General features: G+C 43.0%; 10 protein-coding genes across 14 annotated transcripts in view; 6 read left to right on the top strand and 4 right to left on the bottom strand.

The window, feature by feature from the left end:
- Positions 1-9,285: 9,285 nt before the first annotated feature.
- LOC311030430 (trinucleotide repeat-containing gene 6A protein-like) lies at positions 9,286-36,308 on the top strand. The gene is made up of 26 exons (XM_084036173.1): positions 9,286-9,487; positions 11,104-11,155; positions 16,370-16,468; positions 21,414-21,710; positions 22,508-22,555; positions 23,612-25,660; positions 25,799-25,991; positions 26,115-26,587; positions 26,714-26,845; positions 26,936-27,097; positions 29,178-29,360; positions 29,542-29,708; positions 29,869-29,946; positions 30,064-30,231; positions 31,308-31,427; positions 31,630-31,767; positions 31,918-32,010; positions 32,139-32,313; positions 32,472-32,618; positions 33,058-33,228; positions 33,310-33,450; positions 33,654-33,761; positions 33,965-34,195; positions 34,297-34,370; positions 34,546-34,685; positions 34,879-36,308. The coding sequence occupies exons 5-26, from the start codon at positions 22,510-22,512 to the stop codon at positions 35,225-35,227; spliced, it is 5,538 nt and encodes a 1,845-aa protein (XP_083892299.1). The 5' UTR covers positions 9,286-9,487; positions 11,104-11,155; positions 16,370-16,468; positions 21,414-21,710; positions 22,508-22,509; the 3' UTR covers positions 35,228-36,308.
- Positions 36,309-42,849: 6,541 nt separating this feature from the next.
- Positions 42,850-46,478, bottom strand: ndufab1b (NADH:ubiquinone oxidoreductase subunit AB1b). Its single transcript, XM_084037002.1, has 5 exons — positions 46,272-46,478; positions 44,679-44,798; positions 44,140-44,227; positions 43,229-43,335; positions 42,850-43,108 (listed from the first exon to the last, which is right to left on the bottom strand). The coding sequence occupies exons 1-4, from the start codon at positions 46,443-46,445 to the stop codon at positions 43,244-43,246; spliced, it is 474 nt and encodes a 157-aa protein (XP_083893128.1). The 5' UTR covers positions 46,446-46,478; the 3' UTR covers positions 42,850-43,108; positions 43,229-43,243.
- Positions 46,479-46,911: 433 nt separating this feature from the next.
- Positions 46,912-49,421, top strand: dctn5 (dynactin 5). Its single transcript, XM_084036566.1, has 6 exons — positions 46,912-47,067; positions 47,253-47,321; positions 47,426-47,544; positions 47,661-47,772; positions 48,266-48,368; positions 48,459-49,421. Exons 1-6 carry the CDS (start codon positions 47,020-47,022, stop codon positions 48,554-48,556), a joined length of 549 nt encoding a protein of 182 aa, XP_083892692.1. The 5' UTR covers positions 46,912-47,019; the 3' UTR covers positions 48,557-49,421.
- A 1,249-nt stretch (positions 49,422-50,670) lies between these two features.
- Positions 50,671-58,895, bottom strand: hapstr1a (HUWE1 associated protein modifying stress responses a). The gene is made up of 5 exons (XM_084036494.1): positions 58,510-58,895; positions 57,261-57,341; positions 56,770-56,837; positions 56,379-56,589; positions 50,671-54,230 (listed from the first exon to the last, which is right to left on the bottom strand). Exons 1-5 carry the CDS (start codon positions 58,703-58,705, stop codon positions 53,914-53,916), a joined length of 873 nt encoding a protein of 290 aa, XP_083892620.1. The 5' UTR covers positions 58,706-58,895; the 3' UTR covers positions 50,671-53,913.
- A 2,475-nt stretch (positions 58,896-61,370) lies between these two features.
- On the top strand, positions 61,371-82,312 carry usp7 (ubiquitin specific peptidase 7 (herpes virus-associated)). 4 transcript variants are annotated; one of them, XM_084036329.1, is made up of 31 exons: positions 61,371-62,219; positions 65,972-66,076; positions 66,351-66,549; positions 67,736-67,874; positions 68,088-68,176; positions 68,281-68,389; positions 68,941-69,071; positions 69,285-69,339; positions 69,424-69,504; positions 69,617-69,707; positions 69,994-70,076; positions 70,284-70,393; positions 71,185-71,341; positions 71,891-72,035; positions 72,701-72,831; positions 73,609-73,743; positions 74,094-74,195; positions 74,314-74,419; positions 74,657-74,749; positions 74,868-74,935; positions 75,219-75,319; positions 75,783-75,936; positions 76,070-76,137; positions 76,967-77,075; positions 77,755-77,832; positions 77,923-78,023; positions 78,455-78,554; positions 79,292-79,411; positions 79,489-79,560; positions 79,727-79,817; positions 80,362-82,312. In XM_084036329.1, exons 1-31 carry the CDS (start codon positions 62,129-62,131, stop codon positions 80,466-80,468), a joined length of 3,321 nt encoding a protein of 1,106 aa, XP_083892455.1. In that variant the 5' UTR covers positions 61,371-62,128; the 3' UTR covers positions 80,469-82,312. The 4 variants fall into 4 exon arrangements, with proteins under 4 accessions (XP_083892455.1, XP_083892454.1, XP_083892453.1 ...); XM_084036328.1 differs by having other exon boundaries at positions 61,372-62,219; positions 71,185-71,362; XM_084036327.1 differs by lacking the exon at positions 61,371-62,219 and having other exon boundaries at positions 76,973-77,075.
- A 2,402-nt stretch (positions 82,313-84,714) lies between these two features.
- Positions 84,715-91,001, bottom strand: litafd (LITAF domain containing). The gene is made up of 5 exons (XM_084036525.1): positions 90,838-91,001; positions 87,035-87,084; positions 86,832-86,927; positions 86,559-86,751; positions 84,715-85,875 (listed from the first exon to the last, which is right to left on the bottom strand). The coding sequence occupies exons 2-5, from the start codon at positions 87,078-87,080 to the stop codon at positions 85,755-85,757; spliced, it is 456 nt and encodes a 151-aa protein (XP_083892651.1). The 5' UTR covers positions 87,081-87,084; positions 90,838-91,001; the 3' UTR covers positions 84,715-85,754.
- Positions 91,002-95,687: 4,686 nt separating this feature from the next.
- Positions 95,688-99,719, bottom strand: slc2a6 (solute carrier family 2 member 6). The gene is made up of 8 exons (XM_084036731.1): positions 99,438-99,719; positions 98,309-98,580; positions 98,078-98,174; positions 97,816-97,915; positions 97,523-97,716; positions 97,252-97,427; positions 96,792-97,093; positions 95,688-96,200 (listed from the first exon to the last, which is right to left on the bottom strand). The coding sequence occupies exons 1-8, from the start codon at positions 99,480-99,482 to the stop codon at positions 95,872-95,874; spliced, it is 1,515 nt and encodes a 504-aa protein (XP_083892857.1). The 5' UTR covers positions 99,483-99,719; the 3' UTR covers positions 95,688-95,871.
- A 733-nt stretch (positions 99,720-100,452) lies between these two features.
- Positions 100,453-103,976, top strand: ptx4 (pentraxin 4, long). Its single transcript, XM_084036884.1, has 4 exons — positions 100,453-100,982; positions 101,375-101,556; positions 101,932-102,929; positions 103,078-103,976. Exons 1-4 carry the CDS (start codon positions 100,659-100,661, stop codon positions 103,752-103,754), a joined length of 2,181 nt encoding a protein of 726 aa, XP_083893010.1. The 5' UTR covers positions 100,453-100,658; the 3' UTR covers positions 103,755-103,976.
- A 301-nt stretch (positions 103,977-104,277) lies between these two features.
- Positions 104,278-116,284, top strand: clcn7 (chloride channel 7). 2 transcript variants are annotated; one of them, XM_084036779.1, is made up of 25 exons: positions 104,278-104,507; positions 105,373-105,447; positions 106,518-106,583; positions 106,992-107,057; positions 107,175-107,307; positions 107,426-107,535; positions 108,162-108,242; positions 108,377-108,439; positions 108,709-108,792; positions 108,878-108,971; positions 109,894-109,958; positions 110,149-110,265; positions 110,355-110,409; positions 110,515-110,575; positions 111,619-111,760; positions 112,452-112,545; positions 112,689-112,861; positions 113,189-113,240; positions 113,318-113,445; positions 113,528-113,613; positions 113,738-113,870; positions 114,062-114,121; positions 114,220-114,396; positions 114,604-114,684; positions 114,826-116,284. In XM_084036779.1, the coding sequence occupies exons 1-25, from the start codon at positions 104,394-104,396 to the stop codon at positions 114,910-114,912; spliced, it is 2,397 nt and encodes a 798-aa protein (XP_083892905.1). In that variant the 5' UTR covers positions 104,278-104,393; the 3' UTR covers positions 114,913-116,284. The 2 variants fall into 2 exon arrangements, with proteins under 2 accessions (XP_083892905.1, XP_083892906.1); XM_084036780.1 differs by lacking the exon at positions 105,373-105,447 and having other exon boundaries at positions 104,279-104,507.
- A 5,786-nt stretch (positions 116,285-122,070) lies between these two features.
- arhgdig (Rho GDP dissociation inhibitor (GDI) gamma) overlaps positions 122,071-130,000 on the top strand; it is a 20,017-nt gene continuing 12,087 nt past the window's right edge. The window contains exon 1 of the mRNA XM_084037020.1: positions 122,071-122,214. Within this exon, the coding sequence (XP_083893146.1) occupies positions 122,142-122,214 (73 nt within the window). The 5' untranslated portion in view covers positions 122,071-122,141. The remainder of the gene's footprint in view (positions 122,215-130,000) is intronic.

Below are 130,000 nucleotides of genomic sequence, written 5' to 3'. Positions count from 1 at the left end.
AGTAAAAAAAAACATGTCATCTGAATCAAATTGTTATTAATTGTTTTACAATATTCAACATTTTGCTCCTTATTTGACCGGAATATTATAAAGGTGATCAAATATTCCCAGAATGTGACGTATGAGTTTACAATGAATCCCTCTCTAATTAATTCCTCCTCCTCATTGAGGAGTTTGTTTTATGGCGTTACGCCGGTTACACTCGTTGACTTCCTGCTTGCTGGGTTAAAATACTGCAGCGAACAGCCCGTCGAGTACGAACGCCTGTTGGAGTTCTCGCCGCTCACGCGCCATCTGTGGAGGCCGGCGCCACCGAGCCTCTCGTGAGCATAAACAGAGCTCCGGTGCAGCAGTGCGCTTCTAAGAGACGTACGCTCTCTCCTCGGGTAATGTCTGTGTGTAGTTTAGTGGATTCTTAGTGAGGCTGTTGTTTGTGTGTGGGCCGGCTGTAACTCTATAATGTTATGAATAAGTCATGCAGACAGAAACTCTACACACGCTTGTGTAAACACGGGAGAAGTGCATTCTTTTATCCTCCCGCTGTTTCATACACACCTTTCTTCTGTCACACACACTTGCAGGGTTCGTCTCCGCTGCCAGGCCTTAACAGTGCAAGTACCCAGATATTATTAGAGCGGCTGGGAGTCACTATTTTTAGAAAATAAGGCACTCATGTGTGTTAAAACGGAAAGAATAGGAATCAAAACACATTTTTATTGAGGTGGAAAAAGTGGAACAGGATATGTGGAATCACCCGGGAAGAGAACACACTGTTTGTAAACGCTGGATGTCCAAATAAAAAGCAACATCTCTACACTTGCACACCATTAGAGGTCAAATAGAGAGCTGAGTTATCTCCTTAAAGGAACAGTGTGTAGCATTTAGGGGCATCTATTGGCAGAAAGGGAATATAACTCAAACTTTATTTATAAAGCACATTTAAAAACAACCAAGGTTGACCAAAGTGCTGTACAGGTTAATACATATAATACATATAATGCCATAATTACAAAAAAATACGATAAATGCTAAGATACTTAGACTTGGTTAAAAGCCAGGGAGAAAAAGTGTGTTTTTAGGGAGGATTTAAAAACAAAAAAAGTTTTGTTTTAGGGGCGACCAGTAGCAGCTGATAATATAATATCAATAGGTATGTTTTCTTTCGTGTATAAACCTGATAATAAGAATGATTGTGTTTCGGTAGCTTAAATTGGGCCATTTATTTCTACATGTTTCTACAGTAGCCCAGAACGGACAAGTTTCACTGTGTTGCAATCTCCAACTCCACTGCTAAATGTACACACTGCACCTTTAAGGAGTTTTGTACACAGTGTTTAATCAGTAAATAAAACTATTATAGGACATGTTAGAAAAGCTCTATGAAGTGCAAAGTTATTATAAAAACAATGCCCAGTTCAACGTTTTTGGACATATATGCAGCTACAATCACCAGACAAATGTTAGTGTCTTCACATCTAACTCAAGAAAACCCGGTGCATCTCCCGACATAAAGGCAGAGAGGGGGAAAAGTACAGCGTTCTTCTGCAAGTTGGTGCTTAACTGTATGTGTGTGGCTGTGTGTGGCTGTGTGTGTGTGTGTGTGTGTGTGTGTGTGTGTGTGTGTGTGTGTGTGTGTGTGTGTGTGTGTGTGTGCCTGATTGTGTGTGAGTGAGTGTGTGTGTGTGTGTGTGTGTGTGTGTGTGTGTGTGTGTGTGTGTGTGTGTGTGTGTGTGTGTGTGTGTGTGTGTGTGTGCCTGATTGTGTGTGAGTGCTGGATCCAGGCAGACAATCGTCCATCTCCGAAACGGATTCGAGTAAAAGAAAGAATTAATATTTAAATGAGAGTTCGTCCATCACGATAAAACTAATCTGCTCGGCTAACCCTAGTGCCCTGTATAAGTTGTGTGTGTGTGTGTGTGTGTGCGTGTGTGTGTGTGTGTGTGCACCTTCCTGTAGAAATATGATTCATTGCATCTGGAACCTGCCCTGGCGTTGCCATGGTAACACCCGTCATGCTGCCAGGCTCCCGTTGCGGATGCAGACACACACATACACACACGCACGCACACAAACACACACACACAGTGGTAATGAGAGACGGGGAGACTGGCAGTATGCCAGGACAATCTACACACACACACACACACACACCCCTTCCCCCCATGCACTAGAACATTCTGAGCACACACACACACATTCACACTTGGTCTGGGGCTGCTCGGACTGGCATGGGGGGTTGGGGCAGAGTGTAAAGCGACGAGAGGAAATAAGTTAAATTCCCTCTGAATGGAAAAAAAGAGGACGGAGGAGAGAAAAAAAAGAGAAACTATAATTCCATCCTCTCTTCCTGAGCCTGTTAATGTCAAAGTCATTACACTTAATTGACCTCTTTGCAGCCGAAGTAGACAACAGGAGAGCGGAGGTAGAATAAAGGGCTGGCGAGAGGTTGATGAGCCTTCTGTAATGGCTACATGCCAGATATAAGTGAGTGTATGGAGAGTTTAATGTGATGAAATCCTTTACTGTCGAGTCGAGCCCTCAGTCATTCCTGTCAGCCTCCCCCCCCCCCCCCCCCCTCTCATCTCGTGTGTCTGTTTCCCCTCCCATCACATCACTCTCCTCTTTGTCATTCACACTTTGAACTGCAGTTACACACACGCTCTCTCTCCACAAGAGGTCCGCTCGCCCGTCCGGCGTTAACAAAAGGCCAGCAGTGGCTCGGTCCATGACAATGGCCTCTCAGGTCGGCCTGCATGCCACACATTGCATCATGGCCCAGCAGAGACCCCGAACACTGGTTCACATTCAAAAGTCTCACCAAAATAAAAGAGGATAAATCCTGGCTGGCGCGCTGCCTGTTCCTAACTTTTAGTAGATAAAACCCTCCATGAATTACGTACTTTTTATCTTCTTATCTGTACTAACTGAAATTTATCGTTTTGTTAAATTAATAAAAGCAATTTAAACTTGAAAGATCTTGATCTACGACAAAAAAGGACCTCAAACGGATGTATTTCCCCATCTTCCACTGGTTTGGGAACCACAGTTTTGTATCCTTGAGTTTTGCATTTTGGCCATAATTTACTGCTGCATTGAAGAAGACTTGAAACTAGTGATTGAGACCATAAATCCAGAGACAGACAGTCTCTGCCTGCAAATAATCAGATTTCCCAAAGTGTTGAACTATTCTCTTAACATTAAAGACAGATTGGCTAATAGGCTAATTAGCCTGCATGCACTCGACTCAGGCATCAGAATGTATAGAAGTCTGTGAGAATATGACCCTGTTTCTCACTTGATTAATATCACATCAGTAAACATGAGTTTCTGGTCTCAATCTGAAGTTTAAAGTCTTCTTCAATCCAGCATGATGTTCATTTATTAAATCATGGTCCCATTTAGAGTCAAATACTGAAAGTTGGGTGATTTAGGGCGTGGCTACCTGGATCCGACGCTTAACAACTTTAATTGTGAAAAAAAATGTTGTCAACTTAAAATGTCTTATTCAGCATGTGGTTGTACTTCAGCTCCAACCTCTCACGTCACTTCTGGTTGCAAAATACCAAGATGGCGACCGCCAAAAAACAAAATCACGACGGTCAAAATTCAGAACGCAAGGCTTCAAAACAGTAGTCCACTAACTCCTTCTATACAGACTATGGAAGGGGCGGGTTTTCGGAGTTCTAGAGGCTGAGCTTTTCAGATGGATCTTTTTTTTTTTTTTTTTTTAATCGAGATTGGTTTCTCCAATGTTTCCAGGTTTCTCCAATGTTTGCAAGTTTTAAGTGTTCTCCACGATAGCAGAAATCCCATCAGAGGTCAAAGTTGATCAAATCTAAACTCTTAACCAAAGAAGTAACACTGTAAGTAACTGTGAGTGAGCTGGAAGTCGTTCCACCGTTGGTGTGACTGGCCTTAACACGTAGGCAGCCGAGCCAAAAGGACATTCTTCTTTTATCTCCTCCTCCTCCTCCTCCTCCTCCTCCTCCTCCACCCCCCAGATACTCCAGATAAATGCACTCCACTGGATGAACAACACCAGGGTGCCAGGGCTGTCACCTCCATATACTGCTGTTCTCAGAGTTTCACCATGTGACGTGTGATTTAATGTGTAGCTGTGTGATTGGATGTGTAACTGTGTGTGTGTGTGTGTGTGTGTTTGTTTCCCGGTGTCACCTTTAGTAAAAATCCGTCCGCCCAGAGATGAATGAGAATAAGACCAGCCAATCACGGCGCCCGGTGACCACCGATCTGCACGAGTCCCTGTGGTAATAGAGGAGGCGAGGCCCGGCATTGCATCAGTGGTATGAATATAAATGAGAGTCGATTTAAACAAAGGGGGCTACATTTGAATATGTTATATGGCACGCTTATCAAAACTATCTGCATATTCAAGGCCTGGTGATGGATTACAGGGGCGGAAATGGGAACATCGCCAATCGTACCTGTTTATACTGCAGAATATCCTGCGTTATGCGCATAACAAAAGTCTGCAAGGATGAATGAAAGTCACCTGTGTAAAAAAAAAAGAAAAAAGAAATCAGAAACAGCTGATGGATTAGGTTGGCATTGGGCTTGTTGTGAGTGAATGCACTTAGAGGTGAAGAGAGGATGAATGTTCAGGTAATTGGTTGAGGAGCAGGTGTAATTTTAGCCACAACAAATCCACGTCAAAGCCGGTACCCTGAGGCAGACGGGCGGAGAAGGAGAAGGTGCAGGTAGAAGCCAGGCGGCTCCTTGCTGAAGAAGGAAAATGCCAAGTAGATAGAAGTAATACTATTAGGGGGAGGGGGGCATTTTTAATCTTTATTATAGAGAGTAGAGATGACAGGAAATCAAGGGCTTTAAAACGATGAGGAAACCCAGTCAACTAGCACTCACCATCCAAACTTGAGAATGTGGCCTCTGTTCTGGATTATCTTCTTTTTTTTTCATGACTTCAAATTAGCAAAGAGACGATGAAACCCTGAATGGAAACATGTTTGCTGAAAAAGAACACAGAGAGAAATAAATGAGAGACGAGGCCCGCTGGATGCTATTGTGTATCTGTGTGTTTGTGATGATGATAGAAAGTGTGTGAGGGGGGGCAGACAGACGGTAATGAGGTTGGAGAGGGAGAACGTGAGAGATGACAGGGCTGTGGTAATAAGTGTGGACTGTTGGACTCAATGGGACAATAAGGAAGGAGAAGAAGCGAAGAACACAACATTTGTATGTTTTTGCAAGCAGTCACACTGATGTACTGTCATTCTGACGGGTGCAGTGGCAGCTAGTCGAGGGTGGCTGGCGGCCCGCCGGAGAAATAATGCACTGCAGGCACGTGCACACACACACACACACACACACACACACACACACACACACATGCTGCAGCAGAACACTTCAGCTTAGTAGTGTGCGTGTCCGTACTCAGAACAAGCCTATTACTACTTGACATGCAAATCTCTTTTCTGACCTTCTCCTGTCCGTCAGTCTGTTTCTCTCTCTCTCTCTCTCTCTCTCTCTCCTCACTAAATGTCTCTCTCCCTTTCTCCTGCCTGCTCACTTTCCCACCAGTACGTTCACATCTATGTGTGATTTTCTTTTTACAGCGGTCTTCCCATTTCTACGCGCTTCCTGACTCCCCCTGGTCACCGTGACCTTTGTGGTTCAGTCCAACCCACAAAACAAGCAATACGAGGGACACCACCACCACCACCACCAAAAAAAAAAAAAAAAAAGAAAGTTGTGTGTTGTTAGCTTTTGAGGCGGTTGTGGAGACGTGTACACAATTGCATAACTTTATCGCAGCCAGTGCTGAGTCAGCGAATGTGGACACATGTGTACGCATTTGTTTGCCCAAGTAACCAGCGTCCAATTTCCTGTGTGTGTGTGTGTGTGTGTGTGTGTGTGTGTGTGTGTGTGTGTGTGTGTGTGTGTGTGTGTGTGTGTGTGTGTGTGTGTGTGTGTGTGTGTGTGTGTGTGTGTGTGTGTGTGTGTGTGTGAGTGATTTAACCTTGGCCTGTTCTGTATACGTTGCGCCGCCCGTCAAGGTGACTGCCTCGTCACAGGCTATTACCAAACTCCTTTGACTTCGCTGCTCTTCTCCCACTAAATGCAATCGAGCGTACGCTTTAAAACATTTTAGACTCATCGTTTCATCTGCATTTTTTTTAAAACACACGGGCCATTTTAAAATAAAAAGAAGAAGCTTAAAATATAGTTTTTGTACTCTTTGATGTAACAACAGATGTGTGTTTTTTATACTCCTGGTTTCGGTGACCTGACTCCACCGCCGAGCCGTTTTTTTGCTCCATTCTGTACTCTTCTATTCTTCTCTGTCTTGCTTTGTTCGGGTTTTGACGCTGGCTGTCTCTGGACTTTTCTGTTTTGTTACGGTCTACCAGCTTAATCTAATGCTAGTTTGCCTCGGTATATTGTGACGCATGAGCGGACGCTCTCTGAACAAAGCCGGACCGACACCCGGGTCTTTATGTGTACTGTAGTGGACCAAACTTTTTAACTTCACCAGAGTCCGGTGTGCATGAAGAAGAGGGACGATTCCTCAACCAATCCATTTGTTTTAAGATGTTGGAAGTTTTCTGACACGTTCTGTTTAAATGTCACGTTATTACTGAGTGACTGAATGTCAGCTGTTTGTTTGCATGTGTCAGAGTGTCCCAAACTCTCTGCTTTCATGTCAGTGCGTCCTGCGGCGTCCCACACCTTCCTTTAAACCTTTATTATAGTAACATTAATGGGATTTACACAGTGAGATAGTGTGTATTATTGATGTAGGTGAACATGGGAGACTCTACTTTACACTAAAACAATACCTGCTAATCATCAGCGTGTCATTGTGAGCGCGTTAGCGTTTAGCTCAAAGTGCCACTGTGCTGGAGACTCTACAGGTTTATTCACTAATCTAGCCGGCGTGTTTGTCTTGGCTTTTCTTCCTGTAGATCAGCAAACATCCGATATAATACAAGGGAACGTATGCAACGTTACCAGCCTTGCAATTCATCGTCAACGCTGCCTTAATGTAACTAAGGACTGAGGACACATTATGTTTCTTCTGTTCTACGCTGTATTTTTGATCCACTAGGGTTGATGTGCTATTGAAATAAAGTTTTATCAGATATAGGAGGAGTTTGGAATCAGTCCCCTGATACTCAGAGATATGCTGTAAAAAATCTAATCTCCCTTTACGTGATCAAATAACATCATTACTAGGTAGTAAATGAACTCTACCTCTGTCTCTCTCTTTCTCCCCCGCAGTCAAATACACACAGATAAGGGAGGTAATTTGTGCACAAGGATGGGGGTTGTTTTTGCCACTGGTGGGTCAATGGTCACGGCTTTGCACACACGTATCGCGGTTCTCTCCTGTAAGCAACAACAGCCTTTGTCTCGTTCGGTGAAACGTTGCAGTTGGCAGATTCCACGGCGTATTTTGTTACTGTGCCGTTTAGGCCTCCCGTCTCCTCTCCTCTCCTGTCTCTGTCGGTCTCTGTTTTTTAGGGTCATTGTCTTACATAACAGCCAACGCCACGCATGGATAGTTTCAAAGAAGCTTCGTCGTCTTGTGTGTGTAACTTCGTGTTCGGTCATACAAGGAATACCTGAAGCAGTTGGTTGTGGAAATGTATTTTTTAAGTCAAATTGCTGAGTCATAGCCCATCATTTCTCCTCAAAACAAACATTTTCCGGTATATTTTTTGCATATGTGCTATAGCAACGATTCTCCAAGAGGATGAAAAATAATATTGTGCTGTGCACAGCAGGAACGCCACTGAATGAGATGCATCATATAACTGGCAAGGGTGTTGTTATTTCATTTGACTTCTTCTCCACGGGGGAGCCCAGAGGTCAGAAACACTCACAGACAGACACTAGTGAGTCATTGTTGTGCTGGAGGACCCTTCGGCAGGGAGCACGTAGCGTATGTTGATGTGGGAGAGCCTCCGACACGCAGCCCGCTTGTCTCCCGGTGGATAAATCATTAATGCTATTGTCTGGGAGCAGTTTGAAAACCAATTTTTACGACTGTAGGTCTTTAGATTTATTGTATATCTTTTTTCACACTCCGAACTGTGCTCAAGAATCTTCTTATTCTGATATTTTTGGGATATTTAAAAGATGTCCTCATATACTTCATCACCGTACTTTACCACACATTTTAGGGTATTGGCTGCAGCATCAGCTAAATGTTTCTTTTTATTGTACAATTGAAGAGTTTGCTGCATGGGACAAATCACAGGGTTTAAATAAAAGTAAAAAATAGTCAACAACCCATTACACAACAGGACAGCACTGACAAAGAGCTGGTTATTAATACAAAGCATTCCTCAAACTGAAACGACACAATAAAGCCCAACGTAATGGTCAAGTGTTAGAAACAAGACTAATCGGTCTATTATTTTGTTTTACTTTTACTTTCTGTATGACCGAACGTATGTTTACTGATCATTAAACTGACGCTGAATATGTGCCAATGTGTTCTCTTTTTTATTGTTATATGTTATTGTGATGGTTATCGGTAAAACATGACACACATCTTGTTGTTTACATAACACTACAGTGAAATTCTTGATTTGGATTAATCGTGTCTGAAACAAAAGTGAAAATTGAAGTGAAAATTACATATAAATTTCACTTCCCAAGATTGTTCCGATTACATCCATAATACACTAAGGGCTGAAGTTTCACAATTAAACACATACCAGTATTTTGGGGGGCTCGATATGTTTTGATTTGACTACTTTTAGGCCACTTAAAAAATAAAACACCCCCCCACTTTATACTTGGCAGTGTGGAGAAGGCTTTTTAGACGTTAATGTTAAAGAATAAAATCAATGGAAAAGTCTAAATAATTAAAAAAAAAATTTTAGTTTCACGGGAAGTTGGGGGTAGCATATTTAGAACATTATGCGCTTATAAATCTGTACTTGTCCGATGAATATATTGAAAATAGTGGTTATCATGATATTATTATAATATATATACACACACACACACCGGTATATATGATTTATTTAATAATAGAGTAACATAAATAATGATGTAATAATTATACTGTAACAACGTTTGTGTTTTATTGTTATTATTATTGATTGAAGGGACTGAACTGCTTGCCTCGAACATACGTGGCTTTATTTTTTAGTCGATACCATGGAGCTACCTATGCCTGTGTTTCGTTTTCTCGGTCAGAGGAAGTGGTGGTGAGTGTGTTTCCTGCTCCCCTCTCCCTCCCCCTTCTCCCCCCCCCCCCCCCCCCCTCTCTCTCTCTCCCTCCCCCCTCCCTCCAGAGAGAGCGAGAGAGAGAGAGAGAGGAGGGGAAAGCAGAGCTCAAGCGAAAGAAGGTTAGCCAGCAGCAGCATCGAGTTAAGAAAATGGCGATCATGCAGGACGAATGCCTCCCCTCGTAGATGCTGCAAACGCGTTGAAATTCTTTTAGCCTTACAGCCGGCTTTCCTTTCCACTCGGTTGCACTTTATACTTCAATGAGGTGAGGTTGTGTTTACGACGTTTTTCTCGAGTGAAGGTTTTCTTTGTGGCGAGCTTTTTTTTTAATGTACGCAGAGAGAGAGAGAGAGAGAGAGAGAGAGCACCGGGGTTGAGCAGGGAGACCGGGGGGGAGCTGGTGTAGAGAAGTTGAGCCTGCCGCTGTTGTTTAGTTAGCCATGACCGAGCTAAGCTAGCTGGCTAGCACATTTGGCAAAGGCGGCTCGGCTGCGTTGCAGATTTTAGCAAACGTTAAGAAAATGGTAAATGCATCGACATCAACAAGGGGGGCGATGTTTGTGTGTAGATGTCTGGCTGTTTAAGTTAATGTGCGTTGGGGGAAACCGTTTGTTTGTTAGCGGGTTACCCGTATGCTAACTAGTACGAGCATCGGTTAACCTTAGCTCGCCGGTTGTGCGTAGATATCTGTCAAAAGAGAGAATTATGTCTTTCGTTCGATATTGTTGTTTCCACGGATTTGTGTGTCGGTAAACGAACATCGTGTATTGTTTCGTGCATGGCCGTTATCAAAATGGCACAATCGTAACATTTGATATTAAGACTTGGTAAGTTAACTAGCCGCTACAAAACGTTAGCTTTTTTTTTTTAGCTAGCATTAGCAGCGATGCTAATTTGACGACGCAGGTTGCCCGGCTTTGACACAGGCTCATCGCCCGGCTGTTATGCGACTTGCAGAGGGCACACACTTGTTTGAATAGCATTTAACATTAAATATTTGGTGGTTGAATGCAACATTAATGTTTATTTGATGGTGAAATTGCGAAGCTGCGGAGTTGTACTTTGGTCGGCGTGTTTTAGCGCCCTCTATCGGTAGAGATGCGGCGCTGGTTAGATCTCCGCTCTGCTGGTTTTACAGTCGCATTCAGCTAACTTTTTTTTTTATTACACCGGCCCGGCGACGCTGCAGACAGGGGAAAGCCACACAATAATTCAACTGCATCGAATGTTATTAGATGCCATGTTAAGGTCAGTTAGTTCTGGCTGCGCCGGGAGAAAGAGGGGAAAAAAAACTACCAGGCTCGAGAGAAGCCATGTTGGTTAAGCTTGTAAGTCAGGCAACAGCTGAGATAATGGCCGATCAGGACCCGAAGCTGTAACTCTGACCTACGCGTTCACTGTCACTCTCCTGTCTTTATCCGTCATTCTCTCGGCCACGCACGCGCAATATCCATTCACCTTGCGGAGCGTGAACTTTTTTAAGGGGACTCTGGTTGTGCTGTTATGCAGTTAAACCTGCAATTCCACATCGACTTGTTGAAATACTTTTCATTCAGCAATTACTGGCGAGTCTCGGTGTGTTTGTCACTGTAGGCTTGTCCTTTGCATAGATTTGTATGGGTGAGGCGCATGTCTTTTAACCTGTGCACCATCAATAATTAATTTGAGACATCATAATGGAGTCCAGTTAACCATTTCAAGTTGAGCCTCTGTTCTGTGTACACAGTTTTTACCCCCCCCCCCCCTTGTTTATTACAGCACGCCAATAAAACTAACACTCACGTACGCAGGGTATCTTTAATTTTTTCTTTATTGACGTTTGTTTATGTAAATCTGGTGTTTTATATCTGATAGATTTACCCTCTCATCTTTGTCTTTCAGAGATTTGGAATTGAAAGCTGTTGCCACCAAAGAAGCTGAAGCATCGTAACAGGTGAGTGTGCCACCGGGAAAATATTAATTTTAATAGCACGTATACCAATTTATACCACTTATCTGTAGATGATAGCATGGCCTGTGTGTGTGTGTGGTGGGCTATTAGAGGGTTTTGTGTGTGTGGGACGCGGACAGGGGATGGGCAGCTGCTGCTTATGCAAGCACATGCAGTTCCGTTTGAATTGAATTGGAGGGTCTGGGTTGGTCTAGGCCGCATTGTGCTGAGTAAGCTTTGCTGTTTTAAAATTGCTAAATGAGAAGCCAGAGTCCTGATGTTTTGTGTGTGGAGAGGTGTTTGTGCAGCTCATTGTGTCCATACAGTTGCAGGCAGCACAATAGAGCTGCGGGACCACAACCAGTCCCATCAACCGTCTCCCTGTGCTGCTGCGTTTAATCTGTCAGATCGTAAATCTGTTTATGAATGTTGTGGTCGTCCTCGTTTTCCTGATTTTTTTTTGTTTGTTGTTGTTTTGATTTGTTTGTACAAGAAAGTCATTACATCCCCACACCTTCACGTGTGTGTTGCTGTCAGTGTTTGAGGATCTTCAAACGTTAAATCGTTTTTAATGATTCACTCCAGCTCGTCTTATGTCTTCTTGTGAATTCTGTGGTTTGAAAAGGTTATTTGACGCATGGCTTTGTGGGGTATTTTATTACGCTGGTTTGTTTACAGTTGGTTGCTAAACCCTGTTGATGTTTCATATTTCCCCAGCACTGAGACATATTTTCCAGCTGTGTGTAGGTGTGACTCCTGAAGTAGTACAAGAGGAAGTTTAGATCGACACCCTCTTAGATGTACAACAACATTATTTTTAGTAGTTTGACTCATTGACTCGAATTAAAACAGGTTACCCATGCAACTTGAACCTACGCCTTTTTATAAGGAGCCTCAATTATGCTTCTGACAATTCAACTGTTTAATTCTGCAATGTGTTGGTTTTCAAATAGCAGCAGTGTTTATGAGAAACTCTTGGTTTTGTTCTATAAATAACACGCTGCCGACAGTACAGTGTTGTAACCTGATATCATAAAGCGGGTTAAATTTAAAGCATTTGTGGCACCATTGGGGATTACATCCTTCAGGGCAAAAACTGAACAAGTGCTCCACTGAAGTCTTTTACTCATGCAAAGCTCAACTGTTTCTAGGCACAGACGGGCCATCCAACATGCACACAGATCCAGTGTATTGCTCGTGGGCCTGTTGCACTCGTGTAATCACAACAGCATTAGTTGTGATATTTCCTTTTTTAATTTTGTCCAGCCGTGTGCCGTCTGCTGTGCTTCACTTTCACTTTTGGTTGTCTGGCTCCCCTCCCCTAGTTGCTGTTTGCTAAACATGTTTTCATTCTTGGCTAAAAATATCTGGAGTTTTCACAACTGGTTTGTGATCGAGTTGAAGCAGAAGCGATGTGTACTTTTATTCCTGCTGAATAAAAAGCCATCTTGAGATAAGTCATGTTTGGAATTTTATGCGGTAGTGCTATAAATTCCTAAGTTGTTGCGACATTGGTTTGGGATCAGGTAGTTGACCGTTGTCCCCCCCCCCCTCCCCAGCAGTAAAACCACACCTGCATATGATCATAAGACTGGAACAGGCAAGGAGCTGAAATGAAGTATTGGTGCTTTAAGACCCATGCAGGCTCAGACAGGATACAATCCACACAAAGGCAAGTTTAGTTGAGCAAGTTGTTCAGTTGCGTGACTTGGCATTGGTGTCTTTGGCATTGAGATTTTAATCAAATTAGTGTAGTTGACATTATAGCTGATTGAAACACAACTTTGACCGCTCTGATTTTTATAATGGTTTGTACAACAAAATATCTAAATTATCCACTTTAAAGTATAAACATATTTAATTCTGTTGTTTTTTATTATATTGACTGCAAAAAATGGCAAGAAAATCAATGAATTTTTGCACTGTCCATTTCTTATATCCCTCTTTTGTTATCTGCCCACTTGTTACTGGATGTCTTTTATTAATTGATACAATTCACAGCAAACTACACTTGTCAATTAAGTAATTCTTTTGTTCCCGACTTGGGGAAAACTTTTCAGAAACCTTGCTGTAGGAAATTCCTCCTCTGCTGGCAACAAAATTAAGTTGTTCTTTTTTTTTATCCAGAAATGTCATGTTGCCTTTTTTTTGAGCTACTGGGACTGGAAATTTACCGGCTGGATTTTGGCTGCACTGTTAAATCGAGGCTGGAAATGTCACATCTTAGGATGCCAGCTTCACAAAGCCTTTCCCTGTTGGGGTGTTTGAGATGAGGGGACACTCTTTGTCATTCGCTAATTGAGTGATGGCTTTCCTGAACCGAGCCTCCGTGAGAACATGCTAATGTAAATTGATGCAAATGATGCGGTGTTATACATGCAAATTAGCCACGCGACTACCCTCTGGCTTTTGTTCTCACAAGACCGGCTGACTCGTGAGTGTTTTTGTGGATGCTCGTGTCTATTAGTCTATGTTTGGGTGTGTGTCTGGGGTATGTGGGAACTGCTACTTCCACAAGGCTGCAAATGCAATCAATACTCCGTCTTCTATATATTTGAAAAAAGCCTTTGCTGGCTTCGTTTCATGACTCACTCCTGGGAGTGAAAAACACTCCCACAGAGTCTTGGGATGCAGTAGTCTAAAGCCTCAGATTTCTGATCTCTACCTCCTCAGAAACCCAAATATAGTTTTATTATTTTTAAAGTCTTTCAGCTTTATTTGACAGTCATCTGAAAAGGGTTCACAGAAAAGGCAAGTGGGTGCGGCGTAGCACAGACACCCGAAAGTTAGTAAAGACACTTGCTGGCGACCCAAAGGATGTGTCTGAAAACTATTATTTTACGCACCGTACAAATTAAATATGTATGCTGTGCTAATTTCACTCTAATATAATACTACAGAGTTGAGCGTTACATCACTGGTGACCTTTTACAACTATTCTCATCTTTCATCTGTCTGCGGCTCTTTATCCCTCCCAGTCCTCCCCCGTCTCAAGATGGGGGGAAAAAATAACAGTAATAGTGGAATCAGCTGTCCAGACTGTTATTTTATCCACTTTAAACCCAACGGACCATATTTCGAGATGATATATTTTTGGAAAGCGATTTCTTTTCCATCAGTGTTGGTGATTTGAAATGTAATGGCAAACATTGCTGCCTTTTTCCCCCCCATCTGGAGCATGTTGTACAATAAGACAACAATAAGTCGTTTTAAAGGGGGTTTTTGTGGATGGCATATTATATCTTGTCTGTGTCCAAAAGTATTCTGCAGTTCAGGGCAGCAGCAAAAAATTATATTCTTATTATCCATAAATTGCCGATGCATTTTCTCCATTGATGGTCTTTAACATTTTAAAATTTAAAATTTTGCAGAGCCCCAAATTCTCCCATCAATAGTTCAAATCTATTAGTACATTTTCTGATTTGCCTAGAGTTGTATAATTCCACGTTGACTTGATGGACTGACGTTTAGATGAATCCCTTCCATGCAAATTAATTCTCTGAATGGCAATTTACAAGTTCCAACACGAAAAACTTACTGGAAAAAATGTCTTTCATAAGTATCTGTAGCCATTCATGCAAACGGGGAAGGACACTTATATCACAGGCTGATACCCTGGTTGTTCATTAACAAACTCAATAAAGAACAATAACAGAAAGCATGTGGTGAGCACCTGTACTCCATGTGATCTAGATTACATGGGATCTACCAACTTTTGATTTATTCTGCTTCCTTTTTAAAAGGTTATGGAAAGTGCTTACAGGATAAAAAGTCTTATACTTTCAGCTATACGATTGTGCTTTTCATAACTGATAATTGTTAACGGTATAAATACAGGAAAGGTGGGGTCTTGCATTGAATTTGAGTTCCTGCTTCAGTACCACCAAAGACTAAAGAAGGAAAAAACAAACCATAAAACATGCAACTTTGTTGTCCTCTGCTCCGTCTCTTCCTCCCCCTGTCCTGACTGCCTTGTTCTTCTTCATCCCATCTTTTGCTTTTTAGCGACTTGTCTTGCCCCCCCCACCCCCCTCCCTCTGTCAGCTGTAGCTGTCGGGGGGATGGGCAATTGTCAGGCCATTCATAAACAGATGCTGTGTATGTGTGCACTCCAGGAGGGCCCCCACCATGCTCTGCTGTTGTTGAACCCAGAGCCATCTGCTGAAGCACTTGATGGTTGAGAACGGGGGAAGTGTGGGAACAGAGGGGGGAAGATAACTGAAGGTGGCAGCAAAAAAAAAGAAGAGGGCAACTGGTCTGCAGGTCAATTATAAGAGATTAGGCAAACCACTGTCATTTGACACGATGACCAGAATTGAGGGATATTTGGACCCCTGTGTAGTAACTGGGAATGTATGACTTTGGCAACTATTGATGACTCTGTCAATCAGCAATGAATGGCACTTACCTGCTTATGAGACTGTGGTCACAAGCCTGCAGTACCGCTGTAAAGACGATCCGCCGTCATTTCGGCTTTGCTGTTTCACGCCGGGGCAAACAACTGCAGGCGTAATGGCGGCTCAGTGTGTGATTTCAGATAGCACGGCGGCAACGGAGACGTGACGTTTCACACAACAGCGTCGGCGTCCTGCAGCATTGGCTGTCTGATTTCACACACTTCACCTCGGCTCTGCCACTCACTACTCTGCCCCCCCCCCCCCCCCCATGCTAACTCCTTTCATACAGAACAGTGAGGTGGAATAATATATTACACATTGCATTTTTAATGCAGCTTTGCACCTTTCACTATTTCTAAAAGCCACTGTGCAGTTTATCAAAATAAACATGCTGCAAATTATTACTCATTTGATGGTGCAGCCATGGTGTCTGTCTGAGTTGTTTCAGCATCTCCGTACGTCTGTCTGTTTATAGCTAAGGTAAGTGCTGTGCTGTAATCCCATTATCGGATTAGACTACAGCCTTCAGCTTTCTCCTGCAGGCTAAACGGCACACCCACCGTGACAAGTGTGGCTAAACTTGACTCTCACCAAGGGAGATGCCACAGTCCGATTACAAACTAATAGGAAGATCTTATTTCACTTTGGGTGCCAAAAAGAGTGATATACCAAACAGACAGAAGCAATACTTTTCAATACAATCAATTAATGGTTTTGATATGTAAAATGTCAGAAATGTATAATTCCCAGAGCCTAAGCTGACAAGTTATCGATGCACGTTAATGTGCCAATTCATTAATGGTATTTCCTCCTGTCGCAGGGAACATACCCATAGAGGGAAGAACAGTGGATGGAAGAGAGAGAGAGACGGAGATTGTGACGAGGACGGAGGATAAGAAGATACGGGACTGGTCAAAAGGTGAGAGGAGATGACGTATCTTCTGTCTTGTGAAAGTTGATGAAAGATAATGGCCTGACTGTATTGATTTACCATTGGAAATGTAGTAGTTCTGTGTGAGAATTCGGTGTCTTTTGTGATTTATCGACATCTGCTGCTACTGGGACACTAAACCTCTGTTCATCTTAGCACAGGGCCATTTATTTGTAATAAGCAATGATGCCGTTAGATCTGCAAAGTCCAGTTTTCATAGTATTGAATAGGCCCATTTTCCCCCCAAATGCAATTCTGCACACTGAGCTGGGATGTGATTAATATGGCATGGCTACAGAATTCTTCTCTAGTTGGTAAAAATTGTTTCACAACCATCAATGCTGCATTTTTGTGCAGAGACATGATTCTGGCAATGCATGATAGAAACTGGCGCAGTATAAAATGGCAATGCATGATTATCTCACTGAAGCAAATACACAAACTGCTTGGCTCAACTCCTATTTTTTTTTTCATATACTACTTGTGGATTTCAGCTAGTTTCAAAATATAAAAATAGTTATTTTTCCAACATGTGATGTAGTTTTGTTTTCCATCTGAATTTGCCGTTGCAGTTTCCATTGAGTTCCGGTTCTACTACTGTTACTGCTGTCGTTGCTAGCGTGGGCAGGAAGTCTGATTAGCATCTATGTCTGACCTTGAGCGCGTCTTTATGTTTCAGTTGCTTTTGTTACTCCTCTCCACCGTCGCCCTGCTGTGTCTATAGTCTCACCCTCCTACTGTATTGTGAAGACTTTTCAGTCCCAGTCTGAACAGAAGCAGTTCAGAGTAGTAGTCTCCGTAGTACCAAACTGTGAACTGGCACAGACGTATATCGTCATGGCAGCTCCTATCCCCAGATAATGGTTATACAATAAGGGTAATCATTGTGCCTCTGAAAGACTCGATTCTATACTCAACAGTGCCTCACTGTAGCTGGAGTCTATATGCAGATTTGACCCTAGTTGTCGGCAGCGCTGTAGCATGCACCGTTCTTGAATATGACCTGGTGGTGAAGTCAAATGGTTGGCTAATGAGTCATGCAAAACCCAAAGCTTCTGCTTTTTTTTTTGTTATTTTTTGCGACCCGTGGTTTGAGTTAAATGTTCGTGGGTGCCCCCCTCCAAACCCCTCCCAAAGTTGACGTGACGTCAGAGTTATGAGTTTCGCTTATCTGCTCCCGCACACCCTCGCCCCACACATGCAATCTCATGTACTGCACACTGTTTTTGAACGGGGCGCACCTGCACTCCCCGGTAAATTGCTCCCTTTTTTTTTCTTAACACTTCTTCGTGTTGATTGCAGTTGACGCGGGGAAGATGCAGCCTGCTTCCTTTCGCTCCCAACGTCAGCCATTGATTAATAAGGGGGTTCTTGCATATTTGAGAGGGAGAGATTCTTGCACTGATGTCATCTTGCTCAGACAAGCCCAGAGGAGTTGGAGTATTTAGGAATGTTGCCATAACAACAGGGTCTCTCCTAACATGAGCTGTTTGACTGCTTTAGTTCAGCCCAGAGAATACAGTTGGAGATGGGTTGCCCCAACTGAGTTTAAACATAATCTATAATAATACAGTGTATAGTGTATAAGCTATACGGCCCAGTGGCAGCAATGCAAGCCCTTTAAATGAGGAATGTTTGACAACATGCTTGTGTCGGAGCTGGAGCAGATTTTCAAACACAGTACTGCAGAGGTGGGATTGGAGGATGAGAAAACATGTCCATGTATGAGCCATCGGTGTGCATTTGTTTAACATAAAAGGGAAGTTCAGTGAGTGCATTAATGCTCGTTGCACTTGAAGTGATCTGATGGGGGGGGCTGGGGATTTTACACCAGTACAAACTGTATAGGCAATCCATATCATGACCTCTGTACCCGTGTGCTTTTTATACAATTTATATCACCAACTCTTAATGCAACCGGCCCTTTTTTTAAATTTAAAATGCGTTTTGTCGCTGAGGGCCTGATGTGTTTTACTGGCATGCAAGTGATGTTAAAGAACATGTCAACTTTTGGCAACAAAGCACCATGCCTCAAATAGATTTTGTGGTTGCATAGCAACAGCAGGACACATGAAAAGTGCCTTTAGCTAAAAACAATGTTCAGTTGACAGTCATTGCTTTTTTTTTTTTTTTTAAAGATGGTCAAAACAGCTCAGAGCCTGTAAAATGCATTTGCTAACCATTGTTGTGTTTTCTGTAATTATTTGGTGTCAACGAAACGAAAAGTAATATTCTAAAACAATACAGATGTTGTACGATTCAAACAACCTCTGAACCTAAGACACACAATGTCTCAGTTTAATTTTGTATATGCGACATAAAACAGTTTTGATGTGTAGTGTAACCTTTTTTTAATGGTATTTAACAATCCCCAGGACGCTCAAATAGCTTCAAATGTCCATACAAACATACCTGTGTTTATTACAGGCTCTGTGTTTTGTCATCAGCCTTTCATGTCTATTCAGATGTATCTTTTAGCTACAACTCTGTCCTACTCCTACTCTCCAGGTTAGTTTATGTAACAGGTGAGGTAGAAAAACAGGGCCAAAAACACATTATCGGTTAATTCTATTGATCGTTTTCCACAGTTTTAGGTTTCAGCATGTTGGCTGCGATGCCCCTTTTAGGTTCCTTCGCCTCTTGCTCCGTCTGTTACGCTGAGTACATATTGTACTGGGTTCATGTACCGCTGACTTCAGGAAGTTGACCTCTTTGCTTTTTATACATGTTAGAAGCTGCAGCTGCATTCCTCTCACATCAACCTCAGAGACTCCCAGTCAACCTCTTTGTCCCTCCTTTTTTTTTTCACATTCCACTTCTCTCCCCTCTGTCTTTTCTCTTCCCACCTCCCTACCTTGACATCTTGGTTTTTCCCTATTCTGTCGTTCACATTTCTCTTTGTGTCTCCCCCCCTCCTCAGCTGCAGTCTGTGTTAGTGTGCTGTCCTTATATTCCCTCACCCCTCCTCCCCTCACCCCCCTCTGCCTGTAAGATGATAGCGGCAGTCGAGCTGCTGCCAACTCCAGGGGCCCTCATGAAAGCTGTTCTCAGATGGAAGCACAGAGAAAGAGGAACAAACTGTACTCTGTACTGAGCACCGGCAAAGAACGTGCTTTCCCCCACTAGCGCCTTAACATGTCCACATTCATTTAAAATGGCATTGTGTGTCCTCAAAGTTCAAGGTTAATATAGTGCAGCACAACGAAATGCAAGTCGGTCACTTGCTAAACGAATAAATATACAATTGTATGTAGACAATTATTGATAATTTGGCTTTTTAAAATGTTAATTTTATTTTAGACCGACATAAAATTAATGAGGACTGCCTCAAGTGAAGCTTTAAACATCTTTCTACCTCATATTGATATGCAGTGCCTAATTAGGATAGGTGGTTTTCCCCTGGGTAGCCTCTTCGAATCGGATGCTTTGGGGTTGACGGAGGTCTTTCCATGTAGGAAGGTTGAGTCAAGATCCATGTAAGTAAACAACTCGGTTTGTTGGAAAGGACAACCCCCTTTTTAGTGCTGCGTATGCCAGAAGGAACAGGTCTTTTGCATAAAGCTTCCTCTTTGAAATATGTTTTTCTTTGGGGGATATTTTGTAATGATTATGATATCATTGTCCCATCTGTTTGTTGATTGGTTCCAGAAGCAGCTTCTGGCAGGTTTTATTTGTAGATGTTGGCGGTATGCCCAGGTTTAGCTAGTGAGCTGTGAGTTAATAAAGGTGGAGTTTGACCTCGGTTAAGTGCGTCTGGTCAGTATCTATGGTTTTATGGCATTGGTTGCTATATTGTGGTCTGAAAGAAACCTTCTCTTATATGAATTGCAGTAGTTGGATAGGTCTTGTTGCAGTAAGCTTATTGTTGCTACAATAAACCTGCCATGACACATGGAATATTAAAAGCAGTAACATCTGTAACACACGCTCCTAAACTTGGAACGCATTCATGCTTCACTGCAACTGCAAACTTGTTCATTGTCCACACATGGGTTTGTTTGTTCTCTTATCATATTGGCTAGCAAACAGAGTGGTTGCTATTTGAACTGAGGGTTTATAAATAGGCCTGTGTACTGCTGCAGCAGGCAGAGAGAGCTAACGCACTTGCCTAAAATGCACTAGGAAAAGGTCAGGAGACGCACACTTCTTGCTGTCAAATGCACTGGTCCACTTTCACTGAAGGATGTGTCTGTCTACTGTTAATTTGTGGTTCTGTTCTCCTCCTCGTTGTTTTTTTCCTCCCTTTTATTGTCTCTTGCTGTCTTTATAAAACCTGTAACTTGTACCTTTACTTTCTCTGCTCATGGATAAGAGGTTTCATTTCCATAGCATCCCAAGGCAGTGCTGCCAGCTTTAAGCTTGCTGTATGACCCTAATCTAGTCTAACCCATACTCCCTTCACGAAGAGAAGGTGTGCACAGCTGTCGTCCTGTTGAGTAAAATCAATACAGCCATTTCAGACAGTGTGCTCTGCAATGCAGAAGTGTCTATCCGTGCACAATAAAAGGAGAGGAGTTAAAAGGGCCTGAATTGGTTCAGCGTGTCGGGGCCCGTTATGGCCGACGGGCTTGCAGACCTTTTCGCCGCTGTAGCAGAGATGGGAATAATTAGTCTCCATCAACAGGAGAATGGAGAGAGAAAGGATAAAGCATGCATTCCCTAGGTCAAAAATGCCCCTCATATATTTCCATAACATTATTGTTTGCACAATGGAAGTGGCTGCCAATGGCAACTGTAAATGTTAAAGCAATTACGTTGGCTTCCGTAGCCACACAAGTCAAACCTTCCCATTGTTGCTGTTATAAATGACTGATTGTTTGATTGTGCACGACGCACATTTGCTACTGATTGATTAACAAATGTGTATGTACTGTATGTACAGTATGTTGACCTAACAATCTTTCTCTCCTCTTGTTCCCTTCTCTCTCTGCAGTGCCAGAGCATACCAAGTCAAGGCAGACTCCTAAATCCAAACCGCATCCCCCCTTCCCCCTCCCCACATATATACGTGCACACACATACAGTCCTCAGCGATGCCAAGGGGGCCTGATCAGCCTGCTGCCCGCTCTGACAAGCCCTGCCTCTTCACCTCAGACCCTTGAGGCTGTGCCCTCTGAGCTTTGACCGTTGACCTCCGTCGACCTGGGAACCAGAGGTCACTTTTTCGCCACTCAACCCGGGGACGCCCTCCTGCCCAGCCACGAGTCGCAGCCACAAGCTGCACTCACAGGTAAACTATGAGAAGGAAAGCAAGCAAACAGCAGTGAATTACACTCAAATGATCTGTATCCTCAAACACATACTGGCCTACGCAAGCTCTCTCTCTCTCTCTCTCTCTGCCAGTAATCACAATCATGGATACGCAAGAAAACAATTGCACAATTACATTAAAATGGCAATTAATCTGAGAATGTGGGTGTGTTCTTGCTCATAACTTCTGATGAGTTCCTACTTGTGTTTCTATCAGAATAGTTAGGATAGGATAACATCTTATCTAGTCAGGAATAGTAACAGATTTTCAATTTGCATCAGACTGCAATGAAATCAGTGTTGCCTGCACTAAATGGCATCATTTGTGCAAGATTGACTTTTAATTTAAAAAAAACAAACAAGTTTCCTTTTTAAAAACAAAATAAACATGCACAGATGAGTTGGTTTTCTCTGTATTTATATCACACCTGCAATATTCAGCGCTTAAAGGGGAGGAAACATCGAAATTGAGAATAAGCAATGATTGATTGAGACATACACATATGTAACCACTTCTTCCCTTTATAATATAGCTAAGCGAGTGTAACTACTAGCTCACCAACTAGCAGAGTCTAGCCACTAATGCTCTTCTATCTGCAAGCCCTTCTTACTTAGAACCCTTCTGACTTCAACACTTGTTTTCTTTCCTGTTTGCTTGATTTTCATTGAATGTCCCATCTGTCCTATTTCTAACATCTCCCCACCGTGTTTGTTTTCTGGCTCTATCTTTAACTCCCTCCGAGTCTGTTTGACAGTCTTTCCTCTCTCTGTTTCCAGGCATGGCTCCCATTCGGGATTCCGTCAGCCACTCCCCTAATCAAACAGGTGACTACACAGTGCCTTCTTCCTTCCCCGTTCTTCTTGCGTTTCGTTCCTCCTCTTGTGTCTTACTTTTGGCTCTACGCTTTGTGATCGACGGACAGGGTACACCCAGTCTGACCTGACGTTAACAGATGATGCATTTTGTCATAACAGAGAGGCGAAGAGAGATGAGGGAGTGGGTTTGGAAAGGGTGCAAGAGGAGACCTGGCAAGCAATACCAGAAAGAAAGGCTTTGCTTTCCTTACAATGTCTTGAATCACTGTCTATAAGGAGTTACTCAGCTGTTGGTAACATTAGCTGACCTAATACGACACATTTTCAGTTATTTTAATTAAGTTACTTCACTACTAAACTCTTTCATTGAGGGTTAGTATCAACGGTAACATAATGCATCACATTGCAAATGAATGGGGGCTCCCACTGCAGTACTGTTTGGGTGATGCACAAGGGGTTGCTGTAGCACTCACCATTACAACTGAATGAGTGTGTGCTTAATGGCCATGAAAGCGAGACAGTGGCCTCTGGAGTCTTAATTTTAGGGACATGTCAGGTGAATGCAGATGATCTGAGAGCATTGCAATGTATTCAGAAAAATATCGAGGGTTAAACCAAGTCTGAATCTCCCTCCTCCCTCTTTTCACACACAATTGCCACCCCCCCCCCCCCATGCCCTCCATCTCTCCTCATGCTGATGGTCGTCCTCTGAATCCTAGTTTGTAGCTTTGGCATGCTTTTTGGGTCCTGCTGTGGTGACAAAATGGTGGCAGCTGTGTCCGGGCTCATGTCTGGCGCTGATCAACAACAGTTGGGCAGCTGAAGGTCGGAGAGAATAGAAAAAACATCTCAAAGCGTCTGTGAATGAGGGGAATTTAAACCACATGTGTTGTTTTAATATACTATATTTTACTCTCATGCATTTCTTGAATGATGAAACGGCGCCTTTAGCAAATTATGCGGTTTCTCTCAAATTGTTGTTGATGTTTTTTTTTTGTGTTTGTTTGTTTTGTTCTTTAAATCTCCATTCCAACATTTTCTCTGTCATATCCAATCTTTCTCCAGGTCTGGAGCCTGGCTTGGACTCGCAGTATGAGCCTTCCCCCTGGTCCTCTGGCTCTCCCTGTGGCAGTGACGGCAACAGCAACTGGAGCAAAGTCCTAGTGGACGGAAGCACCGACAAACCCAACAACCCTTCTTCAACTATCTCTTCCGTCTGGCCTCCCTCCTCTTCTTCATTCTCTTGCTCCTCTTCTTCTTCCTCCTCTGGCTGCGGGTCAGGATCAGACCCTGAGTTGGCATCAGAATGCATGGACGCAGACTCTAGCTCCTCGATAGGCTCTGAGAAAAACCTTGCCGCTGTGACAACAGTGATGATGATGTCAGCAAATGCTTCCTCCTCTGTGTCTTCTACGGCTTCTTCTCCCTCCTCTTCGATGGTGACTTCTGCCATGATGGTCAGCGTGTCGGTGAACGGAGACAGCAACGGCAACAGTCGTCAGGTCATCGGTGGAGGGATTGGAACCATCGGTGGTGCAAATAATGGAAATAATAACATCACTGGGTCCTCCCACTACTCTGTGGCTGGGTCCAACAGTATTGGCAGCAATAACTTGGGTAACCACAACAACAAGCCCGTCAATAACGGTGGTGTATGGGGCACCAACATGATCAGCACTGGCGGAAGCACCCCCTGCATCAATGGAGGGTTGAATCCAAACACTTTAAACCCAAATGCCAACCATGGTGCCTGGCCGCAGAATCCAACCCCAAGCCCAGCGTCCCAGGGCCAACGGCCTCCACAGGCTCAGGGGATGAGTTCCAAACTGGGTGTAGCTCCCCAACAGGGCCACATGCAGGGCTGGGGTGGCATGGCAGCTCCAAACAGCAGTATGATGGAAGACACGGAGGTGAATAATGGTACAGCAAGCAGCATGGTATTAGGAAGCAGCAACAGTGGAAATGGTGGCCTACAGCCTACCAACCTTAACACTGAATCCAATGGACCAAATAACACTATTATGATGAATACTACTACTACTACTACTAACGCCACAATGACCTCTAGTCCACCAAACTCTACCGCCTCACCCCAACTCGGCGGGGATTGTTCCTGGGGCCCTGTTGGAGGAGGGAATGGGGGTCCAATGGCCAATGGAAACCCCTCATCAGCCCCACAGCACCCCCAAGGAGAGCTGGCGGGTCCTGGGGCCTTCGGTACGCCTTGGGGCGCAACTAACTACCCTGGAGACAAGGGCCCCCCAAATGCAGACACTGTGAACCCCCCCAACCCTGCCTTAATGCAGGCAGGGAACCCCCAAATCTCCTCCTCTGCTGCTTACAAGAGTAATAATAACCACAATAACACTGGGGCCCCACGCTGGGACCAGGGGCCAGCCAATAACCCAAACCAGCCTCAGAGCAACATGCCCTGGGGTAGCAGCTCAAATCAAACCCCAGGCTCTGCAGGCCAAACACCAGGAAATGGGAACCAAACTACAATGGGCCCTCCAGCAGGGATAGCTCGCCCCTGGGGGAGCAGCGCATCGTCTTCTTCCTCGTCATCGTCGTCCTCCACCACGTCCAACAACAAGATGTTAAATGGAGAGTGGGGATCGATAACGCCTGGTAACAACCATCCAGATTCCTCAAGTCATAAAGGAAGCTCTGGCAACAATGGCTGGAAGAGCTTGGAGGATGACGCCATGGGCATGGGAGGGGGAGGAGGAGGGGGAGGGGGAGGAGGTGGAAGCCATGGCTTGGCGAGTGTCACTGGAGGCTGGGGTCGCTCTGCAGGAAGTGAGGGAAGTGGAGAGAGCTCCGGAGGCCGATCCAGCTCAGACAGAGATGGCAGCCAGCCAAAAGGAGGGAATCGCAGAAAAGTTATCCATCCTGCACCAGTAGTTCCAAGTGTGCCCCAGGTCGACGTGGACCCGAGGGTCCTGTCCAACACTGGATGGGGACAGACGCCCGTACGACAGAACACCACATGGGATGTCAATTCTTCAGCTAACAATCGGCACCAAGTTGCCAGAGGAGACGAAAGAAAGCATGGCGGCGGAGGCCCCGGATGGGGCACAGCAACACCGGCAGCTCCCTCCCAGACCTCCGGAGGTAGGACTTTAATGTGTTTGAAACTTTTGTGTGAATGTATTTTAGTGATGTGATCAAAAATGAAAATTAAGAACGCAATGTTCTGTTGCAAAACACAAAAGTAGACAAAAGATTGATCGCCCTTTCATGTACTCACAGGTTGGGGGGGTGGGCCGAGCAGCTCAGGCCCAGGTACAGGAGGTTCTGGCTGGGGAGAGCGGCCGACCTCTGGGTGGGACAATAAAGGCCCAGCAAGTGGAGGAGGTGGGCAGAATAGCTGGAACGATGGATCCAGCTACAAGGGGAGCAACAACAGTAACACCTGGAGCAATAACCATAACAAAGATGACAGGTAATTGATGTTTCAGCAGAATAGAAACACTTATAATACCATCGCAGTAATATCATTTTCAGTTGGTGTAACAAAAAGACTGACAGTTATGCCTAACTGATCACCTTCATTGTGTTTGTTTAGGTCCAATACGTGGACTAATGCACCCAAACCACAGCAAGGCTGGGGTTCCAACAGTGGAAATGGAAGTGACGGCTGGGGTAAGGGTGGAGATGGCTCTAGGGCAGGGGGCAACAACCGCTGGGGAGAGCCCCAAAAACCTGCCGGCTCAGTGAGCTGGGACAGCGACAGTGACCGGTCAGGCTCTGGATGTTGGAGCGAGCCAAGCCGAACCAACACCAGCAGCAGCAACAACACTTGGGTAGGGAGCGGAGGATCAAATACTCCAGACCAGAGCACTCCGAACCCAGTCCACAAACCCAATCCCCAGAGTAACAGTCAGGGCTGGGGTGAGCCAATGAAGAACAACCACGGGGGCCAGAACAACCACGGAGGCCAGAACTGGGGTGATCCAAATCCCAAGCCCTCCAACGAGTGGGGAAAAGGTCCTGAATCCAACATGTCCAGAGGCAACCAAGCCCCTAGCAAGCCTACAGGTACTCTTCCAATCATATCTAGAAGTTCTGTATAGAAGAAGGTTGTTTGCATTTTCTGTATGAGTAAGAAATTGTAAGGACATGCAATTTATGCCTCACTTTGATTTTTATGTCTTCTTCCTTCAGGCTGGTTAGGAGGCCCCATTCCCACGGCAGGTACGAAGGAGGAAGTGTCAACTGGGTGGGAGGAGCCTTCTCCAGAGTCTGTTCGCCGACGGATGGAGATCGATGACGGCACAGCAGCTTGGGGAGAACCTGGTAAACACTCGGCCCACTATGAATTTGAGCTGTATGTCCAGGCTTTTCATCCAGCTGATGACTCAACGTGTGATTTAATGTCCTTCCTAGGTAAATCCAGTGGTGGAGCTGTCAACATGTGGAACAGGACTGGCCAACCAGAACAGGAGGCCGTGGGCCCATCCACTCAGCACCAGTCCCACTCAGCACGTAGCTCGATGCATCCCCCTCAACCCATGCAGCCTCTTGCTCAGGAAAAAAGCTGCAACCCTGGTATGTAATATATATTACATTATATATACATTATTTACATGTTGCAGTGGATTTTAGCGAGCAGAGATGCTTTGATTGTTACACAGTGGATCAAATTGTTATTTCTGCAGATTCTTAAATGCACTGTTCAGAAAACATGTACAGACTCTGGTTGGATTAGTATATGAATGTAACCTTTTTATGTCTGGTTTGATATTCATATAAAAATGCTTGGACATTAGCCAGGAAGTATGTAAGTGCAAACCTTCTGGTGTAGTCTGTAAGCCTTGAATGGATAAAAAGGCACAAGTCCCACCCACACTCTATTCGAGATGAGCTGAAATAAGATCTTAAAAGGATTTTGACAGTACAAACAAAGTAGGGATGGACGCATATTCACGTTCACGATTGTTTTCAAACGCATTCACAATTTGCACAGAAGCATGGCGAGAGCAAACACACCTACAGCCTCGCTCCTCAAATCTCCCTACAGTGTTGTCTATGTTGAGGGCTTTTTGTGAAGCCGGTTGAGTCATCCCTTTGGAATGCTAAGAGCATCAATTTTTCTCTTTTGCTTTTTTTCCTCCCCTCCTCCCTTTCTCTCTCACCCGCCAATTCTGCTTTCTGTAGAAACGCTGGCTTTTGTTGGGTTTGAGAGTGAGAGAGACCGTGAGTGTTAGAGGAGGAGGTCTGGTGATTTAGTACCAGGAATGGTTCCAATGCAAGATGGGGAAACTAAAACCAGGAAGGCATCTATTCTGTGGAAGTGGGCTCAGAAGGGAGGGGTTGTTGGTGTTATTCAGGGTTGCTGTCAAGCAAGCTAACTGGAGCAGCAAAGTGAATGGCTGGGAAGGGTGGAGCAGAATAGCGAGCCATTGTAATGAGAAAAATAATCAGGTTGTAGCTTTTGCTTAATTTTAAATGATTGTGGTTTTATTTAACACTGAATTGCAAAAATCAATGAAAACAAAACAATTTAAGAGAACATTTAAAGAAGTAGGTCAATGTGTTTATATATGTTTTAATAAATGCATATATTTAAAAAATGTCAAATATTGATGCTGTCTTAGAAATCGTAAAAAAAAATGTTCAGGCTTAAACTTTACTTGTAAAACATTCATAAAAGTGCATGCACATTGTTTCTCATCCCCACTTTGTTAGATCAACCACTACAAAAACATAAACATAATGCAGGCTAGGGTTACAGTTTTCAGGAGATGCATGTATATGTTGGCATCTATACCTGCCTTATAACATTTGTGCCCAGTTGTGTTTATGCATCTATCTCTGGCTGTATGAGCGCATGTTTCTGTGTGTCATGTGCAAGTACTTGGGTGCCCAGTCACATGAGGGACACCCAAGCCCGAGACCACTGGATGATCTGTCCTATTTTTATGGGGAGGTATCCCTGGCATCTCCCCAAGCGCATCTTGTGTAGGGAGAAAGTGGCAGGTTGAGGTAGTCCTCTGTAACCGGAGCTTTTTGACCTCATACTTGCACACACGCTTGAACACGCGTAGTCATATGCCTGCAAATCCCCGCACCCACAAGAGCTAAAGTAAACAACACTTGCATAAGCAAGTTGACGCGGGGTTCCCTCGAGACATGAGCAGGGCTCTGTTCTACGATTCCAGCTGAGAAAAACAATCTTAATTTGCAGCGCAATTATAAATATGAAATGTGGAAAGGGTCCCAAGAAAGAGTAGGGTATGAAGCTACATATTTAAATTAGGGGAAACAATGCCTCCAACAGTGAGTGTCCCAACAAGCCTGATAAGGCTGCTCTGGGCCTGTGAGACGAATACAATTCTATTTTTAACTGGATTAATATGTAGGTGGACATAGGGAATATAATGCGACACTGAAGTATAGACAGACACATTTAGAAGATTACATACAGTTGTACAGGTCAACAGGGGTCGTATTGTCATTTTCTGCAGGCTGAATTTTGACCATGGAGGCCTAAAATATCTCTGCGGTCAAAAATAAAGATTAAAATATTTGAAGAACATTTATTAAATGCATGCATAAAGCTATTGGTTCAAGACAACACATCTGAAAGTATTTCCTCATCCTAAAGAGTACCTCTCTTTGCCTCCAGGTTGGGGTGAGTCTTACCCCCAGAAGGAGTCCTCAACTTGGGAACCTGCCCCCCCTCCACCTGTGAAAGTGGACAATGGTACGTCTGCCTGGGGGAAGCCCATGGAAACCAACTCCACCTGGGAGGAACCCGGCAGAGATAACAGAGATTCTGGGCCTGGATGGGGCGGCCAGCACAAGCCTGGTAAGTGCACACATGAAGACGAATACTCAGCAAAATCCTGCATCTGAAAAGTATGATGATGTTATTAGTATAGGAAGTCCTCGCTGAACTTGAACGTTGACGTTTGTGCAAAGTGGCAGGAGAAAGACTTGTACAACTACTTGGTGTTCAGATTCTCCCTGTGTGCTTACCTTCTTTGTAGCTCCAGTTTCCAAGCCCATGGAGACATGGGGTGGTGAGGAGGCATCCATGGGCAATAGCTGGGACCAGGAAGAGGAGGTGGAGATTGGCATGTGGAGCAACAGCCAACAGGACAACCGGTCCCATGACCAAAACACCTGGAACTACAAGCATAAATGCTCCAACAAGGTTTGTTCACTGTGGCTTTACCAAAAACCTGACGTTAAACCAAAGCACACCTGTTTTTCTCAACTTAATGATTAATATTTCCCCCCTGCAGAAACACTTAAATGGGAAATGGTTGAAAACGCGACCATGCTAATGCTAATTTTTTGTTGTTACGTTTCAGATGAACAAACCAGTCAACAAACAGGATGAACCCTGGATGAAACCTTTCATGAACCAGTTCAACAGCATGAACTTCCCTGTAAGTGGTTTTTCTCATTGTTCTGCTGTTGCTCTCAATAAAGATACCACCAGGAAACACTATGAAATATGTATATTTATTGTCTATAATCCCATCTTCTTGTCTTTACCCATGCAGAGAGACTCTCCTGACGACTCCATGAAGACTGGACCAGGAATGGTGCAGGACAAGCGCATGGACATGGGCAGTATGGGAGACTTCAATGGAGTAATGGGGAAGAACCCTGGGTCTCGACACCAGCTCCACAAGGAGTCTGCCATGGATCGCAGCCCCTACTATGATAAGGTAAGCAGAAAACAGGAACACATGTGTTGCACCGGCACTTCATGATTTCTAGCCGTTGTGGTAATCATGAGTTAGGTTTTTCAGTGGAAGAGTCTCTCTGCCTTAAACGTCCGAGTCTGCTCTCTCTGCCCTGTAGCGCCCCACAGTGGTTGTTCTCACACATTGCATTTGATGTGGGGACTATTGAAAGGGATTCATGATACCTCACATCATGATTTATTAATTACGTTGTTTCATTTATGAACAACAGAAGCTAATCAAAGTGCCCACTTACATGCTTAATTGTAATAAAGATCAGTAGATTTGCAACTGATATGTAATTATGGATTAAGGATTCATACCCTTACGTAGTTCTGTACAAAGCTGCTGTAGGTTTGTTTGGCTTTGCTTCTTTCCCTCACTTAATGCTGCTTTTCTATTACTTTATGTTTCAATCTTCCTGACTGTCATCCTTTTGGTGCCACCTTCTCTTTCCAAACTCTTACTTCCTTTCTCCCCCATCGCTTACTTCTCTCCTACTCATCCCATTTTGCTATTTTCACTCTCTCCTCCTACCTCTCTTCTTCTGCAAAATTAACTCTTTTCTTTCTTTTCTCCTGCCGTCTCTGCACTTCTCTGGCTGCTGGTGTGCTTCCTGTCCTTCTGTGCTTGCCGTCCATCTCTTGTGCACCTGGCCTTGCTTCTGCAGCTCTCCTCTGCTTACAATAACCCAGCTTCTGATGAGCTCTCCCACAATCAAAGCATGAGCTTTTCCCCCTCCCATTCTGCTCAGCCTATCCCCTGTCTCGACTCTGGGCCGTTTCCTGCTCAATCTAGTCCTGGGGGTTCTCGGCAGGTGAGTGTGGACAGGCGAAGGGTGTTGTCTTTAGGTCTAAAGCCTCAGATCCTAAAAATGGGGATAAAAACACAATAAAAAAATTGATAAAAAGGTGTATAATTATCATTTAGACATCTTGGACACATACGGACCATTGTTGTGGCCGACCAATATTGAATATGAATCACAAAAACAAAGAGTTAAGTTTGTTGGAAGTCGTTTGAACATCTGTGTGTGTGTGTGTCTCTCCCTTGTTCAGAATGTAAACCCTATGATGAGTGGCAGCAGCGTAGCACAGGGCCGAGGTGGCCCCCAGTCCCAGATCCCCCCCCAACCCAACCTCCGTAACCAAGTGCCTCCACCCATCCTGCCCTCTCAGGTAGAACGTGCACATTGTTGTTGTTCTTAGTTGTTTATTTGCTATATTGCTTACTACATTGTAAATTAGTTACGGCTGTAAGAATTTACTTTTTTCCCCCTCCCATTCTCTCATTGATGGTTTGTTCTGTCATTAACTAATTAATGGGAAAATGTGAATGACATTATAAAAAAACAACTAAAACAATCTTGTTTGTGTTCAGGTGCCTCCTTCCCTGTTGAAGTACCCAGGAGGTAACGGAGGTCTGAACCCTCTGTTTGGCCCTCAGCAGGTGGCTGTGCTCAACCAACTGTCCCAGCTCAACCAGCTGTCACAGCTCAACCAGATCAACCAGTTACAGGTAGAGTGATGGAAAAACATGCAACATGCAACATGTTGTACCTGCACCCAAACAGATGTAGTAGCGAGCCTTGTGTTTAGTTCTCTGTCTGCTTGCATGTTGTAAAAAAACGTATCAGAGATACAAAACTTTTTTCTCGCCTGTCTGCAGCGTCTTCTCCTCCAGCAGCAGCAACAGCAGCAACAGCAGCAGCAGAAAGCTCAGAGCCAGAGAGCCATGCCTGTGGGACGACCAACTGAACAGGTGTGTGTCTAAAAATCCCTCCGAATCCCGCTTCATTGCATCCAAAATTAATGATGTAATGCATTAAAAGTCTCCATAGCGTTGCCTCGTTGATTTGATTTCTCTAACCTCCTATCCCTTGGCCTTAGACACGTCCTATTGGTTCGTCACCATCGATGATGCAGCCGCCACGGCACCTGGACCCCTCCCTGCTCAAACAGGCCCCGCCACACAAACCGTACCTGGATAACTACATGTCCCACAACGCCCCTGAGATGCAGAAGGAGGCTGCTGCTCTCGGATCCTTCAGCCACTTCCCTTTAAGTATGTTACTATCAGTGTCCTCTTTCAAATATTATGAGATATTTGCAGCTTAAATATGTAAATGACCTTAATTATTTCTGTTTAATTCCTTCATGTATTTAAATTCGGAGTGACTGACGGTTCTCCTGTCCCTGCTGTTGTCTCTCTTCCTCCATCAGGCTTGAACTCTAACCTGAATGTACCCCTGGACATGGGTGTTGGTGGTGGTAGTAGTGGTGGCGGAGCTGTGAGCTACAAAGAGCCGCCCCAGTCCAGAATGAAGAAACTTTGGGCTACTGACCCTCTGGAGCAGAACAGCAAAACTGGTACGGAAGAAGCTACGTTTGTGGCAATGCATGCTGTAGCGACAGACTGACATGTTATTAAGAGTTGTGTATGCAGGTATAGTCTATCTAGGATAGCTGATCACGTGCTTCTAGGGTACGGACAAACTACCACAAACAAATTTGTGTGTAATTGGGCAAAACAAGAAAGATTTATTTAAGAAAAAGTTTATTTCATGACTAGAAAGACATTTTTTTTGCAGGTTTCGCAGCATTGAACACTTTCAGTTAAACTTACATTTTATTCTGAAGAAACCTTTAAATATGTGCTTCCAAAAATACATGCTGATTAAACTTGTGACACTTAAAAAGTGATTTAAAACATTTAATTGCATCCCTCTGACGGCACTGTGTTTACAACCAAACCAATGAGTGTTGATCCGTGTGATTGCATCACTGTGTTTGTGTGCGTGTCCCACAGGTGCTATGTCGTCTGGGCTGCGTCTGGAGGACTCTCCCTTCTATGACTTCTTGTCTCCTGGCCCATCTCCCCTGAGTCCTCCCGGCCAATCAATGGGCTCGGTGGGCGATGGCTGGCCACCCCGTGCCAATTCCCCCCCGCCCCATGGAAACACTGTCACATGGCCCCCAGGTACGCAAGTTTCCAGAATGCAACAAAAACAAAGGAAAAGGTTTGCATTGAAAGCTGCTAACCGCTGGTTGTGTTCTGCAGAGTTCCGGCCCGGGGAGCCTTGGAAAGGTTACCCCAACATTGACCCTGAGACTGACCCTTATGTGACCCCCGGCAGTGTCATTAACAACCTCTCCATCAACACCGTCCGTGACACAGACCACCTCAGGGACAGGAACAACGGTATTAACCTGAGCAAACATTTGTTCTGATGTCATCGGGTTGTAGCTTCAGGTGGTTGGTCCATGATTTAAATTTAAGTCTTTCTGCCTTCTGAGCCACCTTAATAAATGAATAAATCTATTTTAGATGGTTCAGGTTTGACGAGCAGATAAGATGCTAGATTCAGATTTGATCAAACTAAGCCTTCTCTCGCTGTTTCCCAGGGCCATCCTCATCACTGAACACCACGATGCCTTCTAACAGTGCCTGGTCATCCATTCGTGCCTCCAGCCACAGCGGTTCCCTCACCAGTACAGCACAAAGCACTTCAGGTTTGCATTCCTGTTATGTAATTCATCCTAAGAACTTCAAATAGATGATGATTTAGTGGACATGGGCAGTATTTAGTTCTGCGTTCGCAGGTTTTAGGCTCTTTCTTCTGCTTTTGGTTCATGTGATGGATAATGATGACTGTGAAAATGGACAGTTGGGTGTCAAAAGTTTGACTTTGCTCTCCTCCCTCGCTCCTTTGCAGCCAGACCCAGTGAGTCAAAGTGGTCTCCCGGCGGCGGTTCTGTGTCCAACTCCTCCCTGGCCCACGAGCTGTGGAAGGTCCCCCTGCCTCCCAAGGCGCTGTCTGTGGCGGCCCCCTCCAGACCACCACCCGGCCTCCCCAGCCAGAAGCCCAGCTCTGCCTCCTCCGGCTGGGACGGCTCTGCCCTGAGGCTCGGGGGGTGGGGCGCCTCTGAGTCCAGATACACACCTGGTGAGAGCAGAGGGAGACACACACACACACATACTGTGTTGTATCCATGTTGTATGGCTAGTTGACGCCTCTAACCTGTTCCCCTCCACTTGCATTGGCAGGTTCCAGTTGGGGTGACAGCAGCAGCAGCTCAGGGAGATCGCAATGGCTTGTTCTAAAGAATCTCACACCTCAGGTACTGACGCGTGCAGAAATGTAACATTTAATCTGCATCACTGTCTTTATCGGATGTCAGTTCAATGACTCGTAGTGTAAACACAGCTTTAGGAAACGCGTTAACGTGTCAGTCAGTCAGTTAACAAGTTCCCCTGTTTGTCCCGTGTCTGTGTGTGTGTTTTGGTGTCTCACAGATTGACGGCTCTACTCTGAGGACCTTGTGCATGCAGCACGGCCCTCTGATCACATTCCACCTCAACCTGCCGCATGGTAACGCCGTGGTATGCTACAGCTCCAAGGACGAGGCCGCAAAGGCCCAAAAGAGCCTGCACATGTAAGGACGTCTGCCAGGCACACACTCGACTTTTCCATTTCTGTGTCAAAGCAGGCTCATGTCACGTTGACTGGCCCGTTCAATACTTTACTGGATGGACGGGGGTTCAGTTTTAACGCCAGGTTGCATGTCAACACGTTCTCTGATACCCTGTTGTGTCTCACGCTGCATCTCACCTGTCGTCTCTCTGCAGGTGTGTTTTGGGGAACACTACTATTCTGGCTGAGTTTGCCAGCGAGGAGGAAATCAACCGTTTCTTTGCACAAGGGCAGTCATTGGCCACTCCCTCCTCTGGCTGGCAGGCCATTGGCTCTTCTCAGACCAGAATGGATCAGTCTCACCCCTTTCCCAGCCGCGCTCCTGAACCGACCCAGTGGAACAGCAGCGATCTCCACAGCTCCTCCCTCTGGGGCGGGCCCAACTATTCCAATAGCCTGTGGGGGAACCCAAGTGGCACCGAGGCGGGGAGGATCAGCAGCCCTTCTCCAATCAGTTCCTTCCTCCCGGTGGATCACCTGACAGGGGGCGGGGACTCCATGTGAACTGCCTGCCAATCAAACAGGCTGGGAGAAGGGTCAGTAGAGAATTATCAATAATCAGCAGAAGAAAATGGAGAAAAAAAAAAGTAGTTATAAACGCAATGGCACTAGTCGGACTCTTTCTCACTTACAAGATAAACAAAAAAAAAAACGGGGTCTCCCCTGTGGAAAACAAGTTACGTTTCTCTCTCTGCACATATGTCCACTTTGTTTTAGCCCAAAAACATATCAGTCGGAATACTTGAATCATGCAGGCCAATTCTATAATGTGAACGGATGGATATTTGCTTCCAGGTAGTGCTCTTTCAGACCGAAAAAAGCTTCAATCGAGCTCATTATTATATATTTTTTTTGTTTCATTTCGTCATGTTTATTTGAATTCCAATTCTTTTCATTTTTAACGTTTTGTTTTTTTTTGTTTTTGTTTTCTTTCTTTTTTTTGCATTTGTTTGCTGACAATGTTGGAGTATGAGCTTTTTTAACTTTGCACTGAATGTGGTTTTTTCTCAGTATATATAATCTGCAATATAGAGGGAGCAGCCAGTTTTTCCAGTGTAGCTGTTTACTCATTGAGGTCCTTACCGTATGTGTGTATGCGCGTGCACGCGCACGTATGTGTGGAAGTACTTTGTGTGTGTGTGAGACCGCGTGTGTGAATGGAATATGTGTGCGCTCCTCTCTGCCTTGGCACGCCTACCTTACCGCGTTGTCGTGGAGTTCAAGATCAACAGATAGTTAAAGAAGAATAAAAGCTGACTTAGGAGGATTATCTGGTGATAGTTAAAGTGACATTAAAAAGTATTGCACCAATTTTGTTTTAAAACTAAAGAACGTTGAGCTCTGCAGTGCAAAGGACTGTAGCCGCAGCTGGGACTAGCAAGCCCCGCCCACCAAGCGTAGGGGGCGGGGCCTATCTAGCAAGCCCTCCCACTAGCCCCCTAGTGGGCAGGGGGGAAACAGCACTTTCAGAATAGGCTTTCAATGTTTTGGAGGTGCCACACTGCAACCTCTTGTTTACAAGACTTAGGAGGCGGAACGTGTGTTCATTCTTCATTTTAAAGAGAAGATAGAATAAAATAGAAAATACTCAAAAAAATATAAAAAAAATGATAAAAAAAAAAAAAACCTTTAAAAAAAAAATGTATAAAAGAACTAGAAAAACTACAAAAAAATAAAAAACTCTTATCGAGGATGAAGACGATGCTTTGTAACTCTGGGAATTCGGATCAGTGTTTTTGGCCATGGCGTTGGTTATTTGAACTATTCCTCTTTGTCTGCTAAATAACCAGCAATGGTTCTCAGGAAATCAAGCCAGTTTCCCCCCCTTGTAGGTGAATTAAAAAAAAAAAAACTACTACTCCTTGTAGGAAAGGAAAATCCAACTTCTAGCACTGAAAACTATGTATAGGTCTGTAAGTTTTATTTTCTCTGCCAAATAACTGCTTTAAGCTGGAGAAGCTCAACACACTGCTTTCAATATGCTGTCTTTGAGGGACGGGGGGGGTCCTAGTGTGGGGGAGGTGGAGGACGGGCCGTAGAAATCCCAACGCTCCCTCTCCTCCTCCTCCCCCACTCCACTGATGTAAAAATCAAAAGTGGGGAGTGTTTATTGTGTGAGTGTGTGACTGTCAGTGGAAAATGTTCTGTCTTGTCAGACTTATAAACCAAGAGAAAGGCGAATCTGTATCTATGCATACTGTAGCCTCTCACATGGCCTACTGAGAGGCATCTTTTCTTTTTTTTTCTTTTTTTCCCCGTGTCTCACAAAATGTTTTAAATGTCTCATTAAGTACAACAAAATGCGAAATATTTACTTACTTATTACCTTTTTTCTTTTTTCTTTAAATCGCTCTCATTGCCACAAATGGTGTTATGAAAAAAGGAAAGAAGAAAGACTTTAAAGATCTGTTTGTTTTTGGTTGAAGATAATATTTTTAACAGTGCAAAAGTCGTCCACATTTCATTGCCTTGATCCTAATTGTGTCCGAAGATGCAACAAGTCAAGTGGCTTCTACCTGTTTACAAATAGAATATGATTGTATTGTTGTACTGTTTTTTTTTTTTGAGTGGAGGGAGGGCGGGGGGTCGTACTCATCACGTGTGTGTGTGTTTGTGTTGTGGGAGGGGGGGGGGGTCTTGGTTGTGTGTGAGAAGAGCATGAATGTAAATCCATCAGTTGTGTTGAGAAATTCTGCGTGTGAATAATAGATGTACCTATCCACCAGTGATTGTTTAGTTACTACGATGCACAATTATCGGGGAAAAACAAAAAGCTTCAGAGTGCGCAAACAAGAAGTCAGCATTAGCGAAGCCATGGACCTTAATTTCTTTCTTCGTCGTGTAATTATTCTGGCGTAAGCCTGTTATGCGTGTGTGTGTGTGCGAGTGTGTTTTCCCCTTCCGATTATAGGTTTTTATTTCAGAAGTACTAGAAACGTTTGCTTAAGTTGTGTTTTTAAGTTTAGCCGTGAATATTTAACCAACTGCAAAGTATACTAGTGAGACAGAACCTTGAGTATTAGCCAGACTTGACAGTGGTGTGTGCCAGTATTGACCTGCTCTCTACCAAATAATTCAATCATACAAAAGATTAGTTTACCTAATTCCAGATCTCTTTGCTTAAGCTATATCTACATAGATATATAAATGTATATTTTTTTTTTGTTTAAGAATTATTATCAAGTGGAACATCTGAACCATATTTGTTTTTGAGTTAACTTCATTTGACAAATTGAACTGAGGAGCCTTGGATTTTTGCACTTGGGTGGATCAGAGGAAAGGCCGAGCGAACGGAGAGCGAAGCCGAGTTGGGTGGTCAGACAGACGGCTTTGGTGGTGTAGTTTTGATTTCAGGTCTGTCTGAGGGAGACGGTGTGTGTGTGTGTGTGTGAGAGTATTGTGACGGGGTAACGTGTGTATTTGTGTGTGTGTGTGTGTGTCTAGAGAAGATGGTGCTTTGTTGGCCCGAGTGAGAGAAGACGAGAGGGGTTGGTCGTCGTCCTCTCTTGGTTTTACCTCTCCCTTTTCACTGGGCCGGTCGGTCAGAGCGGCGACCTCGCCACGCCGCCTGCACTGAGCCAGAATGTAGCTGAAAAACGGTTTTTAAAGTATGAATGACGGCCGGAGCCTCGATCTGCCTTCTCGTGGCACCTGATCAGCCTCCTACACAGGGGGGAAAAAAAGTTAAGCATTCACTGCTCATTGTTAATGTATTTGATTCAGTATTCCACTACTGTTCTGACCACGCCTGGTTGTCATGGTGATCGTTGCCGATCTTGAGCTTGACTGAAACGGGAGGCTTCTTGTTTTGTCCGTAGTGACTCGGCACAGGGACGTGGCTTGTGATCGGTTGGTTCTTCCTGGACACAGGGTCACGCTCGCCTCTTTGCTTATCCAGGATCAGCTCTCACCTCTCCCAACTCCTAAGCTTAACTACAGGAGAGGAAACGCAAAACTGACAGGAGGCCTCGGGGCGGGCGGGCGGGGGGCAAGTGAACTCCAAATACTCCATATTCCCGTTCCACTCTTGATGTAATTATTTGTTTATTCTGATTTTTGGCAGTGCTTCTCTCCTCGTGCTGATCTGGGGGCAGTTTTGTCCCTCATCAGTATCCTTACCTTAACCAGTTAGTGGGACTAAAACTGAGCCCTGATGAGCAGCTCAGGAGGCAGCATTGTTCTGCTGTTAGAGAAGGGACAAGTAACGTCTGTAAAACGCCTCTCATTGATGTTGATATTATTGTTTTTGGTTCCCAGCTTAATCTCGCTCTGTTCTGTCTGGTCCAATCTAGTGTGTGTGTGTGCGTATGAAGATGCAAAAACCCAGTGTCGTACAGAAACTGTGTGTAAGTTTGAACACATTATCATGCCAAATCAAGGAGGGAGGGTGAGAGGGAAGGAAAGGGATGATCTTTTTTGTTTTTTTGGGTTGTTGTTGTTGGTTTGTGTGTGTGCGCGTATGTGTGTATTTAAAAAAAAAAAAAGCTGGACAATGTTAAAATGCTTGAAGAAAAAAAATGTCATTTGCAAAAGGATGACGTGAGGAAAACCTTTTTTCAGTAAGTGAAAACCACCATGAGCAATGTACAATCCCCCTGGCTGCCAAGCAGCCTCCCGACAGGGCCAGAAGAGGGGAGGAAAGAGGGGATGGTAGGAGAGGAGGGAAGCTGGCTGGTGATACTCTACTGCTTTTTAAAGTTTAAGAAAAATAATGTGACTCTGTTTTTCTCTTGACTTAACTATCCTGTGAGCAAATGCTATATTATATCATAACACACACCCAAACGGCTCCTACTGTCGATCAAAAGCGCTAAGGCTTATTTTTTCTGACACAAAAAAAAAATGAAAAAACAAGAAAAAAAAATACACAAACTGTGAGGATCTGCTGTCTTTTTTGTCATTTTACATTTTAAATGAATACACACAAACAAAACCCTGAAAAGCTTTAGTCAAACCAGCACAAAGATGTGGGTGGGGTGGGTGGGTTTGTCGGGGTGGGGGGTGGGTACCGTACAGAGGGGAGGGATGGGTGTCGCTCAGAGAGACTATGCAGTGGAGTGTTGAACCCAGGCTTCCATGTCCACCTTGGGTTTTTTGCTTTCTTCGACAAAAAAAAAAAAAAAAAATCCCAAAAATGTTTTAAAAACACAGTTCAGATGGGATTCCCAATACTATTCCTCAAACATGTTGTGCCATCGTTGAATCGTTCTACTACTACTAATAATAATAACTGAAAAAAACCTTTATTACCTAGCAACCGTCGGGCCAGTTGTAGCAGGAGAGGAGGACAGGTTAAGATTTGCAAAGTCCATTTCTTTATTTTCACAGCTTGTCTCCTCGATAAGTCAAGGGGAGTGAGGCCGGTGAAACTGCAAATTTTACACAACTACAATGTTTTTTATAGAGATTCTATCAATCCACAGTGTGTAGTTGGATCACCTGTAAACCTATTATGCACATTGCTTTGGGAGACTGTTGAAACTATATTATATATATATACATATATATATATGAGAATATAAACATACAGTGTCTATAATCAACAAGAGGAAGTCTTCCTCTCTTACAAACAACAGGAAGTACCTTTTTATTTTCAAATGTCTTCCTCGGGTCATCAAAGGATTTTATCTTAAACTTTGGGGGAAAACTGCACTTTTTGAAGGACAATCTTTATTTGTATGGGTATAAAAATTGACAAAAACGAAGTCGCCTGATATTACAAGGTATAGAAAACCAACTCCAGTGTGCTCTAATAATGAATGTCTCCTCTGATGCTGTCTATTTGTTTGGTTTCATTTAATCTTTTTATTCTCCTTCCTTTGTTGCTTGGTTTGTTCTGTATTATTTTTTTTCTCTCCTATTTTTCTGGATTTTAGTGCTCTTAAGAGAATCTGTACTAAGGTGTAGAGTAGTTAGTAGTAGGTCTTCTGTTGGCTGTACTCGTATACTGATTACTGTTTGTAACCCTCTGGCTCCTGCAGCCGTCATACAAAGCTGTAAAACTTGGGTACAACCCTCAATAAAAGACTAACAATGACTCAGCTGTTTCCTCCTGGACTCATTATTTCTCATTAACTTCTTGGTACCTGAAGCCATGTAAAATGTAACAGTTTAAATCCTTTAATCTTACATTTTAAAGTGTAATGCCTCTCTGCATATGGATTTTCTGCTAAGTGACCTTTCTATGTTTTCAGAATAAAAGTCATACTAAAGGATTTCCGAAAAGTCATAGTATAGTATGTCACAAAAAGGGCATAGTATTGCATGCTGCAAAAAAGGCAGTAAAGCATGTTGAAAATTCAGTTTAGTATGTCAGAAAATAATCGTATAGCATGAAAAAAAGTTGTTTAAACAAAAGTCCAAGTATAGTCTATAAAAAAAAAAAGTCCCAGTATAGTATGTTTAAAAAAAAAAAAAAAAAGTCCCAGTATAGTATGTTTAAAAAAAAAAAAAAAGTCCCAGTAAAGCATGTTGAAAAGTCAGTTTAGTATGTCGAAAAAAGTAATCGTATAGCATGAAAAAAGTCAGTTAAATGTAAATTCAGCATGCATTCATAGTACAGTATGTAAAAAAAAAAAAAAAAAAGTCCCAGTATAGTATGTTTAAAAAGAAAAGAAATTATGGTATAGTATGTCTAAAAAGAAAAAAGTCCCAGTATAGTATGTAAAACAAATAAATAAATAAATAAAAAAAAGTTATGGTATAGTATGTCTAAAAAGAAAAAATTCCCAGTATAGTATGTAAAAAAAAAAAAAAAGTTATGGTATAGTATGTCTAAAAAGAAAAAAGTCCCATTATAGTATGTAAAAAAAATAAATAAATAAAAATAAAATCATGGTGTAAAAAAAAAATTCATGGAGCACCTGTATTCAGGGTCTTGGGGCGGGGGGCTGGGTTCAGACAGGTCTACCCCAGCTGTCATTGGGCGAAGGCAGGGTTCAGACAGGTCTACAGTCTATTGCAGGGTCAACATGTTGAGAAAAACAACCATTCACACCTACTAGTCATCAACGAATCTATCCCCATCCTGCATGTCTTTGAGAGAACCCACGCTTACACGGGGAGAAACATGCAAACTCCACACAGAAGGAACCTGGGCCCGACCCGGGAATCAAACTCGGGACCCTCTCGCTGTGAGGCGACAGTGCTACCCACTACACCACCGTGTAGCACAAGAAGTCATAGTATAGTATGTAAAAAATGTCATGGTATAGTATGTCAAAAAAGTCCCAGTATAGTATGTATATAAAAAAAAGTCCTAGTATAGTGTGTAAAAATAAAAAAGTCTTGGTATAGTATGTATATAAAAAAAGTCCTAGTATAGTATGTATATAAAAAAAGTCCTAGTATAGTGTGTAAAAATAAAAAAGTCTTGGTATAGTATGTATATAAAAAAAGTCCTAGTATAGTGTGTAAAAATAAAAAAGTCTTGGTATAGTATGTATATAAAAAAAGTCCTAGTATAGTGTGTATATAAAAAAAGTCCTAGTATAGTGTGTATATAAAAAAAGTCCTAGTATATTATGTATATAAAAAAAGTCCTAGTATAGTGTGTAAAAATAAAGTCTTGGTATAGTATGTAAAAAAATAAATAAAATAAAATAAAAAAATCATAGTATAGTATGTACATTTTTTTTTTAAAAAGTCCAAGTACATAAAACAAAGTCAGTTAAGTATGTAAAAAAAAGTTTTAAAAAGTAATGAAAAAGTCACAGTATAGTATGTAAAAAAAAAACTAGTATAGGAAAAAAGTCAGTATAGTATGTCAAAAAAGTTAAGTCATGAAAAATTGTCAGTATAGTATGTAAAAAAAAAGTTACGAAAGCATGTTGAAAAAGTCTTAAATGTAAAAAAAAAAAAAAAAAAAAAAAAGGTTTTAGTAGTTTAGTTTGTCAAAAAAGTCAGCTTCCAGTTTTAGTTTCTAAACATGACAAATCTGGCAAGAAACTATGTGACCTTCAGACTGAGACAGTTATTTTTATTCAGACTGAGACGGCTGCCTTGTTTGAACTTTATTACACGTGTCTTATGTCAAAACCACATCTTTATTTCTTAAGTTGGCGTTTTCATATTGGTTTTAACTGAACCCAATGTTCATGCTCCGCCTGTCATAGCAGAGACATAAACACCTATACAGCATGTGTATTTATTCATCTATTCATGAGAAATTACATTACACGTGGAGCTGGAAGAAAAAAAAAATTCAAAACTGTGATATAACTTTTTTTTAATATTTAGTTTATCTTCAAACTTTGAAAGAACATGTTCATTTAAATACAGTCAAACACGGGAAACGGCAGCTTGACGCCAATGATGCCGTAATGGACAGAAGTGGAGGAAGTTGGAAATGTTCTTCCTGCTGGGGTCACGCTGGGGTCATTGTCTCTGGAAGAAATATACAACACTGATTAGAGACTACACGGGAGCAAATGGCCTGACGACCAACGCACATGTGTAATTTGAGATGATGAAGAGGCAGAAAACGGAGCCGGCGGAGAGACTTGCCTCTCAGCCAACAGATTATTCATAAACGTCCTTCTTGTCTGCGATGTACTGTACAATCTCCTCGGGACTCATCAACTTCTCTGCTTCTGCGTCGGGGATCTCGAAGCCTGCAGAAGGACACAAAAAAAACTTGAACACACCACTAGGAGCCGCTGACGTGCACATATGATCTGTGACAGCATGTCAAAAACTCACAATTACACACACAAACCGAGCATTTCATGCCACCGTTAATATGATTACATAGTCTACTCATATGCTTGTCGCTGTCAAATCAAAACCATACATCTCTAAATCTGGGGATTTTTTTTTCTTTTTCTGATAAACTTGACCATAACTGTTGCTTTATGGATTGAGAAAATTCTCACATAATGCTGCAACTAATTGATTTAACTCCATTAATCTGCAGAGCATTTTGTGAACGAACCTTTTAGTCTATCGGATGAAACGCATCGTCCAACCAACAGTCCCAAATCTAACAGATATTGCATTTAAAATGATATAAAAAATAACTACACTTGATCAATGCAGACTTTGCCTGATCATAATAAATCATAGCATTGTGGCGTTAAACGCGGGGATAACCAGGGAAGAAAAAAAATGGAAACAAAAGGACTGTATGTGTGGCATTAAGATGTACTATGGAACATAAAACACTGGAAATCATAGGAATGGGGGACATTGGGCCCATCTATCTGAAAAGTGCATCGTCACTAAGCTGTACACAGTGTGTATTTTTTTTTCTTCTTTTTTTTTTGGATAAAATTATGTGGTGTTTTGTTTGTGGATGAAGAAGAAAAAAAGGAAGAGACCAATAATTGTGTGAAATCAGTGATTCATCAGGGCGCACAGCCAGCGTCTCAGTCTGAAGTGTCATTAGAAAACCGCGGCGTAGACACATGCGGACTCACCAAACTCATCCTCCATGGCCATGATGATCTCCACCTGGTCCAAACTGTCCAGACCCAGGTCTTTCATGAAGTGGGAGGATGTCTGCAGCTGTGGAGCAGGAAGGAAGACAAACATCAGAAATGTAGGTTTTCACAATCAATGTTTGACTCTGAACAGGAGATGATGGCACTTTCAGCTCCTGGTCTGGATATGAAACATGGATATTATTATCTAATAATGCCGAGCATTTATGAACTCATTGTTTATCATTAGCTGGATAATCTTCTTACAGCACAAAGTAAAACTATTATTTACTTCATCAGCCTCTGACATAAACCAACAGAAGAGATAAATGTCTTGTTTACATGGAAATTAATAAATACATAAATTAATAATATAATTACTCATGTCTAGTCACTCATGTCAATATTCACGTTTATCCCAATAATGAAAATTCCCCCATTGTAAATTTATTGTGAGTGTTTTTATCTAATTGTCCCAGTACTTGTTGACAATGGCCTGATTGTTGTTGTAGCCCGTTCTCAGCGCTCTCTCTCACCTTCTCGGGGTTGATCTTGTCGTAGAGCTTGAGGACATACATGACGCGGCCTTTGATGGTTTCTAGGGTGAGGGGGGGCAGGTCCCCATACTGTCGGCACAACACGCCCACTGAGGAGATCTAAGGAGGAAGAGGCAGAGAGGTTGAGATCAGAGAATCTCCTCAAATCCTTCAGACCAACTTCTCCACTGGTGCATTGTTTTATACAGCATGGTATTAATCAATGACACTCAGTCTGTCATCTGAGTCAGTTTCTCAAAAATTAGGCAGAAAGACAGGAAATTTGTTTATTAGGGTACAAATTAAAAACTCTTTTAGGCATATTTCAAGCAACACTAAAAGCAACAAGGACAAATATGAATAAACCTATGGGTTTCCAAGCTGACAGCTTTAGTGTTTGGTGGTATCACTCATTATTAAAAGGCTCCATTATGAGCCGTTAACCACGGTGCCTGTGGATTTACCTGCTCTCTGCACACCTCTAATGCACAATAGTGACAAATAAATAGACTGATAACAGAACAAGACATTAATATCTCTTAAACTCTTGAGCTTACTAAAAAAACATTCAAACGGCTTTGAGACGAGGAAACCTGAAGTGCAAAGATGCTGACTCATTCCTGGGTTATAGGGCTCATTCCTGCAGCCCTCTATAATAAACACACTAAATAACTATTGTCATGTTCATGTCAAATCAACGGTACAATTCAACTCCCATTTTGTCAATCACTGCACCATTACCTAGTAATTAGACCAACTTGAACCTAATTTAACTAAGCCAGTTTAGCTTCTAGCAAGGAATTGATTCTGATGTAGTGGTAGAAGTACAAGCACCTCAAACTTATACTCAAGTACACTACTTATGTAGACTTAATGTACTCGTTACATTCTTCCAAGAGACACATTTGTTTACAAGAGCACATTGGTCTTCGTAGATGTAACCTCATCCACTTAATTTAACTTTAAAACGTACACAGATGTCATTCCAGGCTAGCATGCATTGGGATGAGGGAGGTGGAAGCTACACTTCCGCTATGATGCCCGTCGGTAAGGACCGTGTCATCAGCTGTAACCACCGTGTGAAGGAGCGCGAGCCTTACCGTTAACTTGACGTCACCCATTAAAAGCATAATTGGCATGCTTCAGTAATTAAACTGGCTAACAACATCATACCCAACGCAACAATACAATTCAAAGCACCATTTCCAATGTGACAAAGCGCCGTTCACTATGACTCTATGAAATTAGCTATATAGTGTAAGACAGCGATCAGGGTTAAGTTAAAGCATCCGTAACTTGAAGGTGAGGTAGGGACAACAACATCACAAACGTGTGTCCCTCTCAGCCTTTGCTAACTAGTTAGCTAGCTAGCTAACAAGCAAAACATGGCTGTTGTGTAATTTAAACATTTCCGTTTCAAGGTTTCTTTGACTTCAGGGTGGTGATATCACGCAGTCGGGTTTCCACTGGTTCATATAAACTGCTCGCATGCCAGCGTGAACTTTCAGGCGAGCTAGTTTGCCCTGACCGGTTTTGAAAGACGTCGGTAGGTCACGCTAGGCCCACGACTGTTCAATGTGAGCGGGGACTCACCCGGCTCTGCGCGAGCCACCGCGTCCTCCGGCTGTCTGCGGCGAACGAGAGGGGTCGGTGGATGGCCGCTGTTGCCGGGGCGACAGCGGCTCTGACTGCCAGGCTACCGGAGGGGAGCCTCAGCGAGGGCCGGGCGAGCGCGCGGACACACTGCTGCAAGACACGAGCCGCCATGACGGTGGAGAGAAGTGACTGGTTGCTCCCAGCGTGCAACGGGAAGACGAGACGGGATCAAGGGCTCTGTCGTACGCATGCGCGCAACTCAAGCCGTTGTCTTTATTTTGCTTTTTACAGTTTTATTTTGCTTTTTTAAATGTGTATTTCTCCTGTCTGCAATTTTACTAAACAGACTACTAAAAAAAAAGTTTAAAAAAAATTGCAGCGAAGATTCAAGTCAGAGAAGACCAATCAATAATAGAATCACAGATTGTTGAAATTAGGTGATTACCTTACCGGATGGGTTGAAGAAGCAGAATAATACATTTCATGTATTTATAACTGTTATGTCTAACTGTTGTATGATACAGCTCAAATGTAAGCGACACCAGTGGACTTTTATACTTGTTTTACTTAACGAAATACATCGATGATTCGGCACTTGACTCATATTGTCTGAAAATCCCCGGAGTGGACTGAGAAACGGAGAGCTGACAGCAGAGCAAGGAGCAGAACAGATAGAGGGCTATTATTACTGAATCACCCTCACTGTTTTTTAATATTTAATCGTACATTATATTTATTCCCCGCGATGGAGTTGTCTGAAATACTGTACAACAAAGCAGAGTACATTGAAACGGTAAGGTGTTTGATTTGAATCCGTTGTTAGCTAGCTAGTCGGCTTGCTATTTGGCTAACCCTTAGCTGAACGGGGCGTTGGGCGTCCAATAACTGGGATCATTGTTTGTTCTTAAGGGTTTTAATAGAGAGTAGAGACAGAAACACACGTTCATACTATTATTAATGACGTATGTCCTATTTTAGGCTTCTGGCAACAAAGTGAGCAGACAGTCGGTGCTGTGCGGGAGTCAAAACATCGTCCTCAATGGCAAAGTAAGGGAACAACAAATATCACGCCTGACAGGGAATAATCCAGGCAGCTCTGTTATCAATGTTAGATACAGCTTAACTTGTGTACGCGTGTTCCGTCCCTCCAGACTATTGTGATGAACGACTGTATCATCAGAGGAGACCTGGCTAACGTCCGGGTGGGCAGACACTGTGTGGTGAAGAGCCGGAGCGTCATTCGACCACCTTTCAAGAAGTTTAGCAAAGGGTAAAGCATCCTTCTCTAATGGGAAATTGCATTTTTTTTGTCCTTAATTTCTTGTTGCTTCATGCCCATTAACTAAGCACTCTTTCTCTTTCTTTCACCGTCCATCTCCGCTCCAGGGTGGCTTTCTTCCCGCTGCACATCGGAGACCACGTCTTCATCGAGGAGGACTGTGTGGTCAACGCAGCGCAGATTGGTTCCTACGTCCACATTGGCAAGAACTGTGTCATAGTGAGTGGAATGAGATCACACAGAACCGATCAGAACAAGGCAATGGCAGAGACGATGCTCTCTGCCCCCATTGAGGGAGGATATGAACAGAAGCAGTCTCTCTTCTTGCCTGTGGTGAAACAGTCACATGATAGTCATGTTCAGATGAACTGAGCCCAGCAGCAGCAGCAGACTGCAGGCCGGCTGCTTTGAGCAGACCACCACTGGAATATGAAACAAACACATTCATCCCTTTTTTTATGTTTTTATTGCAGTTGAGCAGTTCTGCCACATCAGTTGCAGATTCTAATCTAATTGCAGACGGGCTATAAATCAGATAAATCCTCTAATTATGTGCAATTAAGTCTTGATCCCGGTTTCTTAAATGGATAAATATTTTCAGTATAAAATAGTACATTATAATGGCATCAGATAATATGCTTTTTCTTTCTGACACACTGATGACAAAGTAAGCATAAGACTCCAACTAACTTGTATTGTGTATTGGGTTTAGGGTCGTCGCTGTGTACTGAAGGACTGCTGCAAGATTTTAGACAACACCGTGCTCCCTCCTGAGACTGTGGTGCCGCCATTTACAGTCTTCTCTGGATGCCCAGGTCAGCATCACCAAGCAAACACACACCTCACCCTCCACTTTCTGTTCTATCTGTCACGTCTTTACACATGTTCGTCTTTCTGTCTCTCAGGCCTATTTTCAGGAGAGCTCCCAGAGTGCACGCAGGACCTGATGATTGATGTAACCAAGAGTTACTACCAGAAGTTCCTGCCTCTCAGCCAAATCTGAGTCCTGCCCCAAAACCATCAGAAGGATCCACACTTTTTTGCAGCCAGTTCCAGGTCAGGGTCAGGGTCTCTCATCAGAAATGGACTCTGAGAGCTCACCTTCTTTCCATCGCCCCACAGAGGCCCTGGGTATCTCTGCCCAAGGATAAACATTTGGTCCTTTTAAGAACAGTTATATGATTTAACAGTAGTTTATAGCTGCAGAAGGCAATCGTGTATGTTTGCAGCTCCAAATTGCAGTCTTGAAAAGTCTTCACAAAACTGCACAAAAACTGCTAATATTTGTCATCCAGAAACTCAAAGACCTTGGTGCGGCTGCCGATAATCACAATCTTCACTACAGCGACTGTAGGTGAAGATGAGAAAGTGGAGGAGCTATGAGAGGAAGACGGTGAAGGGTAGAGGTGTAGGAAGACTGCTTGTAATATACTGTATGACACACATGGACCAAAACAACAGCAACAACAGAAGTTGGCTTGCATCATTCATGTACACATTTCGTTTGAGAAACAGCCGTACACTTAAATCAGCAATTTGTCAAATATATTTAGTGTCTGTCATTTAATTTCTATTGTTGAAGAACATGTTTGCTTTCTCCTTCACTGGCTTATTTAATTTTTCAAAAACTCATTAATACTGCGTGGATTTATTTTATTTCTATTATGTTTTGCAATGTTAATTTGAATATGCTGATGTGTGCAGGACTGTGCTGTGCTTTGCCTTGTCATTTTCTGAGAGCAACACTAGCCGTTATCTAAATAGTAAAAAAAACATTAAAATAAATATAAATGCTTGAAAATCTGCCTTACATGGACTCAGCTATGTCTTGTACTCAACAATAAAACGGTTAATCTTCAACTTTTTCTTCTATTAGCTGTGCTAGTTTTTTCTCAGTTGATATCCAGAGCATTTACTTTAGTTATACTATGTTATTGTATATGAAAACAGCGTTTCATTAGTCATGGAATACATGTTCGGTACCTTGAGAGGCAATGTGTGTTTGTAATGTGCACACAATGGAACAAAACCTAAACCTAACCATTTTTTTTGCCGGTTTTCCTGCTATTCCGCGGATCGCCACTTGGTGGTGGTAATGAGCAGACACGTAACAATATGCCACCAGAGAAGAAGACGGCGACCAACGTGATGCAATATTAAAATAATCAACTTTACACGTGGAAATAAATCAACACATACAGTGCGTTTTTATGGGGAATAAATGTAAATATGACTCGTTTAGAAGTTAACTTTTAGTATCTGGCACATTTAATATAAATGTATAAAGATGCCCTGTTGAATTCTATTGGAAACAAAAGTTAGCATAATATGAATCCTTAAGTTCTTACAAACGTGTTGAATGCATTTCCTTCCCTCCTTATGTTTGAATTATGCATCGTTAGCATCGCCAACTCTTCTTTTTGTTTGCTTGTGGCTGCTCTGCTGTGTATTTTGGCGCATTACTGCCACCTGTCGGTGACAGAGGAGTTAGGTATAGTGTGAAACCATTAGCTGAAGTGCTGCATGTGCTCACAGTGGAAAACAAACTTTGCAGGCCAACATGTCCTCTGGCACCAGAGAGCAGATTAACTTAATATCAGGCTTGAATTAGTCCCCACAAACTCACCACGCTGAGATGTCTTAAAAATGTCCACGACATTCCCACAATATTTCAAATGCATGACTCGGTTATTCTCTCATTTTAAACATTGGACGCTTCATTTGGTCATTGTATGTAAATCTTCAGCCTCGGGACCTCCTTCACCAAACCAATCAAATCAAATACACGACTGCTCGAGTTCACAAAATATCAGCACACCGGTGAATAAAAAGAAAACTAAGCTTCCTTACTTTGCCTGAAAATGTTTTTATTCTTCATTTACCTTCGACTGAAAACTTGAGGAAAAGTGACTTACCCTCGCTAAGTTCAAAGCTACAGGCTCACAGATAAAATGCCTGCATGACATGTTAGCAGATAACCTTTATTCATTAAATATTAAGCAAATACCCTTTAATGAAACAGTCCATCCAATTGCAACTCAATGGTTTTATTTCTTTTACAATGTGAACCACATATATCATACCAACAATTATATGTTAAGTATATAGATTAGCCATTTATTATTTTTTAAACAAATAAGTATCAAGAAACGGTTGATAATAGTGTTGGCTCCAGAGACACGTGGCATGAGTCAGCCTTTTTGAAACAATGTGGATGAAGGCCGGTGACTGGCTCGGGGAAAGAAAAGAAAAACACAAAGTGTCCCCTCCATTATAAGCAGGCTAATGAGTGGGGGGGGGGGGGTGGGGGGGGGGTCAACGCTGCAGCTTCAACAGTGGGATTAGAAAGACGGCACAATCCTGCTCGTCGCCAACTCCTTAGCAAAGCCTATGGGGGGGAAAAACAAAAACCCACTATCCTTTGATAGTGTGAATTTTAGTTTATTTTCCCTGTCAACAGACACTTCACACCCTCCCTTTAACCGACATGTTGTCATGTAACAAACAACGGGAGGTTAGAACTACTAATTTGGAACAACGCGCGCCATTTGGTTTCAGTCAAGAATGCTGCCAATGTGGAGTGTCACACGAAAACAGTGATTTTTAAGTGCCTGGAGAAAGAAAATAAACTAAAATATTTGAAATGCATTCCTCTGATTTAATGAAGAGCGTGTGGACAGGTGGTTATCATCATATTCTTCCATGAGCACTCTGCAGAGTCCTAGAGTGAGACTTTCAGGGGGTTCCTATTCAAGAATCCGGGATCCTTCCTGCGTTACATTATTCTATAGACCTGTGCCAGCTGAAACTACCCAGAACTTACAAGACATCGTTTGCTTTTTTTAGGTACAGTTTTAAACCAAGACCGACATTAATCCTTGCCAAGAATTGCTCGTTGAACCTCCTTCAAAGTAAGCGAAGCACTAAGCAAATCTGGTCTCACTTTTCCCCCAATATCAGGTTTAAATTTCAGTCTAATTCAGTGGTTTCACTCGTATGCAAGAACAACCTCCTAAAAACACAGAACTCATAATTCTGACGAAAGCGACAAAGCTCAGCCCTGGGTCTTTTTTTCCTTTCACTGACAAGCCAGCAATCATGTATGAATATAAAAGCCAACCTATAACGCAAAAATGAAATCTGTGACCAAAATGTAACAGAAGTTAAAAACTGGCATGCTTTATACAACTAAAGAAAACCCACTTTCCAGGTCAAAAAAGGTGAAGGGAAGTGAACAAGTCACAAAAACGGAGAAAAAAGAGAAGGAAACATTGACATCTCACAAGTCAGCTACGGCGGGTATTACAGGTACAGTTGAGGGGTTTACGCCTCAGCCAACTCATCGACAACTTACTGTATCACTAATATGGCAGAGCATCACTGGCAATGTTTATAACTAGACACCTCAAAGTTTAATAATTGACACTTTGTTAGCCTCCTATGCTAAATGAAAGCATATTTCAACATTTGAGTTCATCACATCCCAAAACAGCCTTGGATTTAACTCTAATAATCTTTTGTTAAGACCCTAAAAAGTAAGTACCAGCTCATATAAACTTTACAAAATCGCTAAATATACCCAAATTTCTGACTCATGCGACATCAGTGTCTCTTACTCCTCTCCGTCACAGAGGGATGGGAAGGCAACAACCATTTCAAGAACGAAACAAGCCCAGAGTTGCGTCATCCTGTACCAAGTAAAATTAAACTCATCCACGTCCTATTAATGCACACACCCCTTATACAAGAAGCAGACAGTGTCCCAACACCCAATCAGACATTCGGGCCAAATAATCCTCGGCTGGCATGCTTGGTGGGTCTGTTGAGAAACGCTACCTTTGTAAACATTTTTTGTGATTTACGCTTTTACAGCACCGATTATCTTCCGATAAATTAAACTGTTTGCCAGACAGGAAAAGACTGAGTCTTTGAATACCAGTAAAGCCCACTCACACACACACTCACACACACACACGCACACACACAAACAAACGCTCTACAATATGATCAAGTACTTTTGAAGAGTTGCCGAAACCAGAGTTGTGCGTGAGGGCTCCATGTCTAGCCACACCAAGTGTTTACTTTTTCTTAGCAGCAAACTGTAAGTAATGTGTGGACTGACCACAAGCGGGCCTGTTAGAGCTGGACGAGGCTACGACTGGGATATACAATGGAAGAGCCGATTTGTTTGCATGAGTTAGGAGGTGAAAGCTAAGTGCAAAAAACCTTATTGCAACTCATCAGAATAAATCACAAGATCACATAAAAACAGCAGCTGCTTTTCGTAATAAGACGAGGGCAAAAAGGGGGAGAGAGAGAGGGCGTAGCAGTCAGCAAACAGGCTGGCTGACAAGCTGTATACACAAAGAAAATAAATTCCTTTCCATTATCCTCAACAAAAAACATGGTGGAGACATAACGCAAAATTAACTTGGCTACCACTGCTGAAAACAAGTGGCAACATACCTAGAATTTTAACACTTGTGGTGGAACTAAAAAATAAAAAGAAAGGGCGACTGGCTGAACTAAATCAAGCCACTGTTGAACCAAGAGTTAGCAGAGAGTAAAGTTACATGCCATCAACCTAGTAGCCAGGAAAACTGTAACCGGCTACGAGCGGCGGATGAAGCAGGACGATGCCACAGATGTACTCCTACTGGGCAAATTAGCTCCAACACCGACAGGCAACGTCAACCGAGAGCTGCAATGATGAAGTAACAGAAAGAAACGGATGGGTTTGTGTGACGCAGAGGTGGGTCTCCGACAGAGCTGGGTCCAAACATTTGGCGAGAAAACTCAGTTCACTGAGTGAGACGATTTGATCATGGCCCTCACTTCCTTATTAAGGTGGTAGGTGAGGATGAGTGAGATCAAGGGAGGGAAGGGCACAAATGTGTCAAGGATCAAGTGGCTTGTCAAGCAGCACAGTGCATGTTCACCCCTTCGAGGACTGTCCGTATCCCAGAATGACTTGGTGACTTCCTTCGTTGTCTCCTTTCCGGGCCGGCGATGTCCATGCGAGTGTGTGTGATGTCGTCCCAGACCTCGCAGTCAAGCGCACACACACTCATCAAGTGTTCCGATTGAGGATCAGCGATTTGTAGTAATAGTTTTGGGAAAGGAGACAAGGAATAGATTTCTTTCAACAAGGTAATAGACCAAACTGAGATCTTCAGTCCCCGTTTTCATTTTCAGCCCAGGTTCTTCTGCACAGCCACGCATCCGAGTGTCTGTCTTATCCGTGCATCGGTCACAAAGAAGCCCATCCATCCCTCTCCTAGCCTTGGCTTTTGAAGGCTCCCCCCCAATCCCCTCACACACACACGCACACACAACCGCACACAACCACAGGCAGGCCGATCAGATCATCCTGTTGCGTTTGTGGGTAGGGGAGTCTGTGATGACATCACTACACTGGGTGGAGTTTCGTTTCCTGGTTCCTCCGCCTCCAGCAGAGGCAGAGCCTGTAGAGTCCAGATGCAGCGCCATCTCTTCCGAGATGAAAGTGTTCAGGTCGACGTCCTGGAGCCCGTTACGCCTGCTGCGGCACACCTGCCCCGAGCCGGAAGAACCGCCTACACCGGCACCGCCTGCGTTACTGCTGCTCCCACTCACATGTGTGGGAGACCCTGGAGCACCAGAGCGCACACTGATACTCGCCATGGCTCCACTCAGACCTGTGGAAGGAGCAGGAGACAGCCAGTCAGAGAAATAAGACAGATAAAGAGGCTTCTACATGTAAATGTTGATTGTGTTTAACATTGGCAGCAGCTGCAACCATCCTTTTCCATTGTTTACTGCTTTGCAATGAGACGAGAATGAAGGCTTCACGTACATCTTTTGAGCAGAACAGTGACTATGAACCAAGAAACACATCACTGGTGCGTCAATCCAATACTCAACATCACATTTGTATTAGAGGTCGACCAATAGGAGCAGGAAAATGCAGATAGTCGATTAATTGACTGAATTTAATAATTCGTAAGAGAACATCTTTGCATGTTTGTTGCGTGTTACATTGTTAAATAGAAATCTTAAAAAACAGTCATGTTTGTGCATATCCACAGAGTAAGAAGGATCAGATTTTTATGCAGTTTCAGTTCATGAATGGACAGTTACTGGATTATCTGAAAGGGGGGAGAACACCAAATTGGTATGCAAGTAGTTTGGGGGATTTCTTTTCCTGTCTGCCTGCTTTGTGTCGTGGACAAAGAGTTGACAGTGTTTCACTTTATATTGGAGTGAGAAACTGAAATTGCTCACGAAACGTTACAGTTCCCTGAAACCCTGTATAACAAGGATCACATCAGAGGGTATTTGGAAGTGGGTACACATAAAATATCTAGTTATAAACCGTATAGCTGCGTATGTCCGGCACTACGCCTTACTTAAGATTACAAGCTACAACATTAAACTAGATATCCTACAGTTACCATGAATCTTGAAAACGCCACCACACAAACATAAAATCATAAATCTATGTTTAATGTAGGCTACAGCTATGTTGCAAATTACTTTATGACTCCATTTGATACGACTGAGATTCACCTCACTCAACTATAACAACTGCAGAGTGTACTACATCTAGTGGCTGGCTGTTAAATAGCACCTTTAGTCACAGACCTCGTTCAGAGACGTGAAGGGCATGTCACTTTCCCCCCTCTCTCTGAGATATAACCAGTTATAGCCTATTGAAATGTGTAGTTTGGCAAGACATTCTCTTGTGATGGGAAGTAAACAGCTATTTGACACGACTTGAAACTTAATTTCTGTCTCCATCTTGGATTGCAGAAGAGAACAAGTCAGGTTGCAGCTTCTTCAGAATGACCTGGTTACGTTTGGAGCAGCGATCTGACAAACGCACAGGTCATCACTAAAGCTGTAACTAACTTTACAAGAGAGGTGGTAAACTATCTCTCCTCCAACTGTTAGCACACTGAATACAAATCTGCACAATTGATTGTCTAAAAAGAGTGAAAAGCTATTCACCTATATGACTCAAAAATGATTTTGTCTGTACCAACACACACACACAAACAGAAGTGGTTAAAATGCAAATGATATCTGATGACTGAGAAAGGAGACGCACTGAAACTTCCTGACACAGACCAAACGTGTCTTTCCGTAACCTAAACCGCCAAATGCCTAACATTATCCACGCTAACCTCGGCTACCCTTTAAAACGAGGGGACCTTCAGATAAAGTTCTGAATATTAATTTGCGCTGACGGCACACCAGAAATACCAGCATGCTGTAGTGTAATTGAATGACAAACAGAAACCGTTGCATTTGCATATTTTAAAAACCAGAGTCATTAACAAACTACTTGACTTTGGATGTCGTGAGATGTTTTCTCACTCTGTCACGCACATGCAGACAAGGGGCCAAGAAGGTGGGGCCCTCTTTCACCACTGGCCAATAGCACAACATATCCTTATCTCTGAGCCACATGCAGACTGAAGGACAGGCACGCTCTCTCACAAACAAACTTTATGTACTTCAGTGCTTAGACTTCATGAGAATAATAAGCTCCAAATGACAACCTGTATATTGGTAAATGAGTCAGCTGATATTTTAAAAACGTTCACATAAAATACCTTATTTCACTATCACTATTACACTGCCAGATCGTAAATGTGTTAATCTTCAGAATCAGTAGATCCTGCCCACACACAAACACAGATATGCAACATTAGTGGTCATCTATACTGGCCGTAAAAGTCCAGCAATAAAGCTGCCTCTTGGATTGTAAATCACAGATGTGATCAGGTGACTAGAATGGCCACTGGTGTGTAAGTTATGAGCCGGGCTTGCACTTTACTCACCATGCAGTGCTATGGCCTCCCTGAAGGGCTGGAGGTCCGTTTCCACAGATGAGCCAGTCTCAGCTGGTGAGTTAGCCCGACTGGGGGCCACCATAGCCAGTCGGGTGCTGGCTCTGCTACTCCTGTGTGGCGGTGCTTTGCCGCACAGAAAGCTTATAAGGTCCTCCCTTCGGATAGTTCTCCGTCGCTTTTTCACCCAGGCCAACATGTCCTGCAATCAAACATGGTTTAACGGAATCAGAAAATGGTGATGTGTTTTTCTCCCCTGCAACACCCCTGTTGTGTAAACATAAAGTGTATTCTGCAAGCAGCCGTTTCTGAGCCGTAACGTCACAACTTGTACAGATACAAGAGAATGGAGTTGCCCAACACACAGAGGAACAAGACCCACCTTATGACGGCGTTGGTGGCCTATCTGGATGCCTCGATCAAAGCTCCTCTGATGGGCCTCCACACTCTCTGCCATAGTGAAAGACATCATAATCATTCATTATCATGTTAGTATGCAGGACACCGGGTTTGCCCAAGAATAGAAACCATTTGGAAATCTTCTTATCGTGGGTGATAAAGTATACTTAAAGTTCGACATGTTTTTGTGAATACATAGAGAAATAAAAACATGATTAGCTTTGAAATCAACATATTACTTGCAGAGGGTGCCAACTATTCACCACTCACTAGCACTAATCTACCTGAGAATCCTCTGCCATGTTGGGAGATAGAAAGTGAAAACAGAAGTCAAGTCCAGCACAATCTCATTCTTACTACAACAAATCACCTCTGGTTCACTGGTGAATTCCTTATATTATTTAAAAAAAATAATAATAATAAAGTTGTGATCAAATGCACAAGAAGCAAGAGAAGAGGGATACGGTTCGATACCTTTGTAGAGATTGGTGACTGCTGTTGCAGAGTTCTGAAATGGCACCCACAATGACAGGCCTTGCTGATGGCATACTCTGTCTGTGGGAGGAAAAGGGGGGGAAACACGTTGGCTTTCTATACATAACACGTTGCTGATTTTTTTTTTTTTTTAAATACATAAAAAGCAAGTAACTCTTGATTAATGTGATCAAAATAAAACAAAAAAAAAAGGACAATCAACATGCGAGAGGCACAACAACTTTGTGATTACAGGGTTGAGGTGACGGATCATTTTCATTCGCCATTTTGTCTTGCATCTACAATTGCAGGGACAAGGGTTTGGCATAAAAATAACTGTCAGCCGGCGCTAGATGGCCAGCTTTGGAAGCTTGTTTAGCAAGAAAGCACCGACACACCAACTTAACTGCCCTCTCAGCAGTTAAGTTGCAAAGCCGTAGACAAACATGGCTATAGGCTTTTTAACAAGTGGAGCTCTGCGAGTGTGGACGGCAAATTGTGTCGTGTCCGAAGAGCAACACAGCTGTACCATAACTGTACACAAACCCAATATTACCACAGCGAACCAATACTATCCTCGCCATTTTGTGACTATAACGCTAAGCTACGCGTCGCTAAAACAAACTGCTCACTCAGCAGCAAACCGTGCCGTTAAAAAACAACAACAACAGTATCCGTGTGCCGCTAACGCCACACCTTTTATAGCACATTTCGACAGGCAATCGCGTCCGGTATAACAGACGGTAACACTGACAGTATGCGAGAGACTGTCATCTGGGAATGTCGCGTAGCTACGATTGTTGTTACCGTCGCCATTTTGTAACTAGCCCGGCTAACGTTACGTTAGCTATCGGCTGCTGTCTTAACTTGGGTGTCAACAAGCCATCTTATTGACGAACGTATTCCTGTTAACGTAGGCTAGTCCAAATGTGTCGGTCAAAGATAATATTGTTGGTCAACACTCGAACCAAGTGTACAACACCGGATTCGACTTCATAACTATTTTTTTCCCTCTCCAGAACTGGCTAACACTGCTAGCTAAATTTAGCATTGCAAAATCAGCTGTAAACGTTACCCAGTACTGGGCAGCGGAGTTTGCTAGCGGGCTAAGTGGCGCTAACGTTAGTTCACAGTGACGCCCGGTTAAGTAGCCAAGGTGGCTAAAACCAGCGAGCCCAACGTTACGGAGAATCTAAGTAACATTACAGTTATACGAACGGGGAGGGGGGGTGAAAGCGCCGCTTCGAACCTTTGTATAACTGTGCCACGGCTGTGGCGGAGTTCTGGAAGAGGTGCCACAGTTTATCCTGGTCGTTGTCGGCCTCCTCTTCGCTCGGCTCCCTCTGCTCCGCTTCGGCCAAACACTGCCGCTCCCATTTTGAGAACCAGTGCTCGGGTCCGTGTTCCTGTATCTCCGAGTCTCCGTCTTCCTTCTTCTCCTCCATTTAATGCACCAAAAAACCTCAAGTAAAATGCACCTTTGTGTTAAAAGATTTATATCTGTACACTGTATAAATAATTATGTGCGTAGATCCATGGATGTTCTGATATTTTTTTTATATTTCGCACTACAATATAGCGTTGGACCCCGTCCCTACGACCATCGGTGAAGATAAGCTTAGCTAACTATTTTTCCTAGTTGCCGACGTCGAAATATATACAACGCAGACAACCTTGTTATGCGCTTAATCCCGCCCATGATACCAGATATCGATTGTGATTGGCGAGATGAGCGCTGCAGGGTGGGCCTGAGGGCTTTTATCGGTTTTTGATTCGCTCTCAGAAACGTCCGTCACGTCATTGACACAAAAGAACCACAGCGAAAATTCCCCATTACTAAAGCTTGCGAGAGAGTGCAAGTTCTGTCGTGAAAACTAACATATTTTATTTTATTTTTATTTTATACATTTGGGAAGGTGATTTATAAATACTTTATTACCATTGTTATAGCCTTCTCTGAGCTCATTCAACTTTATTCATTTTTATTCAACACACATTATGTGACTCTCTCGGAGAATTGCGTTTTTGAGATCCCAAATATAAACAATTTAATTAATATTAACCGAAACATAAATGAGATGATATAGTCAAGAGTGAGTCAGTAATTGTAAGAACAAATAAAACAAAACAAAACAAAACAAAAAACAATCTGCGACAGGGCGAGTAGTGTAATCGGGGACTAGTGCAGTATTGTTTTTAGCCACTAGATGGTGCCATTTACTCACAATCGGAAGGTTTGTTGCAGCCACGCACGGTCTGGTTCCATTACTGCAGATGATCGGCTCAGTATTAAACACTGGTAAAGGGTAAAGGGATAACTACCGATTGGGCGTATGTTGTCCTACACAGTGGTGACGTTTCACCAGTGAGTAAAATGACTCTATTGTTGGCCTTTGTTTTATTTTTGTTATTAACATTATTAAGTAAATCTACGGTTCCTCTACTATATGGTTGAGTTAAGTTGCATGACATATTGTATTGCTGCAATTAAGTATTTTTAAATAGTGCTTTTCTCCACAGTAAATGGACCATGGGTCCAATTTGTCTTTTACTTACTAAACTTATGACACATAGGTCCCTCTGCCATTGAAGTGAAACTGGTCATATGAGGTTACAGGGTATTTTTGATGGATAATTATTCAGGTAGCCTGATCTACATTAGCAACTATAGTTTTGTAACCCAAACTTTTGTGTCATTTAACTTTATTTTGAATCAGTTAACAATACAATAATACAAATAAACTGTCATATTTGAAATCAATCAGGTAAATGGGTAAATATATATGAAAGCAAGAGATCAAATTAAAAAGCAGAAAACATAAACTGAAATGAAATACAATAACATAAAACATGCCAGGGGTCAACATTAATTAATACATTCATAGTAACTTAGATTAACGGCGGTGTAGTGGTTAGCACTGTCACCTTACAGCAAGAAGGGGGTCAGGGGGTCAGCCGTCTGTGTGGAGTTGGCATGTTCTATCTGTGTCAGCCTGGGTTTTCACCAGGTACTCTGGTTTCCCCACACAGTCCAAAATACATGCATGGACAGGTTAATTTATGACAGTAAAATTGCCCGTAGGTTTGAATGTGACGGACTGGCGACCTGTCCAGGGTTGCACCCTGCCTTCACCCAACATCAGCTCGGTTGGGCTCCAGAAGATTTTTAATGACACTTCTTTGCGGGGAGGTCAAAGCTATTTTCCCAACATTAACTGTTTAGAACCTCATACAGTACTTACAGAAAAGGGGCCCTCCAGTGATATCACCAATTACCACCACTAATCACCATCACCAATTAGGGTTAGCAGACCCCTGGGAACAGCAGACTTTATCTCAATTAATGAAATGTAATTAATTAAATGTGTAAATAAATGAGCAAGTACATGCAAGTGGTAAGTAAATTGAACACTTTAAAGTTTAAAAAAGCAATTACAAAGCACCCTGTTTAAATGTTGTAGTAAAATGTAAAATGTTTTTATTATATAATATAGTTTTATTTAGGTATATATACATATGTTAGTGCAGCTGTTCAACATTGCTCCGTAAAATGCAGTTTACTGGAGGAAAAATAGGAGGTCTTAAAAATCAAATTCATAAAACTTAAAAAAAATAAAATAAAAAATAAAAAAAGTATTTACTAAATCCAGTACTAAAAAAAGTATTCACTAAATCCAGTACTCAAGTTTGTCCCTGCATGGAGACAAAGATCCGTTCAAGTCATAAATCAATGATTGGGTGCCCCAGTGGAAACGTGCAGCCAGCAGTTTGCCGTACCTATAATTTCAATTTATCATATAAATTGTTTGCACTTCTGTCTTGTCCCCCCCCCCTGTACGCGATGCACACGCCTGAACGCTATCATTTATCATGGATGTGAACCTGGCCGGGGATGGGCCAGTGTTTGGATCTCCATGCGGATGTGACATTTCAGAGAAGAGCGCGACCGCCATTTTGAGATTTACCTCAGACTCAACACATCACAAAACCACGGGAGGAGCGGATCGAGAGCCAGCCACACAGCTCGGGCTAACGTTGTATGACCGGGCACATTCCTCACCGCAAACAAGAGGTTAGCTTCGAAATGCGACGAGGTGCCGCGTTCCGTCGTGTATCGTGTTAGGGGCGGTTTTGGGGGGGGGGAATTGGTTTATGTCGGGCCGTGGCAACTCTCGTCTGCGCGAACTTCCAAATCAACATTAGTTGCTAATTCCGTATTGGAAACTGGTTTGAATGGATAGCTTTTTCCTCCGCTCTTCCCCAGACGAGGGACAATCGGAGGAGCACACGGACTGGGGATATCGCAGACAAAGTTGTTGAACGTGTGTCTATAGCAAATGAACCATTGTTTTCATTGTTGTTGTACCCACATCACCAGTTGGCTACCTAGTGTCAGGTAGCGTCACGCTAGCTATAAACAGGGTATTTGTTCCTCACGGTGCAGGTCGTGCTGTGCGTTGTATTATTGCCCCACATTTCCCGGGGTAAAGCCGGATTGATTAGCTAATTCCGCGGGCCTCCTTCATCGGAGCCCCGGTCCATCCATCCCACCGTCAAACCAGCGACTCGCACCCACCACCGGCGCCGAGATTGGGCGAATAGCGAGCAAATACGTCCGCGTTTCTCTACCCGCTCCCCCGCCGACCTCCCCTCCTCACTCCCCGGCGCTGACAGCGGACAAGGCCGAGGTCGCGACAGAGCAGGCCCGGCCGCCAAAGCTCGACCTGTCCACCCCACCTCCGCATCTTACCACACCTCGCCAGCAGTCCAGAACCCGGTTCCCCGCCGAGCCGACCCTGGACAAGGTCGAGGGCAACAGAGATAGTAGGGAACACCGCATCACGACCACAACAACAACAGCTGCCAACATGAACCACCACCATCACCACACGCAGCAGCAGCAGCAACAGAAAGCCGGCGAGCAGCAGCTCAGCGAACCAGAGGACATGGAGATGGAAGGCAAGTAATGGCCAGAAGAAGGGCGAACTGATACGTTACGAGTCGTTTCTCTCTTAATTTAATCACTGCATGAGGAATGCATGGTGTTTTATTCGTGCAAGCTGAGCTCAACTTTACAGTAAACACGAAGGCCCGAAGCTAGCTGCGATAGCCGGTTGCATTTTTGCTGATTCTGCGTCCGTTGCAGCATACTTGTGTGTGGAGCTGACCTCATTTTGCGTTATAAGCGAACGGAGCTTTAATTCCTCGCCGTATTCTTGCCATATCCCATTTGCTTATTGGTAATTAGCTGCTCGACTACACTGTTCGATAAAAGCCACACAAATCATTCATTCGCATCCGTCACTGTTTTGTTCACGGACGTTTGCCGTAGCAACTTCTCGGATGCACTTTTCCCAAAATCATCACAGTTCCACAAAGAGATATATAATTCCAGGCCCACTGATTGTTGAAAGTCTCGGCGTTTATGTGTTTGTAAATAGTGCGGCCGTTGGTGCGCAATCGACGTGAAACCATTGCGAGGCAAATTAATCTTGCTACTTTGACTTCACAGCGGGGCTTGGGTTGATTTTGACAGTTATCGACACCTGCTTTCCTCGTCAAAGTTAGCTATTATGTGGGCAAAGTAGCCGTAGCTGTGCTACTCTTAGTGCTAACGTGAAAATATAGCCCGTTAAAAACCGTTCGGCTATAACGTTACGCCAGCTTTTCTGAGAGATTGTGTTGTGTGTTAGCATCGTGCCCGATGGCTGGTACGTTAAATGCGGCCCTGCAATCTTAACGATGACGGTTAACCAACGTTACAGGGCAATTTTCTGTCAAATTGTTCCCTGAAATGCACAGTCCAAACATTTTACAGGGTAATATGTGATGTCAATACGTGTAATGCGGGCAGCTCCAAGCATGTTTTTTTTTATTGCTCTGCGTTCATTACGCTGGTAAAACGCAATGTACTTGGCTAGCGAGACAGCTAATTTTAAGCTAGTCCATTAGCACCAAGGCCCCACTCCTAACGTTCATTTACTGGCTAGCATGCTAGTTAGCTGATGAGCTAACACTCACGGAGGGGGTGTGTGGCGTTCCAAAATGGTGGCGTGTATTTTGCAACGTTCAATTCGGCTCAAATGTTAGGCCTTGAATTTACGTCTCACGCAATCTAGTCTCCCCCACTTGCTTCTAACATTTACTTTGGGTTATATTTTTTTCTTCTCTTACATCAATTCTTGCTTGTTAGCTGAAACGTGCGATTCCAGCTAATGTTTGCTAATAACGGCCTGCGGATGAATATGTGGCTAGTGTTTGCTAGATAGCTAGGCAGCTAGCGCTAACGCAGATGCGTCGATCGTCAATTTGCTAAATTGACCGGAGTATAACACACTAAGCCCGACCAATGAAGCAGATATCAATATGGCAGACCCAACGTAAAATAATATTTGGGTTTATATGTTAGTTTATAAATTGACGTTTGACAGTCTGTTATGTGGAACGTGTGGCAGTGCTGGCTAGTAACGGTAGTCGCCGCTGCGGTAAGCCAGGCCCGCACAGAAGCAGCGCGGGGATTTGCTGCTTCATTGTATGGTCGAGCAAACGGCATGGAGCTCGCCATTTTTAATGATCTGTGTTTTTGTTGGTCAGCTTTGTAGTCGGGGCCAACTATTTTAACGTTTAGTAAGCATTTTTACACACACAACACCCGACCTACCCGCCATTTATCAAGTCTTTTATTAATGGCAACTTTGCAAAAGGCTTGGGGGGAGCCTTCAGCATCACTGCGTCATTTGGTCCTAGTGGTTTTATTATCCGTTTGCACGCACATTGTTGCATGCTTTTCATCCGCACACAATATAGTTATATGTAATTACAGGAATGAGACAGACACAGCCCAAGTGTAATTTTATGTACTACCGGTATGTATAATATACTTGTCTTACTAGTAGCAGGTGCACTGACCACACTTCCTCATCCCTTAGTTGTTGGTTCATCCTTGTTGGATTCTCTCCCAGCGCACTGCAGCCTTACAAGGACAGTGAAAACAAGTTGACACAATAAATATTCACTCTTTTCTGACTGCTTATAGCAATACACCACATATTCATTATAGTATGAGGCTACGTACGGTCGCAGTGGAGTTAATCCATCATCTGCTCTGCTGATCTTAGTCATTTTATCTGTTTTTCCATAACAATCTTACTAGGATGCCAGGCTGCCACACAATTAATCCAGTGCATATGCTCGTTACAGCTTCAAACCTTGTAGGAAATTGATAGAAGATAAATGATGTGCAAGTTCTCAAAAATATTCAGAGGCATCAAACAATGTTACAGCTTTTTGGTTCCAAGGTGTAGTGTTACAGGATCAGCTGTGCGGTATAACTTCTTTGCCGTAGGTCAAACGCGCATCTGAAGTAGTTTATCTGTTGGCTCAGCATGTCTCATAGGATTTGTCTTGACGATTACTTTTTATTTGCAGTTTTCAGTCCAGAGGCTGTTGACTTTGAAAGTGAGGAATACTCTGTTACCACTTATCTTTTGAAATGGATGTATTTTTGCTGTTTATTTGCATTTACTCATAGTGCTACCATAGCGGATATTCAGTTCATACATATTTATAAATAATAAACCAGTGTGTTGAGATGTTTGGGATTCCACCCTTCCAGACACCTGCATAGTTTGCATGTGGTGTTTTTGTCCACTATGTAATTATTAGAACTATATCCATCCATAGCTTGTGCAGGTTTAATTGACTACTCTATTGGGATGTACTTCTCAGAGGTTTCAAGATAGGCTGACACACTGGGCGGGACAAGAATATGTCACGGAGTTGACTGACAGACCCCATTAGCAGGGTGTAATCCACTTGAGGAAACGAGGTCAGTCTCTTGGAGGACTTGGTCAGTAACGTTACCTGGAGACATACACACCACTGACACCATTGCGTCTCTCGGCTCGGAGGAAGACGAGGATCGCAGATGCACATAAAATACAGTGTAAGATGCGGACTGACACATCAACACATTTGGACACACATTGCCTGAGTGCTCATATCAATGCTGTCGTTAAGTCTGGCTTCTGTTACCTCATTGTCATCATCCCAGGATCCAGGCAGATTTCACTCACTCCTTTGAGTCTTCTCAAAGCTCATCTGTGTCTGTTATCGATGTGTTTTGATGGATGAGACTGTACCGAGCCGCCTCATTACTGGGTTGGAATAATTATTGTCCTCTGAGCGCGTGTGTTTTTGTTGGAGTGAAGACTTGCAGCCTAATCCTGCAATTGTGACCATAATTACCCAGCCTACTGTAATGTTGCATGGTCTTTGTCTCACACACACACACACACACACACACACACACACACACACTGTCTCTCTCTGCATTCACTCTCACACAAAGTCTGTGAAAGAAGACATGTCGTGCTGTCAGCAGGGTTTTTCCAGTGAAATGTATGAAAGGGGCCAGGAAGGATCACTGTAAGTGTGAAGATGCAGGGGATAAAGATGGAGAAAGTAGTTAACTTTTTTTTTTTCTAAACAAAAATGGCCAATATTGGATAATGCCTGAAATGATTATGGTAATTATCCGATTATAAGTGTATTCACAACTTCAAAAGGAGTTTATATATGCCAAGATAATTTCCACAACAATAGGATGAAACTACAATGGCAAAAGTATTGTAAGAATATGAAAGTGAGTACCGATTTGTTTATTTACATTTTCTAGAACCAACAGTCTTGTGATGTTTCTCTTTGTCTAGCTGGGGACACGGATGACCCTCCAAGAATCCCGGCCAACCCAGTGATCAATGGTAACGTGGCCATGGCAGATGGACACAACAACACAGAGGAGGACATGGAGGATGGTGAGGATGGCTGCACTTAAACTAACAAACACTGTTACAAACGTCACGCTTGTTATGAAGCGTGTGCCGTGAAAGTGATTTTCATTTAATGATCCAGCTTTAACACCATCCAGTTAATTACTCTTGAGTAATTGGCAGTAAAGTTGCTAGTCTGACATTAAGTTGTATCCACTGGCCATTTGCACTTGGTCTTGTTATGTGGTAGAATACATTATCACTCTGTTCCCCATCTAACCTGCCCCCCTTTGTCCTGTCTCCATCCATCTTTCCTCAGACACCAGTTGGCGGTCAGAAGCGACTTTCCGTTTTGTGGTAGAACGTTTTAGCCGCCTGAGTGAGTCTGTGCTCAGCCCGTCCTGCTTCGTCCGGAACCTTCCATGGAAGATAATGGTGATGCCGCGCTTCTATCCTGACCGGCCACACCAGAAGAGCGTTGGCTTCTTCCTGCAGTGCAACGCAGAATCGGACTCCACGTAAGTGTCTTGGTTGCATGAGGGTTTTTGGGGGAGGCATTATTTACAGTAAGTTAATATATTAAAAACATATTTGCACCATTCCTCCAATATTCTCAGTTATTTTTGTATTAATGTTCTCGCTGCAAAAGCCTACCAGGGTCTGTTGAGCATTCCCACAGCTTGATGCTGCCATCACTAAGCTTCGTGATTGGCACAGTGTGCTTCTGTGTGGAGGTTGGACTACATTACATGTAGCAGAAAGCTCAACCTTGGTTCTCATCAAACTGGCAAACTTTCTTCCAAATTTGTATAATCTCCCATATGCCTTCTGGCAAACACTAACCTGGATGTGATATTTCGTTTTTTTTTTAACAGTGTCTTTCTCTGCAACTAGTGAAGCAGTGTAACAGGCGGAGGGCCACACGGCTCATTCAGAATAACCATAAGCCTCTCTGTGCCTGTCCTCACTATTTCCCTTTACACACGGATACTTTGGGGGCAGGATGGCCTCTTTGGAAGTTCACAACTGTGACATATTCTTTCCATGTCTTTTTAATGATTGACCTTGAGCAATATTCCGTCAGAAGGCGCTTACATCTGTCCCTGAATTGATTCTTTCCAGTAACCTTGTCCGGGTTAATTTGGAATGAGCTTTTGTATTTACAATATAATCTTGGCCAAGAAACTAAAAGTTGAAGGACCTTCCAGATGTCATAGATTGACAACACTCACAATCCCCATTGAATTTTCTTTCTTTTCTTGGTTTCGGGAAGAATTTTTTCTGTTTCATTCATAAAGTATTCTTCCAAGCTACCACCACACATTAAAACAAGTGCCAATAGCTGTTGAGCTACTATCAGGTTGTCGTATTCCCCAATTTAAAAAAAAACAGGCTTTTGATCATAAAATTAGAATCTGTGTTGACTTGGTGACTTTGTTACATTTAAGATACAAGAAATAATGGTCACAATTCACTAACATGGTCTTGAGTTTTTACCAATGTTAAATCTTCATTGTTTACTAAATGTATCACCTGCTTCTTGCTTTGCTGAATTATTCAAACGTACTGGCTGACAATTGTCTTGAGCTGGCCACACATTAAACACATTGTATGTGAAACAAGGGTTCAAAATGAAATTACATTATGAGCTACATGTGCCAGAATTAGCTTCGGAGTGTTAAAGAATTCTGGCTTCTGTTTCAGATCATGGTCGTGCCACGCACAGGCCATGCTGAAGATCATCAATTACAAAGACGACGAGAAGTCTTTCAGCCGCAGGATCAGTCACCTGTTCTTCCACAAAGAGAATGACTGGGGCTTCTCCAACTTTATGTCCTGGAGTGTAAGTACAGAAACTTGTTGAGGAGGCTTATGCACATAGGAGACGCACTATAACGTGTTGATAGGGTGGATAGAAGAACCGTTTTGGCAGAGCTGTTTAATTTTTGTTCAGCTGTTTGCTCAACATTTGGGCATCTTGATCAGAAATAAAAGTAAAGTGCTCTTACTGCTACCTTTTCCTATTGATATTAACTGTTTGACGGTTTTGCTTCAGGATGTGACTGACCCAGAGAGGGGCTTCGTCGATGATGACAAAGTCACATTTGAAGTCTACGTCCAGGCAGATGCACCACATGGAGTGGCGTAAGTAGCTTTTCTCTCTGAGTTGGGTTTTCTGCGGTGGTTCAAAGTTTAATGTTCTTCTTATGAATTATAACAATAACACAAGCCGCCTCCTTTCTAACTAGCTGGGATTCTAAGAAACACACAGGCTACGTTGGACTAAAGAACCAAGGCGCTACCTGCTACATGAACAGCCTGCTACAGACACTCTTCTTCACCAACCAGCTACGGCGGGTATGGTTTTATCTTTTATTTTTTTTGTCAACATGTGGATATTTCAAAGTTCAAATAGGCCAAACGACGACATGTAGACTGGAATTCACAACTACTCTGTGTGCTGCTGCTTTTCTTATTAGTATGAGTACCTATTTTGTTTATTAATGGCCCGCTCCAGCTGCTGCTGATTCTTTTTGGAGCACTGTTAATCTTATCATCTGGCATCACTGAGGCCCTTCAGGGCGCCTGAGTAACTTTTTCCACGAGGAGCACTCATCTACTGAAGATTTTACAGCACTAGCACAAATTTATTGGCACCACTCAATCAACTTTCCAATCTTTTTTTCTCCAATTCCAATCAGTAATACAGTTTAGATGTAAAAAATGAACTGATAAATTAAAAAAACAGTCACTCTTTCATTCTCCATAATCTTAAGTGTTTTGTCGTTTTTTTACTCGTCTTGAAAATAACTTACAATATTTGAATCTAGCACATTTCTTAACAAAACGGTGAACATGATTAACTGATAATGTAATCCTGGTGTGAATCCTCACGACTTTCTTCCCAGGCGGTGTACATGATGCCCACGGAGGGAGATGACTCGTCAAAGAGCGTTCCCCTGGCGCTGCAGAGGGTTTTCTACGAGCTGCAACACAGCGACAAACCCGTCGGCACCAAGAAACTCACCAAGTCCTTTGGGTAGTGTAGACGTTCTTTACAGACCGCTCACTTGTCTTTGTCTCAAAGTAACAGAGATAGAAGTAAAACCAGTATTTTCTTTGACACTTCAAGACTGTTTTAAATATCTTTTTAGTACAATTTTAAATGATTACCAGCCACAAGTATTTCCTGATGTGTGAGTATAATTGTATCTAACCACCTTGCTGTTGTGTTTTCTTGTCCAACGTGAAGATGGGAAACACTAGATAGCTTCATGCAACATGATGTACAGGAGCTGTGCAGAGTGGTGAGTTCTGTCATGCTGTCTTAAAGTATGTGGGCGCGTGTATGCATGCTGAATAATTACTGATTTACTGTGTGTGCCTTTCAGCTCCTGGACAATGTAGAGAACAAAATGAAAGGCACTTGCGTTGAGGGAACCATCCCCAAGCTCTTCAGAGGAAAGATGGTGGTATGTTTCCTCTCTACAGCTCCTCTTGTCGGACACATTTTGTATGGTTATAAAATTCATAATTTCTCCTAGAAATTTGAATATTGATCCGTGTGTGTTTGTTACTCTCTAGTCATATATCCAGTGTAAGCATGTGGACTACCGGTCAGAGCGGATAGAGGACTACTATGACATCCAGCTTAGCATAAAAGGAAAGAAGAACAGTAAGTAGCAACATCAACACAGCTTAATGGCTTCTCTTGAACAAGGGAACAGTGGTGCTGCATCGGAATTATTTGTTTTATGGAAGTTGTTTAAACAAACTTGTCGGCAAGTTAATTCCTCACTCAAAGTTCGCTTGACAACGGAATGGAAACATGGCTATTTAAAAGATGTATTTCCTCCTGGAAGAGTCGTTTAATGGCTATTACAGTATGAACTACTTGGTTGTTTTTATTCACCAATATGGGATTTTTCTTGATCTCCTCTGTGCTTTCTGCTTATTTCCAGTCTTTGAGTCATTCAAAGATTATGTTGCAACTGAACAGTTGGATGGCGACAACAAATACGACGCAGGAGAGCATGGCCTGCAGGTAAGGCTTCACAGCGACTGGATCTAAATTATTTATGTATATTTTTGTCAAATCCTCATTAACTGATAAAGCAGGACCCCGTTGACTTCAATGACGATGTGAAATTCTGGTTAATCTAATTGTTAATGCTGCAATCATTAGGTCTGGAGAATGAATCTCAATGATATGTCCTGACCAGATGCCTGATGTGTTTTTTTTTTACCACAGGAAGCAGAGAAGGGGGTGAAATTCCTCACCTTCCCTCCAATCCTCCACCTGCAGCTGATGAGGTTCATGTATGACCCGCAGACCGACCAAAACATCAAGATTAATGACAGGTAGAACTTGACTTTCACACAGCTGTAAATAACACATTCATTCTTTGAATCATGCTTCCTTGAATGTTACTTTACCAACACACACACTGCCATGCTTGCATCACATCTCTCCTTGTGGCAGTATGCTTCGATGGCTGGTGAACATGACATGTTTTCAGATGGTCTGGTCCACAATAACATAGGTTAAGGGAGCACTCTATTTCCAGAAACGGCACTCGAGCGGCGCTCTCTGAACAGCATGCGCTGACCTCCTCCACTAGAACTAGTGAGAAAGTGACTCACTGAGTGTTTTCCTGTAGGCTGTATCGTTCTCTGTAAAGCTTTTTGGGAGCTAATGGTGTTTTAATAATCCACCAGGATAATGTGACACTTTAGAACACATGCACGTATGCAGCCGTCCGTAATGGCTAATTTTCCTCTGAAGCATCTCAACAAGCACAAGCAACAATGTGAGTCATCCTTGTGACGCTGCAGCCAGCACTTGGCCCCCTGAGGGCTTTGTATGTGTATACACACACACACTTAAACACACGCACACACATTCAGAGTGTGTGGATGCGCAGTGGATATTGAACATAAATCACGACAGCTTGAACTCCTGCTTTTTTCATACTCATTCATTCTTCATATCTTTTATTCCTTCCTCTCCCTTCTCTTTTGTCCTCTCGCCTTTCTTCCCCAACACATTTTCTCCCGTCTGCCATCTTCTCTCTCGTCCTCGTTCTCCATCTTCCCTTACTCCCTCTTCTCACACTCTCCCTCAATTGTTCCTCTCTGCCTCTCCTCTTTAGGTTTGAGTTTCCGGATCAGTTACCGCTAGATGAGTTCCTTCAGAAGCCAGACTCCAAGGACCCAGCCAACTACATCCTGCATGCTGTGCTGGTGCACAGCGGGGACAACCATGGCGGTCACTACGTCGTCTATCTTAACCCAAAGGGAGACGGAAAAGTCAGTGTCAAGGAACCAATAGTGAGTACAATTTTTTGGGGGGTTTCTGCACTAATAATACTGCTAGTTGTTTCCATTGCTTGATATAAACTGCCCCATGGGTGCTCAGCTCCTTTAGATATGAGATATAGTCTTATCTTTACTAGATCTATACTCTTTTGTTTAGTTATTTAGACCTTAGAGGTAGGATGATGGATAAGCAGAATCACATTTTGTGAATGATAAAGGTCAATTGGTTGAGCACCCCTGTACTTGTCATCCTTTTTAAGAGGACAATGGGAAGTTTCTGGATATTATAACACAAGATGATGTGTTTTAGTGTTATGATTGAAGTGTTATGATTGAAGGCCTGTCATAAATGGTTATCTAAAGTGCTCTCTGGTTGTCTTTTTCTTCCTGCCATGGCAACTCTTGCCTTTGCCCCCTCCTTCCCCTCTCTGATTATCCTCTCCTCCTCCTCCTCCCCTCTCCTCCTCCTCCTCACCTCTCCATTTCCATCACCCATCATTCTGTAACCACCCTCGCCTGCTTGTCTTTCTCTCTCTCTAGTGGTGTAAGTTTGATGATGATGTGGTGTCGCGGTGCACCAAGGAGGAGGCCATAGAGCACAACTATGGTGGACATGATGACGACCTCTCCGTGCGCCACTGCACCAACGCATACATGTTGGTCTACATCCGTGAGTCCAAGCTCAGTAAGTGAAGTTCTTCCTCTCCTTAATTTTCGGGTTAATATAAAAGAAAAACGGGCCTTGCAGAGCCTGCTCCATTAAAAATATGAAATATTCTCAACTGCACCAGCTATTCTGTCCCTAAAGGGGATGTCGAATCAATGCTGATGGTAAATGTAGTCTACTGAAGACTCTTAACTGCTGAGTGTCTCTTTATTCGTGGTGTGTTTGAGATAGAGGGGGAATGGACTATTGCATGCAATGTTTGTTTCTTTGTTATAAATGATAATAATTAAAATGTCAATGTTATAAATTAAGCTTTTAACTTTTTAGTACATCCTTAAGTAGCACTTACTGCAGCAGGAAAAATGTCTGTTCTCATGAACAAAAAGAATGCAAATGTGCCCATTTGATGTTTATTTGGCTTCAAACCAAATGTAAAAGGGAGCCTGAGTGTGAATGAGGTCAAATGTAAGCTGCATGATAAACGATGAGGACTAAAGATGGAATTACTTTAAACCGCCACTCAGCTCTGACAGAATAGGCTTTACATCTGTCACAGTCTGCATTCACAAAGAGCAGTCGGACTAAAACACTTTTTTCCACTTGCTGTCCTAATGAGTATATTTAACACAGATGTTACTCCGGCCGCTCCGTGGTTCTAAGTTGTATGTCTCCTTGGATCCCAGGTGAGGTTCTCTTGCCAATGACCGACGTGGACATCCCACAGCAGCTGGTGGAGCGTCTGCAGGAGGAGAAGAGGGTGGAGGCACAGAAGAGGAAGGAACGCCAAGAGGCTCACCTCTACATGCAGGTCCAGGTAGGAAACCAGGACTGCTGTGTAAATGCTCTTAGATGCCTTGCAGACTTTGTTGGTGCATGCTGCTTAGGGCAAATAGTAAGTGTTAAGAGTGTACACCTGCATTTTGGGTTTTATATGTTTCAACAACACTCTAGCACAAGTGGTGCTAAACCAGCAGATTGGTCCATTGCAGGCTCTGGTCTTACATACGATGTGCTACTTATATCAGGTGTGCATGAGTGCATAGCTGCTAAGAGTTAGAATTGAAGTGGGACTTAAAGTGTTCTGTTTTGCTGTTAGCAGTTAAGTCAATTAAAGTGGCACACTTAGTTTCATCTTAATCTTGCATTAACTACAAAACGCATCTAAGCACTTTTGCACTTATTTTCCTGTTATGTCACATTATTTTGATATAGTTTAGTTCTGGCACATACCTCCAAACAAACTGGCCAACGACATCTTTCTGTGAGGCAGAGTTGACAGTTGTTTTCTCTGACTGAGAGCGGTTAGCAGCAGGCAACAGTGTGGGCGCTGGAGCTGAGCTGTGGCAGGAAAAGTGTTGTTGAGATGATGAGAAGTGTGATAATAGGGAAACCACTTGTTAAAAGATAAGAAATGTTTGCGTGTTCAAAGATGTCAGCTGTTCTGCCTTATGAAAGTATGAAAAAATGAAACCAGCACAAAACAGCCAATTCAAACTGATCTCAGTTCATGACAACATGTCACCCTGCCCTAAGTAATGAAGTGAATGTTTTACTCCTTATTGACTAAGGTTGTTTTTCTTCCTCTCCACAGATAGTAACAGAGGACCAGTTCTGTGGTCATCAGGGCAACGATATGTATGACGAGGAGAAGGTGAAGTACACAGTCTTCAAGGTCCTGAAGAGCTCTACGCTACAAGAGTTTGTCCAGACCCTCTCTCAGACCATGGTGAGAGACTTGAGTGTGTGAGGGTGGAAATAAACGCTGAATGTTGTGTGTCTTAGACAGAACTAATGTATTATTGACATGTATTTATCCCACATGCTCTCACTGATCAACAGTTGATGGTGACTTGGGGGAAATCAATAATAGTTGCAAACAATTGCCACAAAATGCAGCTAAATGGATATAATGTGCAGTCCTGTAAACTTCTTTCACACTCTTATCTCATCATCTGCTTGATTTATTTATTTTTTTCCCATCATGTTGCTACTTTTATAGCTTTTTTTGTCTTTTCCGTTCAGCTTTTTATAAGTAACAACAAATAAAAATTAAACTTTCCTGCTGATCTGCTACAGGGTTTCCCACAAGACCAGATGAGGCTGTGGCCCATGCAGGCCCGGAGCAATGGAACCAAGCGACCTGCCATGCTCGACTACGAGGCTGACTGCAACAAGTCGGTAAGTGTTTGTGGATGTTTATGGGTGTAATTATGTCGGTACTCGGTGTTCTACCGAGAAGCTACCAACACATCTGTAATGGTTATTTTATTTTTTAAAATGCATGTTTGTGTTTCAGATGATCGACTTGAGCGACAACGAGAACCCCTGGACAATTTTTCTGGAGACCGTGGATCCAGAGATGGCGGCCAGCGGGGCCACATTACCCAAGTTCGACAAAGACCGTAAGTCCCACACGTTAACCTCCATCCAGTCTAGTGTCACTTTTAGTTTCCACACATTACTTTGGTAAAGGTGCTTGATTGAGAGAGCTCAGTGACTAGTTGTAAATGTCTCTCATCAGAAAGCTTTATTATTTTAAATATGACATTTGTTGCCCTACAAAGTTAAGAACTTCTAGTTATTTAAGCCATTTCTTTGATATGGTGTCTGTACAAATGTCTTTGTTTCTTTCTTTTTAGATGATGTCATGTTGTTCTTGAAGATGTATGACCCCAAAACCAGAAGCTTAAATTATTGTGGACATATCTACACACCTATATCCTGCAAAATAAGTAAGTGGAGGCGACGTCCGAGTGTACTTCAGGATTAAACACACTGTCTTACTTGAATTTAAAAATGCCTTGAACTTTAAATGTTTAAATGTTTCTTTTCTTTTTGCCCTGTAACCAGGAGACCTTCTACCAGTGATGTGTGAGAGAGCAGGTTTTCAGCAGGAAACTAGCCTTATCCTCTATGAGGTGATCTATTTATGTAGCGCTCACTTGCTCGCGCATTCCTCTGGCTTTTTCTCACTTGTTCTCACTCCTCACTGGCTCCTTCACACCTTCTATCTGGCAAACAAGCCTCCTCTCAGAGACTCTGCCATGCACACTTTCACACCGTCATATGCTGCATCTCTCGTTTGACTCACACTTACCCTTCTGTAGCTGCCTGTTTACACATCCTTCACTAAATACTCCTGTGGACTTACCAGACGGCCTCATTTTGACAACATTTCCCATGGTGCCTTATGTGTTCCAGGAAGTAAAGCCCAATCTAACAGAGCGGATACAGGACTATGACGTCTCTCTGGACAAGGCCCTGGATGAGCTCATGGACGGGGACATCATTGTCTTCCAGAAGTAAGTTTGTGATTACATTCGGGATCCGCAGTGTGAGCCAGTTTATTGTAATATAGTTTGACTGCTGAGTTGGACTGAGTTTGAGCTTTTTATGAAGACAAACGTGTAGAATCAAGCCACCCTGTTAATGCTCATTGACAGTTGAGGAAGGAAATACACTTGCCACATTGTTAGACCTTAAAGATGCACATAATGCATTTTGATGAGTAACACTGAATTTAGATTTTTAGATTTTGTGTAGAACCCCTTGTTATATGTGGTCCTAATAATACAGAGAGGCAGAGGACTTACTTTTAAGTATCCGTTAGTCTCGACCCCTCTTTTGTTTCACACCCTCTCCTTAAATTCTCTCTTTGAACTCTTCACCTCTTGCCTCCCGTTGTCTTTCCTGTCTTCTTCTGTCAAGACTGCACATTCTGTGCCTCCAATTTATCCATTTCCTTACCTCCTTCCAATGACGTAGGGACGACCCTGAGAACGACAGCAGCGAGCTGCCTACAGCCAAGGAGTATTTCCGGGATCTCTACCACCGAGTGGACGTCATTTTCTGTGACAAGACCATCCACAACGACCCCGGCTTCGTCGTCACACTCTCAAACCGCATGAACTATTTTCAGGTACGGGCCCGTTCAGGCACTTTGTGTGAGGGAAATATGTCTGCTTCCTAAATAAACTGGGTCTTTAAACAATTAATTTGTATTTTATACGATTTATGCTCATATTAAACCATGTTTTTGTCGTGTTTGGCAGGTGGCAAAGACAGTAGCGCAGAGGTTGAACACGGATCCAATGCTTCTGCAGTTCTTCAAGTCACAGGGGTAGGAGGCTTGTCTCATCCACACACAATGTCCTTCTCACTGTCTGCAGAAAGACATTAAAAAGAGGCTTATTGTCAATTATATGACTGATGATGCTTTTACCGTGCACTAATTTTCTAAAAGCATAAAAGCTTGTTTGAAGTGATGTTTGTGTCAGAATTGCTGCATTGTGGTTTCAAGGTTTTAATTTAAAGGATGTGTCAGTATAATATTTCCATGCTACGGTTGTTGTGGAAACAATATCTGCATAAATGGTTCCTTTCCTTTGCTGATGCCAATGAACAAACACGACTAAAAGCACAATTTAATATTAGAAGTTTGACTATACAAATAACACGGTTGATTAAAAGTAACTAAAACATGTAAATAAGTTATGTGATGATGAAATACTCATAATAATCATCCAACTTTATACGTCCTGCTTGACGTATAGAAGGGAATACATAGTGTTAGTTGATTACGGTGTTTCACAGCTTCTTACATGTTTGCCTTTGATTTGATTACTTGCAGTTGTCAGTAGAAATGTTGCGTAACCTGTCCCCCCCCACCTTTCTTTGTTGTTTTCCTCTAACTCCTCCCACTCTGCCTCCCTCCTGTCCTCCTCCTCTCCCCCTCCATTCGTCCTCTATTCTGCCTCTGCATCTCTGAATTTTTTCGTCTTCCCCTCCTGTTCACCCATCTCTCACTCTTTTCTCTCCTTGTCCACTTGCCTCCTTCTCTCCTCCTCCTCCTCCTCTTCTTTTTGTCCACCCTCTGTTTCTCTTTTCCTGTCATCCTTCTTTACTCCCCTTGGTCGTCCTCCCCCCCTGCCTGGTGGTGTGGTGGCCAGGTACAGGGACGGTCCAGGAAATCCTCTCAGACACAACTATGAGGGAACGCTGCGGGACCTGCTGCAATTCTTCAAGCCTAGGCAGCCCAAGAAACTCTACTATCAGCAGGTAGGAATGTCTTTTCAACTCTGGGACTTTAGGGCTTTTCTGTCTGCTACATGATTTGTTTTTATTTCCCACAAGTTTTTGGAAGCATATTTTGGCCCGAGATGGCTGCCGTTGTGCCAAAAGTGTAGCTTTAATTAAATTAATAATTGAATGTGTGGTCTGTCTTATTCTTTCTTAATTTGTTGTTGTTCACTGTTTCTCATGTTTGTTTCATTCAGACCTTGTTTCTTTAATGTGAGAATTTGCTGTTTCATAATAGTCAATTCAATATTTTTGGGATGTTGGTTCGACAAAAAAAAGATATTTAATGGCTCGGTTTCCTCATGTTTTATCGACCAAACGATGACTTAATTAACACAGAAAATAATTGGCAGACTAATCAATAATGAAAATAATTTAGGTGCAAGCCTTAATTATTTTATCATTATTCTCTCATGCATTTTCCCCCTTAAATCCTTTTGGATCTTCTCTCAGAATTAGACCTGATTGTCTTCTGCAAATGGAAAATGCTGAATTCTGTGCACACCGTTGCACCACACATTTAATTTTGATTTTGTGGGATCCGAGATACGGAAACGCATTTGACCGCGGTGTGTTGCGAGCCACTCATTAACACTTAACGACTTCCTGAATGCTTCTTCCTGATCGTTGCTTTCCATCTCTCCCCGTGCATCCACAGTTGAAAATGAAGATAACAGACTTTGAGAACAGGAGGAGTTTTAAATCCATATGGCTCAACAGCCAGTTCAGAGAGGAGGTAAAGCACACACGAAGATGTAACTACACATAAGTTATTCGTTTTGTGATCCCACCACAGACATAAGACGTGCATGTGTGTTTGTTGCAGGAGATCACCCTCTACCCTGACAAGCACGGCTGTGTGCGGGACCTTTTGGAAGAATGTAAAAAAGCAGTGGAGCTCTCTGAAAAAGGATCTGAGAAGCTCAGGTATGTGTGTTTGTCGTTCAGTGTTAAATGTATGTGACTGAAAATGGCTGCAAAAGCTGTAAAACTGATGTCCACCAGCAGGTTGAGCTCTGAACATCACTGATTCTCCATCAGACGGCAACTTTAATTATTTAATCTGAGCTGCCATATTCATTAATGCAAACATTTTTACTTCATGTCACTGCTTGCCATGAATTTATTACACCGACTAACTGATGAGATCCAATCGTTCAGCTCCTCCCTGCTGATTAATCTCATTGGGGGAAAAAAAGTCGTCTTTAACAACTCTGGGATTTTTATATCTGCTTTTAATTATTATTTTTGAAGACCTGTATTTATTTTGATTGTGATTTTATGCTCTGAGAAACAGTTAATCTGTGAAAAACTGTATTAATCTTCCCCCTCGGTTTCTCCCCTCTCTCCCCCTGCAGGCTGTTAGAGATAGTAAGCTATAAAATCATCGGGGTTCACCAGGAGGACGAGCTGCTAGAATGTTTATCTCCGGCTGCCAGCCGCACCTTCAGAATAGAGGTATGTGTGTATGTGAGGCCTCCCCCGTGTGTCGGAGTTTAGCGTCTCTTCTCTTTTTTAGGTTATTTTTAGTCATTTGTCCTCCTTTAGTCACTCCTCCACTGAATGGGCTGTCAGTGTGACACACTTATATTTTTTCGTCTGGTCCACTAAGTCTGTCTACACGAGCAGGCACTTTGGCGGCCATCTTTTGCAGGGTTTTACTTCTTCAAAATAATCAAAAGCAGCCTGAAGGACCAAACACTTCTGGCTGAACGAGTGACGCACTTAAAGAGGGCTGTTATTGTTTTACATTCAGAGCTTCTGTTGAGGTTTTCAAAGGACGTTTCGAATGTCTGTCGGAGATTTTATGTCATCATCACCCTAAAAAAGGGAAAATGATATTGTGGTGATATGAATGTGATTGATGATGCTGTTAGATTGCCCTTGTTATACAGTGTGTGCCTCTGTGGGAGAGTAAAGCCTTTAAATGCCTACAAATATGGATTAGAATATTCCATTTGATTAAAGCATTTTGAGAATTTGAGCTCCAAAAATTGTGTTTGAAGTCGTGTACATGTGCATCACCGGAAGTCGTCAACAACAGAATTTAATTGCATTTAAAACAAGCAGATTATTATTATTTTGAGCTGGTGGCCTTTCTACTTATATTTCAAAGCCACTATTTAGAGAAGCCTGCTCTAAAATTAGTAAGTGGGTTGACTAAATCTTTCCTCTGTCACTCTCCCCTCGCTCAGGAGATTCCTTTGGACCAGGTGGACTTGGACAAGGACAGTGAAATGCTCATCCCAGTCGCTCATTTCCACAAGGAAGTCTTCGGCACCTTCGGGATCCCATTCTTGCTTAAGATCAGACAGGTGTGTGTGCGTTCGTTTGAGGAATACATCATTTTAACAGATATGAACAGTTACTCAACTTCCTGCTGCCTACACAGGGTGAGTCATTTCGGGAGGTGATGAGGAGGATCCAGACCATGCTGGACATTCAGGAGAAAGAGTTTGAGAAGGTACATCACCAGACAAAACTGGCTCTATTGAGTTGATTTCATAAATGTTTTCTGGTGAATAAATAACATTTCTAAAGTGTGTTTTCCGATGAATAAGTAGTGACAGAACTCAGTCAGTCTGAATATTTCTCCAGTGATGTAACACGTTTTGTGTGTTTGTCCACAGTTCAAGTTTGCGATTGTGATGATGGGGCGGCATCAGTACATCACTGAAGACGAGTATGAGGTCAACCTGAAGGACTTTGAACCACAGCCAGGTATTTACTGCTTCTGTTGTTCTGCGTTAAATGTATTCACTTTAGGAGTGCAATACGCTGTGACTAAGGAACGCGTTTACATACCGTCATGGTTTCATAACCATAAGAACTGTAGAAGCGATAGCCTCCGTGTTGTCTTGATCGCTGCATCGTTGCCTCGTGAAGTTGAATCTCGTGCGTCGTACCACTCGCTCGAAGCCTTTCCGTGTTTGGATCCCGTCTCATGACGACACCAATGTGCATTTTCTTTAGTTTTTTATGGTTTATCACTTTACATACATATTTGAACGTCCTCTGCAACAGTTGAGCTTTTACTTTTTTACCGCGATAATTTAGATCCTGCTGTTTCAGCATTCCGAGCCTGTTATTCCACACATTCCTAGTCGGCCAGAGCGCTTATTTCTGTCTCTAAGAATTAAGCTTAAAATGCTGCGTACGAATATCGCTGCGTAACTTAGATAATAAATGAATAAATAAGTGAATAATAAAACATTTAACTGGGAGAGCCTCTGTGTAACGACCTCTCTGACGCGTCTCCTTCCAGGTAACATGTCTCACCCGCGCCCCTGGCTAGGGTTGGATCATTTCAACAAAGCTCCAAAGAGAGGTCGCTACACCTACCTGGAGAAAGCAATCAAGATCCACAACTAAACGCAGCCTGCCCTTCCTCTTTGTCCTCCTCCTCATCCTCCTCCTCCTGCTCCGCCTTCCTCCCTACCTACTTTAACACACCATAACCACAGACTGTAACCAACCGTGTGTGTGTGTGTGTGTGTGTGTGTGTTTGTGTGTGTGTGTGTGAGACCGTGTGGATGGGTGTGCGTGCGTATGTGTGTTCATCACTTTTAACACCCTGCCTGGACACCCCTACAGCTCTACACCGGCACTATGTCTTCAGCGATTCGGATCTTGCTGCAGCTGACGGATTACCCTTCAACCACAAAATAAACTGCACCAACCACCTCCTGTTGATTTTGTTGTTTATTTCAGTTTTTTATCGTCTCCCTCCATATTTGAGGCTGTTCCGTTTTTGTTTTGTTTTTTTCCCTGGCTTCCCTTCCCCTTTTTATTTTTTTTGCCTGTCTGGAAGAAGAAATTAAATTTGATTTTAATGTGTTTATATTTATATATATATATATATATTTATATATATATATATATAGATATATAAATATATACACATACACACTTCTAGATTCCTTTTTTGTTCCCTTCTCCCACCACTCACCAGCTTCTTTTCCCCTTCATATTTTTCCGGGGGTTGTTTTTAAATAAAGCGTTGTTTGAAGAGGCGTCACGCCGCTGTGTGGAGAGTTTGATGGAAGGATGTTTGTGAGGACTTACTGACAGAGAAAGGAAAAAGAGGGGAGACGGTCCGATGGTCATTTTTTTTTTTGCAGCTGCGAACTGGCGTCCCATCCCGAGACTCACTAGTTGCCCTGATGTGGTTCTTTATCATTTTTTGCTCCCATCCTTTTAGTGCAACAAAGCAAGTATTTCCAAGTTTACAAGCAAGTCTTTCTCACTTAGTTTGGTTGGAGGAAAAATTAATTCAGTTTTTTTGTCTCTTTCTGCAGATCTTGTATAATAAAAATCCACAGCATCTGTTTAAAAATAAATGGGGAAAAAATAAGGTGGAAATTTGTCTGTATTTCATCTTGCACGTAGGCACTTAATGTCAGAGGTTTCTCAGGACTGACAAATGTACATTTTGGTTGTGGTTTTGAGTTGCTCAGTGATTTAAAAGGAACACACACACATGCATGGACATTACCCCCTTGACGTTCTCCTTCTTTTGTTTGTTTTTTTCAGGGGTGATTAATGTCTTTCTCAGTCATTCCTCCTCTACACACTAACACACACACACAAACACACACACAAGCTTCGTTATCTTGATTGAAACTGTCGCCTCCAGGTGGTTGGAAGCAGTAACTGCGCTGTGCTTGCTAGAGAGCTGCAGACACTACGAGCCTGCTGGTTTGAAGGTTGTGTAGAGACGAAAACCAGCATTGTAAGGAACACTTTAAGCCCTATGAATTCATTATTTTCTTGTTTCTTTTAAAGCACAGATGGAATGCTCCCCCTAATAGTGCATAGCTGGCTCTGTAAAGACAACATTTAAGAATTGTATATTTAAAAATATGAACGTGTAAGATTAAAGACAAACACGCCTTTGTTGTTGGGTACAGAAGGAGCCAGGTGTTCATATTTCTTGTGTGTAGGGTTTTCTTTCTCTTTTTTTTTTGCGTTCCTGATGTACCATTGACGATTTTTTTCTGTTACATTTGGATTTTTTTTTCTTTTCAAAACTAACTGCATTGGTTTTGTCTTGTTAAAAAAGTGCAGTGCAACGATGACCTGCAGAATCACACCTTAATTTGATCTTTTCCAGTTTAAAATCCTCAGTGTAGCAGCAGTGTACGACAACTATTCCTGTATATTGCCTTTTTGCTGGAAAAATGTATGTTGAATAAAATTTTCTATAAAAACAAAAACACCACTCTGCTGCTTGTCCTAACCAGTGTTTGACCTGAAACACTGTTGGAGGAAAACTTTGACATTTTGGGGAATAAACTTATTCGCATTTTGGAGATGAACTGGATGAGAAGATCGATGCCACTTTATTATTTAACTCTTGGCTAGAAAGTGAATGAATGTATTTCCCAAAATCTCAAACTATTTGAGATTTAAATTTCTCTTGGACCTAAAACTTGAGTCTATGTCTAAAACTTTCCTTTATGCAGCAAATATTCTTGATAAACTTGCGTATAAATTCGAAACAGTGTGCTTCATGGTGGAGAAAGTGTTTTTCCAGTGAGGTCACACTCCTGAAGAAAGGTCAAACCATCTCATTATTCATGACAATTAATCCAGTAACTTATATTAGTGTTTTATAGATATTTTAGTCGAGCAAAGTGGAAGATTAATCGACAGAAAAACATTTACAGGTAGATTATTTGCGTTGCTTTGCTGTCTAACATTCAGAAATAGATGAGATTGAAAGTTGGACAAAATTGTCAGTGTGCTCATATTTAAAGAGTAAATAGAATTTTAAATATGAAAAAAGAAATAATGATAAAAAAATGTGTTCCTTCCCTCTGGTTTAATGGTTTGTTTTACGGCTCTGTATGGGCAGCTTGTCTCTTTAAATTTCAAATGAACAATACTTTTAAGTACAAAGTATTAGAGAGAGTTTATTTACAAGCCTTCATTTTAACAACATAATGTATGGAGAGGTTTCTGAGAAGGATTTCTCTGCTGGATTGGGGAAAAAATGTGATTGATTTTACCTGCTATTGTTTCACAAGACAAAGCTAACCGGATGTTATTTCTTATTTCTTTGGGTCCATTTACTACCGCCTGTTTGGACAGTCACAGACTTAATTCTTCTCAACGTGCAGCATTGTTTTGCAGCAGGGACACGAACGCTGCACGTCTTTGAATCTTTTCAGGCAGAAAGGAAGTGGAAGGATGAAAACGGTGAGTTACGTTCATGAATGCAAGAATATGCTTGGTTTTTAAGCATTGATTGAGGAGAACATTGTTTTTATGACACTAAATATGTATATGTATGTATGTAAGGGTGTATGGTGGGACCAGAAAGGCCGTGTGAACTGGTTGTACTGGGAGCGAGAGGCTGAGTGGACCGGACTGGTTAAGCGGGACCAGGAGGAGAGGACTCCGTTCAGGTGAGTCCATCAACACGGCTCAGCTGGTTAAAAAACCTCCACCGGGCCTCTTCGTTGCCTAGCAACGTCGTTCTGCGTGAGCTCTACGCAGTTTAGTCTCTTTTCTGGTTGATTGCTGTGACGCAACACTGAGGAAGCCAGTTCTATATAAATCTGATGTATGCTGTTGGTTTGGACACGAACAGCGGACTCCTGGGTGAAAGTCCAGTGTTTGTTCGTCCCACCAGCCCTTCTCACTCTTCAGTAGAACAATCGGTTTCTCTGACCGTCTCATAATGACGTGGATTGCGATCAAGACAGTTGAGGATAAGAAAACATGGATTGTACAGAAGATGACTCATAAAGCAACAACCAACTATGACTCAGCTGTAGATTTTGGGAGGGGGGGGGCTGCTGCCTCCAAACACTTTAATGTGGTCATAGACTATACTTATTTAATATTTGGTAGACACACTTGTCTGTAAGAAGGCTTGGGAACATGGGTCAATGGGTCGAAAACAGATGCAGGACTTTCACCCAGGAGACTGCTGTTTGTGTCCCGTGTAAACCGAGTACTTCCATTGCATTACTTGTAAGTTGTGTTGTGGTTTTTGTTTGGTCTGTTAATCACTGGGAATTTAAACTTAGTTGTAAGTAGGAGACGGTGTTGATCCCTGAGAAGTCTTACTATGTTTTCTGTCGTGAGGACCGACTGTGTGTCTCTGCTCCGTGATTGTATGAATGAATTCTACAGAACCTAAACGTTAGTGTCCTTGTGTCGTTGTTCCTCAAAGTCTGTGTTAATCGCTTTTGTGGGAATAACCAGTTTCCCCTCCTGTTGCTTCATATTCATGCAGCTGTCAGTTCAACCTGACAGACCCGAGGCCATCGTAGTCGTCCTGGTATGTGACTGTGAGGAAACGCTTGAGTGACAAACATTTAAGCGTGTTGAATGTGAATTTTTGCCACGGAATTTGTCCAGAATTCAATGTTTGTCAGCATGTCAGAGAAGAGCAATCACACAATAATTTCATAGTGTAAAAAGGTGTAAAAACCACACAAAAATGTGAAATATTTGAATCTTTAACATGAAAAATATGTGTCAAGGTATCTAGTTGGCTGAAAATATGAGTTGCTCTTGGGTTTCCTTTTGCATAACTGGAGATTGTTGGTGGAGCGTTCGAGTCGGGAACCTTCGGCTGCGAGAGCACAAAGCTAAACATGCAGGCTTTGAGATGAATATGTGCTTTATTTATGAGGTTATCAGGACTGTACATACAATCGTCGACTGCACAAGTAATACAGGTTTAGGTTATATACAATGCTCAGTGTGTCTGCGTTCACTCACAATCATTTGGTCACATCTGTATATTTAAGATTGTTGTGTCTTATGTTCAATTTCACTTAATATTTAGTGGTTTTGTGAGGGATGGAGTCGAATTCTTGGCCTGATTTATTACGTAAGTCTGTTCTATCTCTTCAGGTATCAGTTTGGCTGTAAAACAGTCAACCACACACACACACACACACACACACACACACACACACACACACACACACACACACACACACACATGAGTCGAGGGTGCTCTCGGAAAGCGTCCGTTCACACGTAAAGCTGGTTTGTTTGAAATATCAAACAGAAAAAAAACAGATTCCCATGAAACATAAGGTTTATGTACAAGCCTTCATTTTAACAACATAATGTATGCATAACGTCTCTGCAAAGGATAATAGAGGAAGTTTCTTTTTCCTGCTGGAATCGGACACAAATAAAACTGCTCCCAAAAAGTGCATGGGTGTGTGTGCTCAACCCATCTGTGCATTTTAGGAAATAATATGAGCCTTTGTGCTCAAAGACTATTTGGTATAATAAACGTCTGTATCTCAGAAACTACAAGTTATCTTATATTAAGTTTAATATCAAAGCTATGCACACATCTGCAGTGTAAAAAATCTACATGAAGAACATTAAATAAACTGTGATTTTTCATAAATCCTTCCTTTGACCACTCCTAAAAGTAAAAATGCATTTCCCCCTCTCATACTAAATATAGCCTAATAGATGGGCACAGATAGGTTAATTAAAAAATAGATATTTTTAAAGTGGGCAGATGATATTGAAGCTTTGACAACACATTGACTGTCTGCTGATAATTCCATTCCAGTTTGATTTTACGGCGGCGGATGCGGCGGCTCGGCCATAGAAAGGAGCTACCGAACAAAGGCGACATGACGTCACTTCCGATTCCTACTCGTCGCCATGTCGTCATTTTTTACAGCATTTCTTCTTGTCGACGTGCAGCACTCTGTTGCAGCGGGGGCACGTGTGGTAGGCGTCCTTGAAGTTCTTCAGCAGCAAAGGAATCAGGCAGCAGCAGCAGACTAACCTGTAACACACACACACACATGCATGCAAGGTTAGTGTCAAACATCTGTATGCAAACATCTGCTTTCCTATCATAAAACCTTAAATAAGATCTATAAAATAAGATATTCTATCAAATGAATCTGTGTTGCAGAAACAGGATTCCTGACCTCCATCATGAAAACCATTTTTCGTACCGTCCCTTTACAAATATTACAAAAGGACAATCTTTAACATACTATAATAAAGCCATTTCTTTTAATTACATTTTAATATTACTTTTTTGTATACCTTTTTCTGATAAGCAACCACCATTTAATGTTCACCTCATATGGAGACAGAGAAAGTAGTCCCTGTTGTCCATTCACCTACTTTATATGTAGAAATGGCAACAATATATCTAATATAATAACACATTCCTGTGCAAATCTGTTCAAATGCTTTGTTTCCATTTGGTCGATACAATCTTACTATAATATGTATGTCAGCTGCTTATATTTGGATGGCTTAGATAAATAACATGAACAATGCCATCTTGCACACTTTGAAGAACCTTTGGTGAGGTGAGGCCCTCTAAATGCTGAATGTCTTATTTCTAATATAATATTAGAAGGACATGGGCTTTTTTTCTGTGACTTTGCAGAGAAACTCAGTTTTACAGCTTTGACATAAATGTTTGACTAGTTGATAAAAGCTCCCACTCACCCGCAGCAGATGAGGAGTAAACACATCAGCCAGGCGTACGTCCCTGCTTTGTAGGTGACGTTGGTCATGACCTGCTGCTGGCAGGAGGTGCAGGTCGTCATGCCGGGATTACGCCCCAGCCCGTCGTTGTAGCTCACAAACCTCCTTTTGCCGTCTCCGGTTTCAAGAGCAGGGCCTCCTCCGCCAGTGTACACTGATGGAGGGAGGGGGGGGGTGTTTATTAAATATGCACTTGGTGAGGTTCTGAATATGCGTTTTCAGGTGTGAGTTTACCTGGCTGGACGTTAGAGCTGCCCTCATTTGCGCTTAGTTGGCCGTTGAACGGGGTGTGAGTGTGGTAAACCACCACGTTCGGATCCTGACCTTGAACTGGTGGAGATGAAAAAGAAGTGAATGAGCCAGTCAGATGAAGATGAAGATGAAGATGAAGATGATGATGATGGTGTTGTCTCAGAGCATGGTGTGTTCAGGTTTACCTGGTATGATGTAGGGAGGAGGATCTTTTTTCCCAACTGCACTCATGGTGCTGGAGAGAGAGAGAGAGATTGTTATGAACACTAACACTAACATCCCCTCTCCCCCTCATGAGTCCGATGTGATGCTGCTTTTCGCCACCAGATGGAGCCAAAAACATATGTAGTCTATAAATCACAATATCAAATGTTTGCTAGTAATTCAATGAATGAATAATTTATAATCATGAAATAATCACATGGTAAAGCCGTTAGTTTATTCCTGTGTGAATTAAATACTTGGGAAATGGAAAAGTATTGAATATAACTTTAAGATTCACTCTTACAAAATGACTTATTGTTCACACTCAAACCGAAGATTCATCAAAACGTTAACTTCTTGGGCAACAAAATGCTCAATAAACACGAATAAAGTTTTGATTAAATTAAGGGTTGAATATCTGTCTGTCTATAATTAGTATTCATGTATTTTCAGACCAATCTGACCCACACAAAACCAAACACGGCCTCCATATAACATCACGTTGAGGTCATAATCGAGGGTGAAACAACTGAAGGTTGCATAAATCCAACAGCAATCAGCATTTTTGAATTTAATGTGCACTTTTAGGTAATTTTTGTGCCTCCAGAATTAATGATATCGACTTCAGCTTCACGATAAAACTTTATTCGCTTTTTTCATTTCAACATTGCTGCTGTGGCCTTTCAAAATAAAACAGGAAGTTGTTATAACTTGACTGTTCTGTGTCCAATCTCCACCAAACGTCTCAGGTGATTAGACTCCTTTCCACCAACCAACACACACTATTATAGACCGCATTGTAATTAATGTGATCAGAGCTCGGATGTAACGTCATTTTGTGAGATTTGTGCGTCACAGAACCTCATTTGATGGAATCTCATAACTGCAGCGCTGTAATTGAGTAAGACATGATGCATAACTCAATGACGTGGCTGATAAACCGCCTACGTTATTCAACGGATCAAAAAACGTCACGCTGTAAAACGAGCTGCTCCTCTTTGTTCTCAGGCTCATTGGAAAACAAACGTCATGCGACCAGTTTAATATGATCATCCCACACAGGAAAAACCTGCCTCCAAGACGTACGACCTCTCTTTATAAACAAACGGCTTGACCAAGCATCTTTCGACCCACACAAACACGCAGTTCCCACACTTCTCACACTCTAACCAACCTTTCACCTACACACTGGACCTGACGACAGGGCATGGTGGCTGTGATGTCATTTGATGACATTTCAATTAACTGTTAGGGTTCAATTTTGTAAAACGAAATTACATAATAACAAGGCAGCCATGCCCGAGAGCGTAGCCTGCTTTATTGTCTATTAAACTCTAAATGGGATCATAATTTAATAAATGAACATCCTGCTGTATTAAAGACAACTCGAAACTAGAGATTAAGACTATAAACTAATGTTTACATAGACTTCCATGCAATCAGATGGGATGTCGCCCTCTGCTGGCTATTTTAAAGAATGCGAGTTCAAAGTAGTCGTGAATTGGCTTCACTTTTCTGACCCGGAGGTTGCTGCTTGATCCACACACACACACACACACACACACACACACACACACACACACACACACACACACACACACAGGTGCAGGAATGCCACCTCGCTGCATGCTTCTATATGTGTCACCGGCTGAGGGTGTGCCACTGCTTCCTCACTCAAATCTATCTGAAAGCTGTTGAGTGAGCTCACCTGAGGGGGATAAAAACAATGACCTGACATCATGTTGACAGTTTTCATTAAAAAAGTGATGACTGAACGCACACACACACACACACACACACACACACAAAATAATTTAAATATATTTCCAAAAGGTGTTTCTCCACAGCTTTAACATGTTTACGCTTCATTCCTTCTGGCTGATTCTCGACAGTGTGTGTCTTATTTGATGAAACGCTGTGGCGGAAAGAAAAGCTGATTGTCAGGGTGGAAGCACTATGTTGAATAACTGGCTGAGTTGCTCTTTCATATAGTGAATGCATTCCAGTGTGCTATAGGCAGCTGGTCCTACATTAAGTGAAAAGTTTGGGTGTGTTGTGTTCAGGATAGACGAGGAAATGGTAGAGTCCTACTTTTATGATTGTTATTGTCATGACATGTTTTCTATGAGTTGGGAAAAAAAAAATATGCTTGCACTGCAAAGTGCCTGCAGCCATCATGATGCATTCAAGAAACCCTGTAAAAAAGATAACTTAACTTTAAAAGCACAAACAAAACAAAAGATTTGATGTAAATAAATGTAAAGAATTAAATAAATCTGTCGTCAGATCCGGACATAAACCTGCTGATGTTGTCAGAGACTGGGTGTGTCTTCTGAAAAATTTGGCCCCGCCACATTGCAGAGATTCTTTAAAGCACCAGAGGGGGGAAAGTTAGAGGCTGCTATGTGTCCTCTGAGAGAGAGGACGGCCAGCTCGTGACCTCAGCTGAGACGGCTGTGCTTTCTACGAAGCTTCGTCGCTACAGGCAGGTGTCAGGGCTGATGGATACGGCAGGGAGAGGTGGGTGCCACCCATCTAGAAAAACTTGTTAACAGTTAATGAGGCATTTATGAGGCAAACCCCCCCCCCCCCCCCCCCCCCCGTTCATCTCATTCTTAAAGAAAGCAAGTGGATGAGATTCCCAGAGATGTTGAGTTCAATGAAACTCGCTCATTCTGGTGCTAAGCAGCACTTTTAATATGTTAACACCCAGAGACACACCTGAGACAAAGGTGTGGCCTGGCTGGCTGTATGTGGCATCTGTGCTGGTCGAACCTGTGTGTGTGTGTGTGTGTGTGTGTGTGTGTGTGTGTGTGTGTGTGTGTGTGTGTGTGTGTGTGTGTGTGTGTGTGTGTGTGGGAATGTTATTGTGTCCTTATGATGCATGTTAATGATCAGCTGAGGCAGGTTATCAACCACTCATCTGGGGAAACACACAGTCAGTCCTACAGCTGTTCAGTCTGACCCTGATTCTGATCTGACCCCAAATATCATTATTTACCAACTAAGGAAAAAGAAAACAAAATATCAAATTAAATAGAATTAAATAGATTCTGTCAAATATTAGACTCAGTCAGATCTCTGAGTGTGTTTGTGGGAATATTTAAGAATTATATGTCATGATTCTGTCTGTGTCATAAGGCCGACCCTCCGCCTCCCCTCTTCCTGAAGTTAAGCGTTTCCGGTCTCTAATTTCTCTCTTTTTTTTTCATATGAAACCCATCAGCACTTTAAGACACGCCTGCGTCTCAGCAGCACTTTGAGAAGGATTCAGTCGTTAGTTTTATGTACGACATTAAAGCCTCAGAGCTCACCTTTCTTCTTTTCTCTGCCGGCATCAAACAAACCAATCAGCAGCGTTCCGACTCATTCAACCACGACTCTAGAACTTCTAGTACGACAACTTCTCTTTCTACTTCAGGTACTACTACTCAAGTCCGTTACAGTAAAATCTAAAATCTCTTCACTTTAACCCTGGAAATACCAAAGTCTGGAATAAGAGCTGGGCTTCTCCCCTTGACTTGTTCAAAACCTCAAATACCAAATCCCCAAAAAATCAAAGGCTGAGGTGGAGCCTCTGACACCACTTTAAAGTTTTTCTTCTTCTATCCTTCTAATAGCAACCGTTCATTCGCTGCCTGAGCATCTAAAGTAATGTTGATTGGGCTTCAAACCTCTCAGCCATAAATATTAAATCCCGTCTTCAGAAACGCCAAAAATCAGAATCCGCACAATAAAATCCTCTTTTTCCCGTACATCCCATATTATCTGACATCAATGTTACCTTGGCGATGTGTTGCAGTCTGTATGCAGAGATGTGTGTAAGCTGCTGCTGATGTAGAGTCCAGACAGACTGTAGCCGAGACATGCACCTGTCTCACCTGTACCTCTGCAGGCCTCTCCCTGGAAACGCCCTCGGCCCCGCCCCCTCCCACTGACAAAGACTACGCAGCGTGAATGAGTCACTCCGCGGTTTAGGTGTAACGTTGAAAGCCTGTACAGGTCGTCTTTTTTAACGTGTTCTTTGTTTCTGGGAGATTATTGAGGGTGTATGTTGGTGTGTATCTCTGGAGTGAGAATAACCAGTTTCACTCCTGAAGACAACCTGACACTGACTCGAGGCCGTCGTAGTTTTAAGTCCTGGAATGTGACGGAGGCAGCGTTTACCTGACATTAGTTTACATGTGCAAACTTTCCTTTTTATTGCCATTTCCCCCGAAAAAATGCCAAGAATTCAATGTGTTTGTTATCATGGAAGAGAAGAACAATAAAGTGCCGTTTTTGTACTGTGAGGAATCTGAACATGACACCTGTGTGCATGTAGGATGAAAAGCTCAGGTTCAGCCGTGTAGGTTGGCAAGAATTTCTTATTTCAATAAAAACACATTTAAATTTAAAAAGTTTTTTTTTTACCCAAGATTCGTCGTCTATAACGACTTTTTCAAGAGTGAATTTGTGAAGAATTAAATAACTGTCTAACTATATTTCCTTTTTTTGAGGTGACTCATTGAATATGATCACCTGTGTTGGACATTCAAAGCTAAATTTGAATGTTTATTCACTTTCTTGTGGATTATTATGTGAGAAGATTGATACCTCTCTCACATCTGTGCGTTGAATATAAGGCTTACAGCCAGCAGCTGGTTAGCTTAGCATAAAGACTGCAAACAATGAGGGACAGTCTGGCTCCGTATGAGGGTGCCAAAGTCCTCGAACCAGCATCTCAACATTTCACTAACGAACTACACAGAAGCTGTTTATTCATTTCAAATATGATGGTCGTTCACCCGTGACTGGGTTCCAACCCCTCAGAGAAAAAGTCACACTGGCGACTTCAGCACCAAGGACAGCACCAAATGTCCCTTAAAGGCAGGAAGGATCCTCTAAATTTAATATACTGTAGCTTTTTGAAAGCTTTAGTTATGGTGATGCAAGGAATCACGTTGCTACACGTACAGTAAGAACTCCAACCAATCCCTTTCCATTGTTCTCCATAGACGAGATGCTGCGAGGAGGAAGTGAGTGATGAGGTTTGGTTTTTATAAACTGACCATAATGGGTGTAAATGTGGCCTGTGTGAACGTACATTGAGTTTTATGGGGAATGCAGGGACCTGCCTGCGATTCCTTTGTGATGATAGCGTCATTGAATTTCAGCTCCAGAGACGTCTGCCCCTTTTCGTTCAGTCAGCTGGGAGCGAGGCCAGTTCAACCACATTTTTCTGCAGTCGGTCACTGGTTACAGTCCTGCTGGGGGTTGAGGGGTTTGCCTGAACACGCCTTAACATGTGTGTTGAGGCAGGCTGGTTGATTTCCATCATGTGTAGGGAATCAGCACAGAGCCCATTGCTTAAGGTGGACTGCGTCAATCACACGACCTTCTATCGTTCAAAACCATCAACTATGTGAAATAATAATGATCCAATAAATGCATTTTCCTTCAACCCAAAACGCCTCAGATGGAGCTCCTACAGAAGTAAAGGTGTGTGAGAGTGTGAGGTGTTGCCTCTGCTCATGATGTCTGCTGGGTGAGGTGTGTGTGCGTGTGGGATTGTGTGTGCGAGTGAGTGTGAGTGTTTCGATGGGCCTGATGAGCAACATTCCAGAGAATAGACCGATCCCTGCCGAGTTCTACATTCCATAAAAAGACTGAGGTGTGTGTCTGTGTGTGTGTGTGTGTGTGTGTGTGTGTGTGTGTGTGTGTGTGTGTGTGTGTGTGTGTGCGTGTGTGTGTGTGTGTGTGAGGGTGTATTATGAAGATTTGTATAAACTGGGACATTTCTAAGTAATTACAGGGCCCGCGTTGATCCCTTAACTGTGACACAACTTTAATGAATATTAATGCTGGTACTAATGCAAATGCTAAGAATGATAATTCTAACTTATTATAATTATTCCTATGAAAGAGAGACCACACGTTTGAAACCACAAGTAAGTAAAAATATCCACTTTAGGTAGAATAACATTTTATTGAAATGATATGAGGGTAGAAATAAAAAGTTCCAAATGAAAACTGAGACCTAAAATGTGCTAAATCTTAAATTGAGAGCATATATGATTGAGAGGTCAAACATGTCTTGTGCATAAAAAAATCGATGAAACTGTTTTGAACAATATTATCACCTGAATTACTTGTATAGTTATATATGTATAGTTGAGAATCATCTGCATAAGATTAGAGGTAAATAGGGCTCCTGTTTACAGAGTGTGGTATTGGATTTGCCGTGTGGTACACTTCCTTTCAATTTTCCAAAAACATATCATTTTGTTTTGTCTTGTGTTTTGTTGGGTGGGCAGTGGAGGTTCTTATTATTCTGGGCAACATGGTCGAGCCTCCTCTTTACGTCGGTTCTCAGGTGGATTTCTTCTTCCGGATTGTCTTTTTTCAGCTCCTCCATAGAAGTGAACCTTAATTGTTTCTAGCTAACTTGGTCACAACCTGCCCTTGTGGTTGTCGCTAAGCTAAGCAACCACGACACGGATATTCATACAAGATTATGAGTTAAACAAGTGGTGATGGAGGGAAGGAGGGAAGGAAGGACGGAAGGAAGAGAGAGGGAGTGGAGCCTTGATTAAAGTTAGGAAGGAGGAGGGTGTAATCAGGAATACGAAAATAGCTCTGACTCAGCAGATATATAAACACTGAGTGAACAGAAGTAAAAGGCGTGAGAGCGTCACTGACTGTCTACCTGATTCCTTGTTGTCTGCCTCTTATCTTCTTATCAGCCCCGTCTCTTTATCAAAACATCTGTATACCTGCTTATCTGTTAGCTGTCTCACTCTTTGATGTGGACGTTCAAAGACTCTCAAAAATGTCTATATTTTTACTGTTGGAATGAGAATTTTAAATAATTCAGAGAGAGTTTATGTTAAAGTCACCCTGCAAAATATATGTTGGTAACTTGGACCCAAATAAAAGACAAATGCAGTTTACAAGAAAGATATTGTACAAAATGTATGAATATTGGATCTAATGTGACGCGTCAATTGCACCAGTATTACACATACAGGCATATACAGGCTTACTTAAGAGGTATCAATGCGACAAACCTCCTAGAAGTTATGTGTATGGTTGACTGACATCTTCAGGGTATTATTTTAAGTAATCATTCCAGGAATGTGTCCTGTATGACGACCTGATTAAAGGTTACCTGACATTAGAGTGCTAAAAACAGACGCCATTGTATCATAAAAGGTTTCTAATAATACAATTGAATATATATACATAAGATTAAAGGTAGGAAGTGTATGCAGATATCAGTGCATACTTTTTTTTTTGTTTTAACTTATTATGAATAAATGCTGATTACACAATGTTATGTCTATAGAATAATGACACCATCTGCGTTCCCGATAAGTAATGATTTCACTATGTGATCCTGTTTATCACGGAGGCTCGGGTTGTCCTTTTCCACTTTGACGTTGTATTAGCATGACATTAGCTCCAGAGCGCTAATACAGTATCGAGCTTGGTTAGCAGGAAAATAGAACTTCTACTAAAACATTTGTAATAAGAGAGTTCTTGCAGACAATCCTCCATAAAGGGGAGTTAATAACAAATGTCAATATTTGATTTTTGGTGGAACACGGACCACATGGTGTAGCGGTTGCCACTAGCAACAGACATCAGACATCGCTGGTGGCAGAACCTCTTTAACTCCACTAAGTAACAACGATGAGAAAAAAAAGCTCCATCTCCCTTTCAACTCTTGTTTCAACTCTTTTACACTGTATTACCATAGCAACGCACCGTTCAGGCTGTGTTCAGGTGTAGTCTACTGTGTATGCAGCACAATGGCACATTAATGCTGTGTTAAAGTGTTTCTCTTGCCTTTCCTGAATGAACACACTGCTTTAGTAAGGTGTGGCTAAAGAGATCAAAGTGACACACACACATACACACACACACACACACACACACACACACACACACACACACACACACACACACACACACACACACACACACACACACACCGAAACCTGCGTTGTCACTAGCTCTCTTTGATAAAACTTGTTGTGTTAATCAAACAGCCTACAGACTACGTAGAAGTATTTCAAATATGGGATTGCATTACATTACCCTTGAAATAGTCTGAAGAGAGGAACTTCCTTGTATGATCTATTGTAATTCTTTATAGTCTCTGAGCATTTTAACAAAAAATAATGATAATTTTTTTTAATACTTTGTTCTAACTTGATGTCGACACACACACACACACACACACACACACACACACACACACACACCTTCGGGCTCAGACAGGCTCACATACGGCACTTCCTTGGCGTTGCTCATACTCCTTATAATTGGTATATTTTGCACTTATTGAATTCAACACTGTGTCAGAAACACACTCCAGATAACTGCTGTGATTAAGCACGAAGATGAGTGTCATCACTGACCCTGAGTCAGACTCAAACTTACCACAATGAGAGCACACTGTGGCATGTGACCTGGCATCTATCTATCTATCTATCTATCTATCTATCTATCTATCTATCTATCTATCTATCTATCTATCTATCTATCTATCTATCTATCTATCTATCTATCTATCTATCTATCCATCTATCCATCTATCCAACGTTATGTAAAAATGCATAACTCAAACAAGTTTTTTAATGAATCTTCTACAGGTTGGTACATGGTTGTATATACAGTATTCAGTGCCTATTGCTGTCAGTGTATAAGTAAATCATCATCAGCTTTACAGGAGTCCATTTGTGTTCAGTAGCTATTCTCATAGTCACATCGTTCCTCAGAGGGCTTCACACCGAGGGCAACATCCTCATACGTGATGGAGGGGACGTTTAGCTCAGCTTGACTGCGCGGTGGATTGACTCCGAACGATGGTGAACGTGCGTCCTGTCCTGAAGTAGTTCTCTATCTCTTCCAGCGAGCGGCTGCGGGTCTCCGGGATGCACACGGCGTTGAACAGCAGACAGAGCACGCACACCACCGTGAAGCACAGGTAGGGCGCGTACAGGCCGTACCTGTCCACCAGGTGCGTGAAGGCGTGCGTGAGCATGAAGGCCGTCAGCCAGCTGACGGTCACGCACAGACCCGAGGCCACGCCCCTGGCGGCCTGCGGCAACACCTCTGACATCAGCAGCCACGTGATTGGACCCCATCCCATGGCGTATCCTAAGAGACGAGCAAAGATGTGGTGAGAACCTGATTGGCTCAGATTAAAGCAGATGAAGTCACTGTACCATAAAAGCAAAGAGAGCCATTGTTTGGGCCCGTGCTGCGATTTAGAGGTTTATAACACTCCTTTAGACTCAATGGCTAAAAATACCTCTTGTATAAATTAAGGTAATAGCGTAATTGGGGACTGATTTTGGGTAGGTGAGAGTATTATCCTCGGAACTAAATTGTGGGTTTTATACGTAAGAGGTGATGGGTGTTGGCGTTTAATAGACAGCAGTTAATCGGGCTTCGAGAACAAAGTGTAACAAAACGACCTGAGGACATAACAAGTTCTGACTTGTTGAACAAGACAAAAGGTAATTTACGGCAAACAGCACGTGTTTTGTCAAAGACATAAACACATGTCTGACATCTCTGCCCATCAAACCAGCTCACTGTGACGCTATCGCTGGAATCGGAAATATAGTATATATAATATAGCTGAAGCTGATGGGAATAGTTTTGCAGGTATTTGGTCGTAAAACCATTTTAAAGATGCTTCCACGTCTAAAAATTACAGATTAAAGCTTAAATTGCAACACCCACCAAATATAAACACCACGGTGCTGATGAGAGGAATGAGGCCGCCTCCTGGACTCTGCTGGCTGGCATCCAAAGTGTTTCCGATGGCATTGTGGGAGCTGTAGTCCAGACCCGCAGTGAGATTAAGAGGGGCGGGGCCTGGGGGGCAGGGGGTGGTGTGGGAGATCATGGTCAGGGTCAGCGTGGCCAGGAACATCAGCAGACTCGACGCGTACAGCAGGGCCTTGCGTCCCGCCCTGTCCATTAAACACGCTGCCACGGCAACGGCAAAAAGGCGGACCGCACCCACGATGGCAGCGTCATACCTAACACAGAACAAGGGGGGGTAAGACTTCTAGTTTTTAGAAATCATCAGGATCGATCAGATTGTTCTGTTTATGATTCCAAAGCTTTATTTGTAAAGTGACGTTTAGACGATATTATAACATAAAAAAGAAGAAAAAAACAGATAGATCAGTTCAACCTGGGCTCCAGGGAGACGTTGCTTTGGGCAAAGATGGGCTCCAGGTAGACCAGGATGGGCGTGATGCCCGTCATCTGCTGTAGGAAACGCATCACCACCGAGATGATGATTGGCCGGTAGAAGTTGGGTGTGGCCAGCTGCGACCATGTGACTTTACCCTGTGTGTTGATGCTGTGCTGCATTGGAGAGACACGGGAGAGGTAGGTGTGTGTTTTTTTATTTTTATTTTTATTTTTATTTGAAGAAGAACAGATAAGATCTGAAGTCCTACCTGTATGGCAAGGAGCTCGACGTTGGTGTCGTAGTGTTTCCCCCTCAGCCAGCGGAGGGCCCTCTCGGCCTTCGGCTCCCTGCCCAGAACGAGGAGCCTCCTGGGGGAGCTGGGCATGAACGTCAGCAGCACCACCATCAGCAAGGCTGGCACCTCCCCCGCCACTGCCAGCCAACGCCACGGTACCACCAGACCTGCACATCATACATGACATTCAGATTAATACCGCTATGATTGTTAGCTCAGCTAGCAGTTTTAATTAAATGTATATAAATCTATTGCATTGTTCCTACTCATGGCGTAGAGCGCCAGGGCCCCGAACACAGCCGTGATCTGAGGGCAGGAGCCCAGAGCTCCTCTCACTCCTTTGTGGGAGATTTCTGAGACGTAAACCTATGACATAAACACACAAAAGACACAAATACAGTCTGATTTCAGGAAATAACAACCATTTAAGCACAATTGTTGTCAGGGATGTCATATTAAACTTAAACTTGGGAGAAAAGAAAGAGGAAAAGTTGTATAAATATATATTTTTTTAAAACGGTGACCTACGGGAATGGATGCTGAGGTCATCCCCCCGGCAACGCCTGTGAGGAAGCGGCCCACATGGAGCATCCACAAGTCGACAGCCCCTCCCATCAGCAGGTATCTAAGAGCAGAGCTTTTAATTTAAGTAACGAGTTTCCGTAGCTGTCAAATAAATGTAAGACGTGAAGTAGTATGACATAGAAATGCTCAAGTATTGCAATTGTACTTGAGTGAATGAACTTGACTGAAACCCACCCGATGCAGGACGGCACCGCTGACATCATGATGCTCAGCTTCCGTCCAATCATGTCGTTGAGCAGCATGGCGCCCAGTCCCCCGGCCGCTACACCCAGCGTGTAGATGGAGCCGAACCAGGCGGCCTGCTCCGTGCCCATCCTGAGCCGAGGGTCGGCATCCGGGCTCTTCAGCTTCGGCAGGACCGGGGACGAGAAGACCAGGGAGTAACCGAAGCTGAAGTTCCCCAGGACGGCGGAGAAGACCGCCAGGAACAGTTTGGAGTTATTGATCTGGGGTGGAGAGATGTGGAGGACAGAAACTCATGAGGACGAGCTGCTCACACACAAGTGTTCCTGTGATTCAGAGCTCACTTAAAGCGTCATGTTCTAGTCAAAGGGAAGTTTCTTGCACTTTAAAGTCGAGCTGAAAAGAAAAACCATTTAGACCACATCCCCAGTCATATTATGCACCTCATTAATGATGCAAAATCCAATGTTTTATTCATCCTGGGAAACAAAATGGCACATGCTTACATCAGCTAGTACCTGTAACCTCAGTGCATAAAAATGTAGTTCTAGGATCTGTTGGCAGCTTTTAGAAATGTTTCTGTCGTCTGCCAGCAGACGAAAGCGACAAGCAGGCACCTTCACACGACACCAAGTCAATTTCCCCCTCCGGTGTGGGCGGGCCTTACTTTTTCTGTGTCTCTATGCCCCGCAGCGGCTGCAATCACACTCCACTGCATTTTATTGGGACGAGTGTACCAACACAAAACACTCCCATTAAACTTCAGTGCAGAGCTCACATGCTGTGGCTTATTTGTGTGGCTTCAGCCTCAGTCAGCACTACTGTTTATTTCCAGCAGGTGACTTTGGTCCCCTGAAATAATGTAATAGTATATTACTCATTAAAAAAAAGACATATTATTATAATACATAATAGGTTTTGATTGCTCTTTCTTTTGTAATTTATTGCCATTGGTCAGCAGGTGCCACTGTCTGTTTCTATGGAAACCCTGGTGATAGAGAGGCTCACTTTTTAGGAATAATAAGTAGTGCCCGATCAGACTAAAATCCCAAAACAAGTTTTTTTCCCCATATTAAATCAATACATTTTAGATTTCTAAAACAAGTCAAGTGTTTCCAACCTTGGATTGTGTCTTTCTGTTCACCAGTGGAGTCTCTTCATCCATGTCTGCAGCAGGAGAGTGCACAGCCCGTCCTGTCCACAAAGAGAAGCCTTTCTTCAAAGGTGTCAGGTTGGTGCAATCTGTTCCAGGATCAGCTGTTTTCCTCACGCGGAAGATGAAATATCACTGATGTCAAAATAAATCCTCCCCTCTCACAACTAGCAGGATGAAAACAGTTATATCTGCTCCTGTCAAGCCACAAACTAGAATGTGGTGCAGAGTTGTTCTTGGCTGTCAGACTGAAAGCAACTGAGGCGAGCTGCAGGTCAAGTAGTCATAGTGGAAATGAAACTGCGTCCACGCTGGACGTTCACAAGCGAAACTGACCTGGAATTTGTGCGTTGAGTCATTGAAGACGTTGAAAAAGCTGCACAAAGTTACTGTAGTAGAGTTTTTTTATATGAGAAATGTACTAAAAAGTGTTCTTTTTGTGTTTCAGGGAGAATTTGGGGGATTTTATTTTTTTCATAATTTTGTCTGTGTTATACATGTAAGTATTAAACTTTATTAGCCACCTATGGGGCAAATATATGCTATTTTTCCTAATTTTCACGACGGCCATTGCTGCTGTATTATAGAGCAATGTATATGACAAATGTAATTTTTCCCCCAAGCATTTAGTATGCATAAAATCATTATTTTCATCAATTATTTTCTTAAAAAAAACAAAACAGAGGCAGTATGTAAACAAACCGACATTTAAAGGATTAAAATTCTTTAATGTATTCATTCTAACTTGTAAAATTAATAATTCTTTCTTTCTTTCTTTCTTTAAAAAAAACCCTATTGGTCAGATTGTTAGACTCAATGTAGTGAGGCCAAAGTGTTGCAACCAGGTCACAGAAAGCAGAAGGGAGGAAAAAAGGGCCTGATTCCCGGATTGAGCTGTTCAAAGAGAAAGCAGAAGAAGAGGAAAGGTGCAGGATCCCCCTGTTGGGTCAGAGGGGAGAGGAAAGTACAGCCTGCTTCTCCATCAGCCCACGCATCATGAGATTTATTGCTTTTAACACACATGAGTACAATAACACACTCATAGCAGGACACACTTTTTATACTTGTGCTGAGTGATAATCACAGTGTGTTTTAGGAAGTTTACTTTGTGTTCATTTGTGTCGGAGAGAGAAAGGGGGAGAAGCCGAGTACCTGTTAAATCCATCTGCATTCCCACTGAGGTCCCCAATGATGTTGTGGAGAATGGAAAGTCTCGTCCGAGCTCGTGGGCGTGCTTTTGTGTGTCGTACGTGTTCGTTGTGTGTTTACCGTGCAAATCAGGACCAGCCCCTTTCAGCTATGTCTTTCTATCCCCTTCTATTTGTTCCTGAACCTCCAGACGGGGACCCAGGCACCCGGCTGCATCCGTCCCAGCGCCATCGCACCATGGGCAGCTTCAGGCCCAGCCACTGGCCCCTGATCCTGGTCCACACGCTTCTGCTGCAGATTCAGCCCGCTAAGGTGCAGGGAGTCGATCCGGTGTCCCACAAACTACGACGACTCAACGAGCAGGTCGGTGTGATGTGTGTGTGATGATAATACACATTTGTATTACATCCACACCTGTGTTTTGCTGTTATATTATTGTTATTTCTTTGATTATGCAAATAAAATGCAGCCTTAATGAGTTTTAGTATCAAAATTCCCTGCATATCTTCTGCATACCTATCACTCCCTGCAGGCAGCTGGGCTTACTTTATGTTTTTCTATGTCTTATTTCATGTCTTTAAATGTACCCTATTATAATAGAAGTTTTAAACAATTTTATTAAAGCAATATAATCATTAATTTTGTGTGCTATGGATACAAACCTTATCTTTTCCTTCTGGAGGTTTGGAGTATTTTTTCCTTGACCTTCAAACCCAAACAGCTGCAAAAAGACTTTGTGATTTCTTCTTTGTTAGTTCCAGCAGTTCCAGGCGCTGACCCAGGCCCGTTTGGACATGCTGGCCCTGAACCAGAACAGAAAAAACGTCTCGGGGGGGCTGGAGAGCCGCGTTCAGGCCCTGAGTGACCAATGGCACCACATGTCACAGGACCTGGAAAACCTCAAGCACAGCACAGCGCAGGAGATAGAGGGTCTCAGGTTAGAGCTCTAAACGGCCTCTACCTCCCGACGTAAAGGTCTATTTTAAATATGCACATCCCTACTGGCTGTTTTTGGTCAGTGAAGGCATCACGCAGCTCAGAACATGTCTTAAAGAGAGCAGCATGTATTGAGTGGGTGACTTTTCCTTTAGCATCTGTTTTCTACGGGGAGTGAGAAGTAATGATTAACAGAACAGATTCTCTGAGTGGATTCAATTCAAGATCCAACCTGTTGCAATACATTTTAGAATTGATCAGTTATGGATGCTTCTCATATACTACAAAATGTATTATCATAAATCTTTTGTACAACAATAATCCAGAAATAAGTAAAAGAAGTGTTGTTGTTATTATTGTTATTATATCATGCCAGAGAGTGGAGTAGGAAGCTCGAAAAGAAGAGTAAGAGGATGGAGGGTCGTCTGGCTTTGATGGAGAGGAGCCTGAGGGAGAACCGCCGCCAAGCCCAGAAACTGAGGCCTGATCCTGGTCCGGATTTCTCCAACCTCACTCTGGAGCTCCAGAGCCAAGACGACAGGCTGGCTGCCCTCCAGGCCCAGCGTGATGAGCTGCTCATCGGCCTGAAAGGCCTGCAGGAGTCCCTGAGGAACCAGGCGCTGAGAGTGACCCGGCTGGAGGGCCGGCTCAGTGAGGTCCTGCAGCAGAGCGAAGAAGGGAAGACCAGAAGGCCGTGGAGGGTGGGGGAGTCCCTCAACTCCAACATCACACCTCAGGAATACTATGAGCCGCGCAGGAGGAGCCAGAAACATCGAGGAGGGAGGCCTGGAAGGGTCCTGGATCCCCAACCCAGATCAGAAGGTAGCAGCTACTCCCAGACTGATAATCATTCACAGCCCTATCAATACCAGGCATACCCAAACCAGCCTAAACATTCAAAGGCCCAGAAGTTAAGACCTGAACCAGATTCTCATCAGCAGGTACAAGTCCAGTATTCAAACCCTGAACCCCGGTCCACGGATTACCTGCCCCAGCCTGACCCTTACAGTCCCCAGTCACAGATCCAGGTGCGGGCCCAGACAAAGCCTTACCCGATCCAGCAGGGGCAGCTCCAGTCTCGCCAGATCCAGCCCCAGGTCCTTCAACGATCCCACCCCCAGTCTCACAACCCCAGGCCCCCCTCCTGGCCCCGGCCCTCACCCCTTTACCCAACTTATCCTGAACCCACCAAAGACAGATATGATCTCCCTCAGTCCCAGTCTGGGTCTTATCAGCCCAGAGGGGGCGGGTGGGATGGAGACGGGGAGGAAGAAAGCGACATGAAGGTGGAGTCTTCCGCGATCCACAACCTCCTACGTCTTCCTGTGAGGCACAAGATCCCAACACGACCAGTTCCCAAAAAGGAGGCGACCAGTAAGTAATGATTAGTAGATCACAATACAAGAGATGAACCCACCCGTCGTCTGACGATGATTTAGATGTTAAAATTAGCTGGTAAATGGTCTACTTATCACACAGTTTTATTCGACTGAACACATCTCCTCTCTACCTCTTTCTGCAGTCTGTAACGTGGACTCGATGCTGTTCTTCCCCTCGGCCTCAGCGGAGAACTACGTCACCTTCTTCCGGACCCTCCCCGACCTTCCAGAACTTTCTGTGTGTTTGTGGCTCCGCGTGGAGGCCTCCCACGTCGGCACGCTGCTCTCTTACGCCACAGACGCCAACGACAACCAGTTAGTTCTGTACGGGCGAAACTCTTCTGCCTCTTCCTCATCCTCCCATCCCTCCTACGCGTCCTCTTCCTCCCCCTCCCTGGACTTTGTCATCGGAGACCCCGTCTATCGCCGCCTCCCTGTGTCATCCCTCCCGGACGCTCGCTGGCACCACCTCTGCGTCCTCTGGTCCTCCATCCAGGGTCGTTTCTGGCACTACAGCGACCGGCGCCTCACCTCCTTGGGCTCCAACTTCAGGAAGGGCTGGGAGATACCCGGAGGTGGATCGGTGGTGCTGGGGCAGGAGCAGGACACTGTTGGTGGGGGGTTTGACTCCGCGGAGGGTTTTGCAGGGCAGGTAGCAGGGTTCCGGGTGTGGAGCCGGGTGCTGAGTCCTTCGGAGGTGGAAGGGGTGGCCGAAGGAAGAGGTGTCCCCAGAGGGGTGGTGCTTGGCATGGAGGACATAAAGGAGGTACATGGGGAGGTGCAGCAGGTGGCATGTGAATGTTTGGAGCACTGTGTGTGAAAAAGTTACAGAGATTGATATTTTTTTATGTCATATTCATTGAATGTACACACAGCAGTATTCTTACTGGATTTTAACATGGATTAACCAAAATATAATAATAATAATAATTTAATAATTTGGAATGAAACTCTTCAATGGTGGATTTAATGTTTGATTTTGTATTTGCCACTAATCTGTAACCCATTAACCCTCTGAGGCGCACATTAAAGACATTTTTATAAAATCTTAAAACCACTTCTGAAACAGACCTCCTGATTGCAACAGAAATAATAGGTTAAAACAGACTATTTTATTTATTTATTTTTTTATTCTTATTTTTTTAATTTAATTTAATTTAATTTAATTTAATTTAATTTAATTTAATTTAATTTAATTTAATTTTATTTTATTTTATTTTATTTTATTTTATTTTATTATTATATTACTCTCAACCTTCGATTTTCGCCCGTAAACTACAAGTCCCAGCATCCAACGCGCACAGCGAACTTTTTTTTGGCCCTGCTCGCGAGCCGTACAAGGCGTAACGAGTCACATGAACGATCATGGGGAGCTGAAGAAGAATAACAGTAAGTTAGCCGGCTAACAACAGCAATCGATGATATAGATCAGCGGCAGGCAGCTTACCTGGAGGCCACCATGGCCAACATCACGAAGAAAGTGTCCTGGTCCAGCCGGGCCGACGAGTCCGGGGCCACCGGGGAGGGGACACCGCTGCTCAACGGCTCCGAGCAGCCCCGATTCTCCAGACAGGTACAGCTAGCATGTTAGGCTAGGCTTACCCAACCTGCCGTTACTCCTCCAGCAAGCGAGAAGATGCTGTGTCATGTGTTTGTAAACCACTGTAAGGTTACGGTTAGCCGTTTTTTTAAATGCTGCATGGGTTATGAATGCTTGTGTTGGATTTAAAAGCATCGGCGTTCATTTTTGTTTGGGGGGGTTGGTTGTGGTGTTATGGTACGTTTGCAGTTGGGCATCAAGCAACAACAAGCTTCGTTTGGGACTGAATGTAACTGCACGAAAGTAACTAAAAGAGTTGAATTACTTACGATGATTATAAATAAATCAGAAAAAAGCTTGTCAATTATTTTTTCTGGCAATGGAAATGTAGCCTGATGGAAACATTGATGACACATTCATTATTAAAAACTCAAAATGATGCCAGTCATAACTGTAAAAAGGGTGATTATGAGCCCATGAATAAATATAAAATCGGATTAGAGATTGTTTCAGGTAATCTGGGTACAAAGTGTGCTTTCCAGTACTAAACCACAAACTCATTAACATGAACAGACTGACTTTAGCCTGAATGAAGTGTCCACCTAATATTGAAACTCATGGGAAAATCCAACTTCCCCTCTTTCCAGGATTGCTTCGTTACTTCCTCCGCCACCGGGTCTGAAGGTGGAAGTCAACGATTCCTTTTAATGTGTTTTATTTCAGCGTATCCTAACTCGTATTGTTAGTTCCTCAAACTTCTTCCACCCTCTATTTCCGATATCTGGATAACATCTGTGTGATGTTAAAACATCAGCCTAGGAATTACTGTACACACAAACACCCGTATATATATATATATTTGGATATACATCTCTGTTGCTGTCTGTGATGTCCGTAGACGTCTGGAGGAGGCGGTATATTTCAGATAGGCAGACTCAGCACGGTGGATTTGGAGGACATAACGTCAGATGAGGTAAAGTCTGAGCCCGAAAGCGCCATCGTACTCTTTTTCTCTGTGTCTGTCGCTCCTTAATCATCACCACGGCTGCATTTCTCTTAGACTGTTTAAAAAGCGTAGTGTAGTTCGTCCACTCTATCATTAACCGTTGACTATTGACTTCATGTGACTCAGCCTTTGTTTACACATCGAGCTTCAAGGCTCAACTTGTGAGATGCAGCCTGAGATAGAGGTGAAGTTGAGCCTCATGCGGGTGATCTGACACAGAAGTGACCTGCGACTGGAACGGGGACGGCTGACTCATCCAACGTGCTCGCAAAAGACAAGTTTGGAATCGGACGGAACGTTTCCATATGATGCATCGCAAATGCAGGCATGACCCTGACTGCTCAACAGCTCAGTACTCTGTTAGAGACGAGCCGAGACCTTATCAAAACCCTCCTGCTGGAGACGTGCTTACACCAGAGTGTGGTCTAATCGAGTATATTTAGCTCTGAGCACAGCTGGAGGTAATCAGACAAATAAACAGACAGAATCCCATGAATATCCCCCAAAAGTCAGACAAATTCAGCGTTTGAGATGCATGACCCAAGAACAGAATCACAAGCTCGAGGCCGCCGCCAGCGGTGAGGGATTAGTGCAGGATCATACGACTGATGCTTCAGGCTATCTTGCCCTCGCTTAGCTTGACGGAACATCACATCATCCCATTTCCCTCCACGACGGAAGCCATCCGATTCAGCTCCGTTTGCACTGCCTGATGGGAATGTGATGCCATGCATGCGATGTGCACGATTTGTTGTATGCCGTAAACAAATGTTTGTTTGTTTGTTTGTATTTTGCTCTGTTTGTTTGAATGTCACTCATCTCATATTTGCTTTCCTTGCTGCTTGTTGGCGTCTCTTTTTCTTTCCAAGTGACCTTTGAGGTTAAAAACTTGCTGCCGTTGCATTCAAAGTGTTTGATTCATGTGATGTCATTAACTAAGCTTCTTGCAGCCATCACATGAATCAACAGGTCAGAGGTTATAGGTCAGCTCTGGTGTGGTCACCTCTGTGTTTTTCTGTTTATTTTCTACCCTTCAGGACTCTCTTAGGGGCCGGCCAAAGGAGATCCCTCATAATGAGAAGCTGCTGTCACTTAAATTTGAGGTAAAAACTAACTTTTGTATTATAATTATTATACGAGTCTGGAAACTCTGGAGTACATCCGTTTAATTAAAGCCTCTTTTAGATATTGCTAAATAAAGGAAGTGATGAAAACAGTAAAATGAGTCGACAACGCGGGTATAGCAAATTCACTTCAGGCCATGAAATCTCAACAACAAGTTGGGGCAATAAAGAGGGCAATAATCTCCTTAAGCAGGCCGGAAACTGGCAACAGTTCATAAAATCAGCTTTGCATTAACATTTTTTTGGTTGCTGTGAACTTGCTGACAAAGTACACACAGTAAGTATTTGTTTATCACAAAGCATTGAAGAATAGAAGTAAATATCACCACCTTTTATGTGTATTTACTGATGTATTGTGTTTATTTTCTTATGTGTGTGTTATTGCAGAGTCTGGACTATGATAACATTGAGAACCAGCTGTTTCTGGAGGAGGAGAGGAGGATGAGTTACATGGTTAGTAGAACGACTATGTTATTCTGATAAATATCTTTACTGTGAATAGCTCCGTGTATTTCCTTTCTCGGTCTCTCATCTCTCCTCCGCCTTCCCTCCCTCATCTTGTATTTTCAGGGTTTCCGCTGTCTGGAGATCAGTCGCTGGGTGGTCTGTGGTCTAATCGGCTTTCTGACCGGCCTCATCGCCTGTTTCATAGACATCGTGGTGGAGGAACTGGCTGGGATCAAATACCGAGTGGTCAAAGAGAGTATCCTCAATTGTGAACGCATATGTTATCCTTCAACTCCACAACTCAGAGGGAAATATTGTACTTTTTACTGCACTGTTTGATACTTTTAGTTCCCTTGACCTATGACCCCTCACAGACATAGAGAAGTTTACGGAGGTGGGCGGCCTGTCGATCTCCCTCATCCTCTGGGTTGTCCTGAACTCCGTCTTTGTCATGGTGGGGGCCATCATAGTCGCATGTATCGAGGTAAGACCGGAGGGGAAATCATGTGACCTTTGTTAGTAATCATCACCACTTTGTATTTCAGTTTTCTTGCTCTTGTGAGGGTTTGACGTTCCTCCGGTGTGGGAGTGGATTTTGAAGGAATGTGTCGGTCAGGCGTGTGGATTATAACCCAGTCAAGTACATGTGGAAGTGAAAACTGATTAGGGAACGTGCCAGTTTGATTTCCAACAATGCGTAATACTGAAATTTTCTGAAGATGAATGTGCTTCTCTATTCCTGCCTTTCTGGTTATGAGCTGGTCAGCAGTGGCTGCTGGGAGTTTTCTCTTGTAACCAGACTGAGCCAAAAAGTGGTTCATGTGATCGCTTTTTCATTTTTTTCCCACACAAAGGCTGCTGTTAATGCCATTTCAATAAGCAATGAAATATTTCATTATGTATATATAAACACCACTCTGATAACACTTTATCTTTATCTTACTTTATCAGCAATGATACGTTGTGGTTTCCTTGTTTCCTTCTTTTGACAAATGTACTTATTGTAAGTCGCTTTGGACAAAAGCGTCTGCTAAATGACCTAAATGTAAATAACATCATATCCTCATTCTTCAATATGACTCTCGTCTGTGTCTCCTTCATGTCTTTCAGCCCATAGCAGCAGGAAGTGGTATCCCTCAGATCAAATGCTACCTAAATGGAGTAAAGATTCCCAGGGTGGTACGACTCAAGGTACGGACACACACACACACACACACAACACACACACACACACTCATATGCATACATGGATGTACTTAACCCACTGTTTTTTGAACATGAAGGACTTTCACATCCTCAATATGTTGTGTGTTTGTCCTCCGTAGACGCTGGTAGTGAAAGTGTGCGGTGTTATCTGTTCGGTGGTTGGCGGTCTGGCTGTCGGGAAGGTAAACATGCATTCATTCATAAAAAAAAGGCTGCTGTCGATGGTCCACAGAGTCAACGGAGCCAAATAACACTTAAAAACCTGCACACGATGGCGGCTACAGACATTTACAGATCTCATTTAAAAACACAGACTGTACATGTAGCTTAGAGCAATTCATTTAGATCGTTTCCAATTCAAAGTTGTTTGGATTCAATGTGTAAATTAATGCCATGTCCTGCCAATTACTCCCTTTCATTCCTGTCTGTTTGTTTACCCACAATCCCTCAGGAAGGGCCCATGATTCACTCTGGTGCTGTTGTAGCTGCAGGGGTCTCCCAGGGCAGGAGCACCTCTTTAAAGAGAGACTTCAAGGTCAGAGTGTGTGTGTGATGTGATGTGTTTTAAAAAATGTGTTTTTGTGAGTGAAATAATGTAACTAGTCATTTCTTCTATTTAGATCTTTGAATACTTCCGGAGAGACACTGAGAAACGGGACTTTGTGTCTGCTGGGGCTGCTGCCGGAGTTTCAGCTGCTTTTGGAGCGCCAGTCGGTAAAAACTTCACCAGAGTACAAGATAAACATGCTTTATTATTAATCTGCTTTAGTTGTGTGGGTTGTTAACCTTCCAACCAATATGGCTGCATGCCCAGAATAAACTATGTCACTGTCAGGTCATTCTGCAGGTCTGGAAAAAGGATTGAACTCATTTTCCTTAAAAAAAAGTACCCAAGGTGGATCTTACCTGTTGTAGGAAGTAATGATGGTTTTAAAATGTGCTCTTATTGTGTGCAAACAGGAGACATCTACAAAAAAAAAAGATTGTTTTGCATGTTGATGCGTTCAGGAGGTCGTTAAATCCAGTCGGCACCTTGGCTGTCACTACTCTCTGCTAGATACAGGAGCCGCTTCTCGGCTCGTGATTGCCGTCATTAATTTTATCGCTTGAAAGGATGATTGTCATATAGTACCAGGAAGTACAGAAGAAAGTGAGATTGCAATAATAAATAATTCTAGGCCGTTTTATCCCAACTGGTTTTTCATCATACTTCCACACTTCGGATGGTGGCGGCTGTTAAATTGCATTTCATGTGGTATTAGAAAGTCTTTAAAAAGTCTTAAATTTAATTTGGAGAACCCTGCAGGAACCCTGCTTTCACCTGACTGACCCACCGGCTCGTTAATGCTTGTCGTAAAGCTGTAAGGAAAAGAGCTGCCTTGGTTTTGTTTCCTGACCAGTTGTTTGGAAATCCTTCACAAAGCGTGTCTCAGCCAGTCTTATCTGCTACTGTCACGTGAAAAGAGTCCCTGCAGTTTAACTTCGGTGAATCCAGTTAGTGTTCAGCCCCTTATTGATTGCGTATCAATCAACTCGCTGTGTGAAGGACGGTGCGTGACGGTGCCAACACTCTGCTCATTGCTGAGTTAATTGCTGCCGTGGTTTTTGACTGTGCTTTTGTTTCTCCGGTCGACAGGCGGCGTTCTGTTCTCTCTGGAGGAGGGAGCCTCCTTCTGGAACCAGATGCTGACGTGGAGGATCGTAAGTCACGCTGCCCCCCCATCATAAACTCGTTATTAACGGTCATGTGGTGTTTTCAAGGGAATCAAATCAAGAGGTTTGAATCCAGAGAAGTGGGGAAGATTGGAGCGCAGTGTTGATCGATGTGTTTTTTTTCCCCCCTCTCCCTTTTCGTTTCTCTTCATCCTCCCTCTTTGTGTCTCGCCTGCAGTTCTTCGCCTCCATGATCTCAACCTTCACCTTGAACTTCTTCCTCAGCATCTACCACAAAAACCCAGGAGACCTGTCCAACCCGGGTCTCATCAACTTCGGCCGCTTTGAGAATGATGTGAGAGACGTGTATTGGATACCAGCGTGTTGTGTTGCGTGTTAGTCGCTGCAAAAGATGACATCATGCTCTTGTGTCCCTTTTTTCAGAGTGTGACCTATAACCTCTATGAGATTCCCCTGTTCATCGCTATGGGTGCTATAGGTAAAAACTCTTTTACATGTCTGTGAATATGTTTGATTCTTTGCAGGGTGGAAACCATGAATGATATAATGATAATCCGATCGATATATGTGATTGTGTTACCAGGTGGGTTGCTGGGAGCTCTTTTCAACGTGCTCAACTACTGGCTGACCATCTTCAGGATCAGGTACGGGTTCGATAGAACGTATACAAGTAGAAAGAGGAGGGAGGAAAGTCTCGACTAAGAGGGTCAGGTGACATACAGCGTGAAGAGTTGCTGTGCAGCGGGCCAAAAAAAACAACACCGCAGCATTGAGGCTTCGCTCTCGCCTGTCAAAGACAGGGTGGGGCGCGCGACGAGGAAGTCTTCTCATGAGCGTTTGAAACAGTTTCTCAGGACGTCAGCATCTTGTGATTGAGGTGATTAATAATAGTCGCAGAGTTAGAACAGGTCTAATCACTGGGGAGACTGACTGGAGGGAGCTTCTGCCAAGAAACCTGCGGTTCCTTCTTCCGTGACTGGAGCCGCATGGCACATATATTCAGTGTGTTGAGGTGGTAGTTTATGTTGTATTTATACGGTAACTAGGATACAATTAAAGCTTTCTGGAACAAGTATCACACATTTGGTTTAAGCAAACTAAAAGTGGTTCCTGATTATGTGTTTTTAGGTATGACAGATACATTAGTGGCTTTAATAAAATGTGACATTTACTATGATCATTTAAGTTTGGCAAATGTGTTATTTCACACAGTAAAAATATGTAAAAGTTGAGGTATTATCCAGTCCAACAAATACTGTGGTGATAGAGTAAGGGTTAAAAAAATAAAAATAAAGGTTTGTGCAACTTTGCTCAGCTTAACTGGCAATAAATAAAACGACGTTCATTTCCTGAAACCTGGTGTCTTTATGTGTCTGAGAAGTCCTGGTTCTATAAATACTCTCTGTCATCCGGCTCAGTGAGTTCAGCAGAAGAATAAAGTCTGTATTTGTGTCACATTGTGGAACAATAATTGGATTCCACTCGGCATGTAACGAGCCTGAGGGCACAAAAGGCCGGATTTGTTTTCCACTCAGCTGTTTTTAGAGGTTCTTTGTTGCTTGGGAAAGTCCGGACCGGGGCTGAGAATCTGTGACATTTTGGAAGTTTTAGGGTAATTAGCTGTTGCTAATCTCAAAGTGTGTGTGTGTGTGTGTGTGTGTGTCTGTCTGCGTGTTTGTGTTTACAGGTATGTCCATCGCCCTTGTTTACAAGTGATCGAGGCCATGTTGGTTGCCGCGGTGACTGCTACAGTGTCGTTCACCATGATCTACTTCTCTAATGACTGTCAGCCTCTGGGGCCAGAGCACAAAGAGGAGTACCCACTGCAGGTTGACACACACACACACACACACACACACACACACACACACACACACACACACACACACACACACACACACACACACACACACACACACACACACACACACACACACACACACACACACACACAATGTCTTGTCATGAAGCTGAAATTAGGGAAGTCTGATTCTAGTGATGCATGATTCATCAAATAAGACAGACACAAGTGCAGATTAAGATAAGCTACATCCTTCCCACAATCTTCATGCTTCCCTTTTTTTTCTACCAGACTAGAATAGTTTCAGTTCGTTAAACGTGACCGCCAATAACGCCATGAGAACAATATTTCCAACGGATCAAAGAAGAGTGCATGTATGTCCACGACGCAGTGTGAGTCATCGGTGACCAAAGCAGCGGCACATGTCAGACAATTGGCAAGAAATAGGCTATTTAAAATGTGGCTGCTGCCTTGAAATGGATTTTTTTATGTGAGTAATATTTTCGATGCAACCTCCGGATTGACACATCCAGATCATGATGAAACCAGATGTGGTTGACGAACCTTCACTGATCCTTATCTGTCTAATTCCCCTTTTTTTAAGAATAATATGTCTGCTGGTAGACGGCCTTTCAAATCCTCAACAAGAACACAAAAACACTCTGTCTCTTTCTCTAGTCATGTCACTCATTCTCCCTCGCTCTCTCTCTCTCTCTCAGCTGTTCTGTGCAGACGGGGAGTACAACTCCATGGCAACGGCCTTCTTCAACACTCCTGAGAGAAGTGTTCGTAGTCTCTTCCACAACCAGCCAGGTAAAGCTGTTACTGAGGGCAAGCTTGCTAAAAATGATTTTGCACAAACATACGCACCAGCACCAGCCACTTCTTCCCTTTTTTCTTTTCTTATTGCACATGGGTTTCATAATGAAAACCTCTCATCCCCGTCTTTCCTATAGGAACCTACAATCCCATGACCCTGGGTTTGTTCACCTTGACCTACTTCTTCCTGGCGTGTTGGACCTACGGCCTGGCCGTGTCTGCTGGGGTCTTCATCCCGTCTCTGCTCATCGGAGCAGCCTGGGGGAGGCTGTGTGGAATACTGCTGGCCACCCTCACCCCAGACAGCTCGGTTAGTGTTAGCAGAAAACACCGTTCAGTTCCCCCCCCGTCGAAAACAGACCATAATATGGTTGAATTCATGCATACAATCAACACAAGTGGAATCTGACTGACTGTTAAACTTAATATTCTCTAAAAATCTCTGCTACTCTGTGTTAAAGTGTTTATAATCCATTATTTGTTTGATTTCTAACACGTGGGTTCAAAAATGATAATAAATGAATTACCTGTCAGTCTTAAAAGTAAAAACATCCATTTGAAGTGGATTATTTTATATGTGATAGTAGAGGATTTCCCCTTTAACTAACCCAATATATGTATTTATGTCTTCTGTTAGATCTGGGCCAACCCTGGTAAATATGCCCTGATTGGAGCTGCAGCTCAGTTAGGTGAGTTCTGTTAAAGTTGAAAGCTGTTAAAAACAGACGAAGATAAATTCCCAATGTTAAAACGATGCTCTCCACAGGTGGCATCGTGAGGATGACTCTCAGTTTGACCGTCATCATGGTGGAGGCTACAGGAAACGTCACATACGGTCTTCCCATCATGCTCGTCCTCATGACCGCCAAGATAGTAGGAGACTATTTTGTAGAGGTGAGTTCTGTTCTACAGAATGATAGAGTATGTTGATTGCTTGTATGATAACCCTAACCCTAACTGTCTCTTCCTGCTTCAGGGTCTGTATGACATCCACATCAAGCTGCAGAGCGTTCCCTTCCTGCACTGGGAGGCTCCCGCCACCTCTCACTGGCTCACCGCCAGGTAAGGCCCTCTGTGTGTGTGGATGGATGATCGTTGCACCATAATCACGTCAATCTGACTTCAGGCCAGCATTTGTAGTTTTCCCATCACCCTGACTGTCCCTCTCCCTCCCCCCTGCATCCAGAGAGGTGATGAGTTCTCCAGTCACCTGTCTGAACAGGATAGAGAAGGTGGGAACCATCGTGGAGGTCCTTAGCAACACGTCTACCAGCCACAACGGCTTCCCCGTCGTCATTCAGGGCGCTGGTAGTGACGAGGTATAGTATGATGGCTCGGGTTCTTTCTTTTTTTCATGATAGCGCTGCTCTTTGGTTCCGCTGTTGCACTTCCTCTATACATTATGTTCTTTTACTGTACAGTCTGAGCCATAAAGTCTAATTTGAGACGTTGAGAGTATCTCTAAAATATCACAATATTTGGTAATTTGTATCTTCTCTCTTTGATTCAGCCAGCGAAGCTCTGCGGCCTCATCCTCCGCTCTCAGCTCATTGTTCTCCTCAAGCACAAGGTAACACCGGCGATAGGAAACAGAAGTCAGTATTTTCACTTATGTTGCGATGATTTAAATGTACAATATACCGTTTGTTCCCCGCTCCGTCCTGGCAGGTGTTTGTGGAGCTGGCCCGGTCCCGGCTGACCCGCAGGAAGCTCCAGCTGAAGGACTTCAGGGACGCCTACCCCCGCTTCCCTCCCATCCAGAGCATCCACGTCTCCCAGGACGAGAGGGAGTGTATGATGGACCTCACCGAGTTCATGAACGCAACGCCTTACACTGTCCCACTGGTAATACACACACACACACGCACACACACACACACACACACACACACACGCATTACAAACACAGACTTCTTCAGCTCATAACTTGCAAGTCGTCGCTGTTGAATACAAACCTTGTATGTGTTTTTAAAATAACGGGAGGAGAGCCTGCTCCAGCTATGGAAGTAATAATAGTTTTTATTATTATTAAATATACTGGTTTGTTTGCAGGAAACGTCTCTGCCTCGTGTGTTTAAGCTGTTCAGAGCGCTGGGACTCAGACACCTGGTGGTGGTGGATGACGAGAACAGGGTAAGAGTGTGTCCGCCTGTGTTTCTGTGTCCGTTCTCATCGTCCGCTTTTTCATTTTCCTGTTTGATTTTAGCCTCTTTGTGTATTTGTTGAAGAAACATTTAATGATCAGGTCATGTTTGTGTCATGACAACTCTGCAGGTGGTTGGACTGGTGACCAGGAAAGACTTGGCCAGATATCACCTGGGCAAACACGGGCTGGAGGAGCTTCAGCTGGCCCAGTCATAGTACACACACACACACACACACACACACACACACACACACACACACACACACACATCCATGAACTATGACCACCTGATGTCTGGTAAGCTCTTTACCACCAGCTACGTATCCCTATGCAGGACACCATCAAGGGCCACGAGGTCTTTGTTATTCTTAGATGCCAAAATGGTCACCGTGACGACACAAGGCATCCCCATGTAAACGCCTGCATCATCAACAAAAAGACATTATTGCTCCTGGTGTAAAATTTGAACGGAGAAAGTAACTTCCCCTACTTTGAAAGGATTCTGACTTCCATTATCGTTCAGATTCCAGCTTTGGTACATTTCTTTTTCTTTAGGTTGTATACAGATATGTCATGGACAGAAAAACTAATATATATATATAATATTTGCCTTATTGGAGGAATTTTCCTGTGCTTGTACGTGTTCATGGACGTCACATAGTCGAGTCAGAATGGGAGAATATTTTCAAAATAAAGTAAAACAGACACTCTGCCAGCTGACAGAGAGGAAGAATGTGTTTGATCCTTGTTAGCTGGTGAACGGGGAAACCCTCAGTGATGCATACTCCACCGGTTATAACATTGATTAATTACATATTTCAAATTGAATGCTTTTTATGTCTTGCTATTGAACTAAACAAGACATTTAGGGAGGTTTACTTTGAAAATCGGATTTTACGGTTTGTAATAACTGACCATTTAAGTCCTCTTCTTCGAGGTTTTTTCATTATTGTGTAGTTTTGCACTGAGCGAATGCTATTATTTATTGTTAATGTTAAATATTTTAAGAGTGTGGTTTGGACTGATGAATGGCTTTCACATCCCAAATGATAAAGAGGCTTTTGAAGAGGAGACGTAACGGGACCCGATACTTTTATATCTGGTCTCATTTTGTCACGAGACATCTGATGCTTCTCTCTTTCTGTCTGCTTTACTGAGCATATATATATATATATTTGTACTACTGTCAGTAAAACATGGATTGATACTCATAGGTACCAACATTTTTAACACCTTCAAATGTTTGCACTTTGGCCTACTACTGAAAAATACCCACAAGTGTCCCTCGTGAAGCTCTATATGAATGTAATACACAAACCTTCTGTTTAAACCCATTTACTCCTGCATTACTGCAGTCACGGCACCACCCAGAACACTCTCAGAATTATTTAATTTAGTCAATTTGTAAATCTTAACATTTCTTCAATTATCAGTGTTTTTTTTTGTGCACTTCATAGTTTTTGCTCTGATTTTGTTTGTCTTTGTCTTTGTTTTGTTGTACAGTTCTAGATGTTAAAATATGGACTATGCTCTATTTTATAACCACTGGATAAGCCTTTTTGTGAATGAATAAATTTTGAAATCTATCATGATGTTTGATTTGTTGATGGGAAAACATTTACGTTATTGATTTAAAGGTTTGCCGGTCACATATTGATAAACACTCATTTTTGTGGGTCATTATCAGAGCTTCAAGTAAAAAAACTCACCTCTGTTAGCCTGCCGGGATCAAACCTGCGACCTTTCAAATACAGAGCAGTGTCTCCAGATTAAACACGTTCACAGTCGTGGACTGTATTCCCAGAGCTGATGAGTTATGCAGCAGACACGGTGGGTGGAGGAAATGTAATCTAACGAGCGCCGGCGGTCCACGGGGGAAATAGTGCGTCATATGTTGTATGTTCTGCTGATAATGCAGATCAATTACAGCCCGTGGCTGAAAAGATACTGTAACTCCCCGAGGAATTATGTTACGACTACTCACAATAAATCAATTTGGAGACGTCATACATTCTCTAAGTCGCCACTAGATGTCAGAAAAGGGCCGGACAAAAACACTTGGTAATTGTCTCCACCCCACGGATGCTGAGTTACTGCAATGCCAAAAATCAGCTGTCCTCATCTAAGCTAACTGGCTGCTGTAGCTTCACACAGCTCTAGTGTGTTTGAAGACACCAGAAGTAAAAAAACAGACAGAAAATTCACCCTCCAAGTGGTATAAGTGGACATATAAAGTATAATAATCATAAAAGGGAGAGAGGCTGACTGCCACTGAGCCTTTCAGGCAGCCATCTGTGGACAAGCTGCTATTATAGTGTCAGGTAATGGACACAAGCGTTCAGGTATTGAACCAGCGGAGGACAGTATTATGAGGATGAGTTTGCTTTTTTATGGACTCCTGACTATTTCTTCATTCATACACGTGGAATACTTTGAAGCCCTCTGTTGTCTACATTGTAATACTCTATTAGAAGTTCTACTTTCAAAATGTCACTGTTTAAGTATAATTATAAAATGTACTTAAAGTATGAAAATGCTCATCATTCAGAAAAATGCCCCCAAGAGTGTCATAATCACGTTTTATATTATTGGGTTATTGTTACGGGTAAGAGTAATGTTGACCTTCATATGTGTTTGTATTACATTGTGTTAAATGTAATTTATTGTTGAGTTTTGTTCACACTGTTGTCATAAGCATCTATGTTATTTAATCAGGTTTTTCCTGTTTAAGTAAAATAAGATAGTGTGGGTGTGCATGTCTAAACCCGGGGGCTCCTTAAGCTGAGACGCTCTTTATGACACCATCCTTGTTCAAGTGCACGTTTTATAGATGGTCATTCCACCAGGGACCACTGCTGCTGCTGATTTATATTTCCATAAAGCCATATAAATATAATGGGTTTATAGCACTGCTTGCTTTAGGACAGACAGGAGGTAGAAAGACCCTAACGGGGGTGATCGGTCGGGCAGGGCAACCATATTAATTCTTTTTAAAATGTTTTTTTTTTCACATTGAAGGACATTTTATGAAGAGAATCATCTCCTGTTTATTATTTTCGTCGAGAGAATCTCAAAGTTCAGCCGGGAGAAGGAGAGTCTCCGGTTTGTGGACCTCAGAATCGCGTCTTCGACTCTTTGCAGATGATGCGGTTCTGTTCAGACCGAGACCTTCAGCCCAGTGCTGCCCTGATGGACCGTCCCATTACTGCTAATACAATCCTCAAACACTCCTCTGCCTTTTTTAATGAATTAATTCAAATACACATAATACTCACTCATCACCTGACAACAGGAAAAAGCCTCTTAACTCATTCCTTCATCCGCCGTCAAACTTGATTACCAGCCCTGATTAACTCCATAATCAATCATTCCTTTGAGAAACACCTTTTTTGCATTTACTCCGTTTGCCTTATTAAATTATTATTCATTTCCCATCAGAGAGTTGACGTCTGGATTATTCAGTCATTCTCAGTCTGACTGAATCGAGGCGGTTGTGGTTGAACGGGGCCCCAAATGAGTCGCGTTCTTCTTTTCCCCACACTAAGCAGAGATAAACGCTCCCCACACAGAACGCCGTCCAATAAGACTCTTCTTATACACGCCGCCCCGACTTACTTACATACTGTATCTGCGTGTGTGATAGAGAAAGCAATTACCAGAGCTCATGTGGCCTCGGCTTAATGGAATAACTTGCCGAATCAATACAGATTACGCTCGCGAATTCATGCGATATCTGTCCCTGAATTCAATTTGAGGTGCAACACTGTCTGATGTTTGTTTTCCCTTCCGTGCACCTCATCCAGGCGAGGGGAGACCTTTTTGTTTTAAAAAACTTTTAACCTGGATTTGATAAAGCAGCAAGAGAGAGATAACTGTCACTATTTGCCACCGCTTGATGTTTGCTATGCTTTGTTTTTGTGTGAACAGAGTCAGGCTAGCTCTGTAAAACAGGGATTAAATGGTATTTCTGCATGTTTATGTTTAATTGTGTTAAACACTGTGAAGTCTTTGTTCACACCATAAACTCCAGCTGTGTCATTTCAAAGTCGTGACCCTGCTCTTCCCTAAACAGATGAGCGATAGACATAAAGATAATGCCTCGGCACACAGCAGGTGCCCGAGGAGCGTTTCATCATGTTTTTACCTTGTAAAAGAAATGTGGGCGTGCACGCTCTAAACCCCGGGGGCTCCTCACGCCGAGGCGCTCTTTATGACACCATCCTTGTTCAAGCACTTATTTTATAGATGCCACTCATTCCACCAGGGACCACTGCTGCTGCTGATTTATATTTCCATAAAGCAATATGAATATAATGGGTTTATGGCACTGCTTGCTTTAGGACAGACGGGAGAAAGGCCCCTCTGCCGGGGCAAGGCGACGGTATTAAATCAGTTTTCACTGTCGTTAACCGTTTCAAAATGATGGATTTGTACAAGGAGCTTAAGATTTTTGGCACTTTGAAGGATCTTCTGAGTTATTTTATCTCAATTGTGTGGGATTTATTTAAAAAAAAGCAGATGACATGACTTTTCATACATAAACTATTTGATTTCTATTTCTAAAACGATCTCTTATGTACAAATTAATTCTATGCAGATTATTCTTAAACTCTTGGGTGTAAAGGTGCTAACTAGAACCCTATTGTGTTATATGGCCTGACCTCATAGGAGAACCTTTTGGTTCCTGGTAGAACCTTTTTTTATAAAGGTCCCACCTGGAGACTGTTCAGAGGGTGCTACCTAGAACCCAACATGAAGGGTTGGACATGCATCTGTGAGTGGTTCTACCAAGGTTCTACGGAGAGCCCTTCTTTGGTGTAATGGCTCCACCTAGAGCCTTTTTGGTATGTTCTATCCAGAACCCTTCCACCTTCTAAGAGTGCTAACAGGAACCCACCCAGGGGGTTTCACCCTGAATTAAGGGTTTTATCTAGAACCCTGAAGCAGTGATTCTCAAAGTAAACAACACTTTAAAAAGTGTTAATCTACAAACCATTTGCACCAATAAAAACAGCATATTGTGTCCATGACTTTGGGCCAATAAAAAAGCTCAGATATAATTGTGACACACAGCAGTTAGTTCATTATTTTTTAATTAAGCACTTTTTAAATTAGATTTATTAGCACCACGCCAGTCTCGCTACTGTTAATATTCTAAAAGCTTTTACGATCAATTACTTGGAATGCGGCTATAAATGCTATCACGTGGAGTCCAAAAGTAATTTGATTAAATCGGCCTCTGTTTGAAGGAAAACGTTGGTATTAACGTAACATCTAACGTTTCCTCTCCTAAGCATTTACCTTTTTAAACTCTTAGCTTACTGCTAAATGATGTTCAATAACGTTGATTCTTATTTTTGATCCATTACAGCTGTAAGTCTCCCAGTTTGTGCAAGATCTAATAGGATGTTATTTTTTAATCACGTTCTTTATCTTCATGTCTCGTCAAATACACACGATTCCTGACTGACACCACCAGGGTCAATATTTAGCCAATATTCTCTGATTTGTTACAGATTTATGATTTCTATTTTTTTTTAATGACTACCTAAAGAGAGCGGAGAACTGAGTCTAAAACATTTATACGATCTGCAGTGAACCATGACTGATATGTATTATTCAATGGAAAATCTATATTGACCCAAATATATCGGTCTGACTCTATAGCTCGAACCCGTGAACATCCTGTTTTTTTTTGTTTTTTTTTGCCAAATTGTATTAAGACACAGCTACAGTCTCTCCTATTCATCATGTCCTTTTTCTTTTCTTTCTTTTATCTCTGCTCGTTCTCACTTCCTTCCTCACTAATTTTCTTTTTCTTTCCGCCATCCCACAATTCATCAAACTGCCCCGTTTCACTAGTGTCTGTTTGTTGAGTTTAAAACATGAATTAAAGCTAATCTGATTCAGGTTTACAGTCAATGTGTGGAATTAGCCTAAAACTGGTCTTTAAGTCAAAAACTAAGCATATTTTTGGGAGGCAAAATTCCTGTTCGGCGACAAACACCAAAATACACCCTAATTTCTGCATGTTTCCATATTTATGAAAGTAAAATTAATATACGGGGGTGTGAGATGACACCGGAGTGTGACAGAGTGAGGGGGGAAGAGAGAAGTTGTCTCCCAAAAACACAGTACGTGACGGCTGCTTGTTAGTCTGAGTGACAGACTAACAAGGCGTGTGTGTGATAGGGAGGGTGTCTGATTGTCAAGTGGGAGAAGCAGCTTCTTTTTTGTATTCCACACTACTATACAGCCTCAGAGGGGGGAGACACACACACACACACACACACACACACACACAGGACGAAACAGACGAAATGATGAAGCAGAAAAAGATGAGTGGGAGTCATGATGGAAGCATACTGCTGACAGGGTGTGGTCACTAAAAGACAGAGGGAGATGAAGAAGAAGATGAAGGAGAGGGAGGGATAAGATAAATGGAGACACAGAGAGAGGAAGAGAGAGAGAGAGAGAGATGGCGTGACACAGTGATAAATGGGCGGAGGGAAACAGGGAACGCCACATGAGAATTTGTATAAGTGATAAAAAATGAAGAGGAATATAAAAGCATGAAAGAGTTGAGGGGAGTGCGTGAGAAGGAATGGGGAGGCGAGGAAGAGTGAATGAGGGAGGGAAAGAGAGGTGGTGGTGGTGGTGGTGGTGGGAGGGGGGGTGTAAAGGATGAGCTCATTGCAGTCTCTGGGCTGATGACACGAGGAGGAGGAGGAGGAGGAGGAGGGGAGGAAGGGATGCAGGGGGGGAGGAGGAGGAGGGGTTGGCTGCTCGTCTGCGAATCGATAGCCAGCGTCTGAATAGCACACACACACACACACACACACATGCTGCTGCAGACAGCTCAGCCGGCGAAACCAGCGTCTGCCTGAACACCGTTAGCTCCCAGCATCCTCGCTGCTGCGTCCAACAGGAAACAGCTGACAGTTCTAGCCTTTAGATTTCTTCCCTGTTTTTCTTTTTTTTTGAGTTTACGAGAGAAGAAGAAGAAGAAGAAGAAGTGTAGAAAGCCGGCTGCCTGGTTTTGGTCTGCCTCTCCCCCATCCTCCCTCCCTCCCTCCATCCTCCCTCCCTCTCTCTCTCTCTGGCTCACACACATCCCATCACACCCACACCCAAGGATACCCTCCCTGCCTCTCTGCCTCCGTCTCTCTCACGCCAGCCCTCATCCCCTTCAACCCCTACAATTACACATTTTTTTTATTTCCTCCGGGGAGGAGATGCTCATCTGACCTCCCCCCAACCCCCCCACCCCACTCCCCCCCCAACCCTCACCTCTTCCTTCCAAAATTCAAGACTTTTGTGGATGGTCTCCTCTTTCATCCGTCCCTGCTCTGCTACTTTGGTGCTACCTGTGGAGGTTTCCCCTCCCCACCCCGGTTTTCTTCTGCCAGCTGTCGCACAGAGCGCAGACCCGCGGAGAGGCAGCATGCTGGGATTGGACGTGTGTGAGTTTGGGGGTCAGGTCCTGGAGCTGCTGTGGTTAACTATGTGCTACAGAGGTGAGGCCAACAAGGAGTGTGTGTGTGCGTGTGTGTGTGTACATGCTATAGAAAATGAGTTTGGCGATATAAGTTATTACACTGTGCATGAATTTAACGTCTATTTTACGCTTTTAAAGTATTTTGAATATAGAAATAAAATGAAAGAATATGGGTGTGTTTGTTTTTCAGGATGGCCTTCTGTGTGTGTGTGTGTGTGTGTGTGTGTGTGTGTGTGTGTATGTGCATGTGTGTGTGTGTGTGTGTGTGCCATTCATCTCTATCCTGGCGGGTGTGGACGTTTTTATGTCCAACATGAAGCGCTGCCAAGACAAGCCAAAGGTGGCAGATCAATAGCTATTGATCACATCCTTCGCTATATCTCGTGTGTGTGTATGTGTGTGTGTGTGTTTGTGTGTGTGTGTGTGTAGCATGTGTTCTACCAGCTTTTGCGATTACGTTTCTGCTCACATCCATGCAAAAGGGTGTGTGTTCCTAAGAAATTTTGAGGGAGCAGCTGTGTGTGTGTGTGTGTGTGTGTGTGTGTGTGTGTGTGTGTGTGTGTGTGTGTGTGTGTGTGTGTGTGTGTGTGTGTGTGTGTGTGTGTGTGTGTGTGTGTGTTGACTACACTGCAGTAGTCACAGATGGTTGAATAGTCCTGGGGTTTCCCCTCACACAGGTGTGTGTGTGTGTGTCTGTGTGTGTTTGTGTGTGTGTGTGTGTGTGTGTGTGTGTGTGTGTGTGTGTGTGTGTGTGTGTGTGTTTGTGTGTGTGTGTGTGTGTGTGTGTGTGTGTTTTGTGAGATAAGGAGAAAAAGCCAAAGACGGATGCAAAGAGAGAAAGTGAGTGAAGTAAATTGAAAAGAGAGAGAGACAATTAGGAGAGAAGAAACGGGAGAGAATGAGAGATCATCTTCAAGCGACAGAATTGGAAGTGAAATGTGATTTAGGATCCGAGGCGGCCGTGAATAATCTGTCCTATTAACTCTTTAGATTTCAAACAGCAATTGGAATTGGCCGCTCCGCTCCAGTCCGGGTGCAAGAAGAAGTCACCGGCTGTCGATTTTCATGTTAGTGTTTCAGTCCCCAGCTCCATAAACTTCAACCATTGCAAACATCTAGGAGGCCTGCTATGAGAGCATGAATCCTCCATGAGGTGATCACTCCAAATATGTGATTACGGTGAATTTCCTCGGTGTCTGTGCTGCCTTTTTTTCCCTGTGACTGTGACACATCGAATCTTGTCAGAAACACTTGGCTGAGATTGAGTTTTGAAAAATGAGGAGGAGATTTTTTGATGGGAGCGTGGGAGGTGACTGAGTGGAAGAGAAATGGCAACAGGGAGCAATATGACGAGGTGAGGAGGAGGAGGGAGGGAGGGAGGGAGGGAGGGTGAGAAACATGGAGGTGAAGAGGTTTTAGGGGGAAGGTGGGAGGGAGGGGGGGAGTTATTAGGAGAGGAAGGAGGAGCAGGGGTTAAACACGGAAGGAAGGAAACAAAGGGAAATGTTGGCGGTTGAGATCGACATGTTCTGTCAGCAGCTGTTAGCAGGAAACTGTGTGTGTGTGTGCGTGTGTGTGTGTGTGTGTGTGTGTGTGTGTGTGTGTGTGTGTGTGTGTGTGTGTGTGTGTGTGTGTGTTTGGTGGCGAGAGAGTGAGAGTGGGTGAGGCTCATGGCCAGAACGGCTCTCTATAAGCTGTCAGTCAGCAAAGACCGGCGTCCAAACGGGCTAATTGAAATCCCTCTCTCTCTCCTTTTCTTCTCTTCTCTCAACCGTCTCTCTCTCTCTATCTGCACTTTCTCTCTAATCCTCCCCTCTTCCTCTCCCTTTGTCTTCCCTCCGTCCCTTCTTATTCCCTCTCTCCCTCTACGCATCTCCTACTGTCAATTAATCCCCAAACTAATCCTCATCCTATTCCCTCTCTCTCTCCTCTCCTCTCTCCTCACCTGCTCTCTCCTGCCGTCCTCCTCCTTCGCCTCCAGCTTGTCAGATGTGTTTAAGAGACTGTATCTGCTCCTCACGTCATTCTTTTTTTTTTTTTTTTTTTTGAGTCCCAGCGGTGATGAATGAGGTTGTACGGGTGAGCAGACACATACGAGACCAATCAAGTCAGTCAATTAGACAAGCTGCTGTCTTTACAAGGCTGACGGAGCAGCTGAGGACATATTAGTGTGTGTGTGTGTGTGTGTGTGTGTGTGTGTGTGTGTGTGTGTGTGTGTGTGTGTGTGTGTGTGTGTGTGTGTGTGTGAGAGAGAGGAGGTTGATTAAAGCGGTGATGGACATTTGCTTTGTTTTCTGTCTGTAGAGACAAAGTCTTGACGTCATGTCCGGTCATGCAGGCCTCAGCGTCTCTTTGCTAAAGTTTTTTTTTTTTTTTTTGGGCTGCCGTCTCGCTTATCTCAACTGTTCTTCTTCTAATCTACTTCACACTTGTGTATCGGTGAGGGGCAAACTCTGGAGCCAATCGGAAGTGCCTTAAACTTGCATTGTTTCTACTGGCCAGCAGGGGGCGATTCCTCTCTGATTGTATGGAAGTCTATGAGGAAATGATGCTACTTCATGTATTATCTCAGTAAACATGAGTTTATGGTCTCAATCTCTAGTTTCAAGTCTTCAATACAGCATGATGTTCATTTAGTAAGTTATGGTCCAGTCAAATGATTTAGGGCGTGGCTACTCTGTGATTGACAGGATGCCACCACGACTTATAGGCTCAGCCCTGGAGGAGAGGTTACTATTTTTAATAGGGTCAGGTCTAACACAACACAGAAAGCTGCAGTGTCATGAGGCATCCTCAGAATGCTGACATCACCAACAACAGCAGCAGGTCATCATTTGTTTGTCAGCTCAGCCTTTCATCAGCAAGGAAACGCGCGGGGAAGATGAGATTTCAATTTGTCGGTTAACATGAAGAGATTCTCCAGTGTTGACGGCGAGTCGGCAGCCTTACGTTGCAGGTGACATATTGATTCCTGTTGTGTTTTGGCTGAAAAGGCCATGCTACTTGTTAAAGATGGAGGCAACACCCGCCCACCCCACCCCATCATTCTTCCTTTTACTGCCTTTTCCTTCACAAGCTGCTGTTTGGCTTCGCGGAGACCTGAAAGATTCCTTTTTATCTTCTCCTGTGTGTGTTTCTGTATGTGTGTGTTTCCGTGTCCCAGAGGTCTCGTTATAGTATTAGAAGAGAGCAGTGACAGCGGGCCTCAAAGGACTATAAAAAAAAAACAGCAAATCAACGCTTAGGGCGAAAACACACACACATGGTGGAGAAATAAGCGTTTTTCTGACACAGAGGAGCGTTTTCTGGGTTAAGAATTAAGGAGGCGGAGGGCTCTTGAAGAAAAAGATCAGTCACCATCAATTACCAGTAATGCCCCATTTATTATCTATTTATTCGTGTTTAAATGAATGTCAAAGCACATTTTTTCTTTTTGTATAAAAAAATATACAGCCCACATTCCGTATAAAGGAACAAAGTGCAACATTAAAGCAGTGGAATTAGCAAGCTAGCTCGCCAATAGCTGACTAGTTCACTAGTTTTCAAATTCCTCCATGCTTTAGTGCTACACTGGTGACAGGAAATGAGCGGGCTGGTGAACAGTGGCAGGTAACGACAAGCTACCGAGCTAGCCAGACATCTGCCCGCCTTCTTCCATGTGTCGTCACCATGACAACTAACAACAGTCATGTATATTCACATGTAAACATGTTCAAAATACAAGCATGAACTGTAAAACTGAGCACGTGTCTATTTAAATATAAGGCTACAGCCGATTAGCTTAGCTTAGCTTAAAAACTGGAACCGCCAGATGACAAAAATGGGCCTTTCAGCTACAGTAGATTTAGTCACAATCTGGATACGGATACATTTGTGTAAAAGACTGGAGTCGACAAAGGAAGCAACAGATGAACATGTGCAGCGTGTCTGTTTGTGTTTGAGGACTTATGTCCTCCAATCCGTCTTCCCCCTGAAGCCACGTCTCCCCTGCCAAGACAGATTGCCGTGTTGGTTTTCTCTAAACGTGTTGGTTTAGCTGCAAACTGACTCAGCAGATGAACACGAGTCTGTGTCTCATACATGCTGGCTGGGGATCCTCTGTTTAGAGGGGGGGATTTTAACTTAGCAGGTGGTATATAGAAATATATATATACTGAACAAGTTATTTGACTATTAGGTTTTGGAGTGCTGATCAAACTTGTGGCACATATTTTATAAAAATCAGAAAAACAATCATAAAAATCCACCATAAATATCACATCATATATTTTAAATGATTGGTAAGGACTGTGTATCTGATAACACACTAACCTGGTTTAAAAGTGTGACATCCAATAGGGTTTATTCCTGACTCATGGCCCTTTACTCCAGCTGCTCTTATAAAGTCAATGAAAATAATATTTTAAATAAATGTACATGTTGCAGAGATGCTAAAAATTAGCATCCTGACCAGCTAGCTAGCACATCCCCCTCCGGTCTTGTAATACCACTCGTAACCTCGAGAGGCGATAGTGAGTGGGTAGAACTGCCAATCAAGTCCAGGATCCTTGTGATACTTTGTTTACCGGATTAAACGAGAAACGAGAATCCGACAGATTTTGCTTCACCTTTGAACAAAGGAGGAACTCCTGTGAGGCTGACAGGTTTTTCCTGCTCCCACTACTAGCTTTAAAAGAAATCCATATAAAACCCTCTTGTGTCTCAGAGGACCAAACCCAGCCTTTCACAATAAATGTTAATTGACGGGTTAGTGTGACAGGTCAGCAGTCTGGAGATCAAGGAGGAGCCATCAGATGTCAGGGAGCAAAGCTCAGAAACACATTTTTACGCTGCAGCGTGTGCACTTTTACGCTCACGTGGAGACGGCCGCAGCGCTTCATATGTAAATACAGCTGGGTGAATCATTTATGAAGTCATGTATCATCCATATCTGACATACTATAGAGTTTAACCTGTGTGTGTTTGTGATCAAAGCAGCAACAATTATACTTCTCATCACCTTAGTACACTGTTGTTCTTAATAATATAAAATATGCAGATTCAAAACATTTGGTTAATTTATGGCATTCAATCAAGGATTGTTTTTATTTCTCAGACACAAGGGACATTTTAGATTATTATTTATGTATTTTTTTTTTACCATGTCTGTGTCTATCCTGATCATTTAAGGCTTAAAAGGGATTATAATACACATTTTAAAATGTGAAATGACACACCACAAGAAGGAAATGTGATGATGACAATGTGCTGCAGATGCCAAAATCACCCATGTGTCGACCCAAGTAGATCGTTAGCGCTCCATGCTAACAGGATAACAGCGTGGCAGACTAGCCTCATCTCAAAAACCAGAACATTTTACTGTAGGGGGGGAAAAAAATCTACAACCAATAGATTATATCCATTAAGGAAAGGAAAATGATCCCATTAAATATATATTCATGGAAATGCGCTCGCAGAGTTTATTAAAAACTGACACGCCACCGCTCTCTCTCTCTCTCGCTGCAAGTAAAAAAAAAAAAAAAAATCAAAGCCCCGCTGTGTATATCCAGTCGTATAAAACAGAACCACAGCAAAGGTGATGTCACTGCAAGGGGAGTTGAAAGGGTTGCCATGGTGACGGGCGAAGGCAGTCGTGTTTGGCCCTGACTGGGTGGGGTGCTGCTACAAACACTGTGTGTGTGTGTGTGTGTGTGTGTGTGTGTGTGTGTGTGTGTGTGTGTGTGTGTGTGTGCGTGTGTGTGTGTGTGTGTGTGTGTGTGTGTGTGTGTGTGTGCGTGTGTGTGTGTGTGTGTGTGTGTGTGTGTGTGTGTGTGTGTGTGTGTGTGTGTGTGTGTGTGTGTGTGTGTGTGTGCTGTTGGGTCATTACGTCCCCGTTTAACACATTTGATTTCCACTAATGTTTACAGATTCAGAAATACTGTTCGACTGCATTTATATGCTGTTCGCTGGTATGTTTGTGACTAAACGGTGTGTGTGTGTGTGTGTGTGTGTGTGTGTGTCTCCGTGCCATCCAATTACCTCTACACACAGCTCCGAGCTGATGTACACCGAGTCGTCTCATTATGAACAGTAAAAACAGAACCAGAGGCTATTACACAGCGCTGTTACAGCACAGTAAATACACGTCAACAACACCGTTCTCCAGATAATTGGAGTCTGGAGGTATGCATTGTGCATTTTTGTGTGGGAGACCATGTAATGTTTTATAAATGATCTGTGTGTGTGTGTGTGTGTGTGTGTGTGTGTGTGTGTGTGTGTGTGTGTGTGTGTGTGTGTGTGTCCATGTGTATGTGTGATGTGAGTTGATGATCCAAGACCATTAAATGGGTTATTTATCAGTTTATTCCACCAGCAGGTTTTTCTAAGCAGAAAGTCACAAAGAAACCTGAAGAGTCGAGTTCATTTATAGTCAGAAAATTGATTGAATGAATGATTTGAATGAATATCATGTCTGTTTTTATTGTGGTCAAAGTTATTGCCGAGGCTAAGCTTGTGTGGACTTTATGTTTGTCTCTCTGGTATAAATGACTCTTTAATGTATTGCAGATTAAAACGGTTGTATTGTCAACCATGTTTACATAAACTGCTGTTTTTCCCCCCGTCTGGTCAAATCCTTTCCAGTTAGTAACCATTCCAGTCTGCAAGTATTCACTTTCTGGAGGTGTGGACGAGGTGGAGTGGATGCCAAAATGAAATTTCAGCTTGCAGAACACATTATCGAATGTCTGCAAAAAAAAAATTCAATATTAAATCAAAGTCCATGATGAAATCAGAGCCCGGATGGCTGGTGCTGGCCGTACCCAGAGTAAGATGCATCTTAGCCCAGACAGTAAAGCAATCTTGCCTGTGCCGGCTCAGTTTTCACTCACTGAAATAAAACAGAAATTGACTGCAGATGAGCTCGGCTGCAAATGTTATTTGCCTTTTCCATTTTTTTTTTTTTTTGGTTGTTTGCACTTTCCAGGGGACCGTCGGAGAGGAGTCAGCTTTTATTATTCTGTTTTTGTTCCGATAGCGTTATAGGTGCGGGCACACCTCCTGTAAATATATGGCTGGTTTCATAACCATGTCATTCAAATTCAATAACATCAGAGTGTGTTTTGTCCAACAGAAGTTACAGTGACACCGTTCGTTTAACGTATTATTCCCATAACAGCTTCCTCTCAGTTTAAACTCCCAATGAACCCATCCATCCACCTGCCCGGGTTTCTCTCACTGTCCCTTATTTCCTGATCGCCCGAGGGTTTATAGAGCGGTGCAGGAATGAGTCCTGAAACCCAGAAATGAAGACGCGTATTTGCATTTCCAGTACCCTCGTCTCAAAGATGATTTTTTTTAAATGGGTTTTCAGTTGGATGCCCTAAATAAGGTCTATGGTTAACACAAGTATAAGATATTTATATAAGAAGTTTTCTTTCTACGACATAAAATACGTCGAACGTATGAATTTTGGCTCACAGAGGAGGTAAATGTGGCGAGTATTCACACATAAGTGGTGTTAATTTGTGAATTTATCTCGCTGAACCAAACGCTAAGTATCATTAACTTGTGTTTGCCATCGCCGCGATCCTCTTCCACAGTAAAGGTCTGATAGAGGGGCTCAGTAAATTTAACAGAGCGGTATTCACTGTGAATAGCATGGCCTCTGAGTTAAATACTGTAGATAATGGTTGAAATAGTTGCTAAAAAGTCATTCTTTAAACTGTTGAATGAGCTAATGAAAGCTAAAAGTAATGCTATATGACACAAATTGTGTGACACAATTATTGTAACAATAAACCCTTTAATATTACGAGGACACTTCA

The sequence above is a fragment of the Eutrigla gurnardus genome (assembly GCF_963514095.1).
Source record: "Eutrigla gurnardus genome assembly, chromosome: 20".
Taxonomy (NCBI): domain Eukaryota; kingdom Metazoa; phylum Chordata; class Actinopteri; order Perciformes; family Triglidae; genus Eutrigla; species Eutrigla gurnardus.
The sequence above is the reverse complement of the archived record's forward strand: the minus strand, read 5'-3'. Positions and strand labels throughout refer to the sequence as shown.

Bases quoted from the DNA above. Each gene is read 5' to 3' on its own strand.
- LOC311030430 (XM_084036173.1), top strand. From the start codon at position 22,510: ATGGCTCCCATTCGGGATTCCGTCAGCCACTCCCCTAATCAAACAG. The intron at 29,709-29,868 runs GTTTGTTCACTG...GTTACGTTTCAG, and splicing joins AGCATAAATGCTCCAACAAG to ATGAACAAACCAGTCAACAA. The intron at 34,196-34,296 runs GTGAGAGCAGAG...TTGCATTGGCAG, and splicing joins TGAGTCCAGATACACACCTG to GTTCCAGTTGGGGTGACAGC.
- ndufab1b (XM_084037002.1), bottom strand. From the start codon at position 46,445: ATGGCGGCTCGTGTCTTGCAGCAGTGTGTCCGCGCGCTCGCCCGGCCC. The intron at 44,799-46,271 runs GTGAGTCCCCGC...CTTCCTCCTTAG, and splicing joins GGTGGCTCGCGCAGAGCCGG to ATCTCCTCAGTGGGCGTGTT. The intron at 43,336-44,139 runs GTGAGTCCGCAT...GTCCTTCTGCAG, and splicing joins GGCCATGGAGGATGAGTTTG to GCTTCGAGATCCCCGACGCA.
- dctn5 (XM_084036566.1), top strand. From the start codon at position 47,020: ATGGAGTTGTCTGAAATACTGTACAACAAAGCAGAGTACATTGAAACG. The intron at 47,773-48,265 runs GTGAGTGGAATG...TATTGGGTTTAG, and splicing joins TTGGCAAGAACTGTGTCATA to GGTCGTCGCTGTGTACTGAA. The intron at 48,369-48,458 runs GTCAGCATCACC...TCTGTCTCTCAG, and splicing joins AGTCTTCTCTGGATGCCCAG to GCCTATTTTCAGGAGAGCTC.
- hapstr1a (XM_084036494.1), bottom strand. From the start codon at position 58,705: ATGGAGGAGAAGAAGGAAGACGGAGACTCGGAGATACAGGAACACGGA. The intron at 57,342-58,509 runs GTTCGAAGCGGC...TTCCTCCCACAG, and splicing joins CGTGGCACAGTTATACAAAG to ACAGAGTATGCCATCAGCAA. The intron at 56,590-56,769 runs GTGGGTCTTGTT...GTTTGATTGCAG, and splicing joins GCCACCAACGCCGTCATAAG to GACATGTTGGCCTGGGTGAA.
- usp7 (XM_084036328.1), top strand. From the start codon at position 62,129: ATGAACCACCACCATCACCACACGCAGCAGCAGCAGCAACAGAAAGCC. The intron at 71,363-71,890 runs GTGAGTACAATT...CTCTCTCTCTAG, and splicing joins TCAGTGTCAAGGAACCAATA to TGGTGTAAGTTTGATGATGA. The intron at 74,936-75,218 runs GTGATCTATTTA...TATGTGTTCCAG, and splicing joins CTAGCCTTATCCTCTATGAG to GAAGTAAAGCCCAATCTAAC.
- litafd (XM_084036525.1), bottom strand. From the start codon at position 87,080: ATGAGTGCAGTTGGGAAAAAAGATCCTCCTCCCTACATCATACCAG. The intron at 86,928-87,034 runs GTAAACCTGAAC...CATCTCCACCAG, and splicing joins TCCTCCCTACATCATACCAG to TTCAAGGTCAGGATCCGAAC. The intron at 85,876-86,558 runs GTGAGTGGGAGC...TGTGTGTTACAG, and splicing joins TTACTCCTCATCTGCTGCGG to GTTAGTCTGCTGCTGCTGCC.
- slc2a6 (XM_084036731.1), bottom strand. From the start codon at position 99,482: ATGGATGAAGAGACTCCACTGGTGAACAGAAAGACACAATCCAAG. The intron at 97,717-97,815 runs GTAGGAACAATG...TATGATGTGCAG, and splicing joins CCTGGCGCTCTACGCCATGA to GTCTGGTGGTACCGTGGCGT. The intron at 97,094-97,251 runs GTTGAACTGATC...GTTCTGTGTTAG, and splicing joins AACGTCTCCCTGGAGCCCAG to GTATGACGCTGCCATCGTGG.
- ptx4 (XM_084036884.1), top strand. From the start codon at position 100,659: ATGATGTTGTGGAGAATGGAAAGTCTCGTCCGAGCTCGTGGGCGTGCT. The intron at 101,557-101,931 runs GTTAGAGCTCTA...ATATCATGCCAG, and splicing joins CAGGAGATAGAGGGTCTCAG to AGAGTGGAGTAGGAAGCTCG. The intron at 102,930-103,077 runs GTAAGTAATGAT...CTCTTTCTGCAG, and splicing joins TCCCAAAAAGGAGGCGACCA to TCTGTAACGTGGACTCGATG.
- clcn7 (XM_084036779.1), top strand. From the start codon at position 104,394: ATGGCCAACATCACGAAGAAAGTGTCCTGGTCCAGCCGGGCCGACGAG. The intron at 108,440-108,708 runs GTAAACATGCAT...ACAATCCCTCAG, and splicing joins GCGGTCTGGCTGTCGGGAAG to GAAGGGCCCATGATTCACTC. The intron at 112,546-112,688 runs GTAAAGCTGTTA...TCTTTCCTATAG, and splicing joins TCTCTTCCACAACCAGCCAG to GAACCTACAATCCCATGACC.